The following is a 141,279-nucleotide window of genomic DNA, read 5'->3' on the forward strand; positions in this document are numbered from 1 at the left end:
CTCAAACTGGACAGGACAGGTCGAACCAGAGGTCTAAGTGACCTCTAGGGCCGGGTGTCGATATTCACTCTGGACTCAGTGACTCCATGATCCCCGAGTAGGAGAGTAGAATGGGGGCGGCACGAAAAGAACCTTCAGAAAAGATACGCTAATAGCAATCGACCCTCCCCCTGGCTTCCCGTCTGGAAACTTGATGTTTTTTCTGTAGGTTGAAGTGGGATGCTCAGTCTCTCCTAGGCTTTTCCAGGCTCAGAGAGCGAACAATTCCATACAGGACCTGAGGACGCTCACGGAGGGCATTCCGCAGGGCGCAGAGGTCAGAGCTGGATCCCAAGGCTTGAGCCACCGAGCTGAGTTCCTGGAGGGGCTCATGTGCTCTCTGTCTCCCGAGTCCTGAGGCAGGAGGGGTGAGGCCGCTGGGGAGGCCAGCCCTGGCACCAGCCCTGGCACCCCTGGAGCCTGGAAGTCATGCCCAAGACCAGAGCATCTCTTGTCCTTTCCTCAGTGAGCTGCGAGAAGAGCTGTCATGCTCAGAGGATTGGCCTTTGAGGGCACCGTGGGGCACATGCTGGGCCCAGGACAGGGCTGGTGCACCCGCTGCTGTGCATCGCTCCTAAAACTAAACCACCTTTTTTTCATGCCCTTAACTCAGGAGAGATTTGAACCAGCTGGAAGCTGGGGGCCTCGGTCTGGAGGAAAGAGAGGAAGGGAAATTCAGGCTGCAATATAGCAGGAAGGGTGGATAGATCTGAGGGCATGTGCGGCTGACTGGTCCCCCTACCCACATTCCTGCGGGCCTTGGCTAGTGCCTCCTCAAAAGCTGCCCAGTGGGCAGACACCAGGGTTTGGGCAGGCCCCTGGGTGAGGGCATGCAGGCTGGGCCAGAGTCAGCAAGAATTGTGTAGGCCTGCACCTGTGCCCAGTCCCTCCAGACTGGGCAAGACCCAACTAATCCCCTGTGGACTCCACCGTGGTCTCCAAAATGGGCAGCAGAAAAGCCGGAGTGGAGACGGGAGGGGGCTGAGGGCGTCCGGGTTTGGCGGGCGCCTCAATGGGCGGCAGGGGCCAGAGCAGCGGCCTAATGGATTCAGGCCTGCCCAGCGGAGGCGCACCCGCCCGCCCAACTTCTCAATAGCGGACAATGGAGTCCCGGGGTGACCTGAACAAAGAATTTGGAAGTAGTTAAACTGCAGAACACGTTCTGGTCCTGGGTGCCTCCTTTCAAAAAGAGCGCAGGGAGAAGAAAAGAAAGCCCTGGGGGGTGGAGGGGGGGAGAAAATGCCCAGGGGAAAAGTTGGTAGGTCGCCCTGGTTGCCGCCAGCTACCAGACGCCGGGAATTCAATAGGAAATGGGGGGAGGAGGAGTGGCCCAAGGCTTCAGGACCGAAAGGGAGAAGCTAAGAAAGTTCTCCCAGAGATGGGTAGGGTTCCCCCGCAGGGCTGAGCCTTTGACCAGAGCTGGGACCCTGGCCCCAGGCTCTCACCCTGGGAGGCTAGGAGAAGCTTCTCTTGGGCTCCGCATAATGGGGAGGGACTGAGCCCTGCCCCTGTTCTCCAGTGGAGATCCCGAAGGCACTCTCTCCCTGGGTCCCTGTGTGTAGCCCTGCACCTCACTGAGTCCCTCCAAGGCTCCTCTAACAGGACCCCTCTGGACAAGTCACCCTCTCAGATCCCTTCCCTAGTGCATGTTTTTGTTTTTCTTTCTCCAGCCATTTCAGGAAGGCTGAGTGCCCTCCGCTCATCCCACCCCACTCGACCAGCAAGGAGATTATTCTAATGCAAATAGTCTCTCTCGTTTTTCTTTTCAAGTCAGGCCTCTAGGTGTAGAAATTAAGGGCAATTATTTCTATCTCATGTTTTTCTGAACTTTCTCATTTTTCCTACAACGAACAGTCACAAGATGGAAGATGGAGAAATCAGTTAGAAAAGCAGTCAGTTACACTGGTGTCAGACCAATTTAGAAAAGGAGATGCTGGAGAGGTTAGGGGACCAAAAGAGTAAACAAACGACAGAAAAAAAAAAAAAAAGGTAATGGGGGGCAAATTCTCTTTCTCTCTAGTCCCCTCCTCAAGTTGTTTAGGAAAGAGAAAAATAGGAAAGAAGAAAAGAGCTGGGGTGCTTTGGGGAGGCAAGTGCCTTTAGAATCGGAGAGAGCTCGCCCCAGACAGGCAGCGCTCTCTCCTACGGGAGGCGCTTGTTTGCAAAGGGTTAATAGCGTTGCTCGTGAACTTGGCCTGTCTGGCTGGCTCGTGATGGATGGTGAAACCCGCTGACAAGTTCAGCCGGAGGGACCTCCCCTGCTGTGGCGGCGGGAGAAACACACAAGCAGAGGGGACCCGGGGCGAGCAGTCAGGGCGCGCGGGGGAAGCCAGTGGGTTCGGTGACACGACAAGGCGCGCTACTCTGCTTTCCCCCCTCGGCTCCCTCCTCTCCTTGGCCGCTCGCCTCCTTCCCTGGAACTTGCCGACATCACTGTGGAGCACCAAAGTTTCCCGAGGCTCCGCGCTGGGTGTCCCAGAATCTCCTGCCGACCCCTGTGAGCAACACTCGCAAGGGGAGCAGGGCGCCGGGAGCCAACTTCTTGGGAGGCCGAGTTCAGCATTTGGACAGCGGCTCCGGGACGCCTTCGGTCAAGCGCTTCGAGTTTGCAGGCGCACAGCCCAGGGCCGGGAGGGGCGACGGCGGTGGCCCTGGGCCTTGGAGAGAGGCAAGGCTCAGACTGGAGGGCACCCCCTCGTTCTTCACGGGACACGTTTCCCCAAACTAAAATATCCTTTCTGAGCTCACACGGGGGCTCTGGGATCGGCCGGTCCAGCGTGGACATACCCCAGCCTAACCGACACTGGAGCAGGGGAAAAGGTTAAACGTCCCCTTTCAGCCCAGAGAGTAGGTGCCCCCCATCCTCCCAGCTCTCCATTCTCCCCAAAGCTTTCTCCCCGGATTCCTGAGCCAGAGCTGCCAGCGAGGCTGCCCACCCGCTGCTGCCAGGGTGCCGGTGGCTCCGGGCGAGCCTGGCGGCGCGGCGGGAACGGAGGGCTCGAATGGCGCTGCGACTCCCCAGAAAAAGCTGTGAGGCTAGCGGGGCGGGGGAAGGGAGGCCCGGGGTGCGAGGCCGGGCGCCCCTCGCGCTTGCCTCCGCCCCCTCCCTTCCGCACTGGTCCGGCCGAGAGGAGGGGCGGGGAGAGCCGCGCTGACGTCACTGCGGGCCGTGCCCGCCCGAGAAGGCGGCGCTGAGAGCGGCTCAGAGCCGGGAGAAGCCGCGCACCGCCAGGAGCCCGAGCCGCCGCTGCCGTGCCTGCCACCCGCCGTTCCCGGCCGTGCATCCGCGGGGCCGGGGCGCCTGGAGAGCGGCGGGAGCCGGGCCTGAGCCTGGGAACGCGCCAGATCTGGGGCCGCGGAGCCGCTCTCCCCGCAGCCGCCCCACCCCCGCCGCTACCTTGCGGGCCCCCGGCCCCGTTCCCGGTCCGTAAGTGCCACTGCCCGCTGTGTTTCAGTGAGGCTGGGGAGCAGGGGATAGGGCGCCAAGGCGGTAACCTCGCCTGGGGCAGCGTCAGGGAGCTGATCTGGATGCAGAGCGGGGGCTGGGGCGTCCCCTTGGGCAGCAGCAGCGGCTCTCAGCTCCCCGTTGCCGCCGGGCGGGGTGAGGAGCGCGCTCTGACTGCGGGTGGAAGGCGGGATCAGCCTCTGGGGCCGGACCCACCATCCCCTACAAATCCTCAAGGCCAAGGTCAAGGGTCATGGGGCAGCGGAAAGCGCCCAGAGGTGAGGACTTTGGGTGTGCGGAGAGGAGAGGGGCGCGGGGGGCCGATGGAAGTTGTGGGACGGCCGACGGGTTTGGCATAAAGGAAATGTTTCCAAAGTGAGGTTCCCCTTAGTCCCTCCCCCTCCCTCCTCTCAGCCCCTGACTTTCCCCTTCCTTCTTATCCTCTCCCCCACCAAAGAAAGAAAGAAAGAGAGAGAGAAAAAGAAAAAAGAAAGTGGCTTCCTGAAAAAAAATTTTTAAGAAATAATGCAACACACAGCACCCACTCTAGACAAGATTTATGGCACACTTTCCCCTTCTGTAATGGGAAGTTGTTGGGAAATCCTTTCTACTCTGCTCCTCTCTCTATGCCTCAGAACAGGCCTCTTGGATCTGTTCGAGGGTGTCTCTGCAGGCTCCTCCAGCCCAGACTCCAGTAAGCCTGAAAAGAATGAGGGTGGCAGTGGAGGCTGAGGCTGTGGGGAAGGGCTTCTGTGGGAGAAGGCTGGGTGGGTCCAGGCTGGTTCCCAGCAAAGCAGGGAGGTAGCAGAAGCTGGGAGTCGTTCCAGGTCAGACACGGGAATGGGGTGTGTATCCAGAAATACACAGTCCAATTGTTTGTGACTGGAGAGAAAGGAAGATGCTGGGGCTGAAAGGGAGCCCCCCTTCTGAGCCCTTCATACCCTGAAGGAGGTGGTTTCTCTAGCTATGCACAGGGAGAGAATGGAGTGTGTGGATCTGGCTTTCAATCAAGGAACGGAGGCCAGAATATAGGATAGGCTGGCACTGAGGTGGTGGTATCATGCTAATCTCCACCACACGAGTCTCTATGTCAGCTGTTGGGGACCCCAGCAGAGGGGTGCTGCTCTACCCATGCCTCTTCAGGAGGGGTCTTTCCCAGTTCCTGCCTAGCCTGTGTCTCCCCAGAGCCCACACCCTGGATGCCTAAGCCTTCCTGAGGAAAGGGAGGCTGGATGTGGGAGCCATGGAGCGCACCCCAGCCTAGCTGGTCATGTGTATGTGAAGGTGGATGAGGAGGCCCCAGGGGCCCAGGGTGCAAGGAGCTGAGTCCACCTGAGCTAGCCCAGTGCTGGACTTTCAGATCTAGACAATTGGAAGATCAGCTCAATCAAAGCTTGAGCCTGAGGAAGGAGCAAGAGCGAGGGAGGGAGCAGTGGGCAAAGGGCACTTTTGGACTTGGCCTAGGTTGGGCCAGAGACACAGTCTTCTAATGAAGGGCCAGCAAGGCTCCAGAAAGGGGTGCTGGTTCCAGGCTGAATGTCAGGCCCCATGGCTGCATCTGCTTGGGCTGGAGCTGGGGCAGCTCCATCCATCTCAGGCTCCCATTCTCTGGGTCATGGCAGCCTAGTAGCAGAATCACTGGTCCTGCACAAGGCTTTTGGCTAGGGTCAGAACTGCCCCCTCACCCTCTATCTAACCTGTTAACTCATTGTGTTAGAAACAGGGGTGGGGTGGGCCACACCCCTGTGGTTGCTAGGGCCATTTCGCTGAGTTGTGCAACCACCAAGAGGAAAGAGGAACTTGAGCCAAAGCCACATCTGGAGCCCAAGCAGTTGAGATTGCCAGTGGGTACCAGAGCACCTGTGTGCATGTGTACATGCACAGGGAAGGTATCTGCAACCTGCCTTAGACCAGCTGCCAGATGAGTGTTTGGGCCAAGTGTGGGAGGAGGGGTTTTCAGGGTCTGGGAATCTGAAGGCTTACAAGGCACATGTGTGGCTGGAGCACGAATGGGCACTTCTGTAAATACAGGTGTTGGGGGGAGCTCAGGATCCCCTCTGTCCTTTGGTGAAGATTCAAATATGAAAAATGAGGTACCTGGCCCTCCTTGGAGGTGCCTGGGAGAGAAGACACCTTGTGGGGAGCCACCTGTCAACATGGTTCTCTCTACAGCTACTGTCCTTTTCCTCTGCTAGCTGCTGGTACCACTGGAGCTGGATTTGGGACTGTGAGGAGGAGGCTGAGGAATGGTGGGGCAAAGGAAGTGGGTGGCCAGCGGCTCTCAGCACCATGGCCAGGGGCAGCCACCCACTAGCACTTTGGTTTCTGCACCCAGGACCCAGACAGCACAGACTGCTTTCTGGTAACCTTGGGGCCCAGTACTGGGGCCCATGGCCAAGGCCAGGGGCTTCACATGGGACAGAGCACATAGATGCCATTCCCAGCTCAATGTGCAGATGAGAGAGTGATCTCTGGCCAGGCCTGATCAGGTTCTTCCCACTAGGGTTTGCAACCAGCTTGCCCAACAGCCTATCACCTCCGCTGGCAGTGGCCAGCCCCATACAATGCAGCTCCACCCAGCATCAACCTGGACCATCTCCTGGGCTCCCAATTAAGCTGTGCATGGAGGCCAGCCACCAGCCCACAGAGACTACAGTCTACACTGACCCACCAGAGCAGCCTTCTCCCTGAAGCTTATGCCCCCAAGGTCGGATTTCACTGTGGCTTCCTTCCTGACAGTAGCACTAGGATGGCAGGGTACTGCAGGTGGAGATGTTGCTCATTCTGGAGTGATCCCGTTCAAGCAGGGCATGGGACCGTGGCTGGCCGGCCTCACTTGCTCCCTGCCAAAGGACTCGGTTTCCCAAAAACGGTAACAGAAACGTGGCCCTGCTGACAGTGGCCTCTTGCTCCTGAACTCAATCCAAATCGAGCTTTTAATTCTTTTTCCCAGAGCCCCCACCCGCCCTCAGCTTGCCAGTCGGGCCTCCGGCGCCGCTGTTACCGTGAGCCTCGCCGAGGAGCCATTTTGTGCAGCATCCTGCTTAAATCACACTCCGAGGGGCTCCTTCTTCGCTCTCTCTCTTCCCCCACGCTCCCTCTCTCTCCTCCCTGTCTCGCAGGTGAACAGTGCTTCTCCGCCCTCTCCTGCCTCCGCAGCCCCACCCTTCCCACCCAGCATGGCCCTGGAGGACTAGGGCTCTGGAGGCCACCCACACACGCACACCAAGAAGGGGAGACAGTGCAGGTTCCTGGAGCTGCAGGAGGAGGGGAAGCAAGGGGCGCCTCCCAATTATGGTAATCCTTTGGAATTAACTGTCTCGGGCCCAAATTCGGGTGGTTCCTTCCCCAGGGCTACTGTCAGCCTCTCTCTGCTTCTCCACCGTTGTGGCTCTGTCTAGGTTTTGTTCGCTTTCTGCAAAACGGGATGTGTGTGCAAAATGGGATTTGGAGAGAGATATGTAAATGCCAGGTCTGGTCTGGCATAAGCTGCCTGGGATGGGAGTGGGATGCAAGCTGCCTTGGATTTATGGTCGGGACAAAAATAGAACAAACCTGAGACAAGCGGTGGGGCAACAGGCGCTTGACAAAATTGAGAACTCGGCAAAATGGAGATGTGTCATTTTTAGGAGGAAAGAGGCGAGAAAGGGATATTGAGAAAAATCATGAAATCCTTTCCAAGCCATCTTTTTTTGCCCTCATCTTTGGGACACATCCTGCAGAGTTTTGCCTGGCTGAGGGTGGCCCAATGCCCCAGGCTCATTCAAATGGACCCTCATGGGTACTCTGCCCAAGCTCTCTGGTGCTTTACTCAGCAGCAGCGGAATTCTGGTTGGAGAAAACTGGTGTGGTGACTGCTGAGAAGTCAAGAATTCAACTGCTTGCTCCATAGCCAAATCTTTCCCTAGCTCTTGGATTAAAATAAATTTTTCTGGGGGCATCTGGGAGCAAAGACTTTTCATATTTAATTTTTTGCCTCCCAGGGATGGCTGGTGTGGAAAGGTGAATCCTAGTGCCCAAGGCTGGAAGGTAGCCACAGCGTCAAGGAGAAAAGGATGATGGCTGTGGTAAGCAGGAAGGGGCGCCCATGGGCCACTCACCTGTGGAAGGCTGCAAATGGGGCCTCCAGGTCTGCCATCAGGTTTAGCTGGGGGTGATTCTGGGTGGCAGCCCCTTCCCCTGTTGAACCACTTGCAGGGAGTAGGCCAGGTGTGTGCTGAGAGCTCTCGAAGAAGAGCTGAGGCAAGGCTTTGTGCTTTCATTTTGCAATGAATTTAACCAACATCCCAGTTCTGGTCTAAGATATCTCCAAGGGGTGGGGTACAATCAGTTGTATCTTCCTAGACTTTCTGAGAGAGGAGAGACCCAGCAGTCTGGTACTGAGGGTTGCATAGCTCAGGAGCCTCTGCGCGCGCCAGGCACGCACTAAAGGGTGGGACACCCACCCACGCGCTCCAGGACATTTAATTCCTCCCTCCCTTCTCACTCAGTCTCTGGTGCGTGGGCTGGGTCTACTGCAAGGTGCTGGGCGTGGGAGAGGGAATGGGAAGTAAAGGTGAAACAACTCCTTCTCTCCATTCTCAGGGCCTCCCAAGTGCGTACTTGGCCACCCTAGAAAGACCTTCGCCACGCCCCACCATGAGCATCCCCAAACCTTGCCACCGAAGCTCCCTAACTGATGGTCTGCGGTGGCACTCAGGCTCCTAGGAGCTTGGGGAAAGGCAGAGGAATGAGGGGAAGGGCCAGACGGTGCGCACCCAGAGGCGCAGCCTTAACGCTTTCGAGAGCAGAGGGGGCGCTCCCTGCCCTCCCAGAGGGGAAGCTGTGAACGCCGAGGCCATTGTAAGGCTGGGTGGTGCGGAGCGCGGGAAGGGGGCTGGGATTTGAATGAGAGCCTGTGATTGGCCGATCCCTGGACTGACGTCACTTCCCCGCGGGGCGATTAGCCTGGGAGAGGAGGGCTGGCGGTCCAGTGCGCTGGGGGCGGCCGGGGCGCCCGAGGCTGCCGGAGCGCACCGCGCGGGTGCCCTCAATGCGCCCCGGGACGCCGTCTGAGCGGGCAGCCGGCGCTGGTGCCTGGACGCACAGATCGGGGAGCAGGGGAGGAACGCTCTAGGAGGGCGAAGGAGGGAAGGATGAAGGGAACTGGGCGGGGGCTGCTGGCCTCGGTTGTAGGAGTCAGTGTGTCGGTGTGTCTGTCGGTCCGCTCTGGCTCTCCGCTTGCGCCCGGGGCTCCGAGAAAGACGCCTGCTCCAGTTTCCGCGCCCGGTGGGCAGCGGCACGTGGGGCCAACGGCGCGGCAGCGGCTGTGGCGAAGGGAGGCCCGTTTCTCTCTTTGGTTATCTAGCTGTATGAGTGCCACAGAGCCGTCATAAAGCTAGATAACCGAAAGTAGAAATGACTCTCACAACTTCTGCGTTTGAGCGCCCGCCCCGCCTGCCGCCCCGGCCCTCATGAGCCAGAGGAACCCAGAGGAAGCCAGTGCCCGCCCAGTGGACTCCAGCTCAGCGGAGCGGCCGCGCCCGGACCAGGTACCTGACCTCGGCTCCCTTTCCCGGGACGCTTTCCGTACCCTGGAGGAACTTGCCAGCTTTCCCCCTACTTCTTCTTTTCCCCGCCCCCACCCCATCCCGCAGCGTCGAAGCTGGAACCCCAATGTGGAGCGGGCCGGGGGAAGGGAGGGGGTTGGGGTTGCAGAAGGGTCGCTGGCGGGGAAGGCGCCAGCCTTCGCCTTCACCCCATAAATCAGGCTGGAACAATCCTCTTCCAGAGTTGCGGACGGGGATTTTGGGATGCAAATGTGATCGAAAAGAGACAGCGGCCGTAGGGGGTGGGAGTGGGGGGAAATGAAAGGGTGGGCAGGGGGCTGCCCTGCCACTAACAATGCGCCCTTTATCGAATTATTCGACGAATCGGCCCCTGAGCGTCATTAGCATACGGCTTGGGGGTTGCCAGAGCCTCGCCCCTCGGTGAGGTCAAGTTCTTGATAATTTGATCACTTTTCACGGGCTCTGGCAGCTGCCTTTGTGTGCAGTTGGGGGGTCTGTGTGCAGCGTGAAGCGGAGCAGAACTGGCGAGGAGTGCGCTCAATGGCAGAGGCCGGGCGGGGGCCTCCTTCCCCGACGGGCCAGCCCTGCCCTGCATACAAACCAAGCGTCGGCGAGCAGGCGGGAGGGCCCTAGCTCACCCTCGAGGCACCTCTGCACCAGCCCTGGCTCGGCCATTCTGCCCGCACCTCCCCAACTTTCCCCAACGGTTAGGGTGCAGGCAGGCTCCCTGCACCTTCCCATTACTCTCCTGCAACCCCCCCCCCCACACGCAAGGCAACATAAGATGTATTACAATATCTAGCAAATAAAAAAGCAATTGGGGGAAATCTGCATTCCGTTCCCATGGCAACCCAATGCAGCACACCCGGCCACTCAGGCTCCCAGCCCCTCTTAGCTGATGTGGGGAGTGGGATGCGTCCCTGCTCTCTGCATGGGCATCTGGATCTCACCCAGCACACTGAGCTGGGGTGCCTCTGGAAGTCCTTATCTGCCTCCAGGTCACTTTCCTCCTTGACACCTCAACTTGTCCTGAAGCTCAGGGCTCCCTGGAAGCTTGGGGAACCACCTGGGCTCCCAGAGATGAGTGACTGTAAGGCCCAGCCCTGGACCCTGCCATGCCTCTGGGAAGAAAGGTGCCTCTGTGAGTTCAGACCCCCTGATGGTTGGGGGGAGCTTTCTAGGAACCTAGTTGTGTGAGTGCTATGACAGGCAGGCTGGAATAGACTTGAGCCACCACTCAGACATGACCGTCCATCTCATTTCCCTTTTACACTAGAGGAAACAAATCTGGAGGCCTAAAGTGACTCTTCTGGGGCCTCAGAACTCAGATGTGCAAAACTGGGCCAGGCGTTTTTCCGATCTCTGCCCACTTCATTCTCTAGAGCCTCTCCCTCAGTGATTTATATGGCTGATACCCAGAACCTGCCCAGTCCCCTTTATGAGGGAAACCTTTTTCCATTTTCATTCCTCCAATCCTTTTTTTGGGGGGTGGGGGGGGGCTTTGCCTAACGATTTTCTTTTGAAAATAGGTTATATGTGTAAAAGGCAAAAATTCAAACAGTACAAAAAAGAAATCTATTGACCTGGGGAGGGAAACTATGAGGCTGAGGTGGATAGTGGAGGGAGACTTTTCACTGCATCGTCTTTTGAATTTTGAATCACTCGACTGTATTAGCTATTGAAAAGAAAATTAAAATAAGAAAACAAAAGACCTGGCAGGGAAATTCAGTTGCCCTCCCTCTGCCCCAGTTCTCCTCCCTAGAGATCATCACCAGGTAGAAAGGTTTTCGTGGACCTATGTGGCACTCTTCTCCCTCATTTTAAAAGGCCAGTCTCCCTTTTTCCAGGCAAGAGGCGAGCAAATGATCCAGGAGGCCCTGGGCAGCATCCCCTGGGCGGCCCCTCCCTTCTCGCGCACCTGGGAGCCTGTGCGCTAATTATGACCCCATTTCAGAGGAAACCGGAGCAGCTCTTCCTGCTTCATCACCCAGTGCTCCCTGCCCCCTTTCCCTGCCAGCTGGCCCTGGGTCTGGGGCTTTAAGCTTCCCTTCCCGCCATCCCTATCCCTTGCTATTTTTCAAGAACTAGTCCTTCTAGTAGCCCAGTGGATTTGCAGCCTCACAGCTGTGCCTACACAATTCCTATGAGGTTTTTGTTTTTTAATTAAAAAAAAATTTTAACTGCAGGGTCCCAAACTGGCTGGCCAGTCCTGAAATCTGGGTCGGGGGCAGCAGAGGAGTCTAAGGCAGGGAGAACGCTGTTTTCTTTCCGCTTTCTACGAAATCAAAATCATTGCTGCAAACCTCCGAGTCAGGGAAGGATCAGGCGGGGGGAGGGAGGCTTCCGCCGACAGAGAGCTCCGGAATTCGAATCTCACGGACTCCAACCCACACCCACCAGAAGCGGCCCTTGGGCGACAGGCCAGCTGAACAGATTTGGGCCTCTGGGTACGAAATGCCCATCTCTAACAGAGCCGTGTTCAAGTCCAGTCTGGACACTTGAAGCCAAGGCACAGACTCAAAATCAGTGCCTCACCCCATCAAACCTCGTCTGGCTTGCCCAGGCCCAGAGGAGCAGGCTGGCCTTGAACCCTCTCTACTCTAATTCCTATGCCCCAGGGAGGCCCACCCACAAGCCTCCTCTGGCCACCAGGCTCTCCATCTTTGGGCTTCATTTTTGCCGCAAGTTTCCTCCACCCCACCCCACTCAAAAAGGCTTTAGGGAGCCTGAGAATGCAACTGAAGCTGCAGCTTGGAAGCCAGGAGTGCTTGGGATCTCATAGACGCTCCTCACCTAACCGCTATGGTTTGACATCTAGAAATAACGAGCTCAGTAAGGTCCAGTGGCTCGCCCAAGGTCACCTGCAAGCCACTGGTGGGGCAAGGATCAAGACGGCCACCGTGCTGAGCGAGGCATAAGGGCTCCCTCACTTGTCCACGAACTCCCAACAGTGAACAGCTATAGCACCAGCTGGGCCTCTGCCCTGGCAAATGAAAAGCTGGCATCGCTGGGCGCTGCGGAAAATCAGGCGGCGGCGGGGGCCAGAGGCCTGATCTAGACTGGTCAGAGAGCTCTTCACGGCCGCGGGCCGACCTCCCGGGAAATGGGACCAGAGCGCAGAGGGAGTGAGGCCAGAAGGCCTCCCAGGGCCCAGCCGCGACGCTGAAAAGCATGAAGGGTCGGAATTAGGCGCTCATTTAGCGAGCGTTACTAATCCGAAGTTACAGCGCTAATTCCCTGATCCCGCCGCTCCCACACGCAGCGCGGGGATTAGAGGCGCGGCCGCCGCCCGCCCCGCCCTCACACCCCAAACGCGCCGCCCCGCGCCCTCGGGTCCGCGGGCTCAGGGCTAATCCACCGCGCTTGCCGGGCCCGAACGTGCGGCGCGCGGGGCGGGTCCAGCCGGCTGGGGTGTGCTGGCCTGTAGGCCAGGTCCGAGAGAGGCAGGGAGGGGACAGCCCCTGAGGGGCTGACGCGCCCTCCAGAAGCCAGGCGACGCGGCGCGGGCAAGCCCACCACCCGGATTTTTCCAACCCGGCTTTGCGCACCCACAGCAGCGGCCCCATGGAGGCAGCGGCGCCATTTTAATAGTCCTCATTTCCCCCTTGGCAAGTCTCTTTCTGTCGTGTGTGTTGGGGTGTCTCTTACCCCTATCCCGCCTAGACTTCAGCCCCCCTCCATCAGCCTGGATAGAGTGACCAATCAGCTCTGGCCCAGGGTGGGATGCGCGTCACCATGGCGACAGCCAGGGCGCCCTGGCAGTGCCGCCCATCACAGAGGGCGAGTCTTCACTCCTCCTGGACAGGGAGGTGATGACTGGCGGGGGCTGGAGGAAGGCAGAGGCACCTCGTCCCCTATCCGACCCCCTTCTCCCTAGGGTCAGTTCATCTTGGGTCAGACAGAGGGAAAACGGACGATGTTGGCAGGGCCTTGGTGGAGACCGGAGCTGTCTTGGGAGTGGCTCTTTCAGGAGTTTTCCCAACCCCCAGGGGGTGCTCCCCTCTGCCTTTCTCATCTGGGTCCATAGGACTGCTCTGGCCAACCTCTCACGCTCTTCTCTCTCATTAAGAGAGTGGTGTTCAGGGGCTCTCAGAGGTTCCTCCAAATTGCCTTACTCTTAAGTGCTGTGATTGGGGGCAAGTCACTTCCCCTCTCTGAGTCTGGGTTTTCTCATCCATCAGATGGACTGCTGTGCAGGCTCAAGGTAGACACTGAGGGCACAGTAGGTGTTCTATCGATGTTAGTGCCCCTTCTCCCCTTAAAAGGAAGGGCAAGATGTTTGGGGATGGAACTCAGAACTTGGGGATGTCCTTTCTGTCTGAGGCAGCCAAGTTTGGGTGTCTCGTGGCTTCATAGAGAAAGCTTTTTATCTCTCCTCCAGACAGCTGGGAATTGGACAGGAGGGGAGGGTTTTTCAAAATAGAGTCAGGGTGGGGGATGTGGCTGGAACAAAACCTTGGTCAGTGGCTCTGAGAATGGGCTGCTGCAGCTCCCATAGTGCTGGCTCCTTCCTTCCAGGCCAGTCCGGCTTAAGCACCACTTTAAGTGGTCCGGGCATTCACTGGCCAAGCCCCTCACCGCAATTGAGCTGCAGGGGTTTGAAAAGAGGGCCAGGGCCTCAATGACAGGACCTTGGGCCAGGCTAATTGGTTTTGGTTCAAGGGGATACTGGATTTGTGAAAAGCTCCAAACTGCCTTTCCCACGCCAGAGCCAGGCCACGGCTTTAAGGAGATGGGTTCGAGGAGCTTGGGGCCAGGCAAGAAAGCTGAGAGCCAGGTGCCTCCAGCTGATGATCCTGCTCTAATGGGCAAGAACTCCTCTGCTTGGAGGGTTGAAGGGTTGTAAGAAGGCATTTCATGGGTGCAGGCAGATCCTGCTAACCCTTTCTCACATACACAGCTATGCCACAAAAGGGACCCTCTTCTCTGAACCCTTGGTGTGCCTTAGTTGAGGAGCAGCCTCACTTTCCCCCACTGGAATCCTCCGTAAGAGAAACCAGCAATTGCTGAGTTTTAGTTCTTGTCCCCAGGGCTGAACCAAATCTAGCCAATAAACTCTGCAAGAATCCTGGACTCTATCCTGAGGCAGGCAGTGTCCACTTCTGTCTCTTGAAATGTCCCTAAACCTCCCTGGGTCTGAGCAGAGTAGAGATGGGAAACAGGGAACCTCAAGGTACTTTTTTACTTTTATTTTAAAATAAAGGGTCAACTATTTCTTTACAGTCAAAATTAAGCATTAATTGTATTATGGCAAGTCTATCATTATTGTAGATAATAATACTGTAAATGCTTTGGAACATAGGTCTTGATGTGTACCAAGATATCTATGTGTTTGGACCAAATGATTGCATATCTGTATATGTAATATACCCATCCTTATATATGTGTGATCTATATACTGAGTCATATACTTGTATAACAATCAGTTATGTTAAGGATGGCAGTCCGGTTGAGGAGGAGCTATAGAAAGATCACTCTTATTTAAAATGGTGCATTGATGGAGACCAGTTTTTCATGGTTCATTGTGTGTTGGAGGGAGCATTCCTAAGTAATCACCAGCTAAAGAAACTCCCTACCCCTTTCATTATCGTCCACATTTTGCACCATGCTTGCCCACTTGAGGCACATGATAAGTAGGAGAGGGAGACTTTGAAGAGATATAGAACTCTGTATATCACATTTCCCACTTTTATTTCAATTTTTAATTGCCCAGAGCCTAATTTCTTTGGGTCTCTGCTGATTTGCACATTCGAGATTCATGTGTAAATATGCATGTGGCATGTGTGCACGCCTGGGCTTCTTTACCACAAAGTGTGTTCTCTCAGTGTTTAAATACACACAATCCACACAGACACACCATTATGGGCTTGCGTATTTGCCTCTTCTCTCGAATTGGGTTCATTTTCCCTTCGATAATCCTCAAACCCATTAAGCTCCCCCCCCCGCCCCCACAAAAAATTGCCAACCCTACCACAGACCACTGGTCTCACCCCACTTCTCCAGCAGGCAGCTCTCCAGGCGGGAGCTGGAGTGAAGGTTCCTATTAGGCAGACTTCATTAATGTTACCAAATATACCCCAGCACATTTACTCATCTACTATGAAGTATTATCATAAATAATTAAAATTAAACTGCACTTGTCAAAATAAATGAACAAAGTACAGTTAGTGATGTCTTTGCCTTGATTTGCTTGCCTTGGGTTGGCTTATTCACTAATTTAAGAAAAGAAGGAAGAGCGAGGGAGAGGGGAGTTACGAAAGAACAGACTTGCGGGGGAAGGGGAGAAGGGGCGAGAAAGAGACGGGGAAACCCCTCAGTCACCTGCCCTTGGGTTTCCAGTCATTAGGGCACACTCTGCCCGGCTGGAATGCAGTCTCTACCGTCAGCTCATAACACATATCGAGGTGTGCAGGTGGAAGGAGGGATTTCTTTGTTTACCGAGGAATGGCCTGGGAATGGGCGAGAGGATTGCCTTTGGGGATTAAGGAGTGGGCTTTGTTTTTATGAAGGGTCTTACTTCTTTTCTGAAGTTTTCTGCAGCTAATTGATTCAGTTCAGACATGCCTCCTCCCTACCCGGCCAGCCGAGGCTGCGTGTTTGTGAGAAGAGCACAGGCCCCACATCCCCATCGGCTCCCGCCCCTTTCCCCACCATGACCCTTGCAAACAGTGTGAACCTTCACGTGAAGGAGATCACAGGCTATGGGAGAAACCCCGTCAGGGGCTGAGACTTCTGTATGTATGTGTGTGTGATACACTGCCACATACTTAGACACCGCCATGTCTATTATTAGAAGTATAATTCACATATAGGAACAGATCACAGGTGTACAGTGGTTCTGGGCATTCTGACAAATGCATTTACCCCATGATAACACTTCCCTCACCCCATAAACTTCCTGGCTGCCTCTTCCGATCAATCCCTGTCCACCTGCCTCCTGATAGCTCTGACCATGGATTCCTTTGACCCATCTAGAGTTGTATCTACATAGAATGTCTGCCAGGACTCTTTAGGAGATTTCATGTTTGCAGTGGCCTTGGGCAAGGGGTAAACACCCCCCCCCCTCGGATGGACCCAGAAGCCAGATCTGTAATTCAATTTTTTTTTTTTTTTTTTGGTGGGGTGGCTGGTTTGAGGTGGTCTTCATGCAGGATAGCCCTGCTCCGACCAGAGGTCTGTTAAGGATGGGGGACTGGTGAAGCTCACACGCTGCAGCTTGCTTCCCATCCGAGGCATCCAGGAGTGGAGGGAGAGCTGTTATGGAAGGCGCTGGCTTTGTGCTAATTAGAACTTCCTCGCACACAGGCACTGGAGCCCCTCACTGGTCAGCCTCACCTCCCCCTATCAGCTGGCAACCTAGTTTTTGTTCCCCTCATGAATTAGGGGGTGCTGTGAGTGGAGCTGCTCTCTTGTCTCTGGCCAAATGCAGGTTCTTTGTGTGTTGTAGGAATGTGTGGGGTGGCCTTTTCTGAGCCTCCTCTGTCTTGTTAGGGTGGAGACGGACTGCACGTTGGAAAAGGGGTTGGCCGGTCCCCTGGGCTAGGCTGGTCCCACACTCCTGCAACTCGGGTTTGTTTTGAAAAGGACCTTTTGCTTCTGCCCTCTGGAGAGTGTGGCTTCAGACCCTTGGCCCCTCCGTTACCGTTACCCCCATTCTGAGTGTCTCCCAAGTCTGTACCCACCCATCTTAACCTTCAGCTGCCATCTTTGCAGTGTCAGGAAGCCTGGGGGTGGGGGCTGTCTCCCTGGCCCTCTTCTGAAAAAGCCCAAACTTTTTTTTTTTTTTTCGTTTTGCCTTTTCCTTCTTTCACCTCCAGCCCAATGGACATAATTTTCAAAATGGAGATTGTCTCTTATAGAGGTTTCATTAAAAAAAAAAAGGAAGGAAAGAAACATTAACGTCACAGTATCGTCATTTAAAGAAAAAGCATCTCTCAGCTTGGAGGCTGGGGGAGTTACAGCTTCCTGTCTGATTATCAGTTGGGATGAAATTTCTTGTGGGGAACCAGAGACAGGGGCATTTCCTTACCATGCTCCTCTTTTTAGCTCCTGAATCCCCTCAGGTCTCCACTGGGGTTGTGTGTAAAAATATCTGCTCTCCTTGCCCCTTCGTCTCATTTTCTCCTGCTTGAATTATCCTGATCAGAATACAGGTCACCCACTTCTTTGACTGTGTACACTGGGATTTTAAAAATCAGGAGTGGACTATTGGCCAGCATAAGGCTTTGCCAGGTTCCCTCAAGGTGGTGGACCCAGGCTAAAGAGGGTAGAAACAGGAAATACCTCTGGAGCGCCCAAAAGGGCTTGAGGAATTCCCACATCATGGCTCTTGGGGACGGCAGGAAGATTGGCTCTTCCTGGCTTTCCTTGGTGGCCTTTTCTGCCCCTAGGGGTGACAATCCTGAACCGAGACACTAGCGTGGACTTCAGAACAGTCCTGGACTGTGGTAATAATCCAGCAATCCAAATTCCAGAAGGGTGGCAGCTATGGGGTGGGAAGGATGCCCACACCTGGGAAGCAGGGTTTTAGGGCATGTATCCTTGACAAGTCACCTCCTCTCTCTGGGCTTCTGTATCACCATCTGTGAAATGGGGATAGTAGGACCTGCACCTCCAGGGGTCATGTGAGGAAGAAATACACAAAGTGCCTGGCATGCAGTAGGTGCTGAGTAAATGACAGCTCTTTCTGCAGGGTTGGACAGAGGGTACACATAAATGTCTGGATCTGAAATTTAAACCTCCACCTGCTGCAGACTCAGTGAAAGCACTAACAGAAGTCCAGAATCCCTTGGAAGAAATGACCAGTGCCTGCCATGCATAATGGGCCCCTGAATTGGGAGGCAAGACACAGAACTCCAAGGAGCAACCCCTTTTGGAAGGCTGGAATGAGTATAAAGTGTAAAGTTCCAAGCCTCTCTCACTGGGGAGGAGGACATATAAATGTCTATAGGTTTGAAGGGAGCAGGATAGGGGTTGACTTCCATGGCCAGAGGTTGATTGTCACCAGGAGGTCCCTGTCAGTTCGGGGGTTCAGGATTTCTAACAGCTGGTGCCTGGAGTCCCAGCTCCAGCAGGTTCTGAGTTTCAGCACTCATGAACATTGCTGTCTGGGGGGACACCGAGGTCATTCTGGGAACTCGATGGCAGGCTCAGAATGACACGCTGGGCCCTAGGTGCACCCAGGTGCCCCACCTCAGGGCTGTCCATATCCGGAGCCTCAGCTCCAAGTGAGCAGGGCTTTGGTCCGGAGGGCTGACTGCCAGTTGCGCCCTATCAGGTGGCTGGATGCCTGGCCCACTGGCCCATAACGAGCTCCGGGCTGGGCCCGCAATTCCCTCTTGTCACCCCACCATGCTTCTATCTTGCTTCCCGGGAGGGCAAGGCAGAGGCGTGCAGAGCGCCCCGCGACCTCCCTCCTTGACGTGGAGGATGCACGTGTCCCCACTGCCACCTTCCAGTCGACCGGGGCGCTCTCTGGGGGGGCCTGGGGGCACCTGATGTCTCCTCTCTGTTTTACAGCTACTTCCCTGCAAGAGCTTCGGCTCCTCAGCGCCCTTCTCGCGGGCACGAACTAACCGTGGGCACAGCTCTCTCGCAGGAGGGCGCGCCGGAGGCAAGGTGAGTGGCCAAAGCCGAGGTATGGGAAGAGGAGCTGACTGCCTGCATCCCTGCTCCGCCCTGAGTGCCTTCAAAAGCGGGCTGTCCAGACGGTAGCCCTGACATCGGGCGAGTCCAAAAGCAGGGCGGTGGAGCCGCTGTGTGTTAACTTGGGTCGCCGGCAAGGCGCCCCTCCTCCCCGAGCCCAGGTCACACACAACGCCCTCTGAAACGACGTAACAATAAATACACTTACTGGCTAGTCGCGCTTTGCGATACACTTCGGCAGAGCTGGCGCAGAGCATGGCGTGTAGCACACAGTAGGCGCCAAGCAAATAGTGGCTGGAGGGGTTCTGGCCTCCGACGCGGCTTCTCGGACACACCGGCTCCTGGCGTCGGCTCTCGGCGACAGCCTGAGGCGCGCAGTGGCCAACGCCTTCCCCGCTGACCGGGGATGCGCGGCTGCCTTCCGCCCGCCCTGCACCGGGCAGGCCCCGAAGGCCTGGGGCCTGTGCCCGCGCCCCATCTGCAGGCTGCAGGAAATGGAGCAACCGGCCCAGACTCGGGGGCCGAGTCTCCGCAAAGCACGAGTCCTTTTTACGTGCTCGTACCTCGTGTCCACCCGGGAGCCCGGGCCTACGGCCTTCGGAACCAGAGGCGCCCGCAGGCCCCAGAGCGCGGGGAGCACCAACGGGACGCGCGGGGCCCGCCGAGGGAGGCAGGGGGACGCGGCAACCCCGCGGCCGTGACCCCGTGGCCGAAGGGAGGCGGGGAGGCCACTTTGAGAGCGCGGGGTGAGGCGGCAGGATGACTGCGTGGCCACGAGGTGGGTGGCGGCGCCGCCGCCCCGCGGAGCTCCTACTCGCGCTGCCCCGCCGCGGCAGCACAGAAGCCGGAGGCGCGTCGAGCGCGTCCGGCCCCGCGGTACCTCGGCCAATGCTCGCCGAGGGCAGGCAGGCCCTCCGGGTAGTAATTACCCCGACGGGCCTTGCGAGACGGCCGCTGGCCGCCGTTCTCCTTCCCGCACCCCTCAGGCCCCTCCGTGCGGTTGCCCGCGCCCCACAGGCCGCTCCGTGCGCTACTGGCCGAAGCCGCAGAGCCTGGCGGTGCGCGTTGGGGCCGCGGCGGAAACTGAGGCGTTCGGCCCGATCCCGCCTCGCTTACGTGCATCAGGCAAGGGCGGAGACGGCCTTCGGGCTCGACCTGGCTTGAGCGGGCGGGACGGAACCACGATGGTACTTTGGAGCCCAGAACCGCGGGGCTTCACACCCTCGCCTTATTTCCGGGGAATGTCGGGCGCGTGGATACCGCCCGCTTTTGCTTGAAACCACGAGGCCCGAGTGGCGAGCAAGCCGAGACCACCTTGTCCAGACCTGGGTGTGGTCCCGAGTGCATTAATGGCTGGACCGAGTTGCAGAGAGCCCCGCCGACAGGGAGGGCGGTCCGGCGACGGCCTCGCGTGGGGCTGGTGTTGGGCGCTGAGGACGCACCATTCCGGGTTGCTTTGGGTCCGTTGCCGAGGAGGCAGGAGGAGGGCGGGAGTGACCCCGAGGAACAGCAACTTTGAGCTCTTACTCCTCCAGGGCTTGGCTCAAAGGTCAGAGCTGTGGTTTTTCTTCTGTGCACCCTACCCCCCACCCCAAACCTGGTTGAATAATTTGAGCTCAGTCGCTGTTGTTCTAACTGCCCCGATTGAGCCACCGCGTCTTTAAGGCAGGCTCCACGCATATGCATTTGTACAGACTGACTAAGAAACTCCAGTAATGTCCGTTGTGTTTTGAGTCCTGCTTTGTGCCAGGCCCGGTTCTAAGTACTTAACAGGCATTGGAGCTTGCTAAGTAGGGAGATGATTGCCTCTTCGTGATTTTGGCTGTAGCTTGGGTGTGGTAGAGCCAGGATGTGGATTCAGGGCTGTCTGCCCCAAAGCCTGAGTTCTTAACCACAGGCTGGAGCGCTTGCATACAACACAACACATACCTGGATTCATCACCATTGCTGTCTCTTCTGTCAAACCCGCACCCACCTGTCCTGAATCCAAGCTCCCATCCCCACATCGCAAAGGAGGGCTCTCCTGTCACCCCACCCCCAATCTCCTGGCCTAAAGCTCTGGCCTAAAATAAATGTTATGATTTAATGTTGTGGTTGTTCTGAGCCTCCTAGCAGCCAAGACAAAGAAGAAAACATGATGATTTCTAACCTTGTTCAAAATAGGAAACCCATCAGGATTTTTGGAGATAGACATTTTTCCCCCTCTGTTAAGATTTATTTATGGAAGATTTAAAGCTTGGCGATTATGTAGGTCAACCTCTTATGTCACAGATGAGGAGCCAGCCTAGAGAGGTTAAGTAATTTTCCCTAAGGTCATGAAGTTAGCTAGCAGAGCAAGGAATGGGAACCAGGGGTCCCGATTGATTTCCAGTCCAGATTCCGTCCTTTCATGAGGGGGGCTTTCGTGGGCTTCTCAACAATGGTTTTGTTGTGTTTAATGACACCTCCACCCCCCCAACCCCACCCCCGCTATAAGCTCCTCAGACCTGCATCCTTTCTTGTTCCTTCTCTTCCCTCAGATCCTAGTGCTGGGCTGGGCTTATCATTGTAGGTGTCTGTAAATATTTGATAAATGCGTGAGCAGTTCTCAGAGTGGCTCTCTGGTGCTGAGGAGGTGGGGTGGAGGGAGGTTCTGGTTTCAGTTCTCTGGGGGGACTTTGTTTTGTTTTGTTTTAATGTTGACTCCTGAGCCCATGATATCCCTAGACCTCTCTCTTTTGGCAAATGATATGAACTGGGTAGTGTATTTTCCCTTTTGGCAGTTGTCAGTTCCTGATTGTCCTGGTGGATCCATTCTTTTGTCCTTTTTGGATGGAGAACACCCTTTCTGTGCCTGCCCAGGTTTGGTTCCTCTGGCTTAAGTATGAATCAGAATGGCTCATCAGATGCCCCAGAATTTATACAGATTAGCAGATTTCCATGGCTCACAAAAGGTAGCCTTTGAACCCCTAGCATGATAACTGTCAGTGCTGAATACATTTAGTGAACCTGTCACTGGCCAGATTCTCTGCAAATTTGTCCTGGGAGGTTGTCACCCCTTTGTGGGGGAGGAGGGTCTGCTTCTTGGTGAGGAGCCCCTTCTTAGCCAAAAGGCTCCAACAGATCTGGCCAAATCCTGACCACCGTCTTTGGCCAGGCTCTGCCCAGGCATTGTAGGGTGGAGAGTTGAGGCCAGTTTATAGCTAAAGCCCCAGCTGTGGAAGAAAAACAGGGTTCAGTTCCCCAGATTAGTTACTGTCTACAAGGATTAAAGGCCCCAAATAGTGGCTGGCCTCTCCCCTCCTCCGTGCCAAGGGAAGACATGTAAATACAGCCGCACGCCAGCTTAGGCAGTAGATGTGTATAAATCGAATTTAGCAAATCAGATCATGGTTTAAACGCACTATTTAAAGCAGTCCTGCAGTGAAGCCTTTTACAAAGGGAATAATCATTTTGTGATGCTAATCATCAGCCTCCAATTTATCTCCTTTGTAAGTTCAGATGTTGGTGCACTGGGTGTTCTGAAATTGGGGCGCTCTTGTGTAGGGCCCGGGTGATGGCTGTCTGCCTTCTTTTTCTGACCTCTCATTTGAAATGGGTGCATGTCCTTGTTCTCACTGGGGGCCTCAGGATGCTTGTCACTTAGCCTGGTAGTTCTCATCCATCCCACTTGTCTTTTTATAATCGGATAGAGCCCACCATTCAGCTGCTCCTGGCTCCTTTTCTGAGCTTTTTGCCCTCCCTGGGGGTGCGGGGGGGGGGGGGAGTTATAAGCCCTGCTGTTCTCAGGGTATTAGAACCAACTCCCTCTCTGATCTGAACATTCTTTTTGTCTCCCTGAAGCTTCTGGTGCCTCTGGTGCTGATCATAAAGAAGATCTTAGAGCTGGCTGGACACACACCAGCCTCTGCATTTAGTAGTTGAATTAAATGCGAGCACTTGCTGGCTGAATAGGCACGGTCCGAAATATTCTCCCCATTCACAGGGAAATAACTGAGGTCTGGATGTTAAAGTGACTTTTCCCACAAGTTAAAATAGAGACTCAAAGGAGAACCTGTCTCCTAATTGCTATAAAAGTGTTTTATACACTGAGCCATAGTGCCTTTCTGTGCAGAGAAAATATAATCAGGGACCATCTGGGCGGGAGAGAAAGAGAATGAAGAGAAAGCGATGGATCAGAGTGGAATAAAGGAAGTGGGCAGGAAGCCGGGGGCCGCGAGGAGCCTGACCTTGCTTAGCTCACAGGCCCTGATGTAGTGTCTTTGTCAATGCTGCCACTATTGGCTCGTTCCTCAGTAATTATGACTGTGTGTTGGCATGGCGACTCGGAGTAAGAAAACTAGAAGCACTGGGTAAAAGCACGACTTGTTCTTGCCTTCCAAAGCAGAGAGGATCTTTTGTGGGGAGTTCCTCCAGGGCGACGTGGTAGAAAAAATACCCAGACCCAGGGCTGGAGTGTGGGTCTTTACACCCCATAGGAGCCAGGTGGCCCGGCTCAGCACTGGCACACACAGGGGTCCTCTTTGGGCCTTGCCTCCCAGGCAGAGGTTTCCCAGAGCCCCCTCCTGTTCTTTCTGTTGGTCTTTGTTCTGAAGCTTGTGATCTTAAGTATATCTAGCCTCCCTGGGTGGTCTGTTTCAAGGAGTTAAGTTGCAGTCCCCTTGAACTTGATTTATCATAAAATGATCATTTCGTAGGCCAGGGGTATTTATCAGGAGGCTGAAAGGAAAGGCTGATGGACCCAGCTGTAGGGATGGAATCTGGGGCTTTCCTTTCTGCCCTTTCCTTAGAGACTTGGGCTGCATCTTCATCGGAAAATGCGGGAGGTTACTGGAGTCATGAGTTGTGCTTTCTGTTAGCCTCACCACTATTGATCTCCTGCAATGTGGTCTGTGGGACATGCTGAAACGATAAGATTGGGTTAAATAAAAGGTATTAAAATTAGCTTTATCTGTTTCTGCTTACTTTTTGATGTGGCTCCTGGAAAACTTTTAATGATACAGGTCACTCGTATTTTCATTGGGCTGGACTAGAGAATCAAGACCTCTTCCAACCTCCAGGGCTCAGTAACTAATCCTTACCTACCCCTGGAAGGCCTGTGGCCACAGAGCTCTGTGCATGGAAGAGCCAGGCTGGAGCCCGATGCAGAAGCTCAGGCCTTACGGGGCTTCTAGGGAGTACCTGGTACAGCCTCTTAAACAGGAGTTAGCCCTCAGTCCTTTGAGGCAGAAGGTCTGAATCCACAGGCAGCATCATGCTTTTCAGCTTTTTGGGTCCGGGGCCACAGATGTAGCGGATGATGGGAGGGCATTTTCCCAGGTGTGGAATACCACCACCACCACCCCCCGCCCCAATCCTGGTCCTCTCAGTGATTTCATTGTCCCCCAGATGTGTGGACACCACGAGCAGGGGAAGGCAGCCACGTATCCCAGGTTTGTGCCAAACACACTTTAAGCTGATTTTTTTTTTTTTTTGGCCTAAGGCCTCCTTGTGGCCCCTCCTCTGGCTACCCCTCCTCCCCTCCACCTCTGCTGCCTCTGTGAGCTGAAGCTTCTGGGATGCGCCTTGGCTCAGAGCCAGCATCTTCTTGGAGAAGCCTCCTGCCCTGGCTCCTTGCCAAGCCTCGGGTCTTCAGAAGGATTTTGCTGGGGAGGCACTAGGCTCACCCTGCTGTCCGAGGGCACGGGGACCTTCTTACCTTGGAGGACTCCTGGCTGTGGGTCCTCTCTTCCTCCCGGTCCCCTTTCCTGCTCAGAAACTTCAGTTTCCTACCCTGGAAACTCTGAGCTGGGTTAAGAGTCTCCGAGCCCTAGTAAGCCTTGAGTTTATGGAAAAAAAATAAAAAAAGTCTCCTCGCATGTCAGGGAGGTGAGGCGTGGGCAGCCAGGAGATCATACTGAGTCATGATAATGGTGACAGGAACCATTTATTGAGCACTGATGCTGTGCCAAGTTCTGTGCTAGCACTTTGCATCCTTTATCTCCTTGAAGGCCCATCTCTTGGGGAGGAAAAAGAGCGATATATGTAATTTAAGGACATTCCTTTTATAAGCCGGATGTCATTGGGGTGATCACATGGAGTACATCTCAGAAGCTACAGCTCTTAAGTAGGTGGCAGTCTGGGTCTCCTGTGAGTCCTCGTCTCCTAGGGAGTCAGCCTGGGCTTTGGGAAGCAGCCGGAGCTCATTTGGGTTGCTAGAGCAGGTTGTGTAACATCTCCTGCTTTGGGCTGGTAATATCCATGGATGACCCTGGTGGGAAGGTGTAGTTGGAACCCTGGGAGCCTTGGCGAGGTGGTCGGAGGAGTGAGAAGCATCCCACCCAGTCTGGGCTTCCTCGTAATTGTCTGTGTGGTCTGTAGCCTGGCTGTGCTTTGATCTGTAAAGTCAGGAATTGACTCAAGCCCACTGGTCTCCCCATGGTGCAAAGGTTGAACCTCTGGCTTTTCTGCAATGTTACAGCCCCCGAGGTAGTATTCTGTCTTCTGGAGATGGCAAAGGGATCCACACCCTTGTGTGGTCCTAAAGCAAGATCGTTAGACCATCTTCCCGTCTGCCCAGTTTAGGGGCACAGTCCAGGAGAAGTGGTGCATATGCCCCTGCAGGTGTGTCATTTGCTTAGGGAGTGCTCGGAGGTTGGGAATACAGAGGGAGGCCTCATTAGAGCCCCCCTTCTCCTTGAACCCTTCCTTTACGCCATCTTTTGTTGTTTCTAATCCACTCCTCTCTCTTGTGCTGTTGGATTGCAGGCTCAAGATCATGGCGGGGTGAGGCGGTGTGCGTGGCTCAGTGGGCGTCCGGGTCTGTGACCTAGTTCAGACCCCTCAGCCGCACTGTTCCACTTCTCTCGCTGAGCCAGTTTTCCCATCTGTAAAATTAGAGATAGTAATTAATACCTTGCGGCACTCAAGAAATGTCAGTTTGGGAGTTCCCATTGTGGCTCAGAGTTAATGAGCCCAACTAGAATCCATGAGGATGAGAGTTCGACGCCTGGCCTCGATCAGTGGGTTAAAGATCCAGCATTGCCCTGATCTGCAGTGTAGGTCATAGTCAAGGCTCAGATCCCGCATTGCTGTGGCTGTGGTGTAGACTGGCAGCTGTAGCTCCAATTTGATCCTAACCTGGGAATGTCTGTATACCATGGGTGCAGCCCTCAAAGAAAAACAAAAGTCAGTTTGCATCCCTATCTGCTGCCCTAGAGTATGTGCATGGGGCAAGGGTGGCACCAAGCACAGGTGATGCTCTCGCTGGTGGGCCCCACATCTGTAATGGGTTAAGGTGCAGGGAAAGTGGCAGCGAGCAAGGGACTGAGCTCAGCTCTCTCAGTCACTCGGTTCTGGTGTTTATTGACTATCAGTTCCAAGCTCTGAGGTGCAGAGAGAACCAACCCCAGGAGAACCAACCCTGACCCCTCAAGAGCAGAAACCAGCTGAAGGAAGCACACATTCAGGGTGTATGTAGCTTGACTGAGTCTGTGGGAGTTAAAAGAGGAGGAATTAGAGTCATTGGAGCAGGCTCATTGTACCCAAACAGGCCTTCTAGGCTGGGGAGGGGGAGGGTCCCCTTAACAGAGGTTCAGAGGTGGGGATGGAATGGCAGGCGGAATCCCACAGGACTGGGCCAGAGACCTGGGTACGAAGAGCAGGTCCGATGGTGGAGGCCAAGATCAGCAGGGCTGGAGGGCAGGTGAAGGAATGGCCTCATTGCTGTGAGAAGGATGGGTGTGGGGTGCTGCCAGGCCAGTCTGAGTCACGTAGACCCATCCACCCTGGGTGTCTCACCTCTGATGGCTCTTGGCCTGGATTTCCACCAGGGCTGTGCCATGGAGCCGAGAAATTGGAGGTCTTCTCATAGCAGGTGGTATTTTTCTCACTGCCTTCATTTATTCATTTGGCTTTTATTGACCCTGTACTATATGTTGGGCACTGGGCAAGGCCTTGGGGATACACAGAAAAGAACTACAGTCCCTTTAAAGCCCAACACTTTAGGCCCAGCACTTTCAAGCTTGTGTAATATGGAATTTCATCTACCCATTCGGGACAAGAAGGTCAGGCTGCGGGTAGTGGGTGTTGGATTAGCCGGCATTGGGGGTATGACCGTTCTTGCCCATTTGTGGCTTCCTGGCTTCCCTGTCCATACCCCAAAGAGCCTGGTAGAGCTGGGTCAGAGGCCATTTCATGCTTTTCCCTTGGTGACCTTAAGCTGCCCTTTACCCTGAGCTATAACTTTAATTTTCCAGATTCCTTTGGTTCTCTATAGAACTGTGACATCGCAATCATCTTTTCTTCATTCAAAAAACAACTTTGAGGAGTTCCTGCCACTGCGCAGCAGAAACAAATCTGACTAGGAACCACGAGGTTGCAGGTTCGATCCCTGGCCTAGCTTAGGATCCGGAGTTGGTGTGCTGTGGTGTAGGTCGCAGATGCAGCTCAGATCTCATGTTGCTACAGCTATGGCGTAGGCCAGCGGCTGTAGCTCTGATTGGATCCCTAGCCTGGGAACTTCCATATGCCACGGGTGTGGCCCTAAAAAGCAAAAAGCAAAACAAAACAAAACAAAAACCCCCAAACCAAAAAAAAACTACAACTTTGAGGAGTTCCCACTGTGGCTCAGTGGGTTACGAACCTGACTAGTATCCATGAAGATGAGGGTTCAATCCCTGGCCTTGCTCAGTGGGTTAAGGATCCAGTGTTGCCACGAGATGTGGTACAGGTTGCAGATGTGGCTTAGATCCAGCGTTGCTGTGACTGCGGTGTAGGCTGTCAGCTACAGCTCCAATTCGACCCCTAGCCCAGGAACTTCCAAATGCCATGCGTTCAGCCCTAAACACAAAACAAAAGAAACTTTGATCCTAGGAATCAACATAGCAGTAACGTATCAGGATTTGCATTTGAGACTGATAAGGAGCATCTTAAATGCGATCAAATGATAAGTTACGTCTGGATGAATTCACATACAGAAGGGTTCTCCTCCTTGGAAGAAATTCAACATTGTTTGGGGGCTCAAGGCTAGAATTCTATCCTGGTTCTGCTCAGACCGGATCCTGAGTGCAATGGCTGACAGGTGAGCCTGACTCTAAATTAGCAACAGTGGGCATCCAGCTGCCTTCTTTCAACACATCTGGCGTTTGGAAGAGTATTGGAAGAATATTCCATGTAGCTGCTAGTTTGGAGCCCACCCTGTAAGTACATCTACCAGCCACCAGCCCAAAAGCCCAGACTTAAGGCTCTCTTTCCCTCACTTGCCTCCCAGGAGCAGAAAGGCCAAGCAGATTTCATCTTGTTATTCCTGCTTTGGTGGTTTTCTTGTTGAGGTTAGTGTGTATGTATGTATTTAGAAAGATGAAAGTCTAGGAGTTACATGGCATTTGTGGTCAAAGTACTTGCCATAGATGTAGGAGCGACCATGCCACTTCCCAATGTGTGGATGGCGGTTTCAAATCTTTGATTGGAGTCCTTGGTCATTTGGAGACTCTCAGCAAAGTATCCTCCCCTCAGCTTTGGTACAGACCCGCCAACTTGCCGGTGGGCAAGATGAGTGTGTGTGAAACAGGCCTTCCTCTGTGGACAAGAAGCAGGTAGTAGAGTTCCCATTGTGTCTCTGTGGTAATGAACCTGACTAGTATCCGTGAGGATGTGGATTTGATCTCTGGCCTTGCTCATTGGGTTAAGGATCCGGCGTTGCCGTGAGTTGTGATGTAGGTTGAAGACGAGGCTTGGATCTGGCGTTGCTGTGGCTGTGGTGTAGGCTGACAGCTGCAGCTCCAACTGGACCCCTAGCCTGGGAACCACCATATGCCGTAGGTGCGGCCCTAAAATGACAAAACAAACCAACCCAACCAAAAAAAAAAAAAAAAAAAAAAAAAAAAAAAAAAAAAAAAAAGACAAAGCAGGAAGTGGTTGCAAAGCAGTGCTGGACTCTGTTTCTGAAATCTCTATTCCCTTCCCTGAGAACCTCCAGAGAGGTTTGTGAGGGTGGTTTCTAAAGAAGATGCTGTGTTCTGTGTTCCCTGAGTGACAGGCCCACGGATACCCAGCTGCTGGTAAAAAGCAGCCCCCGCCCCTGGCCGAGTGGCCTCAAGCCCTGGTAGCTTCCTGTGCGTGGCTCTCTAAGAGGTAGTTTGGAGTGCCGTCTTTGTACAGAGATTACCCTTGGGTTTAAATGCGGTAGCCAGTTGACAGCACAGGCTTTTTGTCTCAGAGCCTCCCAGTTGCTGGTGCCTCCAGGACAGAGTACCTGCAGGGACCCCCACGCTAGCCCCTGATGCTCCTCCCTGGGGACAAGCCAGGAGCGGGGCTGTCACATTTCCCATTGTGTTCTCGTCTCATGTTCCTTCTGTCCTCTTCAGGACACGTTCCAGAGTCAGAAGACAGGGACAGGAGAAGCTACAGCCCTGGTGGAGGTGTCTGAAGATGGGTCCTGGCCCGATACAGGCTGTGGGCTATGTGTTTGTCTCTCTGTGTGTCTGTGTTCACAGGTCATTCCAGCGGCTGCTCTGACCTTTCTGCACAATGTAGTTTATGTGGCTGTAGACAAATGCTCCAAGGTAGACCTGGGTCTTGGATTACTGTTTTTTTCCTTCTTTGGGAAGAAAATAACCCAATTTGGAGAAGAAACCTAAAAAGGGAAAAATATTCTGGTATCCTGGTAGTTCTTGGAGCCAATTGCCTATTAGGTTGGCCCATAAGAAGTTTCTTTTTTATAGATCGAAACCAGTCAAACATTGGTGAGTTCATATGCTTCAACCTAAGACATTTCCTCTGCTCTGGGCCAGTAGCGAGGAAGCATTCCTTCGCCTTCCATCCCAGGAAGCACATTTTAAAGAATCTCTGAGATTTTTACAATTTGTGTTCCTCTTCATCCTGTATGCCCTTCTCAAAATTACTTTAACTGCAGGAGGAAATCACCCAGACCTGGGAATTCTACTGCATGCGAAAAAGATCCCGGCGAGTCTCCACTTTGCCCCAATGTTAAGACATGTCTCAAAATGCAGGACAATTAAGATGGCTTTTAGAAGTTCCTGCCATGGCGCAGCGGAAACAAATCTGGCTATTATCCATGAGGACGTGGATTCGATCCCTGGCCTCGCTCAGTGGGTTAAGGATTTGGCGTTGCCGTGAGCTGTGCTGTAGGTTGCAGACATGGCTCGGATCCTGCGTTGCTGTGGCTCTGGCGTAGGCCGGTGGCTACAGCTCTGATTCAACCCCTAGCCTGGGAACCTCCATATGCCGCAGGACGTGGTAAAAGGCAAAAAGACAAAAAAAAAAAAAAAAAAAAAAAAAAAAAGACTTTTAAACACTTTTTTTTGGTATTAAACATAAGATTAAAATAAAATAAAATAAAATCCTTTCAGGACAGTTCCGACAGCCTTGACTCAGGGCTGAGACCAGTTCTGAACTTTTCTGGCTCAGGAGGTGTTTGCTTCCATGTGGCTGCCTGGAATGTGGTGTTTTACTCCCCTATCTGGGAGAGCGGGGAGGAGGCTGCGGGGAGCTGGCTTGCAGCCTCTCCATAACCTTTCAGCCACCCTGGTGCTGGGCAGCCAGCGGTGTGGGCTTTTGACTGAATGCACTCGCCAGCCAGCATTCATTACACCATTGTCAGTGTGTGTGTCTGGGGCTGCCTCTGGGTGTGTGTGTTTCTTTTTGTGTCTGCGTGTCAGTGTCAGGCTGTGCATGTCTGTTTACGTCGGCCTGTCTAGGCGGGCTCCCGTGCGACAAGGAGCTGGGGGGTGGGGTGGGCGGTGTTTATAGGAGGGAGGGTATTTCAAAGCCCTGGATCTCCCCCTCGGGAATTGCAGGGGATTTGTATATTGTATATATATACTTATATGTGTGTGATATATATATATATATATATATATATATATATAGGGTTTTTTTGTTTCATTTTGTTTGTTTAATGCTGCTCATTGTGTCGGGCTACGGGCGAGTGTCTAACCAGGTGTGGTGGGAGCAGCCTCAGGCCGCGTGAGCCCCATCTGCCATGAGCTTGCAGCCTGCCTTCCCACCTGCCTTCCCCGCCGTCCGTGGGGAGCCTGTCCCTTCGAAGCTCACGGTCCCCTCTCTAATTTATTAGCTGGGAAGGAGGAGAAAATGCCATGTTGCCTGAAGACAATGACCGAGACAGCAGGTCCCACCCTGCCCTGCTGCCAGCACCTCTCCCCCCAGCCCTGTCTCCTCCTCCCTGTCCAGGATCTGTCCCTGACACTGCTCAGTCTGTGGTAAGAGAGAAAAGAATCCCCCAAACCAAGCTCTAAGACACACGTCTGGCCATGGACATGCAGGGGTAGCTGTAGGCTGTAGAGGGTGGGAGAGGGCCCCAAGGCGAAGGTTTGAGCCAGACTTTGTATCTGCCAGCCCAGGAGCTAGAAGGCCCCTCATCCACTCTGGGGGCCTCACCTCTGAATCCCGGGACTTGTCCCGGGCCATGGGGGAGGGGAGAGGGCCCGAGGCAGCTGCAGGGGCTGTGTTGGTAAACACTTTCCTGGGTTCCTACTTTTGCCACCCCCCCACCACACACCCTTCTCCACTCCCGATTCCCCGTTACACACACACACCACCGCCCCAGCATCCCTTTTTCTGTGGCCTGCACAATGAGCTCATTGTCCTGGGTGTGATTTGAATAAGGGATCGGCAGGCCTGTTCCCAGCATTGTCCAAGGGGCTGGGAACAACCCCAGCGCAGGCAGGAGGACCAGACCAGACAGAGACAGATGCCTAAATTAGCAACAAAGCTTTGTGCACGGCTCCCGGACAAGGGCTTGCCTTGTTTGCGTGGACTCAGGGTGTGGAGCTGGCCGGCTGCTTGCATGTCTCCCCATGTTAATTAGTTTTGCATGCATGTCTGAGAAGGTGCCAGGGGAGATGTGTTTGCCTTTCCCTGGGAGGGGGACCTGTTTGTGGCTGTGGAGCTGAGCCTACCTGGGGAGCCAGGCTCTGAGCGCCCCCCCCTCCCCCTGGTGGGAATCTCTACTCCCCCATCCTGCTTTTCTGCCTCTCTGCCTTTTGTGGGGGGCCCTGGCTTTGCTCCCTATGACCTCCCTACTCCTACCTCACCACATCTGAAAGTTGGTTAGCTCTCACTACAGGGAACTCACTGGCTTCCACCCAGACCCAGGGCAGTGCCTGTCCATCTGGCAGTCTGTCTCTCGCGACACAGGGCCCCCCGGGACCAGGCAGCAGAAGCGGCCAGTCTGGGCTCTCCTCCGTCCCCAAGCCAGATGGCCAGTCTGCTTATCGCATTATGGCCTCCCCTGGCCCCAGACCCCTGCCGCCCATGGTTGGGCTAGGATCTTGTTGGGGATATGATGGAGAAACCCTCTTTTAGGCCCTTACCTAGCCCTGGCCCCAAGCAGGAAAGAGAGTCTGACAGACATGGCACGAGCATGTCCTTGTCACTGGCTTGCTGCCTGACCCGGAGGAGGCCAGCCCATCCTCCACCCTGAATCTCAACATTCTCACCGGCAAAATGAGTGAGTGGAACTTGAGGAATCCTCGTTTCCTTCTGGCTCGGAAAGTCCGTGATGCTCATGACCACTGCAAACCTGGGTTGATTTTATACCCATGGAAGGAACACAGTGATGGGAATGGGAGCAGTGAATTCTGGCCACTGGGGCAGGGAGGGTGATAAAGGGGGGTTAGAGGAAAGATTTTTGTCCCTGTTAACACTGGAGTGCGGGCCTCTGTTTTTGGAATGGGTAAAGGATCAGGAACTGGCAGAGCCTCTTTTCCCAGGTCCTCACGGAACCCCCGGCCCAGCAGCCCACACCTACCCTGCAGAGGTGGGAAGCAGGCCCAGCCCAGCCTGCAGAAGGGAGCTTGACAGGGACAGGAAGGGAGAGCCTGCCGGGAGAGCAGCTGCTGGCTGAGGCCCTGGAGTGTGTCAATCGTCCCCTGCAGGCCCTGGCTTAGGGGACAAGGCCTGGAAGGGGCTGGAGGCCTGCCGAACTGGGCCTCTGGACAGCTTTCTGGGCTGCGCCTTCAGATTTTCCAGCTCTGCACAATAATCCTGAAAGTTCAAAGAGGGGGCACAGAGCATGGCCCCTCTTGCTCAGGTACAGGAGTCTTAGGATCCAGTGACCAGCGGCTCTGGCTCCATGGCCTTTCCCGCTCTTCCCCGACTCAGCCCCGTGCGCCGTGCCCTCTCAATCAGAGCTTCTCAGTAATTGAAAGTCCAGGGAGCTCCCGCCGTGGCTGAGCAGTAATGAACCCGACTAGCGTCCATGAGGACATGGCTTTGACCCCTGGTCTCACTCAGTGGGTTAAGGATCTGGCGTTGCCGAGAGCTGTGGTGTAGGCCGCAGAGGTTGCTCGGATCCTGCGTTGCTGTGGCTGTGGCGTAACCCAGCGGCTACAGTGCCAATTCAACACCTAGCCTGGGAACCTCCATATGCAGCGGGCATGGCCCTAAAAAGACAAAAATAAATAAATAAATAATAAATAGGGCAACAGTCTAAGCCTGGGACACTCACAGTCTGAAAAGCCGTGTGCTCAAAGCTCCAGTTCCTTCCTGCTGGTCTTCATGGGCCCCTCCATCTCTTAGAGATCCGGTGACTCTGTAGACAGAGGGAACTTCTCCTACGTCCGTGTTTTTTTTTTTTTTTTTTTTTTGTCTTTTGTCTTTTTGTTGTTGTTGTTGTTATTGTTGCTATTTCTTGGGCCACTCCCGCGGCAGATGGAGGTTCCCAGGCTAGGGGTTGAATCGGAGCTGTAGCCACCGGCCTACGCCAGAGCCACAGCAACGCAGGATCCGAGCCGTGTCTGCAACCTACACCACAGCTCACAGCAACGCCGGATCGTTAACCCACTGAGCAAAGGCAGGGACCGAACCTGCAACCTCATGGTTCCTAGTCGGATTCGTTAACCACTGCGCCACGATGGGAACTCCCCTACGTCCGTGTTTTAAATGATCTGGGATGACTGTGGCCCAGGATGGCTGGGGTCTCAGAAAGATCTTTGCATGCCCTTCTCTTGTCTCTTCTTTGCCAGCCTCCCTGGTCCCTGGTGCTCCCTCCTGCTGTGGCTTCTTGTGCGTGGGATGCCCCTTGTTCAGGTGTCAGCGGCTGGCTAGAGGGACACACAGGGACCCCCCGGGATCACCCTCAGGGGGGCACTCGGTCCTGCAGGGGAGGCCCCGGCTCCAGCCCTTCTCTACCCCCAGGGCACCCACTCCTTCCTCCCGGGCTGCCTCTCCCCACTCTGCCTCTCCTTCCCCACCCCTCCCCTGTCTCCTAGGCTGCTCCCTTGGGGTGTGAAGAGGAAGTCAGAGGCTAAAGAGGAAGAGCCTAGAGGTTAGAATTCAGGGCAGGAACAGAGAGTAGGGCCCCCACTGGTGGGGGGAAGCGGGGCAGGCAGAGCCTTGGGAGAGCTGCGCTGCTGCCTGCCCTGCCCCTCCCCGCTCCTCGCTCCTCCCCTCGGGGTTTTAGCTGCCTCAGCTGTAGCCCTGAGCTCCTTAATCTGGTGATCAGTGTGGTGCTGGGAGGGTGGGCTGGGAGAGGCTTTAGGAGGTGACAGGGGATCTTGGGAGTCGCACTCTGCTAACTGAGCATCACACAAAGCCAGGGAATCACATTCCAAGCGTGGCTCCCCATCCCGAGCCTGGGCCAGCATGGGTGGTACCCGGTGGAGGACTGGGGCACGAGCCCTGCATGCAGCCAGAGTGACCTTGTTCTTTGTTCCTCAGGAGGAAAGCTCCCAAGATGAAGGCTCTCCAGCCCTTTCTGCATGGCTGAGGTTTTGTTTGGTAGCGGTCCCCAACCCTTACCCCTGCCCCAGGTTCCCAGGCTCCCTATCCCACTTAGAAGCCATCTGTAAATTGCAGGCATTCCTTGCCCTGGTTAGCCAGGAAAATGCTGGTCAGGGGGTGGAGAATTTGTTCCCTAAGTAAACAGGTGTGCTGGGCGGTATGCCTCCTCTGCGTACACTGAGCCTGAGAGGACCCTGAGGAAGTTAAAAAATGCGGTAAAGATGTAGAGCTCACACCCAGGTGCTTCAGAGCCTTCCAGCCCCCAGGATGGGGACGGCCCAGGCCTGCGACCTTGGCTGGAGAGGGGAGACAGGCAGAAGCCCAGATCAGACTTCCACTTCTGGCCTCACTATGCAGCAGAACCGTCATGTCTTGGAGCCTCTAAGCCCTCATCTGTAAAATGGGAATACTAATCTCTACCCACCTATAGATTTGCTAAACACTAAATGGGGTTGATTTTCCTCTTCCCTTTCTCTTAGGTCTGGGGCAGGTAGGAAGGAGTTGAGCTTTCCAAGGTTTGTTGGTGATTTGGGGAATGAGGACAGCAGTGAGAGGCAGAATATTTAACCACGGGCACTGGCCAGTCAAATGGCAGCTGGCCCGAATCCTCAGCCCAGAGAGGAGGGCACAGCTGGGCTGAAAGAAGTTCATTTGTCTCTGTGTCTTTCTGTTCCGTCATGTGTCTGTGCATCAGCAAGCAGCGCAGACTCCCCTTGAGGGCAGTTCCTGATGAGGTCACAGGATGCAGGATCCTGGATCTCCTTTGCATTTTGAACAGGTCAGGTCTGCCTGGCATGGGGCACCCTGCCTCACCTGGCAGAGGACCCAGCAGCAGCAAAGGGCCGGGAGCTAAGCCTTTCCCAGCTCCGCCCTGGCTACAGCTCTGCCATCAGGCCCTGGGGAGACCAGCTTCACCTGGGAGCTCGCGCCCTCTTTGTGTCCCCCACAGCCGCTCCTCCTTCCTGACCCTTTTTCTCAAAAAGCCCTGCGGGTCAGAATTAGGGGGTCTGTCCATGTTCTGCGCTTCCTCCTCCTGCCTCTGTTTCATCATCAGCCAGGGGAGATTGGCAGCATGGTGCTGGCGGTGATATGGAGCCACATTCTGTCAGCTAGGAAGTGTCTGGCCTCACAGTGGCATCTGCCCCAGCCCCAGGGGCAGACTTCCTGAAGTCACTCCTTGACACCTGCTGTGCTTTGCCAATAGTAGTTTCTTTTACCTGGCCCATCTCTATGCTCGATTGGGTGAAATCCTTGCCTTTGAGGGCTCAGGATGGCCTAGTAGAGTGACAAGTTGCCTAAGCAGACACCCAGCTGGAAGTCAAGAGATTTGAACTTCTTTCTGGTCTTAAGTAAACCTCCGTCGTTTCTGGACCTGGAAAAGGAGCACTGGCTAGGAGGGCGTTCTAAGGTCCCTTTTAGCTGTGACATTTTATCACCTGGAAGTTCTTCCTGTTTTTTTTTCCCCTCTGCTCCCCACCAGTAACCGTCCCCCCCACCCAGCCCCCTGGCTCACGGGAAAACCAACCACCTCGATCTCCTTCAAGCTGCCCTGGGATGCACGGAGGCATCTTCACTCTGAGGCTATAGAAATGAAAACCCAGCTCACTGCTGGCTGGTGACCGAAGGCTGGGGAGTGACTTACTCTAGGGTAAGAATTCCACCGGAGAGCATGAGTCTTAGCTGAGTTTGTTCCCAGCGCCTGATCTGGAGCTGATCTCTTCTGTTTCCATTTGCTTGGGCTAGCCTGTGTCCTGAGGCTCTGCCTGCCACCAGGTGGGCCTCACGTTGACTTTGCATTGTATTCCTTGGGACTTGCCTGGTCCTACTTCCCTTGGCCAGGGTCTTCCCACTCAGAAGCTCCAAGCCCCGCAAAGAAATCCAGAGGGGAAAGGCTGCTTCGCAGCGCCTGGCTGGCTCTTCTCTCCAGGACCCCCCAGCCAGATCACTCTGCCACTGGTACAGCTGACACAAGTGCAGGCCACGGAATCAGGTGGTCATGGGCTCAGGTAGAGCTAGGACCTCAGAACGCCATCCTAGCCAATGCTCCTTTTCCAGGTCCGGAAAGAGAGGGGGTTTACTTAAGACCGAAAGTTCAAGTCTCTGACTTTCAGCTTGCTGGGTAACCAGTATGACCTGGAGCTGGCCCTTAACCTTCCTCAGAGCCTGTTTCCCAATTTCTAAAATGAGGATCGCCGCACGGTTCTCCTAAATCTGCAGCATGGCATAGCCATGATACAGGTAAAGTTCCTTGAAAAACATGCTTTTGTTCTACCTCGTCTTCTCATCCCAGTGGAATCTCCAAAGGCCGTAGATATAAACCGGGGTCTTGCCTGACCTCTTGCCTTTGCGTTGCAGCCTGCTCTGCTGAGGATGTTCCGAGACAACCTCGAGTGAGCACCTCCCCCACAGCCCCAGGGAGCAGAAATACCTACTTTCGGCCCTAATAATACCTGAATGAGATTTGTAGGACACCTTGCTCCCCAGAGTGCAAAGCTCCTGCTCACGTATTATTTCTCTTCTCTTTAGATTGTCCTGTGAAGTGGAATGGGACAGCCTCTGTTCAGCTCCTCTGAAAATGGAGACAGAGAGGGGACCTGTGCATCTTGCCAAGGTCAAGGGATTGGAATAGAGAGCCATGCCCCTCTAGGACACTCGAGATCGCCCGAAGGGGAGGAGCCCAGCAGAGAGGGAGAACGCCGTAGTCACTGTCCTGAGGCCAGGATGAAGGAGGAGGACCAGGCAGAGGGCATGGTGCCGGCTCCGCTCCCATCGCTGCCCCTCCGAGACGTGGCCGGGGACCTGGGGAAACAGGCCCCAACCCCTCCTGTAGGGGCCTTTGCCTGTGATCCTGCTGGTCGCCGCTTCTGCCTTTGTCATAGCATGTACCTGTCCTGGCTCAAGGCGCTCTGACCAGTCCTCCAGCAAATAGAAGCTCTGCGCCATCACACGTTCCACCCTGGAGGACGAAGGGCTGCACACTAGGAGGTGGCCCAGGCGCGGGGCTCCAGGCTTCTGGGGGTTAATGACTCCCTCTCCCCAGCTGTCCTCCCCTTGGTGCTCCTCTTCCTCCCTCCTCTTGTTCACAGCAGGCAGGGCCTGGACCTAGGAGCCAGGCCGCTGTGCTGTTGCCAGGGGAGCCGGGAGCAGGATCTGAGCTATGCAGGGAAAAGGCCCAGCCTGTCAAAGTGTCTGAGATGAACCGCCGCCGTCCCCATGCAGCTGGGCTCAGACGTGTCTCGGCTCTTGTTCTGTGCCTGAGAATGGCGACACCCAGTGAGGTTCAAGGGCAAACTCACTATTCATTAGTCAGAGGTTCTTGACGTCCCTGTCTCTCCCAGGGATGGGTTCCTCCCCCCCCCCCCGCCCTTTTCTCTCCCTCCTGTGACACATTCCTGGGTGCCTTTGGTGAGGACTACACACCCTCCTCCTCCTGCCCAACTCGTCTCCAGAGGCCCCTGAATAAACTCCCCCCAAGGAGACCAGGCAGGGCAGAGACAATGGCCACAGGAAAGCATTCAGGCGGGACTCCAGCCATGCTGGCCTGCCCTCCATTCCCAGCGCCTCTGTGGGCCCCACCTCCCTCTGACTAAGGTACCCCTGAGCAACCAGCCCACACAAGACGAAGCCACTGGACACTGATCTCTGGACAACAGGCCAGTCCAGTGCCATTCGCAGTGGACCCCTTGGATGCCCCCATGGCTCATATGTCACATAGCTGTCTACCTTGGTGCCTTTCCCTACCATCATGTGTCTATTGTGTGACACTCTCTCTGTGAGTTGGAGCATGTACATTGTATAATATTTTCTGAAATGTGGCAGTATCAAAATATAAAGGGCACATATACTTGGTTGCAAACAAATTGCACTACTAGGAATTTACTATATGGTTAAGATGTAAGAGTTCCCAAAGAAATATGTACAAGAATGTTCATCAGAGTGTTTCTTTTTAAGAATGTAAAGAAGTGGGACTGAGCCTATGGTCAATTCATACTGTGAAATACTATGCAGCTACAAAAATTGATGTGGTAGGTCTCTATGTATTAGCTGCTGTGGGAGGCTGGCCAGTATCTATTCTTGGGTGGCTAGAATAAATCACACAACAGGTAATAGAGTATGATCTTCTTTGTGTGGATTTAAAATGTGTGGAGTTCCTGTCATGGCTCAGTGGTAACAAACCTGACTAGTATCCTTGAGAACGTGGGTTCGATCCCTGGCCTCGCTCAATGGGTAAAGGATCCAGCATTGCCGTGAGCTGTGATGTAGGTTGCAGACACGGCTCAGATCTGGTGTTGCTGTGGCTATGGTGTAGGTCCGTAGCTACAGCTCCGATTGGACCGCCTAGCCTGGGAACTTCCATATACTACAGGTGCTTTTTTTGCCTAAAAAGACAAAAAAAAAAAAAAAAAAAAAAAAAAAAAGGTAAATATGCTTGTATATGAAGAGATTCTGGAGGAATTAGAAGTCAACCTCTGGGGCAGGGAGAGCGATGAAGGCACCCTCCCATTGTCTTTTGATGGAGCACCTTCCTGGAGAAATTTAACGAGGCTGTTTAATATAGTCGGCTTAACTTCCATTGACCAACTTGGAGTAGATGCTCCAAGAGAAGGGTGTTGATGTTGCCAGAAAAACATCCCAGACACTCTGCCATTGGCCATTTTCAAGCCTAACAATCACATGTCATCATCATGGATGTTGTTGTTAAAAGCCTACCGAGTTCCAGGCTTAGTACCTTTGGGTCTGATTTAATTGGGTATCATTATTCTGGTTTCCTCACGCTGAAGAGTGGTTGATTGTCTCATCTGAGCTCCTGAGCAGGGAGTGGGTTGCGGGGGGTTGGGGGGTTCCCAGTTTCACTGAGAGTTACCCCTTCACCTTCAGGAACTTCCTGTTTGGGGGAGGGTCCTTGGAATCCCTAGCCATGCCTCCCCTCCCACTCCCCCAACACACATACCTGGTCATATTGGGTAGGGGCATTGCCCCCATCCACTACTACCCAATAGAAATCTCAAGGAGCTGGGGGACACCAGATTTGGGCCAGGAGGAGGAGTGGAAGTGCTGTGAAAGGCCGTGTTTGCATAAGCAGCGTGAGTCCTGAGAGATATACCATCACAAGGAACATGGAGCATTTTGCCTTTCCTGCTTGCTTCACCCCAGAAAGAGTAGATGGTCCAGCAAGTGCCTCTGAGGCCCTAGGAGTGGGAGGCATGGGTCCAGCTACACATGGGCAGGCCAGGACCTGGCCACAGTCACTTGTGGGCTCTCTATTAGGCCCTCAGTGGCCTGGGTGGGGTAAAGGGGGAAAGGGACCATGAATCTGGGTCAAGCAGCCATCCCAAGGTGTCTAGGCAGCACTCATAGTCTCCCCAAATCAGCTGTGGGGCCTGCAAGAGAGTGCAGGAAATGATAAAAAATGGACCACATGCAGAGGGCTGAAGTGACTCCTTATAACTTTATGGGTTGTTGGTACAATTGGTACACCCATCTTACACATGAGACACTGAGATCCAGAAAAGTTAAGTTATACAGGTCACACAGCTAGTCAGTGCCAGAGCTTAGATTTAAAACCAAGTCTCTTTGGAGTTCCTGTTGTGGCGCAGTGGTTAACAAATCCAACTAGGAAACATGAGGTTGCAGGTTCAATCCCTGGCCTTGCTCAGTGGGTTAAGGATCCGGCATTCCCATGAGCTGTGGTGTAGGTTGCAGATGTGGCTCGGATCCTGCGTTGCTGTGGCTGTGGTGTAGGCCGGCGACTACAGCTCCAATCAGACCCCTAGCCTGGGAACCTCCATATGCCGCGGGAAGCGGCCCTAGAAAAGGCAAAAAGAAAAAACAAACAAACAAACAAACAAACCAAAAAAAACCCTGCAAAAAACACAAGTCTCCTGGACTCTCAAGTCTGACACTCCAAACCCCAAAGAGTCCTGTTTGACTTGGCCACTTAAGGGAAGTCCTCAAAGCGGCCACCCCTATCTGCCAACCCCCATACATAGAGACATTAACTCCTCTTCTGCAAGGTCACCTCCTCCAATGGTCCCTTAGCCTGGGGTCCTCCTGCCATTTTACCTAAGGCCATCTCTCTCCAGCAGCGTGACTGGCCCCAGGTGTGGGCAATGGAGTCTTGGGAGGAGGATTATAGAGCCTTTGTCTTGTGAGTATAGCCTATTGTCCAGAGTTGTCTAGGGCAGTAGGGTTGTCCAGATGGACTTCCTGGGGGTGGCGGCCTGGAGGCAAAGATGGAGCCCAGCTGGTCAAGACAAGCCCGAGTGAGCCTTGGAGAGTGGGAAAGGCCCAGGGTCTCCACCTGGTGGGAAATGGGAAATGGGAGTGAGTGGGGGCGGGGGCGGGGGGGCGGGGGCTAAATGCTCCAGGCTCTCAGTGCCCTGGTTGCGGGTCACCTACACTTCTGCAGACTTTCCCCTGATCCGAAGGGGCCTGACAGAAAGAGGCAGGCACTGCTGGGCCTGCCCCTGTGCTTCTCAGAGGCTGGCCTGACGGGGGCCTCAGGGAAGGCTGAAGCTGCAGCAGCAGAGTGGGAGGGCAGAGCTCTCCCTCAGGCATCTGGAATCATGAGGACTCTCATGCCTATGAGGACTCATGCCTATGCCAAGGCAGGAGGGTCTCCCTGGATGGTTCTGAGGGAGGACGAGGGCAAGTTCTGAGAGAGAACCTCTTCTTATCCTGTGAACCCCACCTCCCTCTTCCCAGTCCCACAACAAATAAAGTTTCTTGTGAAGTCTTCTAAGTCTCTTGTCAGTTTTGGGGGTAGGGGTGGGGGACATGGGTAAGGAAAGTAAGACATAGCCACTAGCAAAGACAATTCGTGGTGTGTCAGGTGTGGCGGGTCCCTAGTAGGAACAGGAAGAGTGGATGGAGCCAGAAGCCTCCCAAAGCTTTGGAAAGTCTATCCCCCTGACCCGGACTAGGGTCCTTTGAGTAAAAGGCGCCTCTAGGCTTGAGGGTGGCAATCTTAGGGGTACCCCTCAGGATGGGGGCTCTGGAGGGTCCAGATTTTAAGAGAGCTCCCAAGCTCCTCCCAAGCCTCCATCAGTGTCTTCTCATTTAATCCTCACCATGACCCCCATAAAACTCAATCCCACTTTACAGACTAGGAAACGGAGGCTTCAGAGAAGCTAAGAAATATGCAAAGCCACGCAGCAGGGAAGGAGTGGAGTCAGGCTCCAGATCACATTTCTGTGACCAAAATGGGATGCAGGGGTCGGAAAATCTGAAAGCCCCTGACGAGGTTCTCCATATACATGCAAAATTACAGCTTTTTTTCCACAAGGCTCTTGCGACCCCAGATAATAATCAACACTTTCTTATGCCAAGCACTGTTCTAAGCGCTCGTTCATGTCCAAATCTTGTTTTAATCCTCAGACATCTCTATGCATAACTGGATACTATCTTAATTCCTATTTAAGGGATCAGAAGAATGAAGCAGAGTTAGCTAGTGGGTGTGGGTGTGGGTGCAGCCAGGATGCCTGCACAGTCACACCTGTCCGGATGCCAGGCACTCACCCGCTGCCCACTGCCTTCCTAAGGGCCTGGCGCCCCACCAGACTCGCCCTTCCCCACAACCCCAGTGAAACTTCTCCCCGCACCGCAGCGGCTGGAGCCGCGATCGGCTAGAGCCGCGATCGGCTACTGCCGGAGCCGCTCGGCGGGGGTCTGCACCGCTTGCCTGCAGGCGGCGCTGCCCGGGGCGCCCGGCTCCCCGCGGGGGCCGCGCTCCGCCGGGCAGCAGGCCCGGGCCCCAGGGCCCGGGGAGGAGCCAGGACCCCGGGCGGGAGAAAAGAGACTGAGGGGCGTGCGGCACAAAGAGCTTTTTATTTAAATTTGTTTAGAGTTTGGCGAATTTGCATGAAAAATGTGTGAGAAAAGCCAGCTCCGGTGACCTCATCCGCACCTGCCATTAACGTTCAATTAGCGGTTGAATAGAGGCGCCGACGCGACGTGCAGAGAATCCGGCGGGCCCCGCGGAGCCACGGCTGCGGGCCGGGCCCAGGGTGGGGTGGGAGTGGGGGGGCGGGGGCCGACTCCTGCGAGCCGGAGACGCTCGCCTCGTCCGCACCCCAACTCTCTGAGGGGACGTAGGAACCACAGAGCCCTCGAGTCCAAGGCGGCATGGGGCGCAGCAGGGCCCGGGGCACCTGGGGATGCCAGGCTCCCTCCTGGCGCCGAGGAGGGCAGGCTTGCCCCCTCCCCAGGATAGGAGGTGGATGGATGAGCCCCCGTCCTAGCTCAGATGGGTTCCCTCGCCACCTTCCGGACAAAGTGTCAAGTACAAGTTCAAGTTCAGGGCCAGGCCCGGGGGGGGGGGGGGGCGCCAAGCCTTCTCCCGCCGCCTTTGTTCTTGGAGAGAATCACTCCTAAGTCTCCTCCGGGCGGGGCCCGGCCAACGCCCCCGCCCCGCCCCGTGGTGCCCAACTGGGGCCGCCTCCTCCCGCCCTCGCGGCGCCTGTCCCCTGGTCCCGGCGCCCCCGCTCAGGGCCACCGAAGGGTCTGGGTACTCGGGGAGGGGGGAGGCGCGATCCGGGTCCGTGGGAGCCTCCCCAGCCCCGCAGTCCCAGCAGCAAACCGAGCGTTGTCGGACGGATGCTCGCGCGGAGGTAAGAACTCTTGGCGGGGTTCGCCCGCACCCCTGGTGCCCCGCCCCCCGCCCCGGACTCAGAGACCCAGAGAACCGGGCAGAGGGCGGTGTGCTGCAAGCGGTTGGGAGGCTGAGCAGCCCCGCAGGCCTCCGGGGGTGGGGGACCTGACGCTCTGGGCTCAGAGGGCTATCAGGTCTGGGGCGGAGGGGCACAGAGGGCAAGGGCGCCCTGTGTCTGCCCGGTGAGGTCGCTGGCCTTTCCCAAAGGCATTTAGTTCATCCTTTGGTCTCCAGCTCTGGCTCTTCCTCCCCTCCTCTCATTCTTTCGGCGGGGCCCCCAGTTCGAATCTAGCTTCCCAGGCCCTGAGGCTCCTTCTGGAGAGCTGGAGGTGTGTGTGTGTGTGTGTGCGCGCGCGCGCGCGCAGGTGTGTGGCTCAGCTCTAAGGAGGATCAGCTGTGGATTTCCTCCCCCATCCCATCTCCAGCACTTAAATTAAGGTCCTGGGCCAAGTGGTGGTAGCTGGGGTAGGGTGGAGTGGGCTGTGGTTTAGTGGCAGTGCAGCAACCGCAGGGTATTTTCGTTATTGTGTACAGGACCTCTTGCGTTCTGTTGTGCCTGGTTCCTGGATTCTGTGTGGGGACAGGCGTTAGTTTGTACCTCACCCCACCAGCACACTGCCAGATTGAAAGGGCATAGAAGGCTTCTTCTGAGTGGCCCAAACCCTGTCCTGCCTTTCACTCTCAGATGCTCATTCTGAGGTCATTTATGTCCTCGGGCTTTACACAGAGCCCTAACTTCCATAGTATTTGGTATCAAAATCCACAGCAAATGAGAAGGAGCAAATTAAAAGGAGGAGGTGAAACCGCCCCGATCCCCTTGTGTGTTTCTTTCCCTCTTCTTTCTGTGTAGTCCCCAGATTTCTAACTTCTGGAATTTTAGTCAAGATGAAGTTTCAGCCTCTAAGAGTACACTCTTTCCCATATCCAGTTGGCTAAACTTTAGCAAGTGTCTCCTCCTCCAGGAGATCTGCCCAGATTCTTACACCCCGCCCCTCCTATGCAGCTCTCCCTCTCTTAACACCTTCAAGCTGCACTGCCAAGTGCTTAGAACTCCATAGATGGAATAGTTTCTGGATGGATTCATTTTAAAAATCAAACACATGTAACTTTAGAAAGCATTGAGGATCGATGTGTTTTGTTCGTTTTGAATAAACATTGTTTCAAACCTAGATAACACCTCCCAGGGGCTCGGCCCTCTCTTTTCTGTGACAAATAAGGTCTCACTCTCAAGAACGAGCAGGAAAAGGCAGAGTCCATGTGAAGAAAGGAAAAAAAAAAAAAATCCATGCAATTGCTTTAAAACTTAAAAAAGTAGAAATGCCAGAAGGGAGACCTCAGCCTCTGTCAAGCTTCCCTCTCCATCCGACTGGGTCCTCCGAGGGCCTGGAGGGGCTGGGATTTCACTCACTGTCCAATCTCAGCGGGGCCATCAGGAAGTTGACTAAAAATGGAGACGGTGACCTACCTAGGGCTTGTCTTTAGTCTCCGGATGATTCATCACTGACAAGCTGATGTCACAGGAGCTTGGGACGATGTTTACATCTTTTTAAAAAGGGAAACCGCAACATTTTTTCCCTGCAAACCATCTGCAAAGCCTGCTCTAGACCCTCCTCCTCCTCCTCAGAACTTCCGGTCTGAATCTAATCTGAGTCTCCCTGGGTTATTGTGACATCTTGGATAAACTGCTATTTGTCAAAAAAAATAGCCAAGATTCTTCAACTCAGGGATGGGTGGGATGAGGAACTTTAAGGCAGCAATTTGCAAAGAGCAGTGTAAATATTACCCTATGGTAGACTGAGAAAGCGACCATTTATAGTTTATATATATCAACTCATTTAGTCCTCCCAACTAGAGATGGGGTCTTGTTCTTGGCCCCCTTTTACAGAAGAGGAAACCAAGGTGCCAAGGGATTAAGTAAATTGTCTTCAGCATCACAGCTAGAAAGCAATCTAGGTGGCTTTGAACTTAGGCAGGCTATTTTAGGCTCAGTATGCTCGACTAGCAACATCTGAGCTTTGTTTCTAAGCTAGTTACTGAAAATGCCTCCAAATCACATTTCACATGGATTCTTTTTCTTATCACACAACAACAGAAATGAGGCAGCGAGCCTGGGTCTACAGCTCAGTCATTGTAATCTTATGTTCAACCCCTAGCTCTCTCCTTTACACACTGTACGACTTTTGCCAATTCTCCATTTCCTCATCTGTAAAATGGGCTTGTAAATCAATCCCCAGGGCTTGTTGTAAGGATAAAATTAGATGTTGTGCTTGGCCCGGTGCCTACGGCATTGTACACTTATCCAAGGGTGAAAGCCATTATTATTTTAACAGCGATCACCTTCCATGGCAATGTTACCACCACTTTGTGTTTTCAAAAAGCAACACGCCCCCCACTCTGCCCCTCAGAAAACACTGATGCCAGTTGGTATCCACACACTTTAACCAAGCATTGGAGGCCGTTCCTGGACATAAATGGAGCAGCTCCATTCTGCTCCATATCTGTAGGCAGATGACTCAGACCCCCAGACATTCCCGTGGATCCCCAGTGTCTTTGAAGGTGATGAATTAAATACAGACCCTTAAAATCTTGTCCTTCCTGGAGCCTAACCCCTTACAGGTGTGTGTGTGTGTGTGGAGAGGGTGTTGAGAGAATTAAACTGAGAAGACTACTAAAGCAAAAAATCTGAGATGTATGGTTCTTGTTGTCTTTCTTTCTTACCTTTGAAATCTGACCATTGCCCCTCGATGAGTAAAATAAATTAAGACTAGATCCAGCTATAAAAGCTGATCTGGTCAGTGGGACACTTCTCCCTCCTTTCATTGAGTTAAGAGTTATTTAGCTAGTGTTTGCTCTGCATCTGGCAGTGTTTTTAGGCAGTGGGGATACAGCAGAGAATGAAACAGAACGTCCCCTGCCCTCGGGGAGCTGACATGTGTGTGTGTGTGTGTGTGTATAGGGAGAAGAAATGTTGATAGCTTTGTACTTGACTCTGAGGAGGATCCCTCCTGGTGGGGAGAGATCCCCTGGCCAACCCCCTCACTTTCTCATCCCTTAAAACCAAGGGCACGTTTTCACACAGAGGTTTCTGCCTATGGGTGGAATTAAAGAGAGAGAAAGGGAGAACAAGATTGATTCAACTTGGTAGCATATCAGAAAATAAGTAAAGGCAGAGATTCCTTGGGCAAAGTATTCATCAAGCAAGCAATGCCCAGGTGCCCTGCCCTCTTCCATCCCATTCTTGGCAGTGGTGCAGGACAGAAATGATGACAGTCCGTGGAGGAAACCAGAGGACTGTAGAGCAGTGGGGCTGCATCAAGGGGTTTGGGCAGATCCTATTAACAGCTTGCCCATGGCAATGAGCTGCTAAGTGCATTTCCTATATGAAGATTAGCTCAGTTACCCTTCACCAGGAGCCTGTGAGATAGGTATTACTAATCTCTGTTTCAGAGATGAGGTAGGTGAAGCCCAGAGAGACCATGTAAAGTGGCCCAGGGCCACATAGCTAGTAAATGGCAGATCTGGGTTAGACTTGAACCCAGGCAAGTTGGCTCCGCTAACTACTACCAAACTGCGTATCAAAGGACCACATATCAGAAAAATGCGTTTCCTTGGGGTGAAAGCAAGTGTCTTCATACACCTGCAGAAGCTTCTTGTGCTGCCCCCCCCTTCTTGGAACCTCAGGTGAGAGATATGAGGAGTCTTCTTTTAGAACCGTCCCCCTTGGATGGGGAGGGAGTTCCCCCAAAGTCATGGTCAAAGTGCAACATCAGAACTGTAATATCTTGGCACAGCTCAGCTCCCGCACTACCTTGCTAGAGCTGCATGTCAGGGTCTTAGGGTGAGACGCTGCTTCTTTTATCTGGAGACCCTTTAAGGTGAGAGAAACTTCAGTCCTTTCATCCATCCCAAGCCCAGAGAGGGTGAGAGATGATCAGCAAGGGATGGGCTTCCTAGGGTTCCCCTCAAGACAAGCTCCACTTAGACTGCTGCTTTGTCCTATTCCATGGAGAGCTTTGCTGCTGTGAGGAAGAAGCTGGGGTGGGGGGCATGGGAGGGGGAGTCAGAAACAGCCAACACACACCAAGGCCAGCAGGTCAAGGAGTCTGTCTTCTAGCCTGAAGCCTTCTGGCCAGAACCTGACATTCAGTAGCATTTGCTTTATATCAGTCACTGAGCTGGTGATGAGGATGCCAGATTAATGAGATATTCCTAGCTTTTCCAGGAGGTAGAGATCCTATCACCAACCAACCAAAACACAAGTTATTTATGATATACTAGCTGAAGAACAAAAACGCACTGGAGATTCTTTCTGCAACTTACTCCCAAACCAGATAAAGCACTCTATGGGTGAATGGGTTCTTGAGGCTTGTGGGTCTGAGGTCAGACGTAGGGGGCATCCTACCCAGAAATGCGCCCAGGGCTCAGCCTAGCAGCCCTCCCCGCCTAACTCACTAGGGTGCCTGAGGGGAGGCTCTCCATCAGTGGGACTTGGCCAGAGACGACAAAGCACGAAATGCCCTTGCCCAAATGGCTTCCTCAGAAAGACAATACTTGTAGCCTGGGGGAAGCCCGCCTGAGGAGTCCGGGGAGCCAAAGATGATTACCTCTGGACTTACCCACTTCGCCAGGAAGAGTATTCATGATATGTTCATGATATATTCTATATCTGTAATGCGAAGAAAGGCAATGTGGGCGTTGCTATTGCTGGCCCGCCTCCTCCTGAACACACCTGCATCTTTTCAGTGTGTCTTAAAGGTCTTGAGGATGGAAAATATAACAACTGCTCCACGATGCGTCATCTTTAGTCTCCACCACCGCCCCCACCCGTTCCAATCTTTCACTCCTGCCTAAATTTGGGGCCCCATGTTGAGGCCGAGGCCAGCAGCCGACGCCGGCAGCCGTTTTGCGGTGGGGACCGAGGAGATCGCGCAGTCCTGGGTCCGTCCCAGGCCCACCACACGGTTCGCCAACAGCGCGCTACGGTCGCGGCTCCGTGCCTTGCCCGAGGCACAGGGAGAGGCGAGGCCCTGTCACCGCAGCTGCTCAACCGCCCCGCACCTTTTACTCCAGGCTTTGGCGCCGTGAGGCTGTTTGCACGGCCTTGGAAACGCTGCATCTGGCGGCAAGGGGCCGCATCTGGCATCTCGGACTCTCTGGGGCTCGCCCGCTGTCCCGAAATCCCCCAGTGTCTCCCTGGAGCTGGGGATGAAGGCTCTAACCCATGGGAACGCTTCGCCCTCGAACCCTAACTCAGGTCCCAGCGGAAGGGGGAGCCTTGCTTCTTTAGCGATCCCTTTTAACTGCGATCGAACGTGTCTGGCTCTCAGTCCCGCTTGGCTGGGGGCTGGCTGGTGGCAACGAGTTTAGGGTCATGGGCACTGAGCTGGCCTCTGCCCGTCTTCCTGCTGTGCCTCTTGGTTACCATTTTTGGTTTGTGCTCACATCCCAGATGTCTGATTTCCCCAGGAATCGAGATTATTCTTTCTGCAGTGTATTCTAACCCCAAAGTTCCAAGAAAAATCTGTAATGGATGTTAATATCTGTAATCTCTTGGTCAGCCTGCATTGAATGGAAGAGCAGTCGGCTCTTCTCGGTGGAAAAATGAAAACACTGCCTTGTGATGGGTCACCTCAGGTCCCTGCCCTTTATCTATGGCCAAAAGAATTTTCTCCCCACGGGGAATCCAACTTGTTTGAAACAGATTTTCCTCTCCGAACCGGAGAGGAATTATCTGTTTTCGAAATACATACATACATATATATATATATATATATATTTTAATGGCAACCAGACAAGCCCGAGGTATCAGGTCGAGAGTACCTATACCGCCGACCCCTGGACGTGGCGCATACGAAGCACCCTAGCTGCTGGGGGGTGGGGCTAGGTGGGGTGGGTGGGCACGAGGCCAGGGGGATGAGAGTCATAGGTTGCCCCGCGGGAAACACTCCACCGCTCAATGTCCAGACACGCAGAGGACCAAGCTCTAGGTCCCCCAAGGCCTGCGTGCCAGCTGCGCTCTCTCCCCGCACACCGGGGCCACCGATCGTGGGCCAAAGCTGGAGGTTCTTAGGGATTCCGGAGCCACTCTAAGGGCGAGATCGGGTCTGTCCCACGACCTTGGCGCCAGGAAGCTGTGGAAAGAGACAGACCCCAATTTTCTCCCCTTGGAGTTGAAACAAAACCTGAAAGCCCGAGGTTACCCGCACGGCCAGAGGTGGCGCCTCGGCGGCGGGGGCGGCTAGAGCCGCGTGCCCGCGCTGTTCCCAGGCCCGGGTTCTGCTGCTTTCCTAGTTGTTGCGTTACTTAGTTGGGTAGCTAAGAGCCAGCTTACAGGCGGCATTTACGCAAATGCCCAGCCTGGTCTCACGCTGAGTCCCCGCGTCCTCCGGGCCATGAGTTGCCCGGCTGGACTCTGGGAGGAGGGACGAAGCGGAATTCTTTGTAATTAGAGGGGAGGTTTTCCGGGACGCCCCTCGGTGAAGTGGCCTTGGCTTCGGTGGAGGAACAAAGGGCTAAGGTGCCTGCGCGCCGCGCGCCCTCAGGGCCCCGCGCGGCCCGCACTCACGCCCCTCCCCACGCCGCTGTGGCCGCGGGCTTTGTGCGCTCGGGCTGCGCGCAGCGCTGCACCTGCCCGGCTTTAAGTACCTTGGCGAGGCGGCGCGGGCGGCCGTTCTAATCGCCATCTCCCAAGTACCTGCTCATGAATAAACACCAGCCCCATTTATCACGTACTTAGCGCTCATTGTGAAGGGGAAATTGGCCCTTTTCTGAAAGTGTCTATCCTCAACCCATCTGCAGAGTCGTGGCTGCAGAACTTCCCCCACCCTTTAGTCACACACACGCAACCTGAGGCTCCTCCAGGCTAAGATAAACTCGCTTTTCTTCTGGTAAGTGCGTGATTGAGCCGCGACAATAGATGGAGAAGAGAAGGCCGCTAGGTCAATAGCCCACGTCTCTCCCATTGATAGGAAAAGTCAGCGCCGGAATGCACGGTCTTCAGAAAGCCTAGTCCCATGTTCTGGCTACAGGGGCCTGTGGACACACTTGCACAAACCCCATGAATACCCTAAACATTAGGCAAAACATTGGAAGTGGTAGCCCAAAGCGTCCATGATGCCTTTCAGCCTCGGCTGTGGGGGGCCTCCCGCTGCATCCTTCTTCCCAGCCTTCCCTATCTGACGCTTCCCTGTCTCTCTGACAGGGCCCCAACCCAGCCAGGTCTGATGGTTACGGTGTGGACATGCTGGATTACAGCAGCGGTAAGCATCTGCACAACTGCATTTGCACACCTCCTGGCCAGTACAATGGAGAGTGGCTCTTTTTCTGTCCCGGCTGGGCCGAATGGTGGCTTCCAGAAGAGGCAGCTAAGGTTTCTGCCTGCACAGAGGGAGAAAAAAGGTGACCAGCTAGGCCCGCACAACTGTGGCAGTCCCACAAAGGATATGAAAGCAGAACAAACAGGCATACATTTGGAGATGCCCACAGAGTCTCACCAGTGAATTGGTAAATGCGTTTGCATCCTGGGGGCTCGCCTGTTAGCCACTCATCCATTCCTTCCAACAAACGTGTCTGGGCATTCCCAGGGCTCTCTTCCCTGGGTGGAATCCACCAGGAAACACAGTCGATTTTCTGGACCTGCATACAGCCACCGGCAGCTCTGAAAATGAAAGTGTTAGCTAAGCGTGCAGATTTCGCCAATCGAATGTTTGAAAATGGCTTTGTCTTCATTCGGCTCTCTCGGTTTTATTCTGCATTTTACAAATAGAAGCCTGGAGCCACAAGCCCGGCTCTGTTGCTCAGCCCTTGCATGGCTCCTGGCGGGGGTTCAGGAACCCAGGATATTTAGCAAATCGCTGCATGTTGGGTTTCCTTTACACTGAACGAGGACAGCCTCTGAAAATGCAATCTCCAGCTTCTTGCCAATGGCTGGGTAGAACACTTGGGGTTGTGCTGTTGTGCTGGCGGGTATGCCTGGCTCAGTTTGGGGGAGGTCTGTGGTGGGTACTGGGTTCTTCTTGAAAGGCGACTGGGAACCCCAGGTCTGAGCATGAGAACCAGACTGCGGTGGCGGCGTGGGCTGCAATAATTCTGGGTTGCGCTTCTTCACTGAACCGCCAATGGCCAGTGGCCCTAGCTTCTTCCAGTCCCCAACACTGTGCCCCACCATTGTGCTGGCCCCGGGCCCTCAGAGATCCCTCCCTGAGCTCTGGCAGCAACATTACACCGAGAAAACAAGCTGGAATCTGCTGGAGTTCACTCAAATACAGCTACTAATTTTTGGAATATTCTACGGGGAAAAAAACTGAGACTCCACTTCTCTGTATGATTAAAGAAAGTAAATGATGGAGTGAGCCATTTGTGCAAGGGCAGACAAGGGACCAATGAGAGTGACTTCAGGAAAAGTGTTTTAAACTAGGAATGACTGGAAGTTCCCTTGTCTCTAGTTTCTGGCTACACACTGGACTCTGGTGGCCCCCTTTTTTTGGGGGGGGGATCCAGGCCCTTCTGTATCGTGGCTTGTGGGCCACCTCCTTCCCTCTTAGGTTCATTTTGTGGCTGCAGAGTCTGGCCACCTGATAAAGGAGGGCAGTGGTCTGAGGGCCACCAGGCACCTCTGGGAGGGCTGGGTCGAGGGGTTCCCTCTAGCCCATTGGGGCATCCAACAAACCCCTTCTCCATCGAGAGGCTATCTCATGTCATGAGGCTGAGTGTTGCCTCTTGAAGTTTGATTTTATTTGGAGAAAATTCTGGAATTCAAATTAGTTTCTTCTGTATGTTTGCATTGATTAAACTAAACGGCTTTCTATATGGTGTGGGTGTGTGCATTTCCGCAGAAATCTGTGGACTTCCGGGTGGCCGGCCATGGCCAAGTGCTTGGAGAAGGCACCCAGGCATCCTTCGCAAATATTACTGAAGTGCAGCTGAAGCATGGTTGGGGCAGTAGGGGCTTCAATCCTCTTCTGTCGACACCCCCATTTTCAGCCTTCTCATCCGTGTCCTGGGTTCAATAGCTGCCATCCCTCTGGGTTCCGACCCAGCTTCCCCAAAAGACCAGGGAGGAGTGGAATTGAACCAGATCAGGGCCCAGAAGGTCCTGGGCTGGTTTGCTTATCCGTAGGCGCAGCCAGGCCTGGGGAGCTGTTTAGGAAACGCTGGGGTTTCCCCCCCCCCGGGGGGGGGGGAGGCCCTCTGTGCCAGATTTTTGCCACAGAGGAGGCTGGGAGCCAGGTCCTCTCCACACTGCGAGGCTTGTCCTCAAACAGCCTACCCTTCCCAACTCTCCCCCTCACACCACACCATTTCATTTTGGCACTTCCAGACACGTGGCCCCATAGGAGTTTCTCTGTCCCTAAGACCGGAGTGCATGGGACCACCTGCCCTCGAGCTGGGAACGGCTGGAGACGGCTTGTCGGATTCCTAAATAAGACTCAGAAAGAGAGTTCAGGCAAGCCAGACTTGGGGAGGGAGCTGCCCCAGGCGTAGGGCGGAGAAGGAAGCGCCTGGGGCAAGGAAGCCTGTTATTCGACCTCACGACTAGGGTTGAGGCACCCTTGCTTTCTCTTTCCACTTCGTGGGTGGGTACCGGTGGCCCCTGAAAATTTCAAGCTGCAGATGCCGCCGCGGACCCCTTGGAGGGCCTGGCGAGGGATCTATGGTCCAGTTTTCTGAAACACTTCGGTTCGTTGAAACGATCCAGACTCTTACCTTAAACCCGCTCCTCTTTGGTCTTCTAGCCGCCTGCTCTGGCCCCATGATGCCCAGCACCACGTGGCACGTCCGGATGCCCCAGCCTGGAGAGTCACGGTCGCACTCCCTTCCCCCACAGCAGCAAGGGGTCATGCCCCCGTTGTCCGCAACTGGCCCTGGCGCCGCCCTCCGGGGAGGGGGAGAGACGGCCTCAGCTCCCCCAGGGGTGGGGTCTAGGGCAGGCTTCCGAGGGTTCAGAGGTTCTCGCCTTCTCTGCGTGGAGTGGATGGAAGGCAGTTCCTTCCGTTTCAGGGGCTTCTTCCTGGCGCTCTTTGCCAAGGCCCTCCCTCGCCCACAGCTCAGGTGGAAATACTGAGGCGGATGAGTTCAGGTTGGCCAAGCCGCCAGCCACGGACCCTGGGTGTGCTCGCCCATCCTGGCCCCGCCCCCTGCGCTCCCTGGTACCCACTGGCTCACTCCTGGGCGCTGTACAATGAGAGGGGTGTTCCTAGCGGTCGCGAGAGAAAAGGGGTTACGAGGCCTTCCAGTTCCCACGCTCCCTCTGTGGAGTTTGCTTTTGCAGATTCCGTTCCAGTCTGGTCTCCGGTTCCCTGGCTTATCCTACGGCTGAGCGGAGTACCCGGGTAAATAGGTATCACTCTGCAGACTTCGGGTCAGGTCTGAGGGTCACGTGCATTTGTTCTGCCTCCTCCAGGCACACATTTCCAGACAGACCGGCAGAGGGCGGCCTGGGCCGGGGACGAGCGTGTTTGGAGGCCTCTCCTGAGTTCTGGGCGCCACACTGTGGGGCTCGGTGGTTCAGATCTACACCTGACTCCCCCGTGTCCCATACAGGCAAAGTCGCACAGACAGAGCCACGGAGAGGGGCGGCTGAAGGTGGATGGGCGGGGCGGCAGCGCCACCTGCAGCGGGACCTGTGCGGATGCAGGCCACTGGACGCCCAGGCCGACCCTCCAATCTGTAACCCTGGGAGCTGAGAAAATCATTATTACTTGACCTGTGTAGTGTGTATGTGCGCGCACCTAAGTGTGCAGAGGCAGGGAAGGCATGCACGCGCAGATGGGAGGGCAGGCGGGGGAAATGGGGGATGGGGAAGCTCCAAACACTTGACCCTTCTAATTTCTAGGCTGGGGTTTTCTAGAACATTTAGTCCAAGCACCTCCTTTTAATAGTAGGAAACTGAGGTCCACATAGGAAAGAGACTTATCCAAGGTCCTGCAGCAATTAGATAGATACGGTGACACAGGTGGCACAGTCCCTCGGCTGTGTTCTGAGCTTCAGTTTCTTCCACAATAAGCATTGAAATGCTACTAAATCTGTAGTTTGGGGGGGCAGGCACATCTGTAGGGATATGTTCTTGTCTGGGAAGCAGCATGTAGCCGCCCGAGGATGAGTCTGTGTCCAGGCAAGGGCGCCTGTATGAGTGTGGCAGGGCCTGTGGGTATTCACCCATGAAGGGGTCCATGGGCCTGCCTGCTGTGTGGAGTTGTGCCTGTTGTGCATGTTGAAGGGATGTGTGTGGAGGAGGGAAGGGGTATTTGTGTATGTGCTTGGGGTGTGTGTGTGTGTGTGTGTGTGTGTGTGTGTGTGTGAAAAGGGGTAATTGTGAAGAACTGCATCCTCAGGCATCCTCAGGAGGGGCAGGTGTGAGTGAGTGTGTGTGTACTCATGCCTCATGCGTCAGCACTCTGCTGCCCCCCCCCCCCCCCCCCCGCCCTCCCCATGCTCTGGAATCCACCGCCAGGCCCAGGGCCTGTCCCACAGGAAAAGGGAGGGAGATGTGAGAAGGTGGGAGCTCAGGATCCAGGGTGTGGCCCTGTCCCAACGGCCAGCAGGTTCTAAGGGCGACGCAATTAGGCAACACTTCTGGGCTTGGGGGGGGGGGCGGGTGGGAGGGAGGAGGAGGAGGATTATGGCAAATTCATTTCTATTTTCCAGCCCACTAAGCCTGCAGTGTGTCCTTGGGTGTTAGCATGAGAATGGGCCAGGGCCCTGTGAACCCCTCCCGACCTACTGAACCCTCCCCCCCACCCCAAGTGAATAGCAGGACTGGAAGCCTCCCCGACTTCTTCCACCAGCTCCTGCAAAGCCACGACTCCTAATCAGGGTAATTTAATATATTTTAAGCCCCCGGCAGCTTTATTTTCCCTCCTTTTCGAGTTTGTTTTAGGCATTCACAGCTCTCACCCGTCATTAGACAGCCTTATTTGACGGATGGAAGGAGCTGCTATGAGACCACAGCCCTTTGTGTCCCCCACATAAGCTGGGCTTCCCTGTAATTAGAATGGTATTCCCAGCCATTGAGGCCTTTCATGAGACGGAACAAAAAACGCCCTGAGATGAATATCCCCCCACTGTCAGCCTCCTGGCCAGGAAAGGGGCTGCGAGTTAAAGGGGCTCTTGGGGGAAGGCAGCCTGTGCCCACAAGGATGGCTGAGGTCCTGCCAAGGTGAGGAATTTAGAAGCCATGGGGAGTGGGCATCAGACAAAGGCTTGGCAATCTTGCCTGTAAACACCAGTCACCCATACACATTTCCCTACATGCTTGGCCAGCCTGGGGACCTGCCTGGGCTCAGCCTCTGGAGTCAGAGCACCCACATATGTCCATGGGAGTGGGGAATATGGCACATGCTTAGGTGTGCAGGGAAGACACACACGCGTAGTCATCTAGACCCTGATTCGGATACGTCCTCACCTCTAAACACACAAACACACCTAGTCATTCACATGCAGTCTTAGGATTACATTGCAAACACAAACACACACATGCAAACATACATATCTAACATGCTCAGCTACAAGGTCACAATGTTGCAGAACCAGGTTAGATGTGCTTGTAAATAGATACACATAGTGCACACACGGTCACCCTGTCACCCAGGCGTGGAACAAGTTTGTCTTTGCCTTTGCCTTTGTGTGTATACACACACAGACCACTCAGACTGGGTTCGTGAAAAAGCATACACTCGGACACCCTCGGTTATACAAACCTATACATCCATTTCTTCTGTGACTATAGGACATTCACGAGTTCGTGCACAGTGGCTATGCCATGCCCCCCCCACCCCCGCCCCAGGATCTAGGCTTGTTTCTGGTTGCATTCTTGGATCCATGCCACCCGTGTTCTAATATGGAGACTGTCTTGCACACACATGCAGGGACAAGGGCATATCTGATAACACACTGACCTGTGAAAACTCAGGAAAATACTTTGGAAGCGAAATGCCATTACAGTGTTTTAGAGTACACAGGCCAGCCTCTCGCAGACATGCAGGGGAGTTTCAAGAGTAAGCCCCCAGGCAACTACACACTGCGTGTGAATTCAACCTCCACATGGGCTGGAGTCTCCTCTGGGGCTCAGATAGGTCTCCACATGCCCTTTGGGAAGAGAAATCTCCCTTTTCTAGATTTCCCTTTCACACCAAGCTCCAAGACAGAAGGCTCTCTGGTACAATCTGTAGCTTTTCCCAGGCTAGGGGTTGAATTGGAGCTGCCGGCGTACGCCAGAGCCACAGCAACACAGGATCCAAGCCATGTCTGCGACCTACACCACAGCTCATGGCAACGCCAGATCCTTAACCCACTGAGCAAGGCCAGGAATCGAACCTGTGTCCTCATGGATACTAGTTGAAACTGTTACCACTGAGCCATGACATGGGAACTCCTTGACTCGCCTTTAAAATGTGGGGAAACCATCTTATTCTGATGCCGTGAGGAAGCACACTCAGGAAGTGACCAGGAAAACCCTTACATCTCTCTCTCTAGATAAAACATTCGCCTGTTTCTAGGAGAAATTCCCCAGGAAAATTAGAGAACAGGAGATGTTTTGAGGTCAATTCCAATGTCTTTCTTTTGTTTAGGTCCCAGTGTTCCATGGTACAATACAGTGGTTGTGGCCTGGGCATTGGGAACAACCCAGGTTCAAAGCCATTTACCAGCTATTGTGACCTTGGGCATGTCTCTCGGGGCCCAAGTGTCTTGAATTATAAAGTAGAGATAATAGTTGTTGTGAGGTTTTAATAAGCTAATACATGCAGAAGGGTCCAACAATGTCTTGCACGCTGTAAGTGCTCAATTTAATGTTAGACAAGGTGATTGATATTGGAGTGTTCGGTATGCATTTGTTGGGTAGACGATTGCATGTTTCCTTTTGTTTGCATTTAGGATAGAGTTATAGGAACATAAGATCTCCCCGGAAGCTTCTCGCGTGCAACTTTGACAGGAGGCAGGGTTGAGGTCGAGGTGGGCAGCCTGTGGTAGGAGGGTCCTCTATATAGCTTTAAAAAAAAAAAAAACGCTTTCCAGCTTTTGCAGCTAATTCCGGCTCAGTCCTTACCGCGGGCGCCAGCAGGGGGAGCCCGAGGAGCCGGCTCCCACAAACCGAGGTGGAGGAAGTTATCCTTGACAGAGCACCTACAGTGTGCAGTGCACTGGCTAGTGCCACATCCGAAAGAGAGCCGGGAAGTTAGAAGTGCGGGTGGAGCAGTGAGGTACCCTGCCTGGAACGAATGCTGACATGGAGGCCGTACCTCTCGGGGGCGAGGGGCCCAGATTTGGGTCTCTCAAGGCGCTGAGTTAGGGAAACCCAGTTCGCCATGACTTGCGCCAACGGAGGGCTTCAGTGGGCTCTGCTTCTTTGCTGCACCTTCAGCACTCGGCTCAGAGTAGACACCCAAAACTTCCTGCTTAGAACACAGGGAAATTCTGTGGCCTGGCGGCATGGGCTCAAGGGTCTCCTTCACAGCAGTTTGAAAGTGAAAACCTTACCCTCCCCCAGCCCTTCACCACACCCCTCCCACCCCCGCCCCACTCAGACTAGGTAAGAGGTAAAACAGAGCCCCTTTGGCATAAGGTAGGGTTGCCATGTGGGATCTGGCCCTGACCCTGACATTCTTGATTCGGCTTCCTGCTGCTGTTTTCTCCGCCACTACCCTGCGGTGGCGGGTCTGCAGCTGAGAGAAGAGCTAATTCGGGAGCCCTTGGTATGTATATATGTATATATGTAATAGTTGTTTTCATAGATATTTTAAACTATCAGAGCTGCCGACAATCCATCATTGCAGCTAATTAAAAACCAGTTTGAGTCTCGGCCTGAAAATGCAGGAATCTGAAAAATGTTGAGAAACAGAATGACCTAAGATGGTTTTCTCCTGGCCCCACCGCAGAATTCCCCACTCCCCAGTGCCCCTGCCTGGAGGGTGAGGATGAGGTCGGGTAGCAGGATCTGGGAGGAGGGCATCCACCTGGAAGGCGTCAGCTGCTCAGCTCCCTGGCCCTGCTGACTTCTTGCCCACACCTTTTGCCCCAGCAGACTTGTCTGGAGCCTGGCTCCTGCCCTTCCAGGAGCTCCCAGAGAACTTGGGCTGGAGTCATGAAGCCCAACACACTCCATTTATGTGGCCATGCTGGGGTCAGTTAACCCCTCAGAAATACTTGAAGCCAAAACATGAGCCCCTTGGGCATTTGGGGGCTCCTTTGCAGAGACCATAAACCCCCAACTCAGGACTGACTGCTAGACGCATTGCTGAATTTTATCTTATTTAATCCTCACGTTCACCCGAGCACTCTTATTCTCCTGATTTAAAGATGAAGGAGCTAAGGTCTTGATATGTGGGGAGATGGACACTCTTCCTCCTGGGGCTGCCACTGCTCCCAGGGAACATTTAGAAGGTCCTGCAATGAGCCCAGGAGCAAGGAGAGTCACTTAAGGTAAATTTGGCTGAGGGCAGATGTCCCTTTTTGCATGGATTCTGGATCTGGGACTCTAAGCAGGGCAGGTCACCTTCAGGGCCTCACTTTTCCCGTCCGTACATTGGGCTGTGAACATGTCTGCCCAGGCCTCAGTGGAGTCACAGAGGTCTAAAGAGATACCAGGAAATGCACTGGTTAAGGGCAGGGAAGGGAGTCTCTTAATTCTGAGAATTCCCTCAGGCGCTTCCCTTCCCGGAGGGCACCCACATTTTAATGAGTTATTGGGACTGTAATAAGAGGCTTCCTTTTTTTTTTTTTTGTCTTTTTAGGGCCATACCTGCAGCATATGGAGGTTCCCAGGCTAGGGAACTGCAGCTACCAGCCACAGCAACACCTGATCTGAGCCACATCTGTGACCTACACTGCAGCTCATGGCAGCACCAGATCCTTAACCCACTGAGCGAGGCCAGGGATCAAACGCACATTCTCATGGCTACTAGTTGGGTTTGTTACTGCTGAGCTGAGCCATGATGGGAACTCCATAAGAGGCTTATTTTATCTCACTGACTCCTGATAGCAGCCCCCTGGGAGGAAGTACTTTGGCCTCATTGCACAGTTGGAGAAACTGAGGCTGAGAGCATGAAAATGAAAACGGACTTGCCCAAAGTCACCTAGTGAGTGAGGAAAAAGCAAAGGGGCTGGGGTTTGAATGAAGTCTGGGTCTGGCTGCCTTTTCACCCCAGGCATAGCCCCACTTCTACATCCACCTCATTGTCCCTTGGGGGCAGGGGGGTTCTGAGGTTGGAGCACCGGAGCCGAAGGAGTCCTTTTGGAGCCTGGCAGGACTGAGCACCAAGTGCTCTCCCAGCATGAGAAGGCACCCAGAGGACTCCTGGGCCTCCTCTCTGGAGGGAAGGGAAGAAGAGAGGGACAGGATGGTGGCAGAGACTTGTGGACGTGGGCAGTTCGGAGAGGGATGGAGAGCCAGACCGACGCAGGGTTTAGCAATGTGGGGCCATTTCAGATGCTGAGTTGGCTTCTGCTGTGGTTTGCTGGTATCCCTAAGGTCAGAATCTGACTCTCCACTCCCGATTCCCTGAGGATGGTGGAGAGAAGCCTTCTTTTGAGGACACTTGAAATGCAGAGGTTATCAGAAAGAGAAAGCCTGTGGATCCTCCTGGCTTCTCTGACCAGGCAAGACTGCGTCTTCAGGAGCCCGAGTCAGCACAGCAAGTCCCTTCAGTTTGCCAAGTCCCTTCAGTTTGGAGTGGTCCTCCCCAACTCCAAGAGAAGGAATCCTGCTGATCTCCACATAAGAAAATCAAACCTTGGAGTTCCCTTCGTGGCACAGTGGTTAACGAATCTGACTAGGAACCATGAGGTTGCGGGTTCGATCCCTGGCCTTGCTCAGTGGGTTAAGGATCCAGCATTGCCATGAGCTGTAGTGTGTGGCTGCAGACATGGCTTGGATCCCACATTGCTGTGGCTCTGGCATAGGCCGGTGGCTACAGCTCTGATTCGGCCCCTAGCCTGGGAACTCCATATGCCGCGGGAATGGCCCAAGACATGGCAAAAAGACAAAAAAAAAAAAAAAAAAAAGAAAATCAAACTTGGGGAGTTCCCATTGTGGCTCAGTGGTAATGAACCTCACTGGTATCCATGAGGACACAGGTTCCATCCCTGGCCTTGCTCAGTGGGTTAAGAATCCAGCGTTGCTGTGAGCTGTGGTGTAGGTCACAGACGTGACTCAGATCTGACGTTGCTGTGGCTGTGGCTGTGGCTGTGGTGAGGCCGGCAGCTGCAGCTCCAATTCAACCCCAAGTTCAACCCTGAAAACCCAAAAACAAAACAAAACAAAACAAAACAAAAACTCCCAAAACAAACAAAAAACCCCCAAAGAACAAACCTGTTCGAATGTGTCAAGAGAAGCTAGATTTGGTTATTTTGGTTAGGCCCAGCAAGGAGAAGGGCAGGAACAGATGTAGTCCAGAGCTCTTATCACCCATCATGGAGAAACTCTGCTGTTGGAAGGAGAAAACCTCCACTAGGTCTGGAACTATTCATACTGATTGTCCAGCTCTGGTACAGGAGACCTAAGGCTTCACAGCAAACGCCTCAGATTAGGTTTCGAACAGCCTCTTCCCCCAACCCACTGAAGACTTGGCTTCAATTTAAATTCTCCAAAGTCGGGGAAATAAACTCCGGAGTCAGTACGGAAATTCTTAAGAGAATTCTTAAGAGAAATTCTTGTTCTTGGCCAGCTTCTCCCACCGGTGTTCCCACAGCTGCCTTGTGAGGTGGAGGGACAGCATTATTAACTCCATTTTAGAGTGTAGCAAACAGGTTTCTCAAGGAAGGGTATTTGCCTAGGCCTAGTCCAGGTCTACTTCCCCTAGCCGCCCCCACCCCTCCTCAGGTCCCCGAACCTGGAAGCTCCCCGTTCTGAGAAGGAGCAGGTGCTGTCCACCTAGTGGTGCTGAAATACGGACTACCTCTGCTGGGCTCACCAGCAGAGGGCGCTGGTTCAGCCACACCCTTAGGTAAACAGACTTCAGAAGTGAAGCAGATTGAGGACAGGAGGTGGGATCTCAGCCTCTGTGATCTCGCTCGAGCTGCACTGTGTCCCCTCTTCATGGACCACACTTCCTGGCATGACGCCTCCAGAACCTCCCCTTATCCCATGAATCATCCATATACAGGCTAAACCTAGTAAGGGTGTGTGTGAGCACCAGTGGGGGATCAGGAGTTCCCACTCTGCCTCCGTGTGACCATTAACTACCTGTCTCCTGGTCTGTTTTCTCATCTGCCAATGGAAGTGGAACAACAAACTGGAACTCATAATCTTTTCCCATCTCAAAGACTCAAATGTAGCCCCAGCTTGCCTCCTGATGGCACATATAAGGCTGCTGCATCTCCTGCTCACGTCTTTCTTTAGCCCTGGACAGCAGAACGCCGCCTCTTTCCCCAGCCCTAGTCTAAGGGCACACCCTTTCCTGTCTGTCCTGATCACTCCTTCCTCTCCAACCCTGGGAAAGGTCTAGGGAGGCAGTAATAGTCTAACTAAATGGAGAGAATTAAAAAAAAATGGCATTCTGGAGTTCCCATCATGTTGCAGTGGAAATGAATCTGACTGGGAACCATGAGGTTGTGGGTTCAATCCCTGGCCTTGCTCAGTTGGTTAAAGATCCAGTGTTGCTGTGAGCTGTGGTGTAGATCACAGATGTGGCTCAGATATGGCGTTGTTGTGGCCGTGGTGTAGGCTGGCAGCTGTAGCTCCGATTAGACACCTAGCCTGGAAACCTCCATTTGCTGAGGGTGCGGCCCTAAAAGGACAAAAATACAAAAAAAAAAAAAAAAAAAAAAAAAAAAAAAGGCATTCTAAGCATAGGCATAGAGTAATGGAAGCATGGATGATTTAGAGGAGGCCAGTGACTCAGCGTGGCTAGAATGAAGGGGGAAGTGGGAAGCCATGGACACAGATCCTGCAGGCTGCTCCAACACGGCTCAACATTTGGAGCTCTTGCCGAAGGCAGTGGGGCATTGAAGGATTTTGACATGTTCAAAAGTTTCAGTTTAGGAGTTCCGGTCGTGGCGCAGTGGTTAACGAATCCGACTAGGAACCATGAGGTTGCGGGTTCGATCCCTGGCCTTGCTCATTGGGTTAACAATCCGGCGTTGCCGTGATCTGTGGTGTAGGTCGCAGACGCGGCTCGGATCCTGCATTGCTGTGGCTCTGGTGTAGGCTGGTGGCTACGGCTCCGATTAGACCCCTAGCCTGGGAATCTCCATATGCCTCGGAAGCGGCCCTAGAAAAGGCAAAAAGACAAAAAAAAAAAAAAAAAAAAAGTTTCAGTTTAGAAATATCACTCTACGGAGTTCCCATCATGGTGCAATGGAAAAAATCTGACTAGGAACCATGAGGTTGCGGGTTTTATCCCTGGCCTTGCTCAGTGGGTTAAGGATCCTGCATTGCTATGAGCTGTGGTGTAGGCTGGCAGCTGTAGCTCTGATTTGACTCCTAGCCTGGGAACCTCCATATGCCATGGGTGTGGCCCTACCAAAAAAAAAAAAAAAAAAAAGAAGAAGAAATATTACTCTGGGCTGACCTGGAGAAGAATTTGAAGGTTTGTGGCAAAGCCTGGATTGTGTCTCTTTCCCCATGCATGTCCCAACGAAAGACTGCACTTCCAGCCTCTTTTGGAGCTGGATGTGGACCTGTGACTAAGTTTTGTCTCACTGGATGGGAGCAGAAGCATCTTGTGCATCTTCTGGGGAGGGTCCTTTGTGGAAGGGAAAGTGCTGTCTTGCTTCCTTCTGGCTGGAATGTGCCTTGATGACTTTCATCTGACCTCTTGACCAGACCTAGTTAGGCTGATGGAAGCATGTTAAGTGGGCAAGGCCAGGGCAGGACAGAGGCCACCCCCTTTGGTCCACAGCTATTCTCGTCTATTCCAGTGTATCCTCCCACAGCTGCCTAAGCCTCCTTGCCACCTAGCCTAAAACTGGTGGCAACTGGGCCATCTCCACTGCTTTCTTGTCCCCATCTTCCCGACGGTTAGCCCCATCCTGGAGGAGGTCTTTCTCAGGGACTGCTCTGCAATTGGACAGCTGAGACCCTTTAATCCACTTAGTGAAAATAATAACAGCTAATATTCACTGAACATTGACTATGGGCAGGCGCTGTGCTCAGGGCTTTGCATGGATGATCATGCTTATTATCTCTTAACCTTCATGCCATCTTTCTTCTGAAACTACACCAGGATGGAGACAAAAGGAAGGTTCTGATGGTGTCAGGAGTCCTTTTTTTCCTTTCTTTCTTTCTTTTTTTTTTTTTTTTTTTTTTTTTTTTTACTTTTTAGGGTCGCACCTAAGGCACATGGAAGTTTTTAGGCTAGAAGTCGAATCAGAGTTGTAGCCTCTGGCCTACACCACAGCCACAGAAACGAGGGATCCAAGCCACGTCTGCGACCTACACCACCAGCTCATGGCAACGCCAGATCCTTAACCCACTGAGCCACTGAGCGAGGCCAGGGATTGAACCCTAGTCCTCATGGATACTAGTAGGGTTCGTTACCGCTGAGCCACGACGGAAACTCCAGGAGTCATTATTGAGCAGAACTTATGAGGCCTCACCCCTGATCCACTTTCATTACCTTTCTGTTCTAGATGAGGTACCAGGCTCAGACATGTGACCCATGTGGCCCAAGTTCACACAGCTGGAAAGCAGCAGATAGGAAACTCCAGGTATTTATTGTGCTCAAGAGAAGCGGGTGGCTTTGTGAACTTCATCTCCAGTGGAGGGATTTACCAGGGTGGCTCTGGAGCCAGAGTGCCTATGTTCAAAGCCCAGCTCTACCACTGACTGGCTTAGTCTCTCTGCCTCGGTTTCCTCATCTGAGAAAGGTTATAGTATACTATTACTAACCCTCAAAGGATTATTGTGAAAATTAAAAGAGATGATGGACAGAAAGTGCTTAGCACAGTAGCTATGATTATTTCCATTTTCATTATTGTTATATTAGTATCATCATGGGATCAGGAGATAGGAAAGAAAGCCAGGGCTGAGAATCTTCTGCCCCACCACCTGGGCCGGAGGCCAAAGGACAGAGGAGGGGCCGCGTGACTGCCTGAGCTGGCGGGCAATTTACTGGAGGAGTTCATTTGGTGACTCTGACTCGGAGTTAATTAAAGATGGCCGCTAGGGGTCATTGCCATGGCGACAATTAGGCCAGGAAGGAGCCTCATTAAGGGTGCAGGTTTTAACAACAAGGCCTGTTGTTTTTAACCTGTGATCTCCTCATGAAAGAGGAATTCTTCAGGCTCTTTCCCTCTCTCCCTTACTGTCTTTCAGGTCCATTTCCAGAGCGTCTCTGAGGAAGAACAAGACAGAGAATTCCTGGTTCAGTCCCTGGAGAAAGTCAACAGGGCAGCGAGTTTCTCTCCCTGGTGCTGCTCTGGAAGGAGGACTCAGTGGTAGAGGTTTAAGGGTGGAGGAGAGGGTGATGGTGATGAGGGCAGATCCGGAGGTGAGGAAAGAGGATTTTATTACAAATGGAACTGGAAGCCATTCCTGGAATGTAGACATTTTGCCCCTGCCACCCAATCTGCTTCCTAGACTGAGTCGGGGAATGGTGTGGATAGAAATGGCAGTGGGGGACCAGCAAGCCTGTCTTCAGAGCAGAAGGAAGGAAACAAGGAAGGAATGAGGGAGGGAGGAAGGAAGGAGGTTCAAGGCCTTCAATTCTGAGCACTTAAAAACGTGTGTATTTTTTTCTTATTTCCATAGTAATATATACCTATTGAGAAAAACTAGAAATTTCAGAAAAGCACACGCACAAAATATGCCCTGCAGTCCTGCCCCCAGACTTAACGACTATTAATGTTTTGGGTGCGATAAGAAGCTATACTGAGGCTACAGGGAGCTGAACTGTAGGAAGGGAGAGAGGAATGTCTATTTTTTTGTTTATACCTTTTTCTACTGTTTGAATTTTTCTCAGGAGAATGTCAAATAAAACCGAGTTAAAATAGCACATAATGCAACACTTTTCTATATATTGAGATTGTGTGCATTGATCTCTACGAAAATAGGGGTCATGGAGTTCCCGTCGTGGCGCAGTGGAAACGAATCTGACTAGGAACCATGAGGTTGTGAGTTCAATCCCTGGCCTCGCTCAGTGGGTTAAGGATCCGGTGTTGCCGTGAGCTGTGGTGAAGGTCGCAGACACAGCTTGGATCTGGTGTTGGCTGTGGCTGTGGCGGAGGATGGTGGCAGCAGCTCTGATTAGACCCCTAGCCTGGGAACCTCTATATGCTGTGGGTGTGGCCCTAAAAAGACAAAAGACTAAATAAATAAATAAATAAATAAATAGAGACTTGATAATCCAGAGTATTACCCATCATCTTTAATGGTTTTGAAGTATTCCAGAACATGAATGGCCATGTTCTTAGGGTTGAACATATAAGTTGTTGCCATTTTCCACAATGGATTATAATGATAGTCCTTGAGAAGCCCACAGTCTGCTGGGAGAAACAGACATGGGAAAAAGTCTGTGTAATAATACCACACTGCATAACTGCTGGGATAGTGGAGTGTCCAGGAATGGCAGAGCTCAGCTTGCAGAAGTCAGGGAGGAACCAGGCTGCAAGTGAGAGGAGGGAGGTTGGCAGGGCTTTAGGCAAAGGTACTGAGCTATGAAGCACTTGGCCAGCTGCTGGAAGTGGGAGTCTTTAGGTATGAACAAGAGATGGACCTGCCCCATCAGGGACTCCTAGGCAAGTCTTGGGTATGCTTCCATGCCCAGCATTTGGCATAGTGGTCAGTACATGGTCAGTGTTTATGGATGAATGAATAAGTGGGATAAAGAGAGAGGAGCTGGAGCAGTGGGCAGAGGCCATGGCTTTGATGGCCAGGCTGAGGGTTTGAAATTTGCCTGGTCAGAGAGGGTCTCCCTGAAAGCCCTCACATGGGAATAGGAACAGTCACATCTGCTCTCGTGGAAAGGTTCCTTTTGGTGCCCAGGGAGAATGAGGGTGGCTTCATAGACTGCAAATAGATGGTAGTACTGTTCCCCCATATTCAGTGTCCTTCCTTCACTGACGCTCCCTGCAGGAGGATTATACGTCCCAACTGTGGTGAACACACGCATGGCCATGTGACTTGTTCTGGCCAATGAAATATGAATGGAAGAGTTAGGTGACATTTTTCAGGAACAGCGTTAAGGGATGGTGAGTTTGGGAACTGCTGTGTTCCCATTTCTCCCCCTTGGCCATTGTGGACATACTGGCCAATGTGGAGTTCCCTTCAGCCTGCCTCTGCAAATGACTATAATGAGGAGAAGCCCCTAGATGACCTGTAAAAGGCAGGTAAACATGAGTTGAGAAATCAGTGACATTGCTTTAAGCCATTAAGATTTGGGGAGCTCTTTGTTACTGTAGTAAAACATTGCCATGCTGATTGACACACAAGGGAGCTGGAGGAGGTTAATCCCTAAGTCCCTTCCAGATGAGCATAACAGGCTGAGAGTCTGCCGTGCTGGCTTTTCTATGGCCTGGACCTGTGAGTCTACTCTTGGTTTACCTAAGGATACTCAACCTCAAGTTCCTATAAAAATCTAGACCCACGCCTTTCTGCTAGACCCACTTTGAACCCCATGAGTCCTTCTCAGGTGGAGAGAAACCTATGGCAGAAGTTTACAGCAGTTCCCTGTTAAGATTGGGCTCCTGGGAGTTTTATAGGGTCCAAAACCCTAACATCCATGTTGGGATAAGAGTAAGAGGAGGAGGCTAGTGAGCAAAGATACACTCTCTTTCTGAAGAGGAAATGGAGGCTGTCATGTTACTTTAGCCCAAATCCCTCGTGTTATTAGACCCAGAAGCTGCCTCACCCACAGGGTTGTGTCTCACAGGGCTGGAGGTCTACCGAAGGATGTCCTTAGACACAGCAGCATCAGGCTCAGCAAGCTCCCCAAGGATCCAGGTCCTCCACTTCCGTCCTTCATGCTGGCTTTATCCTCAGGAATATTCCCTCTTCATGATTACAGGGTGGCTGCCTGGAGCCATCAGGGATGTGGAATTGCCTGCTTCTTCATGCCAAAGAGAGAAGATGAAGGAAAAGGCTCCAGCCAATCAATGAACATGCACTCCTTACCATGGCAAATGGCACTGACTGGCTCAGACCAGCCATTCCCAACCCCATCAGCCCACCCCTCAAATTACTATCCTCATAAAATCTGTAAAAAATAGAACCCACTTACACATGTAATTGCAAAAACATTAACGCAATGTATAAAGGAAACATCAAAGGAAATGTACAGTAAAATACATTTATTTCAAGATATATGCTCAGTATTTGTCAAGTTTTTTGTTTTGGGTTTTTTTGTTTGTTTGTTTGTTTTGCTTTTTGGGGCTGCACCCACAGCATATGAAAGTTCCCAGGCAAGGGGTTGAATTGGAGCTGCAGCTGCCAGCCTACACCGCAGCCACAGCAACTCAGGATCCCAGCCTCATCTTTGACCTACACCACAGCTCAGGGCAATGCCAGATCCTTAACCCACTGAGCAGGGCCAGGGATCCTAGTCAGGTTCGTTAAATGCTGAGCCACAACGGGAACTCCAATTTGTCAAGTATTTCTGATTCTAGAGTATTCTAGAGGACATAATGAAACAATCAGATGCCTTCACCTCCACAGACAATTTTCACAGGAGTTCCTGCTGTGGCTCAGCAATAAGGAACCCGACTAGTGTCCATGAGGACACAGGTTCAATCCCTGACCTCACTCAGTGGGTTAAGGATCAAGTGTTACTGTGAGCTGCAGTGCAGGTCACAGACACAGCTCAGATTTGGCATTTCTGTGGCTGTGGCATAGGCTGTAGCTGCAGCTCTGATTCGACCCCTAGCCTGGGAATTTCCATATGCGTTGAGTGTGGCCCTAAAAAGACAAAAAAGAAAAAAAAAATTCCACAAATATGGCAGTGATGCAGCAAAGGAAACCATAAAAAAAAGAAAAAGACAACCTATGGAATGGGAGAAAATAGTTTCAAATGATGCAGCTGACAAGGGCTTACTCTCTAAAATATACAATCGACTTATACAACTCAACAGCAAAAAAACCCAAAAACCCAATTGAAAAATGGGCAAAAGAGCTGAATAGACATTTCTCCAAAGAAGATATACAGATGGCCAAAAAGCATATGAAAAAATGCTCAACATCCCTCATTATTAGAGAAATGCAAATCAGAACTACTGTGTGGTACCACCTCACACCAGTTAGAATGGCCATCATTAATAAGTCCACAAACAACCAATGCTGGAGAGGGTGTGGAGAAAAGGGAATGCTCCTGCACTGTTGGTGGGAATGTAAATTGGTAAACCCACTAGGCAGAGCAGTATGGAGGTACCTCAGAAAACTAAATATAGAACTACCATATGACCCAGCAATCCCATCCTGGGGCATATATCCAGGCAAAACTTCCCTTGAAAAAGATAAATGCACCCATATGTTCATTGCAGCACTATTCACAATAGCCAAGACATGGAAATGTCCATTGACAGATGAATAGATTAAGAATATGTGGTATATATACATGATGGACTACTACTCAGCCATGAAAAAGGACAAAATAATGCCATTTATAGCAATATGGATGGAATTAGAGACTCTTTATACTGAGTGAAGTTAGTCAGAAAGAGAAAGACAAATACCATGTGATATCACTTATGTCTGGAATCTAACATACCGCACAAATAAACCTTTCCACAGAAAAGAAACTCATGGACTTGAACAGACTTGTGGTTGTCAAGGGATGGGGGAGGGAGTGGGATGGACTGGAAGTCTGGGGTTAATAGATGCAAACTATTGCCTTTGGAATGGATAAGCAATGAGATTCTGTTGTATAGCACTGGGAAATATTCTAGTCACTTGTGCTGGAACATGATGGAGGATAATGTTAGAAAAAGAATGTGTATATGTATGTGTGACTGGGTCAATTTGCTGTACAATAGAAAATTGACAGAACACTGTAAACCAACTATAATGGAAAAATTAGAAATCATTAAAAAATATGGCAGTGATGGATACAAATAGATACAGATGGATTATTTTGTGACTAAACCACTACTATGCGATTATGTTGAAATGGTAACTCTTGGGAAGATTTTAAATGACATATAGCTTAAGTTTCCTCCATGTACACAGTGGTGGTTATGCTGTGGTGTATATGTGATTGACATATTAGAGCTGTGCCCAAAACATGTCCATTAACACATAAAGTGAGATTAGATTCCAGGCTCAGATTTTTCACCTATGTCTCTGTCCAGTGGAACGTTTGAAAGTCATGTGGGATTCGGGTCAAAATTTTGTCCTGTGGAAATTTCAGGAATTCTAGCCCCCGCCCCTGCTTACTAAATAGTGGCAATGCTCTCATCATCATAACAGCCAAAAGGTCCCAGAGAAATATAAATGTGCCTGGGAAACTGCTGCCACTCTGGAAAACCTCTCATTGGTCCAATCAGGAATCCTTTGTTGGGCCTGGAGTGGGTGGCTGCCTGAGCAAAACTAGGGTTCTATTGGCAAGAAAGTGGAGGGAGCAGAGGTAGGGGAGGTGACCATCCGTATCCACACCAGACCTTGAGCTCAGTTGTTCCTCACAGGGTTCATGGTCTATGCCTGGAATCACTTCCTGGGACTGAAAAGTTTCAGAAGGAGTTCCTATCATGGTGAAGCGGAAACAAATCCGACTAGGAACCATGAGGTTGCGGGTTCGATCCCTGGCCTCGATCAGTGGGTTGAGGATCTGGCATTGCCGTGAGCTGTGGTGTAGATTGCAGACACGGCTTGAATCTGGCATTGCTGTGGCTGTGGTGTAGGCCAGCGGCTACAGCTGCAATTAGACTCCTAGCCTGGGAACCTTCATATGCTGCGGGTGCAGCCCTAAAAAGACAAAAGGCCAAAAAGAAAAAGAAAAGTCTCAGAAGATGCACAGAGAAGCTCTCAGGAGAATGTTTAAATACCATAGATATTTAATCTATATTTAACTATAGCTAGTTAAATCTATAGCTCTGTGAGTATGGTCTGAGTGTGTCTGTGTTTCTGATTGGCACAGAAAATAGTCGTATTGGAAAGAGGAGATAGAGTTCCTGTCTCAAGTTCCTTCTTTACAAAGTGGGAGAGGAGTTCCTGTGGTGGCTCAGTGGTTAACAAACCCGACTAGTATCTATGAGGATGTAGGTTCTACCCCTGGCCTTGCTCAGTGTGTTAAGGATCTGACATTGCCATGAGCTGTGGTGTAGGTTGCAGACATAGCTCAGATCTGATGTTGCTGAGGCTGTGGCCAGCAGCTGTGGCTCCGATTTAACTCCTAGCCTGTGAACTTCCACATGCCATGGGTTTGGCCCTAAAAAGCAAAAAAAAAAAAAAAGATGGTGGAGGAGTAAGACATGGCACTCACCTTCTCCCACAAACATGTCAAGAGTGGTGGAAGTGAAAGGGAGCCTTGAAACCCCCTCCTTGGATAGAAGGGGAAGCTGAGCCCAGAGAGAGGCAGAGACTGCTCCAATGCCACACAGCCAGTTATCTGCAGCACTGAGACTCACCTCACCTCCTCTGCCTCCCAGCCCTCAGTGGCCTCCACTTAGCCCCATGGATGTCCTGCAGCCACACTCCCAAAGGCAGGAGGTGACCTTCCCCAGACAGAACTGTCAGTCATTATTTGATCCAGAAGGATGAGTCGTGGGAGGTGAGGTCTTGGTTTGGGCCTTTGGATATTTGCCCAGCCCAGGAAAGCTCAAGGAACCACCTGTGTCACAGGCTGGTGAGCTGGCCTTCCTGTCACACGGTTCCCTCATCTGGACAGGCCTCCTTCATGTCAACTCAGAAAAACCACCACTTCATCCAGTCTTACAATCTTGAGGTACACAAGGAAATGGATTTTTGGCTTTGATTACATAAAAATCACAAAACTTACCTGAAGCCAAAAATAGCTTATATGAAGTTAAAAATAAAGTGTTAATTGGGGAGAAAATGTCAATGATGTAGATAAAAAGAGGAGTGATATCTATAGTATTTAAAGATTTCCTACAGGTTAATTTTTAAAAAGCTGAGTAACCCACAGGACGCAAGGTCCATTGAGATAGTAGCAGGAAAGGGGCTTTGTGGGGTAGCAGGAGCGGGACAAATCTGGGTGTCTTGGAAGTAGTCGGGGTGTGTTCTGGCTCAGTGGGCACAGGGCCAGGCTACCCTGCCTCTGTCTCCTCTTTCTTTTTATTTGCTTTTTAGGGCCGCACCTGCAGCACATGGAGGTTCCCAGGCCATGGGTCAAATCTGAGCTGTAGCTGCCGGCCTAACACAGGCACAGCAACACAGGATCTGAGACACATCTGCAACCTATACCACTGCTCACAGCAACACCAGATCCTTAACCCACTGAGCAAGGCCAGGGATGGAACCTGAGTCCTCATGGATGCTAGTCGAGTTCCTTAACCACTGAGCCACCACAGGAACTCCTACATATTTTTAATTTTTACAGCCCCTTCTTCCTCCTCCTCCTTCTCCTCCTCCCCCTCCTCCTCTTCTCTTTTAATGACAGCACAGTACTTTGCTAAGTGCACTTCCAAAATTGGACCTTTGTGGAGCTCCCTGGTGTCCCCATCACAAAGCGCAAACTCCTTAGGCTGGGACTAAAGGCGCTCTGCGACCAGCCCCTCTTCTGACCTCTCCCGCACGTCCTCGCTCACCTCCAGGCCTGTGCACATCTCTGCCTCCACTCGGAGCGCCTTTCTCCTGCTCCTGGCTCCTCCTGCTATTCCTCAGGGCTCAGTTTCCCTCGCTCTGCACGCTACGCTGACAGGGTCCCTTCTATCTATGTGCTTGTACAGCGCCCATCACTGGCTACTGTCACTCTCCGCTTCCCTGTGAGTCTCCCCGAGGCTGTGCGATGCCCCCGGACAAGAGGCTGTGCCTTACTCTTCTGGCCTCCCCAGCACTCAAGGTCCCGACGCAGAGAGGGCGCTCCCTCCGCAAACGTCAACCAGTGGACTTGGAAGGCCCAGTAAGTGGGGATCGCCTTGCTACAGCGGCACCTCGTGGTAGATCTAGGAAGTGCAGCAGAAAAGGGACCTGGAGCCTTAGGAGGGTTCCCCTGGCTCTAGACATCCCATCCCCTGCGGTCCTCACCTTGCCCAACACCACCCAAACTGGACAGATCCAGGTGGGCAGTGAGCCACCTCTCCATCACCAAACTGCTCTCCGTTAAGGAGATCTAACCACCCTGTGATCACTGGCTTTGGGCACTTAGCTGTGTGTTTGTGTGTAGTTAGCATACATCTGAGCAAATACTTAACTCTCCTATAAGACAAAAATTATTGGCAATAATAACCATGAAATGAATAACAATTAATAAATGGCAGGCAGCCAAATTTTTAAAAATTGAATGTTGTGTATAAACTAAGACCATCTCAAAAACAAATAAAATTGAGGAGTTCCTTGTGTGTTTCGGTGGGTAACGAATCTGACTAGTATCCATGAGGATGCAAGTTCTATCCCTGGCCTTGCTTATTGGGTTAAGGATCCGGCATTGGTGTTAGTTGTGGTGTAGGCTGCAGAGGAGGCTCAGATCCCGTGTTGCTGTGGCTGTGGTATAGGACTACAGCTGCAGCTTGGATTCAATCCGTAGCCTGGTACCCTCCATATGCCAAGGGTGTGGCCCTAAAAAGACAAAAACAAAATAAAATAGAATAGAATTAAAAAATGCAATAACCGGAGTTCCCGTCGTGGCACAGTGGTTAACGAATCCGACTAGGAACCATGAGGTTGCGGGTTCAGTCCCTGCCCTTGCTCAGTGGGTTAACGATCCAGCGTTGCCGTGAGCTGTGGTGTAGGTTGCAGACGCGGCTCGGATCCCGCGTTGCTGTGGCTCTGGCATAGGCCAGTGGCTACAGCTCCGATTCGACCCCTAGCCTGGGAACCTCCATATGCCTCAGGAGCGGCCCAAAGAAATAGCAAAAAGACAAAAAAAAAAAAAATGCAATAACCATTAAATAACCATTATAGTACACAAAAGGAAAAAGGGATACACATTTTTAAGTTACATTATGTTAATATATACCTACATATTGTTGTATCTCAGTAATGCACACAATTACATTAGGACTAAATAAGAATGAAAGTCTAAAAAGAAGAAACTTTAATTCTAAACAAACTGTTCAAATTCAGTAAAATATTTCCTGTATCATCTAAAATTTGCACTTTCCTAACAAAACTATTTTGGCCTCACAACTCACACTCTGATTCACTATTTTAAATTTTAAATACAAATAAAACTAAGCCATTCAAGTTTAGTTTCTACAACTTCCCATCACAGAGCTAAGGCTTGGAGACAAACTGCACCTGAAAACAGTCAGTTAATTCCAAACACGGGAACTGAATAAGGAGCCAGCTGTTTGGAGCTAGGCGCAGTTGGGATTAATATCTGCATGGAACACGGGGTTAATGAAAGGAAAAATAATAAAAATGTGCTTACTTGAAATCTATGTGTTTATTATTAAAGCCAACAGGTTAAGATATAAAAGGTCAAATGTGGACTTCCTGTCGTGGCTTAGCAGAAATGAATCTGACTAGTATCCATGAGGATGCAGGTTTGATTTCTGGCCTGAGGGACACCGGTTCCATGAGGGACACGGGTTCGATCCCTCCTGGAGTGGAGTGGAAATTATTGTTTAATGGGTGCAAGGGTTCTGATTGGGATGATGAAAAAGTTCTGGAAATAGTGGTAATGGTTATTCAACATTGTGAATGTATCTTTATTTTTGCTTTTTAGGGCTGTACCCGCAGCATATGGAGGTTCCCAGGCTAGGGGTCCAATCGTAGCTACAGCTGCTGGCCTACGCCAGAGCCACAGCAACGCCAGATCCGAGCCACATCTGCGACCTACACCACAGTTCACGGCAATACTGGATCCTTAATCCACTGAGCAGGGCCAGCGATTGTACCCGAAACCTCATGGTTCCTAGTTGGATTCGTTTCCGCTGTTCCACAGTGGGAACTCCTGTGAATGTACTTAACACTGTTTAACATATTCTTAAAAGTGGTTAAAATAGAAAAATGGTTAAAATAGTAAACTGTTATGTGTATTTTACCACAATAAAAATAATCTGGAAAAAAAAATCCAGTAGGGGAGTTTCCTTTGTGACTCAGTGGTAAATGAACCCAATTAGGATCCATGAGGACGCAGGTTCAATCCCTGGCCTCACTCAGTGGGTTAAGGATCTGGTGTTGCCATGAGCTGTGGTGTAGGTTGCAGGCGTGGCTCAGATCTGGCGTTGCTGTGGCTGTGGTGTAGGCCAATGGCTACAGCTCTGATTCAACCCCTAGCCTGCAAACTTCCATATGCTGAGGGTGAGGCCCAAAAGACCAAAAAAAAAAAAAAAAACCACCAAAAAACAAAAAACAAAAACAAAAACCTCAGCTGGTTAGAATTAACAAATAACTCGGGGAAGGGGAAGGAATAGCTTGTCTCTGATATGGTCAAAGAACTGCCAGTACAATGTGATAAAAAAAGTAGACTAGAAGGTGTTTTTTAAATAGATTTTATTTATTTATTTATTTATTTATTATTTTTATTTGTCTTTTTAGGGCCACACTTGTGGCACATGGAAGTTCCCAGGCCAGGGGTCAAATAAAAGCTACAGCTGCTGGTCTACACCACAGCCATGGCAATGTGGGATCTGAGCTGCATCTGTGATATACATCACAGCTCATGGCAACGCTGGATCCTTAACCCGCTGATGGGGGGCCAGGGATTGAACCCGTGTCCTCAGGACTACTAGTCATTACTGCTGATACGATACTAGTTGTACCGTGTTCATTACTGCTGAGCCATGACGGGAACTCCTGAAGGTGTGTTTTATTGTTTTCAAGTTCTCTGCATAGAAGGTACTTGCCTTCCCCTAGGCTGGATCCCTCGGAACATTGGTGTGTTTGTCTTTGTTGGTTCAAGGTGTGTCTGTCCCTCTTTTGTGTCTGAGTCTGTGAGGTGTTTGTTTTTGGATTTCCAGTGTGTGTGTGTGTGTGTGTTTGTGTGTGTGTGTGTATTTCTTGCTATGTCTCTTTGTGTATATGTGTGTATTTGTCTACAGTGTGATGATCTACACAACCGTGCCTTTGAGGAGGATCCAACCACTGTTATCTGCTCTGTGCTTGATTGTAGGTGCTTGTCTTTGTGGCTCCATTGTTCTATTGGTGGAGGGGTTTTAGTGTTTCTGTGCTTATGTTTGTGTGTGTGTGTGTGTGTGTGTGTGTGTGTGTGTGTGTGTGCAGTATGGTGCCTCTCTCCCTCTCTGCTCTTTCTCTCTGGCCTGGGGGTCTGGATAAGGGCTGGGCTCATAAGGAGGGCTGTTGCTGCCCCAGTATTCCAGCTTAGGGTTCCCTCTGAGCTGGATTGATGGAGGAGGGCACCCCACAGCCCTGCTTTCCCAAAGCTGCACTGAAAAGTCTCTGACATTTTGTCCAAGACTGTCTTCTGAATGACTCAGAGTCCTTCCAGAGTCCCAGCTAGCCCTGGACTTGCAGGACCCCAAGTATGCAGGACCCACATCCAACAACCCCAGCAGTGCAACGCCCTTCTGAGGTCACCCTGGTCCACCCCTTATGTGGAGGTAGGGATGTGAGTCTGTGAACTGAAGTTTGGCACTGGTCATCGGCCTTTTACATGGATTAAATTATGAGACAGGGCAGCTGCCGGCCTGCAGCAGCCCCTGAGCAGCACCCCCCTGCCCCCCCGCCTCAAGAGCTCAGGGTGAAAAGCAAGAGTGAGGCTCTCTGTGCTCTGGGAAAACTGGAAGAACAGGTTCTCTTATAGTCAAGATATTTTAGGAAAAGATTTTCTGTGCCCAATTCTTGCATCTCTTCATATCTAGACAAACACCAAAAATCCATGATGTCTGCTCCTTGTGACTAGTAGTGACCTAAACTTTAGTCATATGTGTCCTTGGCTGCACGCACCTCCCCCTTGCCTTTATCATATCCCGATATCCCCCCTTTCCCCTTTGGGGCTGTATTGCAGAGCTCTCTGAAATACCACTGCCCAAGCTGTAGTTAAGGATGACACAAAGAATGTCACTGTCATCTGTGAGAGCAATCACCTCCAAGAGTGAGAGCAGGTGAGTCCTGCAGGCTGTGAAAACTCGGGGTCCTGGCCCGGATAGCGGAGGTGCAGATCAAAGGAATGATTTCAGTGAGCCCAGGCCTCTTTTGTTCCTGCTTCCTGCCCTTGGTTACAAAAATTCTTATATATCCTACCTCAGGGCTACCTGAGACACCATCTCCCTGGCTTAAGTCCTAATTTTGCCCCAAATAAAACTTAACTCGGAGTTCCCGTCGTGGCTCAGGGGTTAATGAACCCGACTAGCATCTATGAGGTTGCAGGTTCGATCCCTGGCCTTGCTCAGTGGGTTAAGGATCTGGCGCTGCTGTGAGCTGTGGTGTAGACAAGCGGCTACAGCTCCGATTTGGCCCCTAGCCTGGGAACCTCCATATGCCATTGGTGTGGCCCTAAAAAGACAACAACAACAAAAACTTAACTCTCAACTTTCAGGTTGTGAATTTTTTTTTTTAAGTCGGCAAGTCCTTGGAGCAAATGGCCCAGGAGCCCCACGGCACCCCAACCCTGGGTCTGGAGAGCCGAGCCATGCCCTCCCTGGGTCCTTCAGTCACCTCCCTGGGTCTGAGTCCCACTACCTGCAGGGTGGGCACAGAACTCCAGTCGGTATCTCTCCCTCCCTATAAACATGGCCCTAAGCTGGCTTCAGTGCCAGCCCCTTTCAAGGCCAACAGGATGAGCCTTGTGAAAGTCTTCAGAGCAGTTGATGAACAGATGGGGGTGGATGGGGCCTGGAGGCAGTGAGCCAGGAAGGCTGGGAATCCTGAAGCTGGGAACCCCAGAAGCTTCAGAGTCAGGAGGGAGCAGGCCCCACTCACAAAGTGTGGGGGGGGCACCCACTTCCCTGTTCAGCTCTGAGGTTCCCCAGTAGGGGCCAGCAGGAAGCCCCAGCTTCCTGAACAAAGGTCAGCCCCTGTGGCCGCTGATGCTCTTTTGGGAGCCTTGGCTTCGGCTGGCAGGAAAGAAAAGCTCCTTCTCCCCGGGTGGTGGCAGGCTTGGCACCGGGCTGCCTGGAAACAGAGTCCAGTGTCTGGCTCCACTGGGCATTCAGGAGCTCAGGGCTTGGCAGATTCTGCCAGCTGCCAGAAAAAGAGGGCTTTGTCCAATCCTCACAGGAGCCAATGGGCCTTCCCTCCCCTGCTCTTGGGGATCCAGGAGCGCCCAAGACCGGGCTTTGAGGGAGGAGTGGCAGGAGTGGGCTTGGGGGATGGGCTGGGGCTCCTTCCGGTTCTCATTCAAGTGCTCAGGGTTGGGGTAGGGGGAGAACCACGCCCTGAGCTATAGGATGGCCTGACTTGGAGATGAGGGTATGCGCAGACCCAAGCCACCAGGGCACAGGGACACTCAGATGTTCCTGGGGTGCCAGTTCCCATCTGTGTGGTCTGGCACAGTGCTGAAAAGCTCCCTGAGGAGTCCTGAACTAGTAAGAAGTCACCAGAATCCTTCATGAACCCAGAGCTCTGTGAAGGGCACCCCTACATGCACTCATGAGTTTAGGAAACCCACTTCTGATAGGTTACTTTTTTTTTTTTTATGGCTACACCCACAGTATATGGAGGTTCCCAGGCTAGGGGTCAAATCAGAGCTACAGCTGCCGGCCTGCACCACAGCCACAGCAACACAGGATCCTTAATCCTCTGATCAAGGCCAGGGATCCAATCCACATTCTCCTGGATACTAGTCAAGTTCGTAATCACCGAGCCACAACAGGAACGTCCTACTTCCTGATGCTGAAGCCTCAACAGAACACTTGCACGGGGGGAGTTCCTGTTGTGGCTCAGCGGAAACGAATCCAACTAGGAACCATGAGGTTGCGGGTTTGATCCCCGGTGTTGCCATCAACTGTGGTGTAGGTTGCAGACGTGGCTTGGATCCTGCGTTGCTGTGGCTGTGGCATAGGCTGGTGGCTACAGCTCCGATTCGACCCCTAGCCCGGGAATTTCCATATGCCACAGGTGCAGCCCTAAAAAGACAGGAAAAAAAAAAAAAAACAAAAAAAAACAACAAAACCCTTGCCTGGATCCTGAGGCCACTGTGGAAGCAGCTTTACTGGGAACTCTGCCTTGGCCCCAGGTGGGGGGAGGGGGATAGAGGAAGCTCATCAGCTTCTTCAGGAGAACACGTCAAATACTTCTGTCCTTTCATCCATTAAAAAGCCAGTGGGGGAGCTCCTGTCATGGTGCATCGGAAATGAATCCAACTAGGAACCATGAGGTTGCAAGTTCGATCCCTGGCCTCGCTCAGTGGGTTAAGGATCCAGCATTGCCGTGAGCTGTTGTGTAGGTTGCAGATGCAGCTCAGATCCCACGTTGCTGTGGCTCTCGCGTAGGCTGGCGGCTACAGCTCTGATTAGACCCCTAGCCTGGGAACCTCCATATGCTGCAGGTACAGCCCTAAAAAGCCAAAAAAAAAACAAAAAAAAAACAAAAAAAACAAAGCAAAAACCCGGTGGGAATATATACATCTGCATGACTGGGTCACTTTGCTATACAACAGCCAGAAAATTGAAAGAACATTGTAAAGCAATCATAATAAAACATTTTAAAAAATAAAAATCAAAAGCAGGTGGCTGGAGAGTTCCCATTATGCCTCAGCAAGTTAAGAACCTGAAATAGGCATTCCCATAGTGGTCCAGCGGAAACGAATCCTATTAGAAACCATGAGGTTTTGGATTCGATCTCTGGCCTCGTTCAGTGGGTTAAGGATCCAATGTTGCCATAAGTTGCTGTAGTGGAGGCTGGCAGCTGCAGCTTCAATTTGACCCCTAGCCTGGGAACTTCCATATGCCACAGGTGTAGCCCTTAAAAGAAAAAAAAAAAAAAAAAAAGAAAAGAAAAGAAAAGCAGGTGGCTAAAGGCAATGTGGGCTGGACCCTGGAACAAAGGACATTAGTGGAAAAACTGATGAAATACAACTAAGTCTGGAGTTTAGTTCATAGTATTGTAGGAATGTTAACTTCCTAGTTTTGACAAAGGTATCACGGTTGTAAAAGATGTTAATGTTTGGTGCATCTGGGTGAAGGGTGTGCGGGAACCTGCAATTTGCCTGTTAAGTCTAAAGTTATGGTGGGGGCACAACAGGCCCCCCACAAAGTTATTCCAGATTTTAAAAACGTACTTTTTTTTTTTTCCATCTGTTTTGGGCAGCTGGGCGGCACCTGCGGCATATGGAGGTTCCCAGGCCCAGGCCAGGGGTTGAATTGGAGCTACAGCTGCTGGCCTACACCCCAGCCACAGCCATGCAGGATCAGAGTCTGGTCTGTGACCTATGCCACAGCTCAGGGCAATGCTGGATCCTTAACCCACTGAGTGAGGCCAGGGATCAAACCTGAATCCTCATGGCTGGGTACTAGTCAGACTCATTTCCTCTCTGCCACAAAGGGAACTCCCTAAAAAGTTACTTTTTAAGAGGCTGGGTGGATACTCTAGGAGAAGACGTTATTGCCCGCTACTTTCACCCCAACAAACCACATCTATTACTAAGATCACTGGAAAGCTTAGTTTGATCATTGGACTTTTGAATAATTTAGAACTAATGATCATTCCGCATTTAAACAGGGCCTGCAGAGCCTGTCCTATGTGCCAGGGCCTGATACCCATCATCTCATATAATGCGCACCCCATCCTACAAGCGTTATTTCTGTACAAGCTTTATTTAGAGATGGAGAAACCGTGATTCAATGGGTTATGAAGTCTGTTGAGATCACAAAGCCAGAGCTGCAAGCCCAGGCCTGCTGACTCCTGTGTTTGGAAACTTCCAGAGTCCCAGGTCCCCAGGATGAGATTCCATCTGACAGGTCATTGGCAAAGGACAGGGACCTTATGGATGTGATTGGCCCGTGGGAAGATGGCTCAGAAGAGGAGCTGTTTCTAAACCTGGAGCTGCCCCCTCTTTGCAAACCAGTGACCCCTCAAGTGGTCCATCCCTCACCAGAGGCCTGAAGGCTTTCCTTTGTTCCTTCCTTCCTTCCTTCCTTCCTTTCTTTCTTTCTTTCTTTTTCATTTCTTCCTTTCTAAGGGCTGCACCTGCGGCATATGGAAGTTCCCAGGCTAGGGGTCGAATCGAAGCTACAGCTGCTGGCCTTTGATGCAGCCACAGCTATGCAGGATCTGAGCCAGATCTGCAACATACACCACAGCTCAGGGCAACGCTGGATCCCTAACCTACTGAGAAAGGCCTGGGATCAAACCTGCATCCTCTTGGATATTAGGGTCGTTCTCAATAAGCCACACCTGAACTCTACCTGAAGGCTTTTCTGAAGCCCACTCTCATCAGTTACCGGTTCCTGTTGCAGTCCTGGAAAGTAAGAATGCAGTATTTTAGCTCCCCCACCTGCCCCTGGTGGGGATTCTTCTGGTGCTTTCCAGGCCCCCTGGCCAGTGGGGGAGTGTTCCCTCAGCTTTCATTAACTCCCAGCACAGCTGCCCAGGCTATGGGGCGGCTGGGGCCCAGCTGGCCCCTGTGGTGGGGCGGGGGTCGGCGGGGAGGATGCCTGGGTGGGCGGCAAGTGAGAGTTGGCTTCCTGGGGCCTCCCGGGTGCTGAGCAGCGTGGCCACTTCCGAAGGCCCCTTTGTTTGCCCCTTTATCCAGAAGAGTGGCTGCAATTGTATAGGGTACAAAGCCCCTGCAGGCCCTGACTTCCCACCCCTGCCTGTGGCCCAGCAGGGAGAGGGTTTCCCAGGCTCCGTGAGTCAGCCAGAGACCCAGACCTTCTACTTTGGGTCCAAGACCTGTGCATTCATCGAGGCTGCATCAGCTCCCCTGCACCCCACCCCCCCCAAACCAGGCCATTCACACTGGCCAACAGGCTGCCTGCTCCTCCAGGGCTCATATCTAGACACACACAACAAGCAGTTCATGTGCTAAATGCCAAGGGAGAGTCTAGGAAGATTCTTCTTGCTTCATTCACCTGCTGCAAAGCATTTTTTTTTTTTTTTTTTTTTCTTTTTAGGACCACATTCAAGCCATATGGAAGTTCCCAGGTTAGGGGTTGAATCAGAGCTACAGCTGCTGGCCTACACCACAGCCACAGCAACGCTGGATCCAAGATGTGTCTGCAGCCTACACTGCAGCTCACAGCAATGCCAGATCCTCCCCCTGGGCAAGGCCAGGGATCGAACCTCTATCCTCAAGGATACTAGTTGGATTTGTTATAGCTGAGCCACAGCAGGAACTCCTATAAAGCATTTTAGTAGGGTTTGCTGACACTAAAGCAGCCAGGGGTAGCCTAGGTGTGGGCCTCCCCAAGAGGCAGCTGGAAAGTGGGGTAGGGTAGGGAGGCGGGCTAGAGGGGCTGTCTGTGGGGGTCCCTGTACCCGCCATGGGCACATGCATGGCTGCCCCGTGCCAAAGGAGGAATGGAGTGAGGAAGGGAAGAGGGAGAAGGCAGGAGAGATTGACTTCCACCTCCCCTCCTCCTTAGCCCTTTAGGCCTTGGTATCCTGAGCCCGGGACCCGCATTATGGTGTGTTAGTGCTCCCAGTAGTACCCTCTTCTTACAGACAACTACTCCTGAGAGGAGAAAGCAATTTTCTCAAGGACTCACAGCTCAAAAGTGAAATTTGAGGCCATGGGTTGCTGATCCTTTTCTTTTTCTTTTTTTGCTTTTTAGGGCCGTGCCATGGCATATGGAAGTTCCCAGGCTAGGGGTCCAATCAGAGCTGTAGCCACCGGCTTACATCACAGCCACAGCAGTGCAGGACACAAGCCATGTCTGCAACCTACACCACAGCTCACAGCAACACCAGATCCTTAACCCACTGGGCGAGGCCAGGGATCGAACCCACATCCTCACTGTCACTAGTCGGATTCGTTTCTGCTGTGCCACAAGGGGAACTCCGTAAGAGCATGCTTTTTTTTTTTGTCTTTTTGCCATTTCTTTGGGCGGCTTCCGAGGCATATGGAGGTTCCCAGGCTAGGGGTTGAATCGGAGCTGTAGCCACCGGCTTACGCCAGAGCCACAGCAACGCAGGATCCAAGCCGAGTCTGCGACCTACACCACAGCTCACGGCAATGCCGTATCGTTAACTCACTGAGCAAGGGCAGGGACCGAACCCACAACCTCATGGTTCCTAGTCAGATTCGTTAACCACTGCGCCACGACGGGAACTCCCCCGTAAGAGCATGCTTTTTAACCACAATTCAGGAAAGGGAGCAGGAGTGCCCACCAGGGGGCAGACTGCACGGCCATGGCCAGAGAGCTTGCTCCCAGGCTGGCTGTTCTGACCCCAGTGATCCCCTGGGAGCGGCCATCTTTGCCTAGTGAGAAGGTTCTGGTCTTGGAACTCCAGGAAAGAGCCAGAAAAGTTCTCTCCCCTCGTCTGATCTCTTGCCTCTCTGTCCTGCCCCTCGCCTCCAAAGAAGGGCAATGGAGGCTGCCCTGGGCACACGTGCACACCGGGCACACTCGAGGCGGAAATAATGGCTCACCTGCTGGCTCTCAGCCAAATGCTGTCCTCTGGATCAGGGGTGGCAGTGACTCCAAGTACAGTGGTCTATTCCTGGAATCCACGGGGGCCAGACTCTGGACATCAGCCCTCTAGGAAGAGCTAAACCTGCCCCTATCTACCATGAGCCACAAGGCCTTCAGGCATCTCGGGAGCTAACTCATTTCCGGCATCCTCTGCAGAGACTGGAGCAGCCCAGCTGAAACTTCCTTCTCATTCCTCCTTCTTTTCTTCTCCCTCCCTCTCCCCCCCCCACCTCCGCCTTCTCTCTGTCTTCCCCTCTCTCCACCCTTCTCCAAACCTTTCCAGGGTCCCAGGACCTGAAACTCATAAATGATGCAGCAGCACAGCCTCCCCCTCATCAACCCAGAATGCAGATAAATGATGACCTGGGGTTTCCTCTCCTCCAAATCCCTCATTTTACAGATGGCCCAGAGAGGGGATGCAATTTGCCCAAGGCCACAAAGCCCAGTGCACTGCACTAAAAGTACTGTGTGGTTACCTGTCCATGGGAATCACAAGAGTCATACCGCCATTTACTGAGCACCTCCCAGATGTTAGGTTCTGGGCTAGGTATTTATTATCTATGGCATGATCGCAACCCTTTAGAATGGCTCTATTTCCTCTTATTTTGCACCTGGGAACTGAAACACTGTTGAATCCAATTACTTGTCCAAGGTCACACAGTTAGGACGTAGAAGAGCAGAGATTCAACCCAGGTCTGCTCAAACTCTGACCAGCCATGAGGTCTGCTAGGATCACCCACTCCAGCTCCCTCCTGTTCAGGACACATTTGCTCATGGACTCTCCCAGAGATTGCTTGAGGGCCAACAGGGACGTCTGAATTATGCCAGACCGGCCCCTGCAAGCCCAGTCCTGTGTCCCTATCACACACCTTGCTCCTGTCCGAGGTAGTGACATCAGTTAAATTCAGGGACTCTGTCCTGCTTGCTTAGGACCTGCAAATGAGGGCAGAGGCGCATCCTGGGAGGATGTGGGTAGTGTTGCTGAAATTCTGTCTGCCAATGGGCACTGAAACGCAGACACAGGGTTTTGGGTACAGGAGAAAAAGATAGCTTTATTGCTTTGCCAGGCAAAGGGGGTCACAGTGGTTTAATGCCTTAAAGACTGTGTCCCACTTGGGAGAGATTAAGAGGTGGTTTTATAGGTTGGGGAGTGGAAAACAGGGCCATAGGGCCACAGATAAGGATCAGGGTAGAGGTGAGGTCTCATTGTTTCTCAAAGCTGGTGTTTAGTGGTCCCAGGACTGATCCTTCTTTTTCCCAGAATGAAGAATGCTTCATCAAGTACTGCTTCCATTTGTTGGGAGCTTTAGTTCTGCAGAACTCAAAGATATTGTTATCCATATTCCTTGAGGAGGGACCAGGACCTGCCCCCAGGCTGCACTATTGTCTCTTGACAGCAACTCCCTGGTCTCTGCATCCCCTCCTTTCCCTGATTAGCGACTGCCCTTTGGAACTCAGGGAAGTTCACAGAGGCTGAGGCTTATTCTCTAATCCAAGAGATGGAGGGGAGTTCAGTGGTTAACGAACCTGACTAGCATCCATGAGGATGCAGGTTCAATCCCCAGCCTCGCTCAGTGGGTTAAGGATCTGGCGTTGCCATGAGCTGTGGCGTAGGTCGACGTGGCTCGGATTCCTCATTGCTGTGTCTATGGCGTAGGCTGGCGGCTATAGCTCTGATTCGACCCCTAGCCTGGGAACATCCATATGTCGCCAGTGTGGCCCTAAAAAGACAACAAAGAAAACAAACAAACAAAAAAAACAGACCTGGAGGACACAGAAAGACTTGTGCGCCCAGAAGCCCCACAGGGCCCTGCTCAGTTACAGTAGGGGGCCGGAAGCATCTCCCTTCCATCTGTCTGCCCACCCAGGATCCCTCCCTCTGAGATGGCACATGAATTCAGCATTGGCAGAAGCCCAGAGCAGAGATGGGAGTGCAACCACAGCTGTGAGAAGGGGGGAGGCAGGCAGCCAGAGACATCTCCAACCTCTGGCTGCCCCTTGGAGCAGAAGGGGGACTATCAGCAGTGGGAGGACAAGGAGCTACCCCCTGCTGGGCGAAGGCACTCATCTCAGGCCTCTTGCCAGCCCTACAGAGGGCCTGACCCTGACTGAGCCAGTTTAGAGCAAAGCAGCAGGTCTGGGGGGTTCTTTGTCCAGCAACCAGGTTCTTGCCCTTCACATTCACCTTCGAAGTGCCTGCATTCACAAGTCACAGGCCCCCTGGGTGTGGGGAATTGGGGGATCCAGGCAGCAGGAGCCACTGTTTCCGACCTGCAAATGTCAGGGTTAAGAGGAGGAAGAAAACTGGTCAATTTTTTGTTCTGTTTTATTTTTTTAGGGCTGCACCCGAAGCATATGGAAGTTCCCAGGCTAGGGGTCCAATCAGAGCTACAGCTGCTGGCCTACACCACAGCCACAGCAACACCAGATCCGAGCTGCAACGGTGACCTACACCACAGCTCTTGGCAACGCCAGATCCTTAACCCACTGAGCAAGGCCAGGGATTGAACCTGCATCCTCATGGATGCTAGTCACGCTCGTTACTGCTGAGCCACAATGAGAACTTTCTGGTCCCTTTGACAGAAGAGGAAACTGAGGCCCCATTAAGAGAAGGGACATTTGTGGGTCCACACATCAGAGTACAGGCAGTCAGGGCTCTTGGCTCTCGAAGGAAAGGACTCAGGGAGGGCCACCGGAGATCCCTTCCTGTCCTGGACAGGCTCATCAGGGATGAAGTGGGTTTAAAATCCAGCCTGCAGGAGTTCCCATTGTGGCGCAGTGGTTAGCGAATCCGACTAGGAACCATGAGGTTGCGGGATCGATCCCTGGCCTCGCTTAGTGGGTTAGGGATCTGGCGTTGCCGTGACCTGTGGTGTAGGTTGCAGACGCAGCTCGGATCCCGCGTTGCTGTGGCTCTGGCGTAGGCCAGTGGCTACAGCTTCGATTCGACCCCTAGCCTGGGAACCTCCATATGCAGCCGGAGCGGCCCTAGAAAAGGCAAAAAGACAAAACAAACAAACAAACAAAAGTCCAGCCTGCACCCAATCCTCAACTCCATCTGCCAAGAGGGGGCGCCTTTTCCTGGTTTTCACAGAAGACTTGTCTGGACTGGTGCTGGGATCAGGTGCAGACTCTGTGAGGAGAGAGGCAGCCTGGCACCTGAAGCCCCCCAGGACTCCCTGGGGTAAGAGAGGCTGGCAGGGCAGGCCCACACTCCCAAGGGAGGAGCCTGGATGGTTGACGTGTGTGGAGGTGCTGCTGGTGGGCCCTGGGCCCTGGGTATGATCCACAATCCACCCGATGGTCTGAGCATCACCTGCAGATCTGGCTTCCGGATGCTGGGTCCTCTCCTCCATCCTCCAACCCTCATCTCTTGGAAAGGACGAGACAGATAATGAAGTTCTTACTTCCATCACATTTGCCATTTCCTGGTCTAAGTGAAGAGTGTCAGGAGAATGACAAGCTAAAAGCTGCTGCTGATTACTGTGGCTTCAAGGCAGCGACCAGTGGAAAGAGCCAACATCGAAATAATGTGGTCCAGCCTGTTTTGGGTGCCCAACCCTGCAATTAATCAGTATCAGATTGGGGAGAGGGTGGAGAAGATGGGTGAGGGTCTGCTTGTCCACCCCCAGGGAATTCCAGGGAACCTGGAATTTAAAGGGACAGATACTCTCCCTCTCTGGGTTGGTGGTGGTAGGGTCTGAGGATGGAGGAGGCAGGAGCCAGGTAGAGTCACCACAAAACCAGCTTGGGTATTTAGCTTTTTTTTTTTTCAGGGCCACTCCCACAGCATATGGAGGTTCCCAGGCTAGGGGTCGAATTGGAGCTACAGCTGCTGGCCTACACCACAACCACAGCAATGTGGGATCTCAGCTGTGTCTTCGACCTACACCACAGTTTGCGGCAATGCCAGATCCTTATCCCACTGAACGAGGCCAGAGGTCGAACCTGAGTCCTCATGGATATTAGTCGGGTTCGTTTCCGCTGAGCCACGAAGGGAAACCCCAGCTTGGGTATTTTGAAATTAAACCCATACTGTGAGTCTGTGGTTTAGGTGTCTGCCCCCCACCCCCCGCTTCCCCCAGAAATCCCTGGAATTATCAGTCAATCCGATTTAGTGGCCTGGCCTCTGGGGGCCTAAATGTTAGAACAGATGAGGCTGATGGACACACACGCACACGCGTGCGCACACACACACACACACACACACAGAGGCATTTAATCAGTCTGGCAGGAGGGACCGTTTGTAGAGGTGATTTCATTTGTTTTACTCCCAATACCAAGCGTGTTTGGCAGAGAATAAACCTCTCCTCTGGGTAGGCTGGTAAATGTTGTGACTTGTTTGCAAGCTTATTTTAAACATATGGTGTCATAGGAATAAGGCTAGTCTGGGCTCGCACTTAGCATTCTTGACTCATCTGAATTATTAATTCTGATGTCACTTGGACCATCGGACAAATGACCATCTGGATTTGAGTGTCCAGCATTTCTGTGGCTGGTCCTGTGCTGGCGGAACCCCTTTGTTTGTTCCTGCAGCATATGGAAGTTCCCAGGCTAGGGGTTGAATCGAAGCTGCAGCTGCCGGCCTACACCACAGCCACGGCAATGCCAGATCCGAGCTGTGTCTGCAACCTATACCACAGCTCATAGCAACGCCAGATTCTTAACCCACTGAGCGAGGCCAGGGATCGAACCCTCGCCCTCATGATTCCTAGTTGGGTTCATTACCACTGAGCCACGATGGGAACTTGGAGCCCCTTTGTTTCTGAGGCAGTTTTCTGGAATTCAGGGGTTGCCAGTCATGCTCTGGAGGAGGCTTGGAGCTGCAGACCTGGACCTTGGGGCTGGGCAGCATTGCCCTCCTCAGCGGTGGGAATGTGCCCAGGTTCCTAGGTGGCCAGGGCGAGGAAAATATCCAGATCCCTTGCCAAGGAGGGCTCAGGGGAGGCGGGGAGGGGGCACAGGGTAGGGGTGGGAGTTGGGGGTGGAGGATGATCTCTTGATCTTTTAGCCCCCTATCAGTAAATTAATCCACTAAAGAAAGAGGCTAGGTTGTTTTTTATCTCACTCCCAACAGCACCCCCTCCCCAGCCCCCTTTGTACCCCCTGGGGGATAAGAGACCAGACAGGAGTAAAACCCACAGAGAGGTCAGAGGGGAGGGCCTGGCAATTAACCTAACATCCTGAGCAGGGTGGGGTCAGGGGTCATGGAGTGGGGTGAGGGGCTGACCACCAGCTGCCATGCCCAAGAGGAGGCCTCCAGGGGCCCCCACAGGTGGGATTCCAGCCAAGCTCCAGCTGGAGGGAGAGGACAGGCCTTCTTGCTCTGGAAACAACCCCCTCCCCTCCCCCCTCCTCTGGGCCTCCGGGAAGCATCTTTCTCACTTTGCTCCCACATCATGTGGGGGGCCGCCATCCTGCTCCTGGGCCAGGCCTGCTTCCAGGGCTGGGACCCTGCCCCCCAGCCCCTGGCAGCTGATTCCCCCCACCCCCGCGCCCCTCCCCCCCACTTTCGGAGGAGAATAACCTGTGATAATTTTTTCTTCTTCTTTCTGGCAACTAATGGACTCCTTAAATAGCAAAAATTGCGGCCTGTAATTAAGATCTTGCTTTTTAAATGATTAATCATTGTAACCCCTTTGAGCAGCATCCTACTTTCCACTCTTCTCACATTGAAATGCAGATCGTTGGCAAGGGAGGGAGGTGCTCCCAAGCCACTGAGGAGCAATTAAACCTTCCCAGCTGTCACTCGTCCTGTCTGCCTCCCGGCCTGTCCAGACGCCTTGGAGAGAGTGAAGGGCCCCTGCTTCGCACTGCACTCACCACTGGCCTGGCTGGGGGGCACCAGACAGGTCTGCCTCCAGCCCTGACCCTGGCACAGCTCTTGGAAAACTCCTGGGAAAGCAGAAAACGTGGGTCGAGCCCTTCCAAGGTGCCCAGCTCCTTAGTCACAAGGTCTCATTTAGTGTTCACAGCAGCCACCTGAGAGAGACATAAAGGTGGCACATTTCTACAAAGTGCCAACGTCTTTTTTTTTCTTTTTTTTTTCATTTTAGGGTCGCACCCAAGGCATATGGAAGTTTTCAGGTTAGGGGTCAAATCGGAGCTGTAGCCTCTGGCCTACACCACAGCCACAGCAAGGCGAGATCCAAGCCATGTCTGCGACCTACACCACAGCTCACAGCAATACCGGATCCTTAAGCCACTGAGCAAGGTCAGAGATCGAACCCGCAACCTCATGGATACTAGTTGGATTTGTTTCCACTGAGCCACAATGGGAACTCCCCAAAGTGCCAACATCTATCAGCCTAAGAAGTGTTTTCCAAGCCTTGCCTTTCTTCCCTCTGATATGGACACGCACTGACCCTGTGATTTGGGGTGGTGCATCATTTGAGCCAGAAGGGCTCCTGGAACCCCTTGTGTCCATACCTATATTGACGAGGACTAGCCCAGGAGCCCACTTCTGAGATGACTCTGAGAAACTGCTCTGGAGAAGCAGGGTTTTCAAACAGTTTTATGTCTTGTCAGAACAAAGAAAGAATATGAATAAGTCAGGGGTACATTTCTTCAAGATTTCAAAAAACAAACAAAACAAACAAACAAACAAAAAACACAGAGGGAGTTCTTGTTGCGGTTCAGTGGAAATGAATCCAACTGATATCCATGAGGATTTGGGTTTGATCCCTGGACTTACTCAGTAGGTCGGGGATCCAGCATTGCTGTGAGCTGTGGTGTAGGTCGCAGACACGGCTTAGATCTGGCGTTGCTGTGGCTGTGGTGTAGGCTGGCAGCTGCAGCTCCAATTTGACCCCTAGCTTGGGAACTTCCATATGCTACAGGTGCGGCCCTAAAAAGACAAAAAACAAACAAACAAACAAACAACAAAAACCCACAACCCCTCCCCCCAAAAAACAGCAGACCAGCAGGTACACAGTAAGTCAGTATGGCCTTGGCACCTGGGAAAGGAGTCTGATCATCTTATTGTCAAGGGAGGACCAGTATTGACATCCCAGGAAGAGAGGCATTTAATCTGTATCTTTTACCGTCGACGTGATTTACTTCTGGTCATTATGCCTTTTTCTTTTAATAATTAAAGAAGCACAATGCATGTTTGATAGGCCACACACAGGCGATTTTAGGGTTAGCGTAAATTCAAATTAACTCGTGTAAAAGCCAGAATGATTTCTCTATATCTTAACATGTGAAAGTGTCTTTTATCACCGGTCATCTTTCTCATAGGACCCTGGGGCCTGGAGGTGAAGGGACCTGGCCAAGTTCACCTATCACACATGTAGCACCTAGGAGGATGCCAGGCCTGCAGTAGAGGTTTGTGGATTTGCTGAATGAGTAAACATGGGTAGTTGCACTTCTTTCATTTATTTATTTTTGTCTTTTTTTTTGTATTTTTAGGGCCACACCTGAGGCATATGGAGATTCCCAGTCTAGGGGTTTAATTGGAGCGGTAGCCACTGGCCTGCACCACAGCCACAGCAACGCCAGATCTGAGTGGCATCTGTGACCTACACCACAGCTCATGGCAATGCCAGATCCTTAACCCATTGAGCGAGGCCAGGGATGGAACCCACAATCTCATGGTTCCTAGTCGGATTTGTTTCCGCTGCGCCACAGCGGGAACTCCTGTACTTCTTTTAGAACCCTGCTGCCGCCCCGTTCAGAACCAATGCACGAGTGTGTGTGTATGTGTGTGTTTCAGAGGAGGAGGCAGGAAAGAAAAGCGAGCAGACACCATGAGCGTTGAGTGGGGCTGCCATGCAAGGTTGTGCACTGTCCCTGCATGAGGACACCGGCTGGGAAGACGGACAGGTCTGCACACTGCTGGCCCGAGCCACGATGGATGCGTCTTACCACTTGGCCACCCATCTTCGATAAGGTCCCATCAGCCACCTACAGTGGGGAAGGGTTGGCACCGTCTGCGTGAAGGACAGTTTGTCAGGATATGGCAAAATGACAGATGCACACGAGCTTTGGCCTGGCAGTCTCCCTTCTGGAAATGTGTCCTACACATACACTCACACTTGTGAGCGCTGACTTATGAGCAGGGTAATTTGTTGCAGCAACATTTTTAAAAGCCAAAGTTTGAAACAAGGCAAATGAGCCTCAAGAGAGGACTGATTAATGTCATACCACGAAGCTGAGTGAAATAAGGGAAAAATAAGGATTTGAAAAATACAGGTTTGTATGGGCTTGTTTACTAAAAAAGAAATTCTGGAGAGTTCCTGTCGTGGCTCAGTGGAAAGGAATCTGACTAGTAACCATGAGGGCGCAGGTTTGATCCCTGGCCTCGCTCGGTGGGTTAAGGATCTGGCGTTGCCGTGAGTTGTGATGCAGGTGGCAGATGCAGCTCAGATCCCATGTTGCTCTGGCTGTGGTGTAGGCTACAGCTCCAATTTGACCCCTAGCCTGGGAGCCCTCATATGCTGCAGGTGGGGCCATGAAAATAAACAAATAAATAAAAGAAATTATGGAAGAAATTCATAAGAAATGAATGACAGTATTTTTTAGGGAACGGTGAGAACAGGGCTGATGGGGGATAGGGTGAGAAGGAGACTTCTAGCTGCAAAACTTTTGTTTTTTTGTTTTGTTTTGTTGTGTTTTGTTTTTTTGTTTTGCCTTTTTGCCTTTTCTAGGGCCGCTCCCGCGGCAAATGGAGGTTCCCAGGCTAGGGGTCGAATCGGAGCTGGAGCTGCCGGCCTACGTCAGAGCCTCAGCAATGCTGGATTCGAGCAACATCTTCGACCTACACCACAGCTCACAGCAACACTGGATCGTTAACCCACTGAGCAAGGCCAGGGATCGAACCCACAACCTCATGGTTCCTAGTCAGGATTCGTTAACCACTACACCACGACGGGAACTCCTGCAAATCTTTTTATTTTAATTAATTAAGTTATTTATTTTTAGGGCCGCACCTGTGGCATATGGAAGTTCCCAGGCTAGGGGTCTAATCAGGTCTGCAGCCACCGGCCTCCACCACAGCCACAGCAACGCTGGATCTGAGCCTCATCCTCGACCTACACCACAGCTCACAGCAACGAGGGATCCTTGATTCACTGAGTGAGGCTGGGGATCAAATCTGAGTCCTCATGGATACTAGTCAGGTTTGTTACTGCTGAGCCGCCACGGGAACTCCCTGCGAAACTTTTTTTTTTTTTTTTTTTTTTTTTTTTGCTATTTCTTGGGCCGCCCCTGCGGCATATGGAGGTTCCCAGGCTAGGGGTTGAATCGGAGCTGTAGCCACCGGCCTACGCCAGAGCCACAGCAACTTGGGATCCGAGCCGCGTCTGCAACCGACACCACAGCTCACGGCAATGCCGGATCGTTAACCCACTGAGCAAGGGCAGGGACCGAACCCGCAACCTCATGGTTCCTAGTCGGATTCGTTAACCACTGCGCCACGACGGGAACTCCCCTGCGAAACTTTTAAATTTTGTACGTGGTGAAAGTATCGGCTAGAAACCTCCATATGTTGCCGGTGTCGCCCGCAAAAGACAAAAGACAAAAACAACAACAACAAAAACCCAGCCCTGCTGCTTGTTCCCGGGGTGCCAGGGGCTGTTCCAGAATGTGTCAGGGACATGGGCAGGTCTGCAAACTGAGGCACAGAGAAGTCACCTGGCTAGCTAAGGTCCCATAGCTGGTAACTAGCAGAGCTGGTGAGTGGTTAAGCAGCTGTGCTCTTCCCTACACCGCCAAGGAGGCCACCTCTCATTGTTGAGGGTCTCTTTGAGGTGTTTGTGCATGAAAACATCTAGTCTGGGTTGAGTGCACAAGAGGGTCTCCATAAACTGGCAGGTCATTTAGGGCTGTTTCTGCTCTGTCCTCCTGTGAGAGACAGCTCATCAGCTTTCACTCAGGACAGGACACATGGTGGCCAAAAGGTCAGTTGTCTAGATCTGCTGGGCAGGTTTCAAGACAGGGGTCCCAGGGAGCATGAGGGTCCCCAGGAAATTCCTTTGCTGCCCAAGACCCCCAGGGAATGAGGTAAGGGCATCTCAGGAGCCACCACCATCTGGGAAGGGGCAGCCTGGCTCACTGTGCCCAGAATCACTCTGTCCAGGGTCCTCATGGCTATGTCACCTCCCCTCAAGGGGATTCTGAGTGGCACAACTCCTTCTGTCACTCTGAATGTGCAGGACCAGGAATATGAGACCTGGGCTGTCCTACTGTGTCAGATAGGGTTCCTCTGCAGGTAACCAACAGCCTGCTGGACAGGACAGGGGCTTAAATAAACACTGGCTCATTCATCCCCAAGAGCAAGAGGGTGGTAGTTCCCAGGGTAGATCTGGTGGCTTAGTAACATCAGGGTTCAGCCTCTCTGCTTACCCTGGCACTTGAACCTCAGGCTGTTTTAATGCTATCCACTCAACAACACTTCACATTAGCTCATCAGGAGAAAGGATCAGTGAACACTAATCCCATCCAGTAGCTGCCAGAGGCACTGGACCATCATGGCATCGATAAAGGCCTAGGAAGGGGGCCTGGCAGATATCGGGGGACTGTGTAGCTCCTAGATTGTCCCCCCATCCCCAAGACCTGAGGGAGAAAGGAAGGAAGGTGAGTTGTTCCTTTCTCTCTCCACCCCCACCCCACCCCCACATTCCAGGACAGTTCCCTGGGCTGGGTCAGGCCAGCCCAGCTTGTTCCCGTCCTCTCTGGGTATGATGACTGCCAGGGCTGCTTATAGAGTCACAATCACTAAATTAGGTTGCCAGTGCATCCGAGGCCTGGCCTGGAAACACCTCCCCAGATGAAAGGAGGCACGTCTGGACCTAGCAGACGTCTTTATTCAGCGGTAATTGACGTTTCACAGACGTCTGTAACTCTGTCTGGAGGGACACAAAGCACCCCCATGCTCGGCCCAGGCAGCCTCTTTATGTCGCCCCCTTTCATCTGGCAGTCAAAAGTGGATGAGCCGCCTGGGCGTCCTTCGCAGTCCTGGGGCCAGGACAAAGGCGGGCGCTGCGCACAGAGGCCTCCTGGTGGGCCTTTACCTCCTGGAGTGCGTTATGCTAATCCAGCGCCAGTCCAGACCCCTCCTGCATATCGATGGGCGGCTGCTGCCAGCCTGGCTGGGGCAGCCCTGGGAATCCAGAGAGTCCCAGCTCACCCAGAGGAGAAGCGGCCCTGGTTGGCCAGATCTGAGAGGATGGGTCCATCTGGACTCTGACTGGGGCAGCTGAGGCAAAGGGGGAGGGAACCGTAGCACTCAGCAGGGGTTTTTAGCCTGGGATCCCTGCCCCCAGGGAGAGGGGCCCATGAGCCTCTGAAATCAGAGGTAAATCTATGCCCAGGTCCTTTTCTCTAGGGAGAGGGTCCGTAGCTTTCAGTAGATGCTCCAAAAGGTCCAACCTCCCATTTCACAGATGAGAAGGCTGAGGCTCAGACAGCTGGCATGCCTTGCCCTCTGTCACACAGTAAGTTGGTGGTAACACTCAGGCCCCTACTCCCACCCAGAAAACCTCTCTGCTGTCAGAGGCAGCACACTCCTGAGCGTACACAGGCAGGCAGGCAACTTCAGTGGCATCCAGGCTTGAGGAGAAGGGACAGCAGGACAGGGGAGTGTGCAGTGGTCTGCCAGAGGCACTGCTGCTCAGCCACAGACCCGTGTTGCCAGGTCCACAAGAGGAAACTTAGTTTAAAATAAGTATATATATATATACACATATATATGTCTTTTTAGGGCCACTCCTGTAGCAGCATATGGAGGTTCCCGGGCTAGGGGTCTAATCGGAGCTGCAGCTGGAGCCTATCCCACAGCCACAGCAACGCCGGATCCGAGCGGCATCTGCGACCTACACCACAGCTCATGGCAATGCCGGATTCTTAACCCATTGAGTGAGGCCAGGGATCAAACCCACATCCTTGTGGATACTAGTCGGTTTCACTACCACTGAGCCACGACGAGAACTCCTAGATTCATATTTTAGAGCCCCTAGGGGAGGGGAAGCATGGCCCTCAGTCTGCTGAATTTGCAACCTTTGCTTCTGCCCTCACTGAGATCCCCAGTTCCCACGACTGCAGCTAAGGGAGGCTTGAGTGTGGCCGCTAGTGAAATTCTCCCTCTGCCCAGACAGCCCCTGGCTCAGAAGTCAAGGGCAGGATGTGATGCAAGGCTGGTTTCAGGAACCCCCTCCACCTGTCCTTGGTGCCCCAGAGCACGTCTGCAACCCTCTGAACTGGGTGGCTTCTGCTCTCCATTGTCAGCCCAGCTGAGATGTCCCCATCTCCAGTGGCTGCAGTTCCTGCTGTAGGCAGAAGTGACAGGTTAATGGCAGTCTGTACTGGTCTCTGCAGGGTACCCTGACCTTCCCTCTGGGCTTGGCATGATCCCACAACACAGATCCTCCTCCAGAGGAGGTGAGAGGGAGGCGGAGAGCAAGACAGCCACGGAGAGGGAAGAGCAAGAAGGCAAGGGAGCAGAGAGGGGGAGAAGGAGCTGGAGGGGAGACGAGGAAGGAAGGGAGGGAGAATCAGGCAGAGACAGAGAGAGAAAAAGCCAGGAAATGAGAGAGAGAGGTGAGATGGGGGATAGGCAGGGAACGGGGAGCAAGACTGACACAGCAGAGAGCCAGAGAGAGATGGACAGAAAGACACGGGGGAAAGAACTGGCAGAGGAGAGGAGGGGGCGCATCCTCCAGGCACCCCTGGGCATCTTTCCCAGGCTTCCCTTGGCAGGACCATCTCCGCCGTTCGCAGAGGCTCTGAGCGGTGGGACTCTGAGCCCTCAGAGATGATTCCCTCTTTGATCTGAACCCTGGGGCTCTGCACACCTGCATCTGAAGCTCGGGTGAAGCCAGCACCATTTCTACGCCGGTCGGTGACAGACGCCAAGATGCTGTTCTGAGGGCTCTGAAAGGCAGAAGGGCAGCTCCCACTGGGACCCAGGGGGAACCTGCAGATGGGGAGCCCCACCCACCTATCAGAAGAGGTGAGATTTATGGGGGAAGAAGGAGACAAAACATTTTCAGATTCTTAAAAAAGTCTTTTAAAAAACATTATTAAACTTTTAAGATGATATAGAAAAAAACATGGGAGCTCCCGTCGTGGCTCAGTGGTTAACAAATCCGACTAGGAACCATGAGGTTTCAGGTTCAATTCCTGGCCTGGCTCAGTGGGTTAAGGATCCAGCATTGCCGTGAGCTGGCGCAGTGTAGGCTGCAGGCATTGCTCGAATCTGGCATTGCTGTGGCTCTGGCGCAGGCCAGTGGCTACAGCTCCGATTAGACCCTTAGCCTGGGAACCTCCATATGCCGTGGATGTGGCCCTAGAAAGAGACAAAAAAAAAAAAAAAAAAAAGAAAAGAAAAGAAAAAAGAAAAAAAACCATGCCTGCGGTGATGACACAGGAAGGGATCAAGCGAAAAGTAACAATTCTCTCCTGAAATATCCCCAGGCACATGCTGGGGCCAGGATTCAAGTCTGGAGTCCCCTAAGCAAAATTCTCAAGGGGTTCTCTCAGCCTTCCAATGCCATTCATGCCAGCTCTGCCTGTAGGACCCCTTGGTGGCATCTCTGAGGAACACATTGGAAGGGTCAGGTCCTTTCCACAAGTACCCACCCACCTATGGAATTGCATGAGTACACACGTGCACAAACACTCACAATCCATCTTCCAGCTGTGGCTTCTGGTGTGTCCGAGAGGTCAGCTAGGTGACTTTTCATTACAATCCACCAGAGAGGCTAGAACACATACTAGGCACTGTGCTGCTTGTAACTGTGGTCTTTGGGACATTTGACCTGTGTTCCTTGGTGCTCAGGGATCAAGAGGAGAAATTTGCACAAGAGAAAAACAAACAGTGCCATAGATGGGCCAGACCCATCCCTTTGTGACTTCAATGATTGATACCTTCCAGCAAACATTTCCAGTGATGTTAATCTCATCATCATCATTTACAGTGATGTTTAATTCCTAGACACTCAAATGCTTTTAATTGAAAATACTGTACAGAGTTCCCATTGTGGCTCAGCGGTCACAAACCCGACTAGGATCCGTGAGTACACAGGTTCGATTCCTGGCTCCGCTCAGTGGGTTAAGGATCCAGTGTTGCCATGAGCTGTGGTGTAGGTCCCAGATGCAGCTCGGATCCCGAGTTGCTGTGGCTGTGGTGTAGGCCGGCAGTTGCAGCTCCAATTCAACCCCTCCCCTGGGAATTTCCATATGCTACACGTGCGGCCCTAGAAAGAAACCTCCTGGTTCCTGGTCAGATTTGTTAACCACTGGGCAACAACAGGAACTCCCTCCAGGGAGATTTCTAAGAAGGGTTTCTTTGCTTCCCAAAGGAGGTAAAAGCTTAACTGAATCACACTTGAGAGGGCAACATAAGAAATGAGACTATCCCAAGAAGAATAGGATGATCACATGCTTGCCCCTTCGTGATTACATTCTTAGTTTCTCAAAATTCAGGGAAAAGAGCCCATTATAATAATATCTCCTGCAACTGTTATATTTGGGATCATAACAAAGCATGCCTGAATTACATATAATTATGTGAATTATACTTAAACTCCCGTAGAATTTCAATATTTGATGGGAAAACTCAATACTGTCAAGATGTCAATCCTTCCTAAATTAAAGTATATATACAACGCGATACCACTGAGACTGAAATTTAGAAACAAATTCTAAAGTTCAGCTGGAAGAGCAAAGGTGAAAAAGTAAACCGAGCAAATTTTGAGAGAGAAGAAATCTTACAGGACACAAAACACCTAGAAAGAGATAAACTGTAGCACCAGTCTTAATAACAAGAAATTGGAAACAGCTTGAATGGCCACCGACAGGGGAATAGTTCAATTCATTAGAGAGTAGTTCTCCAACCTGATCCTGTATCAGGATCACCTGGAGATCGTCAGGCCCTGCTCTCAGTTTCTGTAGGCAGGGGCGGTGGGGGGAAGCCTCAAGAATTCTGCATTTGGAGGGAGTTCCTGTTGTGTCTCCTAGTCAAAAAGGACTAGGATCCATGAGGATGTGGGTTCAGATCCCTGGCCTTGCTCATGGGTTAAGGATCCAGGGTTGCCATGAGCTGTGGTGTAGGTCACAGACGCTGCTCAGATCCTGAGTTGCTATGGCTGTGGTGTAGGCTGGCTGCTGCAGGTCCGATTTGACCCCTAGCCTGGGAACTTCCATATCCTGTGGGTATGGCCCTCGAAAGACAAAAAACAAAAAAATAAAAAAATTAATTCTGCATTTGGAACAAGTTCTTGGGTGATGGTGATGCTGCTGGTCCAGACTACACTTTGAGAATCACTGAATCGGACTCTCTCTACTAGAGAATATGCTAAAGCTGATCAAAGGACAGGGTGGATGAGCTGCAAAATATGAAAAATAACATCACTTTTCCCTCCCCCAACGCAAAGACCACGTCAACCTATGTATATGCTTATGTGTATGTAGCATTTCATTTAAAAAGATCACTGAAGGGAAAACAGACCAGAAGGAGAAGACAGATGGTTGCTCTTCTTGCCCTGGACAGGGCTGGGTCTGCATGTGATGTTGTAGCCACCTTGATCCTCGCCTGAGCTTGGAGCCACTAGCAAGGAGGGAAGAGCCATGTGAGTCACAGGAAAGCATGCCTGCAGCCTGGCGTAGCCCCAGAACTCTTGTTATGGGAATTGATAATTTCCCATATGGTTTAAGCCTTTTTTTGCGGGGGGAGGGGTCGTCTTCTACTTACAGCCCAAACTGCTAACTAATACAGTAATGATATCAGTTTTTGTAGAGATTGAATGAGATCATATAACTGACTGCCTCTTGGGCACTTAACACCTCGCCCTCTTCCACCTAGTCACTTTTGAATTCTGGAAAATCTTTCTTTTTCTTTTCTTTTTCTTTTTTTTGTCTTTTAGGGCCGAGGCATATGGAGGTTCCCAGGCTAGGGGTCGAATTGGAGCTGTAGCCATTGGCCTACACCACAGCCACAGCCAACATCAGAGCCGAGCCGAGTCTGCAACCAACGCCACAGCTCATGACAATGCCGGATCCTTAACCCACGGAGTGAGGCCAGGGATCAAACCTGCGTCCTCATGGATACTAGTCAGATTCGTTTCTGCTGAGCCATGATGGGATCTCCTGGAAAAGCTTTCTGTGCTGGGCTAGAATAGGAAATATTGTGAGGGACCTGGTGGATTCCCTGAACTTCAAGGGCTCCAAATGTATGAGGGGAGCCAACAGAGGCAAAAGGAGGAATTTAATAGCTCATGAAAACTGGGAAATCTGGGGACGGGCTGGCCTCAGGTGTGGAGGGGTCCTGTTATTCAAATAATTTCGGTCCCTTCATGTATCTTAGGTGTTCTCTGTGAGCCAGCTGCATTCTGTCCGGTTGCAGAGGGCTTCCTCTATGCAGTGGGAGGGGAGAATGAATTTGGTCAAACATAAAGCTTACACCCTACCATCTGAGCCAGGCCGGAGGAAAGAGACATCTCCTGTTTCCTGCTTCCATATATAAAATCCCAGGAAGGAGTCTGATTGGCTTAGCCTGTGCATGTGCCCTTATCTGGGCCAATCACTATGGTCGGGGGATGGAATACCATGTTTGGTCTCTGGGTGTTTACATATATCATTTATGTCATATATATGCATATACACACACACATATGTGTGTGTGTGTGTGTGTGTGTATAAATCTATTGCATAACAATATTACCTCAAAGGCAGCAGTGTAAGACAGCACAAATTATCTTGTAGTTTTTGTGGGTCAAGAATCCTGGCATGGATGAGCTGGGTTTCCCACAAGCCTGCAATCAAAGTGCAGGCCAGGGAGTTCCTGTCCTGGTTCAGTGGTAACAAACCCAACTAGTATCCATAAGGATGAGGGTTCAATCCCTGGCCATGGCAGTTTGTTAAGGATCTGGCATTGCCATGAACTGCAGTGTAGGTTGCAGACAAGGCTCGGATCTGGTGTTGCTGTGGCTGTGGCGTAGGCTGGTGGCTGCAGCTCCAATGTGACCCCTGGCCTGGGAACTTCCATATGCCAGTGCGGCCCTAAAAAGCAAAAAAAAAAAAAAAAAAAAAAAAAGTGCAGGCCAGGACCGAGGCTTCATCTGGAGGTTGCCTTCCCCTCTGAGCCAGAGGTTCTGTTTCCTCCCAGAAGCTGGCTTCTCCACCCCCCGGGCCTTTGCTTGATTAACTCTTATTTGTCCTTCAGGACTCAGATTGGACATCACAACCTCTGAAAAGCTGGGCTGAATAGTCTCTTGTTTCTCCTTCCAGACCCATGGGTTCCATGCTGGTTTTTCCAGGAGGGAGGGGAGGGATGGGGGGCCACTGTTCCATGTTCTCCCCTCTCTCCTCTCCTCAGAGGGTCACGTGGAGCTAGCTATGGCCCTAGATAGATGTCACAGATCTGCTTGAGGCAGATAACCCTTGTTGTACAGCAGAGTGACCCAGTCACATCCAGTTCCCTGTGCTGTACAGTAGGGTCCCACTGCCCATTTATTACAGATATAACAGTTTGCATCCAAACCCCCCCAAAAGCCCATCCATCCCACTTCCTCCCCTTTGCCCACTGGGAACCCCAAGTCTGCTCTCCTTGGCCATAACCTGTTCCTGTTTTTTTTTAGATAAAACCATCTGTTCCATATTTCAGATTTCACAAATAAGTAATATCATATGGTATTTGTCTTTCTCTTTCTGACTTACTTCACTTAGTAGGAGAATCTCTAGTTCCATCCATGTTGCTGCAAATGGCATTAGTTTGTCTTTTTTATGGCTGAGTTATATTCCATTGTATGTATGTACCATGTCTTTTTTTTTCCTTTTGGTTGCCCCCATGGCATATGGAATTTCTAGGACTGTGGATCAAATCTGAGCCAGAGCTGTGACCTATGCAAAGGAAATTCTTGCAACCTATGCAAGAATTCTTCCTCCTCTCCTTTTTTTTTTTTTTTTTTTTTTTTTTTTTTTTTTTTTTTTTTGCTTTTTAGGGCCACACCTGAGGCATATTAAAGTTCCCTGGCTAGGAGTCGAATCAGTGTTTCAGTCGCCAGCTTATGCCACAGCCACAGCAACATGGGATCTGAGCCATATCTGTGACCTACACCACAGCTCATGACAACGCTGAATCCTTTAACTCACTGAGCAAGGCCAGGGATCGAACACAAGTCCTCATGGACTTGGGCTCGTTACCGATGTGCCACAATGGGAACTCCAGTGTTATTGTTATTAGTCTCTAGTCCTCTCCCAGTCTAAGCAATTCCTGTGCCATTGCTTGTAGGCTTGTCTCCCCCACTAGCGCTGTGGAAGCTGCAGTGGGAGTGCCTGGGGCCTCCCTGCACCCCTGCCTTCCAGCACCTGGCCTAGTGGAGGCCAAATGGTGTCTGCACATTTGAATCAGACTCACTCTAAGAAGGATTTCTGGCCATCACCACATTCAGGGATAAATGTGGACTCTGGGGAGTGAGGAGTGCTGAGCTGTGGCTTCAGGTCCTGCCTCAGATCACTCCCTGCCCCACCCCCAGTGCCATCCTGCATGCCAGCCTCCTGCCAGGTCCCAGCAGGGCAGATCCTAGCAGCCCTGAATGGAACAGGGGCAAGGAGCCTGGTGGGGGTGGGTTGGAGTGGACAGCAGCCCTGTGAGCCTCTGTGGGGAGGGGGCTCCTCCTCACTTTCAGGGAGACACCAACAAGCCAGGTGGGTCTAGCCGGGAGGGGTCAGAGTGGACAGGGCCCAGCATCTGAGAAACAGGAGTGCTGGGTTAGTGTTGGGTTGCCACACCCACGGGAGACGAGGAGGGGGGCCTGAGGCAATGAGGGTACCCAGGGAGCAGGGGGATGCAGCCCAGCGAAGGCCCTGGACAGGGAAGTGACCTGTATTTGGACTGCTGACAAGCACTATTCCTAACGTCCACTGTGGCTCCTGTGCAGTGTGATCCAACGCCTGACTGTCTTCGTGGTCACAGTTCTGTGCCGACAGCGTGTCTGCTCTAAGGGCTCTCATGACTCTTCCCCTCCTGGGTTATCCAGTTCTCTGCATCTTCCACCTGCCTCATACAGAGCCAGGGGGACTGTCAGTTCTTTGCTGCTTGAAGGGAGGAAAAACTCCTGTGGTAGGAGCGGGAACGAAGGGCTAGAGGGAGCACATACACCTGGGTTCAAATCTCTGCTCCTCAGCTACCGGCTGCGTGGCCTTGGGCACGTCATTTAGCTTCTCTGAGCCTCAGTTTCTTTTCTTTCTTTCTGTCTGTCTTTTTAGGGCCACACCCACAGCATATGAAGGTTCCCAGGCTAGGGGTCCAATCAGAGCTGTAGCCACTGGTCTACATCATAGCCACAGCGACACGAGATCTGAGCCGTGTCTGCGACCTATACCACAGCTCATGGCAACACTGGATCCTTAATCCACTGAGCAAGGCCAGGGATCGAACCTGCGTCTTCATGGATGCTAGTCAGATTCATTTTCAATGAGCTGCGATGGGAACTCCTGAGCTTCAGTTTCTTTGTGAAACCAGAAGCCCAGGGCCTCCCTCCCTGGCTTGCTTTCAGGTTCAGGGAGCTGCTGTCAACAGAGTAGGGGCAGCTGCATAAAGGCCCACCAAAACAGAGAAGACATTTTTCTGAGTCTCTGCACATCCCCGAGTGGCTGCTGGCTGCGACTTACCCTTCCAGAAGCCCCTCTTTCTGGCACCTCCCAGATCCCATGGGGCTCCCAAGCGCTCAAGCCTCAGCCTGGCCCTCTGAGGATCGGGCATAAGGACAGAAAGCTGCCCACCTTCACCCTGAAGGAACTTGGAGGCCACCTCTTCTGTCCTCCCTGGGGTCCTTGCCTCCTTCCCAGCCTTCACCTTGATAGGCCCCAAAGGATATCCGGGAGCCCAACCCAAGCTGGAAGTTTCTGGCATTCATGGGAAAAAGCCCCATAGTAGATGGGGGAAGTTCCCAAGGCCTGGGTGCCCCCCACCCCAGCCCGTCTGCTCCCTCCAAAAGAGTCCTGATACCTCTGATTTTCCCAGCCAGGAGGCCTCTGGTTCCCACATTACCACATGAATGGGCCACAAGCCCCCGTCCACTCGAGCAAACAATTTGGCTAGCAAATTGACATAATTACGAGAGACAGAGAGGGAAGAAAGCCTCCCCTACCCCCCGGCCCCCCAGTGGGAGGCTCCTGCCGAGCTCCTCCTGGGCTTTGTGGGCCTCGCTCAGGGCTGATTAGAAACCTTGCGGCCTTTTCAAGAGCCCTAAGTGATTGGCCCCCTTAATCTGATTACAATTTGCAGAGCTCCTCCAGCCGCCTCTGAAGGGCGGTTCTCAAGCACCCCGCTCATGGTGCGCACAGACAAGTACACACACACACACACACACACTTAGCACCCACTCAGGCCTGGCCTCACCTCTTTAGTCAGTGAGCTCTGAGGGTTCTCAAGGTAGGCCCCAAACCCCAGACACCTACAGGGGCTGACAGGGCCCCTAACACACTGGGTCCCCTATCCCTTTTTTAAGAAATTCAAAATTAATTTTTTTTTTTTTTTTTGGTTTATTTAGGCCTGCACTGGCTGCATATGGAGGTTCCCAGGCTAGGGGTCCAATCAGAGCTGTAGCCGCCGGCCTACACCACAGCCACAGCAACGCCAGATCTGAGCTGCGTCTGCGACCCACACCACAGCTCACAGCAATGCTGGATCCTTAACGCACTGAGCAAGGCCGGAGATCCAAATTGCATCCTCATAGGATGCTAGTCGGGTTGGTTACTGCTGAGCCACGATAGGAACCCCCTCTCTCACTCTTTTTTTTTTTTAATTTAAAATTTAAAAAAAAGTTAATATATTTTTAAAGGTTACTTTCCATTTACAGTTGTTGCAAAACAATGGCCATGTTCCCCATGCTGTACACCACATCCTCAAGCTTATCTTACACCCCTAGTTGGTACCCACCTCCCCCACCCTAACTTGCCCCTCCCCCTCCCCACTGGTAACCACCAGTTTGTTCTCTATATCCCAAGTCACCTGTCTTTAGCGTGTCCTACTCAGATACACTGCCCAGGCGAGGGACACGTGTCCACTCACAGCCATGGGCATTCCTGCCACCATCCATCCCTCCGTCCTCAGAGCGGCCACCCTGAGAGTCCCAGATCAGGCAGCCCCACCCCACCAAGGGCGGCCCTTTCTCCACAGCATCCCTATTGCCAGGGCTTCGCCGGCTGCATCTCCCAGGGGATTAGGCCCAGCAGGCAGCCTGGATGCAGCTCAGGCACAGGCTGCTGGGACTGCCCCCCCTGGGAACTCAGTGGAAGGGCTACCATCAATGGCCTCAGCCCTCCACATCCACTTTGTAGCTCTTAATCCTCAGGGGCTCAGCCACAATGGCTCCTTTTCCCACACTGTCTCTTGGCTCGCACAGGCCCCGGCCTGGCCTCCCACCCCAATCGGAGCTCTGTGGGACAGCAGCTCAGGATGAGGGTGGAGCGGGGGACAAAGCTGCAGCCAAGGCACAAGGTGGCACGAGGGGACAGAGGAGGGGGCTCTTACTTTGTTAGTCAACCACCCCCACCCCAGGAGATCCAAGATGGACATGCATGTAGCAGTGGGGGACATGTATAGAGCCCTCCAGAAGGACCCTCCCCCCAGCTTGCTGCACCCCCACGTTTCAGGCCATTCAACCTGGAGGGCCGGAGAAGGGGGTTCTCCACTTAGGAACCCCACTCTTTTCTCACATTGTCCCAAGACCCTCATCTGGCTGGGCCAGGAGCCAGAGGGCAGGAGACATGGAGTCCAGGTCCAGACATTAAATTCTTTCTTTTTAAAATTTTTTGGCTTTTTTAGGACCACACCAAGGCATGTAGAATCTGTTCCCAGGCAAGTGGTCGAATTGGAGCTGCAGCTGCCAGCCTACACCACAGCCACAGCAATGTGGGATCCAAGCCACGTCTGCAATCTACACCACAGTTCACGGCAACACTGGCTCCTTAACCCACTGAGCAAGGCCAGGGATCGAACCCACAGATTCATGGATACTAGTCAGATTCTTAACCCACTGAGCCACAACTGGAACTCCCAGGTTCAGACACTGGAACCAGAGGGACCTGGGCTCCAGTCTCACCCTAGCACCAACTTTAATGATACTGTGACCTTGGACAGGTTACTTATGCTCTCTGGACCTCTGTCTGCCCACCTGTGAAATGGGCCCTTCCCCCCACCCCCACCCCAGGGTTGCTGGAAGATTAAACAGCAGGACAGGTAAGGTCAGCACAGGGCTTGGGCTCCTAATGCAGCCTGGACATTACCCTGTGGGGACTGCTCCACCCTTGCCTTCAGCACCTGGCTGCCCATCTCCCAGGTCATGTCATCAGGGTAAGGGGCCTGCTCGAGAGCCCCTGGAGCCTGGTCCTCCTCTGGGCCTAATGCCGTTGGCGGGACCGCTAGCAGGAGCTTAGCGCTGGGCTTGGGGACCCCCTCCGGGCTTGGGGACCCCCTCCCCGGAGCAGGCAGGCAGGCAGGCAGGCCCCTCTCCCGCGCCGCCGCCCCCCCTCCCAGGCCCTCCGTGGGCTGGGCGTGCCGGGCTGGGCCGGGCCGTCTCCGCAGGGGGAGGGAGGCCGGCGCGGATCAGCTGGAATCAAAGCCGCCGCTCCCCTGCCCGCCACGCCGCACCCCTGCCGCGCCGCCGCGCGCCTCCTCCTTTGTCACAATGTTTTTCAATCCGGTGAAGCAAACTGTCCAATTAGAGCCGGGGCCTCCGGCTTCCATCTTTGCCGACGTTAATTAACATGCTCCTCTTGGCAGCTGCTGACAAGTTCCAGAAACAGGTTGTAAAGGGTTTTTGTCTTTACCCAGCATGGAAAATGAGGGGTGTTACATCGCGGGAACATGAATAGGTTGCATTTCAGCTCCTCCTTCCCTCCTCCTCCTCCTCCTTCTCCCCCTCCTCCTCTGGCAAAGGGAACGAAGGCCGGAATGTCTGTGTATGTGTGAATTGTCAGGAGGGTGGGAAGGGCGGATTTGGAGGCAGGAGAGACCTTCTCCTCCCTCTCCCCTCACCCCTTCTTCCTGGAGCCTTTGCTCTACAAAGGATCTGGATCCTGCTGCTTATTCTCCAGCTGGCACATTTTTGCCTCCTCTCCTTTTTAAGCCATGCCAGCCCTCGCCATGTTGATTCCCATTCCTGGAATCATGCTGTCCCTTTGCCATGCTTCTGATGAACTCCTATTCAGCCTCCAAAACCCTGCACAGGCGGCCCACTCTGGTAAGCCACCTGGGCATTGAAAGCCTGCCAGAGTTCACAATGGATTCTGGGTGTCAGGTTGATCCCCCAGCTACACTGTGAGCTCCCTGAGGGCAGGAACTGTGTGTTTTTTCTGCCGAAGGTGGCGGCGGCTCCTAATAAGGGATGGCAGATCTGAATTGCTGCAACCTTCTCCCACTGTAGAGGGAAAGCAGGGCTGGTATGGCAGGGAGGAATGGGGGAGGGTTGGGGGAGAGGGATTGGGCACAAAAGCCCTAACTTCCTACTCTCTCACCCTGCCTGAGTGCCCTTATTTGTTTGTTTGTTTTGCTTTTTAGGGCCGCACCTGTGGCTAGTTCCCAGGCTAGGGGTTGAATTGGAGCTACAGCTGCCGGCCTACACCACAGCCACAGCAACTCGGGATCCGAGCCGTGTATGCGACCTACGCCACAGCTCATGGCAACGCTGGATCCTTAACCCACTGAGCGAGGCCAGGGAGCAAATCCACATCCTCGTTCGTACTAGTCGGATTTACCCCTGCGCCACAATGGGAACTCCCCCTGAGGGCCCTTGAAAGGGAGCTGGGTCCATGGAGGGCCCAGTGGGCATGGTGGTTTCACGTACAGGTGAGTTTCTGGGGTGATTGATGTGAAGTAAGGAGGGACCTTAGGGAAAAAGGTCCCCAAAGCTGCACCCTGCTAGAGGGGATCGAGGCTGGGCAGACCCCAGCAGCCCAAATTCTTCCTCTTCAGCCGGGGATGATTTTCCTTACAGTGTGAAAGGCAGCTTGCGCCGGGAGGTCAGGACCAAGGCGGGAGGTCTCTTGGGTCTTTTTCTTCCTCAAACTGGCCCTGTTGGAGCATTCATACCCATTCTACAAAGAACACCGAGGACCTTTATTCATGGAGGCCACCATTTGCATGGCACAGAGAGGTCTGGAGGACTCAGGGGGCATGGAAGTTACTGGCAGGGAGTGGGAGAGCCCAGGGAGCTCAGTGGCTGGCAGCTGTGTTGTCCCCTAGAAGGGCTAGGGGTCCACCTCTAGTACCTGGCCCCCACTCAGGATGCAGGCACCCCCGGTGGCAGGTCTCCTGCAGCCAGAACCTGGCTTGGATGCCCACTCTGTCTACAGCTCCTCCTCCATTCTCAGGCAGGCCCCCTGGGATGGGGGTGAGGGTGGGGCCTGGATCAAGCCATCAGGCAGGGTACCGTTGGCCTTGCTCTTGGGTTCCTGGCTTGGTCAGCACTGATTCCTCAGGGAGCACCAGGAGAGTCTGTGGAGCCTGCAGGGAGGGAGCCAAGAGCAGTGGACTGTCACGTCCTGCTGTGGCCCCTTAGGTAAGTTTTCCTTTTCTGGACCACAGCCTTGTTTTCTCTGTTAAATCCCAACATCCTCTCCTGCCGCATTACTCAGCCTCTTGCCCCAGATGCAGCTCCTTCCAAGCTGTGGCCTCCAAGGAGGTCAGATAACAGATATGAGAACAATGACAGTGACGAAAGAGCCCAGTTCTTCCACTGGCCCTTTGTGTGACTTTGAAGAGCCTGAACCCCTCGGAGCCTTAATTTCTTCATCTATTAAAAAGAGTAAAGTGACTGCACCCCTCCTGTAGAGGTCTCTGCAGGGTTAGAGAAGCAAAAGGCACGAGACAGGGCTTGGCACAGTCCTCAGAGGGAGCAAGGAAATGTTAGTTAGTGGAAAAAAGGAAGGAGACAGGGAAGGAAGGAAGAATGGGTCTAACCTGAGTCGATCAAGGGAGTAGAGCCGGGCAGAAGTGTCATCTCCACTTTTATAAATGAGGAAATCAAGGCTCCATCTCTCAGATGGAAAGACCCTCAAAGTCACTCAGTCAATAGGCAGCAAAGCCAAGTACACACGCAGGCCACCTTCCATACATTCCTTCAGTCTAGAGCGCCTTTCACAAATTCCTGTCTGTCCAGGAGGCACGTAGTCTGAGTACCTCCCCACCAACTCCAGCCTGCTGCTCCACTCCAGGCAGAGGAGGTGGAAACTCAAATCATCATTTTTTGATGTTTTTGCCCCAGCTCGGATTCCCAGAGCTGGGCCCCCACAAATAAGCTGAGCTCACCCTCACCGGCTTCTCACTTGCCCTGGGATTTTAAGGTTCCGTGGGCCTGAGGGTAGGATCCTCAGAACGGGAGACGAGGCTCTTCTGGTCCTCGGGGATCTGCAGAGAGAGGAAGAAGCTCTGAGGGTCCTGCCCAGGCTGGGCAGGTGTCCCTGATGGAACTAGAAGAGCCGGGGCAAGTCAAGAGCAGCAAATGGTGTGTGACGGGCGCCACCTTGTGATCACTGTGCAGTTTGCATGCCATGAAGCGGGCAGTCCTTCACACAGGTATCCTGCCCCTATGTGGCTTAGCCACTGTCCAGGGTGCTGGACGCTGCAAGGCTGCGACAGTGGAGCGATGGGAAGGCATTCAAGTGAAGTGCATAGTGACAGCAAGAGTTGCAATATGCACTCAGGAGGCTGATAACCCAGCCTGAGGGGATTTTGATTGTGCTGAACACACCTCTGAAAGAGTAGTAGTGTGCCAGGTGAGAGGCAACAAGGCAAGCTCCCTGAACTGCAGGCAGGTCCAAAAGTGAGGTAGAGGGAGATCCAGGGAAAGCTGGAAGTGGATTGGTAGGTGGAGTAGGGGTGGGGCAGCTCAGCCCAACCTTGACCTCAAGGCTCAGAGATGATCCCAAAGATTCCTTCAACTGTGGTCCTGGGAAGCATCTGTCTCACCTCCATCCACTGGGAAACCACCTCATCTCCCAGGTAAACCACCCAGAGGCCAGGGGCCATGGATATGGCCTGATGGTGGCTTACTTCCACTGACTCGGAATTATATTACTTGAGACTGAGCACTGCTGAAGAATATATAGCACAAGGCAAAATATACAATGGAGAAAAGACAGCCTGTTCAATAAGTCGTGCTGGGAAAACTGGACAGCCACATGGAAAAGAATGAAATTAGAACACTCCCTAACACCATACACAAAAATAAACTCAAAATGGATTTAAGACCTAGATATAAGACCAGACACTATAAAACTCTTAGAGGAAAACACAGGCCAAACACTCTCCGACGTAAATGACAGCAACATCTCAGGTCCACCTCTTAGATTAATGACAGTAAAAACAAAAATAAACAAATGGGACTTAATTAAACTTAAAAGTTTCTGGGAGTTCCTGTCGTGGCGCAGTGGTTAACGAATCCGACTAGGAACCATGAGGTTACGGGTTCGATCCCTGCCCTTGCTCAGTGGGTTAAGGATCCGGCGTTGCCGTGAGCTGTGGTGTAGGTCGCAGACGCGGCTCGGATCCTGCGTTGCTGTGGCTCTGGTGTAGGCTGGCAGCTACAGCTCCGATTAGACCCCTAGCCTGGGAACCTCCCATATGCCGTGGGAACGGCCCAAGAAATAGCAAAAAGACCAAAAAAAAAAAAAAAGTTTCTGCACAGCAAAGGAAACCCTAAACAAAACGAAAAGACAACACACAGAATGGGAGAATCTTTGCAAATGCATCAACTGACAAGGGATTTATAAACACCTTCTGCAGCTCCATACCAAAAAACAAACAACCCCATCGAAAAATGGGCAGAAGATCTAAACAGACAATTCTCCAAAGAAGACATACCGAAGGCCAAAAAAAATACATGAAAAGATACTCAACATCACTAATTATTAAAGAAATGCAAATCAAAACCACTATGAGGTACCACCTTACACCAGCCAGAATGGCCGTCATCAAAAAGTCTACAAACAATAAGTGCTAGAGAGGGTGTGGAGAAAAAGGAACTCTATGACACTGTTGGTGGGAAGGTAAATTGTTGCAACCCCTGTGGAAAGCAGTATGGAGATTCTTCAGAAAACTACAAATAGAACAACCATTTGATCCAGCAATCCCCACTCATGGGCCTCTATCCAGAGAAAACCATGACTCGCAAAGACACGTGAACTCCAATGTTCATTGCAGCACTATTCTCAATAGCCAAGACAACCTAAATGTCCACTGACAGAGGAGTGGGTCAAGAAGAGGTGGTACATATACACAATGGAATATTACTCAGCCATTAAAAGGAACGAAATACTGGCATTTTTTGCAACATGGATGGACCTAGAAATTATCATGCTAAGTGAAGTCAGCCATACAATGAGACACCAACATCAAATGCTATCACTGACACGTGGAATCTAAAAAAAGGACAGACGGAACTTCTTTGCAGAACAGATACTGAGCCACAGACTTTGAAAAACTTATGATTTCCAAATGAGACAAGTTGGGGAGTGGGGGGATGCCCTGAGGGTTTGGGATGGACATGCTGTAAGATTTGGATGTGATGATTGTTGTACACCTATAAATGTAATGAAATTCATTAAGTAATAAAAAAAAGAATATACCGCACAGAGAAGGTGTGAGCTTAGAATAGATGATAAGGATCAAAATAGAACCAAGAGTGAACTTCTACATATGCAATTGATAATGTTTCTTAGTTTATTTCATGGGCATTAAACCTGTGTAGTTTCTAGTTGTGGTGTCTAAAATAGTTTAAGTTCTGGAGATCCCATTATGGCTCAGCGATTATGAACCCGACTAGAATCCATGAGGACGCAGGTTTTGATCTCTGGCCTTGCTCAGTGGGTTAAGGATCCAGTGTTACCGCAGCTGCAGTGTAGATGGCAATTGTGGCTTGGACCTGGTCCCTGGCCCAGGAATTCCATATGCCGCAGGCAGTCAAAAAAAAAAAAAAACCACAATGAGATATCACCTCAGACCTGTCAGAATGGCTATCATCAAAAAGTCTACAAATAGCAAATGTTGGCAAGGATGTGGAGAAAAGGGTACTCTTATACATTTGTGTGTGAGAATGCTGTAGCCAGTATGTAAGTCAGTATGGAGTTTCCTCAAAAAACTAAAAATAGGAGTTCCTATTGTGGCTCAGCAGAAGTGAATCTGACTAGCATCCATGAGGATGCAGTTCGATCCCTGGCCTCGCTCAGTGGGTTAAGGATCTGGCATTGCAGTGGCTGTGGTGTAGGCCTGCAGCTACACATCCATATGCTGCGGGTGCAACCTTAAAAAAAGCAAAAAAGAAAAAAAATTACATCCAAAGAAAACAGAAACACTATTTTGGAAAGATATATGTGCCCCAATGTGCATAACAGTATTATTTTTTTTGGTCTTTTTGTCTTTTTAGGACCCCCGAGATAGGGGTCGAATAGGAGCTACAGCTGCCGGCCTACACCACAGCCACAGCAACTCGGGATACGAGCAGCATGTGAGACCTGCACCACAGCTCATGGCAACGCCAGATCCTTAACCCACTGAGCGAGGCCAGGGATCAAACCCGTGTCCTCATGGATGCTAGTTGTGTTTATTGACCACTGAGCCATGACAGGAATTCCCCCATAACAGCATCATTTACAGTAGCTAAGATATGCAAGCAACCCAGGTATTCAACAATAGATAAATGAATAAAGAAGACATGGTATATATACAGTAGAATATTACTCAGCCATAAAAAGAACAAAATTCTGCCATTTATAACAACATAGTTGGATCAGGGGGTATTAAGCTTAGTGAAATAAGTCAGACAGAGAAAGACAAGTACTGTATGTTATCATTTCTATGTGGAATCTAAAAAGTAAAATGAATGAATGAATAGAGCACAACAAAAATAGACTCACAGATGTAAAGAACAACCTAATGGTTATCAGTGAGGAGAAGGCAGAAGGGAGGGGCAGGATGGGATAGGGGATTAAGAGGTACAAACTATTATGTATAAAATAAATAAGCTGCAAGGATATATTGTGCAGCACAGGGAAATATAGCTATCATTTCATAATGCCTTTATAATCTATAAAAATATTGAATCACTGTGCTATACACCTGAAACTAATATTGTAAATCAACCAGACTTTAATAATAATTTAAAAAAAGCAGAGCCAAATGAAGGACAATGGAGGGCAGACCCTTGTCTCAGGAGCCACAGACCCAGACTAGGTAGGGCCTTGCCCTTGCTTGTCAGGAGGGGAGAGCGCAGGAGGCTAGAAGGAATGTCTGTGTCGCCCTCTAGCGCCGAGTGAAGGTAAATACCTCCAGTAATTCGTGGGGAGGAAAGCCAGAATTATGGCATGTTCTTAAAGAAAGTAAGTTCTGTGACAGTCTACTACTTTCAGCTTCTAGGACCATGTTAGTCAAGTTGAATTTTTGTACTGACACTTCTCTAGATACCGGGAGAACTGTCAGTACATGATCACCTGGGTGCTTGTTCCCATGCAGAGTTCCAGGCCCTACTGAATTAGAATTTCTGGTCGGACATCTGGGAAACGGAGTTTTCACAAGGTCTCCAGGGGGTTCTTATGGAAGCCAAGCATGACACTGTGATTCTTAACCCAAGCCGTATCTTAGATTCACCTAGGAAGCTTTAAATGCAGTCTTGGCGTTCCTGTCGTGGCTCAGCAGAAACGAATCTGACTAGTATCTGTGAGGATGCAGCTTTAATCCCTGACTTCGCTCAGTGGGTTGAGGATTCAGTGTGGCCATAAGTTGCTGTAGCTGTGGTGTGGGCTGACAGCTGCAGCTCCAATTTGACCCCTAGCCTGGGAACCTCCATGTGCCATGGGTGCGGCCCTAAAAAGACAACAACAACAACAACAACAAACGCAGTCTTAACATCCAGGCCGATACAAGACCAATTAACTCCAACTTTCTGGAGGCTGAGACCTGGACTTGGAAAACTTTTAAAGCTCCCCAGGTGACTCCAGTGTGCATGTTAGGGCTGAAACCAATGGTCTTGGCCAATGGTTCAGAGGAGGTTTTTTTTTTTTTTTTTTTTAGATTTTTATTTTTTTCTATAATAGTTGATTTACATTGTTCTGTCAATTTCTTCTGTACGGCAAAGTGACCCAGTCATACACACACACATATATATACACATTCTTTTTCTCACATTATCCTCCATTATGCTCCTTCACAAGTGACTAGATATAGTTCCCTGTCCTATACAGCAGGATCTCATTGCTTTTTTTTTCCTTCTTCTTCTTTTTGCTTTGTAAGGCTGCACCCGCAGCATATGGAAGCTCCCAGGCTAGGTAGGGGTCAAAAACGAGCTGCAGCTGCCAGCTGTGCCACAGCCACAGCAGCTTGGGATTCAAGCGGTGTCTGCAACCTATACCACAGCTCATGGCAACACCTACTGAGCGGGGCCAGGGATCGAACCCACATCCTCATGGATACTAGTAAGATTCATTACCAGTGAACTGGTAATGATGGGAACTCCCACAGAATTGCTTTTCATCAGAATCACACGGAAGGCCCTGCTGAATAGCACAGGGAACTCTATCTAGTCACTTGTGATGGAACATGGTGGAGGATAATTCAAGAAAAAGAATGTATATATATATATATGTGGCAGAAAATGACAGAACATTATGAATCAGCTATAATAATAATAATAAAAGAATCACTCGGAGGGTTTGTCAAGGGGGCTGGGTTTTGAATTCACGAAGTCTGGGTGGGACTTGACGATCCATACTTGTCACCAGTTTCCAGGGGCGGCTGCAGCTCCGGGGAGCACAGAGGACCATGGTTTGGGACCTGCTGCTCTAGAACGGAGCCTGCAACCCTCAGGAGGCATAGCTTCCTGGCTAAAGGAACAGGATGACACAGGTTCTGTCTGCTAACTCTCCACCTCCCGCTTTCTCAAGCCCCGGCCCTGCGGCTGTGCAGGGGGACAAGCCCACAGAACTTACCTCCCAGTAAATGGCATCCTCAAAGCAGTTCTCATCAGCAGGTTGTCCCCAGAAGGGTAATTTCAAAATGACCCCTAAAGGAAATTGGAGGTCACGAGAGGTCAGGAGTGACTTCTGCTCTGCCTATCCAGCCCTTTCCCTCAGCTGGAAGAATCCCCCAGCCCCACAGCTCTAAGCGCAGAGGCAAGGGGTTTCCAGGAGCTCCTGGCTGACACGATCTTGGGTCCCCTAGCCACAGGGCCCCACCTTCTCCAGCCCAGCCACCCCCCAACTCACCTACGATGAGGCCGCCCACCAGGGCCATGGCCAGTGACACAAAAAGGCCGGCAGCCTGGAAACTGCCCTGCATGCTTGCTGTCCAAGTTGTCTTGGTAGCATCAATGTCAAAGGCATGGGCAAGCCTGGAGTGGAGACAAGGGGGCAGGTCAGGGCCCCATGGAGAGGCCACTTGACACACACCCACAAACGTGAGTGGGCGCTGAGGCTCAACGACCCCTGGGCCTCAGGCTTCCCATTCACAAAATGGAGCCATTGCCAAGATCAGATGGTCTCTAAGATTCCTATGGAAGGGCAGAGGTGGAGGAGAGTGGTCCAGGCTGGGCAAGCCAGGGGTGAGAGACAGAGTCAGAAGGATCGATGGAAAAGGAACAAGGGTGCTCGACCGCCTGCACCCCTCCCCTTCTTACCCCTTCTGCCCATACTGCTGAGTGTTCGCAGAGGCCGCTGTTACGGCCCCCACGATGCCGCCTATGATGCCGGGCATGCCGTGTAGGTTGTGAATGCCACATGTGTCCTGGATCCGCAGCCGGGACTCCAGGAAGGGCTGGAAAGGGGAGATGGATGTTGCTCCGGCCGGGAGGCCTCAAATGCACACAGACGCAGGGTTCTCCAGCCCCCCACCTCCTCCCTAGCAACCCCCGCACCAACTGTCAGGAAAACACAATCCCCAGCATCCTGCAGCCCGCAGCCCCGGGCCCTGGCCCCTCACCGTCAGGTACACAAAGCCCAGGGTGGAGATGATGCCGCAGATGAAGCCAACGATGAGGGAGCCATAAGGCATGAGCATCATCTCGGCGGCCGTGCCCACGGCCACCCCTCCCGCGAGCGTGGCATTCTGGATGTGCACCTGGGCGGGGCAGGCAGAAGGGGCAGGAATTCAGTCCTCTCCCAGGATACCGTCCTGGGGGAGCGGACCCAGAGTGCAAGTTGACCCGCTGTGTATGGATGCTGCCTGGGAGCTACACATGGCCCAGAGTGCATCTCAGCAAGCCAGCAGAGGTCTCCGAGCTGGGCTCAGGCTCGGGACAGTCACCCCTGTGTTCTCTGCCCCTGTGCCACCCACGCCAGCACTCGGGGCATTTTCCATGTGCACAGAGCAGTGCACTTGTGTCATGACGATGGGTTCCATCAGCACGTCTGTATCTTCCCTTTCTACCTGGGTGCCAGGCATCCCTGTGTGCCCAGGTGCACGTGTGTGATCTTCTCCATGTGCACATGTACCTGACATGGGGCCTATACAGTCACACGTACACAGGTCAGAGTCTGTGAGCCTACACAAGCACCAGGGGGCTCGCTGGGGGCCCACCTCGCCATGTACTGCATTGCTGGCTTGCGGAGATTTTGTTCACGTCCACCACGAGCCCAGAAGGTAAGAGCAGTTATCCTTTGACGTTTGCAGACGAGAACATGGAGGTGCAGAGAGGCTAACAGACTTGTTAAAGATGACACAGTTAGCAAGGGGCAGAAGGGTGTCTTGATCTAGGTTTGTGTGGAGCCAGAGCCCCTGGTCTGGACCCCGTTCCATGACCCTCCCTGCATGTGCCCGGGTCAGTGGAACTGTTCTCTCCCGCCGGTGCCTGAGTCCCCACCTCTCTGTGCAGTGACTGTCCAGGGCATCCAGGGGCTCAGAGCTGTGTCTGGGAATAGCAGGCACTCCTGGCTACATCTCAGCCCACATGTGCCCGTGTCTAGAAGCTAGTATCAGAATATCATAGAGAGGTGGTCTTTATTTCCAGAAAAATCTACCAATACCCATGGGGTTTGGCATCTCCCCACTAGTGACAGAAATACCTGCACCAGTGGTGTGATAGGATAGACAATGGACAGCACTGCATCCCTACAAACCTCCAGACAAGGCAGCAAAAGGACTCCCCACGCCCCCTTTTCTTTTTTTTTTAAATTTATTTTTCATTTTTTTAATTTTGTTGTTGTTGTTGTTGTTGTTGTTGCTATTTCTTGGGCCGATCCCGCTGCATATGGAGGTTCCCAGGCTAGGGGTTGAATCGGAGCTGTAGCCACCGGCCTATGCCAGAGCCACAGCAACGCGGGATCCGAGCCGCGTCTGCAACCTATACCACAGCTCACGGCAACGCCGGATCGTTAACCCACTGAGCAAGGGCAGGGACTGAACCCGCAACCTCATGGTTCCTAGTCGGATTCGTTAACCACTACGCCACGACAGGAACTCCCCCCTTTTCTTTTTTTGATTTTAGGGCTGCACCCGTGGCATATGGAGGTTCCCAGGTTAGGGGTTGAATCAGAACTGCAGCTGCCAGCCCACACCACAGTCACAGCAACGTGGGATCCGACCTGAGTCTGCAACCTACACTACAGCTCATGGCAACGCCGGATCCTTAACCCACTGAGCGAGGCCAGGGATCAAACCTGCATCCTCATGGATACTAGTTGGGCTTGTTTCCACTGAGCCACAACGGGAACTCCCAGGAATCCCCTTTTGAGTGTATGGGATAGGGCAGGTGGAGGCAGGGAAGCCTGAGGGCCAGTGTCTGGGGGATCAGAAGCTGGCAGAGGGCAGGTGCTAGGCCCAGAACAGCTGTCAGCACCTAGGCTGTGGGGAGGAGAGCAAGCAGGAGGAGCCAGTTCATCTAGAGCAGCTGGCATCATAAAACCTCCAAGAATCTGGTTCTGGGCTCTGCCAGCTATGTAATGTACACAAATCATCTCTCCTGGAACCTCAGTTTCTTCATTTGCAAGATGGTGTGATAATGCTTATGGTGCCTGCTTCAAAGATTTGTTGGCAGGGCAGCATGATCAGTGCCCCCTGGGCACAGGCAGTTGTGGTTGAAGCCCCCCATGCCCCCCCCCACAGCCCCCACTGCTCACCATGTCCAGCTTGCCTTTCTTATGCAGAGCACTGGACAGCGCCACCGAAGTGAGCACACAGGCTGCCAAGGAACAGTAGGTGTTGATGGCAGCTCGATGTTGGGCATCGCCGTGATGGGACACAGCTGAGTTGAAGCTGGGCCAGTACATCCACAGGAAGAGGGTGCCTGGCCAGACCAAATGGGGCCAGAGAAGAGGCATTAGATGGGGCCAGCAGAGCTCAGGCAGACATCCTGCCCTTCAGCTCCCAGAGATGTCAAGTGACTCACACGACCCAGCGATTTCCCACCCCTGTAGCTTTAGTCCTTCTGGGGGCTCTTCTTAGAAGACCCTCCCTGCCTTACTCAATACCTAACTCCCACTTAGCCTTCCCATTCTTCTCCAGGAAACATACCCTGACCCCCAAACTGGGCTGAATGCCTCCAACCCTGCTTCCACAGCACCTTGAAGGAGAATCTTTTTCTCCACTGTAGGGAGATTATCTGGTGTCATTGCCATTCTCTTTCACTACACTGTGAGGTGCTCCTTGAAGCCAGGGCTGGGTTTTAAGAGACCAGAGAGAGTGGCTCATATGAGTTTTCTGGAATGAACAGACAGAGGAAATAGGAATGTACACCTTGCATCTCCCAGGGAGGGAGTGGACAGTTCCTGATCAGCACTGTGTCTGCCCTGGGACATCCTAGGGAACATATCGGATGGGTGATCAACTTCTTCCAGCCCCATGGGGGAAAGGGATGAGCATCTGGGATCCTGGAAGTATCAATGGGCAACCTCTCTCTGCTCTTCCTCCAAAGGGAACTGGCAGCCACCCACCAGACCAAGTGGGGATTAGGTGTGATCATGGCATCCAAAGCTCTTCATGGCACTCCTCACCCATCATGGCGGCCCTCACCCATCATGGCGGCCCTCACCCATCATGGTGGCCCTTAATCATTAGGGAAGCTCTCACCGATCATGGCAAAGAGGTCCGAGTGGTACACAGAACTTTGCCTCTCCTTGCTCTGGTACAGGTTGGGTCGGTAGAGGATCCAGGTCACTGTGAGCCCAAAGTAGGCGCCGAATGTGTGGATGGTCATGGAGCCCCCTGCATCCTTCACCTGGGGTACATGGGGCCTGTCAGGCTCTGACACCTCCTCTCCCCACCTCCTCACAGTGTGCACCCATCTCCCCCCACACTCAGAGGGTCAGCTGTCTCTGACCCCACAAGCTGCAGGATGGAACTTAGGGCCCCCACAGACCAATCAACAGGGAAGGGGAGAAAGTGGGGGGTCCCCAGTACATCAACGATACTTTAATAATAATGGAGAGTGGGGGTCCCTGAGCCCAGACTGTATGTCTGCCAGCACAATCCAGGGCATCCTCACCCAACAGATGGGATTATGGCCTAACGGGGAACCCACGCCTGGAGAGGGACGTGCTCAGTCGCACAGCTGAAGAGGTAAAGCAGAGCTAGGACCCAGGGCAACCTCCTATCTAGTTTGTCCCTAGTTTTCTACCTCATAATTCCAGGGAGCTCGCCCTTGCCTCTGGGGTCTCCCCTCTCCACACTTCCGCTTGCACGCCACTCCTGGCCCAACACCACCCCATCAAGACTGCCATTACGTGTCCTCCCTACATCCTATCACGCCCTTACCATCCGCTCCTCTCCCCCTCTGCCCTTCTCTGTCCCCCAAAGTCAGAGGAGGCAGAATTAGTGTCCTCCCTTGTCCTGGCCTCTACCTCCTATGCTTCCTCACTCAGCCCACTGTGCCTTTGAACCTTAAGTCTCAAGTTCCTTCTTGACAAAGTCAGAATGGAGTTCCTGTTGTGGCTCAGCAGTAACAAACCCAACTAGCATCCATGAGAACGCAGGTTCAATCTCTGGCCTTTCTCAGTGGGTTAAGGATCTGGTGTTGCTGTGAGCTGTGGTATAGGTTGCAGACACAGCTCGGATCTGGCGTCGCTATGGCTGTGGTGTAGGCCGGCAGCTGCAGCTCCAATTTGACCCCTAGCCTGGGAACCTCCGTATGCCACTGGTATGGCCCTAAAAAGACAAAAGATAAATAAATAAATAAATAAAAATAAAATGCCCTTGACCCCTCCTTTGTCTGGGTAACTCCTACCTGACTTCTAGCTTGTGTTCCTTTTCTTTTCTTTTCTTTTCTTTTTAGTGCCGCACCCACAGCATAGGGCTCTGATTGGAGCTATTGCTGCCAGCTTAGCCACAGCCACAGCAACGCCAGATCTGAGCTGCATCTGCGACCTACACCACAGCTCACAGCAACATCAGATCCTTAACCCACTGAGTGAGGCCAGGGATCAAACCCACAACCTCATGGTTTCCAGTTGGATTCGTTTCCTCTGTGCCACCACGGGAACTCCTAGTTTTGTGTTTCTTCCTCCAGTAAGCCACTCTGAGCTGTGGAGCTTTTTTAGGCCCTCCTGCCTGCACCTTAAGCCACCTATTGCTGGCTTGTCTCACTGTTATTTTCTTCCTGGCCCCCGATTGGATTGTGAGTTCTTGGGGTCCCTTGCTCACCTCCGTATCCCAGTGCCTGGAGCATGCCTGACAAGCAGTCAGACTCCAAAACTCATCCCTTTAACAAATATTTGTTGAGAAATTATTAGGCATTGGGCCAGGTGCCAGGGATAGGGATGGCCTAGACAAAGTTGTTTTTTGTTTTGTTTTGTCTTTTTAGGGCTGCACCCACAGCATATGAAGTACCCAAGCTAGGGGTTGAATCAGAGCTACAGCTGCTGGCCTATACCACAGCCACAGCAATGCCAGATCTGAGCTGCATCTGCGACCTACACCACAGCTCATGGCAACCCTGGATCCTTAACCCACTGAGCGAGGCCAGGGATCGAACCCGCATCCTCATGCAGACTAGTCGGGTTTGTTATGGGAACTCCCAAAGTTTCTTGACCTTATCAGATAAAGATAAATGAGTTGAAAAGAAGGGATATGGGGGCTTGGACTAGTCTGATAGCTGAAAAAAAAAAATGACAAAATGAATGATTAAATGTAGGGTGGCCTAAACAAAAAAACAAAAGAATAGCTGAGGGAGTCCAGGCCATGCCCAAAGATATGAGTCAGGGATTAAAAAATGGATGGGGTCTGTGAAGAACCCCTACTCCTGTTCATGTACCAAATAGATGTCTGAGCGAGAGTCAGAGGCCTAAGGTGCCTCCTACCTGGGCCAGTGAATTGGCCAACTCCAGGGACCATCATTCCTGCCCTAATCCTTGTGAATTGCACCTCTGGATTTGTGCAGTGCACAACCTGTGCAGCTGTACAGGTCCACCATGGTCACTTCCCTGGGAACCTTCCTTATAAATGTGTCCGCTCAATATACCAGGCCTTTTTCTTGGCAGAGCAATCTGGGAGTAGGTGTGTGAGAGAGCATATGTGCAGGAACATCCTACTCTTTCCATCTGATGTGTAGGAAAGAGAAAGGACAAGAAAGCCAACATAAGAGGAACCTCTGCTCTGCCCAGCTGCTGGAATGATTTGCCAGGTAGACTATCATCCCTGCCCAATAAATGCCTTTACTCCCACTGTGCAGATGAGGAAACAGATTCAAAGGTTGAGTTACCAAATCTGAACTGAATCCAGCTGGCAGATCTCCCCAGTCCTCTCTTTCTCTGTCCCCCTGCCATCTCCCCAAATGTCCCTTTTACCTCTATCCCCATTGAGCCCTGCTCACCTCCAGCAGGTTGAGAAGAATGAACTCATTCACTGAGAAGAGGGTCACTTGGAAGAGGGTCATGATGAGGAGCTGAACAGGGCTGACTTTGCCCAGGACCGCCCCAAAGGCCACACAGACAGAGCCCACGCAGAAGTCCGCGTTGATGAGGCTGTGGGAAGACAGGCCAGAGGAGGGGCTGAGGCAACAGCAAGAAGTGGCACCCAGAGCCCTGGGGTTGAGTCTGAACTTTGGTGACCTGTGGGTTTGGGCTTGTGGCCCAAACTTTCTGAGCCTCAATTTCCTCCTGTGATAATGGGTACATAGCATCCTACAGAGCTACTCTAAGAACTAAAATAAATGGCATGAGAGAGATCCCGCACGGCAGTGACACATAGTAGATGCTACCCCCTTCCTTTGCAGCCCCATCTCAGGCCCCCCTCCTGGCAGGCAGCTTGTGCTCAAGGCGCCCACGTGGACTGGTTGCTGTCATTCAATACAGCCCATACCTGCAGGCTGGCCCTGCCCTCTACTTCCTACCTGCCCTCCCAGAACCTCTTCTCACCTGCCTCCTCTTCAGCCAGCTTTTCCCCGATTCCTCTAACCAGATGTGGTCTCTGCCTCCAGATCCTTACTGCTCAGTCTACACACTCCTCTCCTGCTGGCTCCTAGGGCCTTGCTTGCATTTGCGTTATCATGACCACGATCTCCTCTTCACTTTTTTTTTTTTTTTTGCTTTTTAGGGCTACACCCGTGGCATATGGAAGTTCCCAAGCGAGGGGTCGAATTGGAGCTGCAGCTGCCGGCCTATGCCACAGCCATAGCAACGCCAGATCCTTAACCCACTGAGCGAGGCCAGGGATTGAACCCAAGTCCTCATGGATGCTAGTTGTGTTCATTACCATTGAGCCACAACAGGAACTCTGACCTCCTCTTCGCCTTACCTGAGGGAGAGGGTCTATGTCCAGAGGAGAGAGGGGGCTTCCTGCAGGAGGTAGGGGGCTAGGGGCTGGTGGAGGGAGGGGGAAGGAAGGCCAACAGAGAGGATGGAGGCAGAGGAGTACACAGGCCATTTATGTCTGGACCCCAAAAGCCCAGCCAGCCAGCACAGGCTGACGTCATGCGGTCACAGTAGACCCTGGTTGCATCCATGTGCCTGCTTTGCCTAACCCAGGCCTCCTGGTGCCTTGCCAGCAGCAAAGCTGTCCTGGGTTCCAAGGCAGACTCCCCACGTGGCTCTCTGAGTGGTGAGTCTTGTCAATTGGGGCCAGTGTAGAGACAGTGGGGGCCACTATAAGGCAGTCACATCTGAAGGAGTTTCCCTCCCCCACACTCAGAGGTGTGTGTGTGTGTGTGTGTATGAATCAGGAGGTGAGAAGAAGCAAACTGACAAATAGGGTCAGTGTCTGGAGTGGGAATCTTGTTCTGTCAGGTCCCTCCCAAGACAGGATATTCACTGGAAAGTCTGCTTCTCTAGGAGCCTTGTTTGCTGCTATGTCCCCAGGACCTGGCTGAATGAATGATGACAGTTGCTAAGTGCCAGACTTTTAACTACCTGCTCGGTACTGCACACGCCCTTCTGCACCAACCTGAAGCAATGGGGCAGGTGCTATTTTTTTTTTTTTTTCTCTTTTGGCCACCCCGCAGCATATGGAGTTCCCAGGCCAGGAATCAGATCCAAGGTGCAGTTGTGACCTACGCCACAGATGTACTATCATTAACCACATCATAAATATGGGAAATGGAGGCTTAGAGAGGCTGAGTTCTTTGCCCAGATTCCCATAACTGCAGGCCGAAGACCATGTGACAGAGGTGACCACTAGGAAGGAGTGAAAGGGACAGCTGAAAAGCCCACACCTGGGCCATCAGCTTCTGGGAGATGGCCATCCGATGTCACATCTCCAGCAGGGCCTGCAGAGGGCAACCAGCTTGGAGTGACAGGTGGGATGTGGAGGACTCTTTGGCAGAGACAGGACAGAAGCCAGGAGAAGGGTCCGCAGGCCAGGTCTGGGGACACCAGGCTCATCTCAGCCTCAGGCACCAGAAATAGGCTCCATCTCAGTTGCCGAAATCATTTCCCTGAAGGTCAACTGTGCCAAAATCAAGTTGGGAAGTGACTAATTTGTTAAATACCTGGTTCACCAAACACTTAACTCACAATAAACTTACAATAATTCCCTTTGAACATTTACAAAAAGCTATGTACTTTTGCTCTGCATTGAGCTGTGGTGGCCAATTAGATCTATTATTGGTATTTTTACACTTTGGGTCTATGGCTTTGGGAATGAGAATTTCTTGTGTATCTTGAACAGGAGAGTGACCTGTATGTCATAGATTTTATGTACAAGAAGGTTGACTTACTAGTTCCAAAACATTTTCTATCTAGTCAACTCTCTTTCCTGTATCTCTTAATTCACTGCTTGAGTGAATTAATATTTTGCAAATCTTTGCCATATGTTTTAAATTTCAGGCACCTGGCCTGTGATACCTGGCTGATGCCCACTACTTGGCAGCAGGGATCTGCACCTTAAATGTGGTTTTATGCCAATTTGTCTCTAAACCCTTTCTGTGGACTTGGTTTTCAAGCAGGCTAATGAATGCTCGTTTTTACACACGACCACCAACTTTGTCAAATTACGAAACATGTTTTTCTTTGGCCAAACTTGCCCTATGTCTACAGAAATTGAAGACAGTCTAAAGTGGACTTCAAGAAGAGCCTCGAGTAAACCAGACCTTGACTAAAATGGGGGGTGGGAGTGGGTGGAAATCTCCCAAAAGTTGATTTTGTCCCATGCAACGCAAACTGCTATAGGTTTCAGAAGATGCGGAGGCCTAGGGAGTGAGGTAAATGAGTCATTCCGGAGTTGACTGCTTGGCAAGTTGGCTTTTGGCAAGTTGGTAAATTTATTGCATAACCTGGTGGTGGAGGAAATCCCGTTGTGGCTCAGCAGAAACTTCAGCTTCAGCCCTAGATCTCCACACCCACATGTGCCTCACAGCTCTTTCCTGTGTCCCTCCTGGGGTTGGGGATACCAGCAAGGCAGGGAGAAGCACTTCCATTGGACTGGATTTCTCACTCAATATTCCTTCCACAAGGAACCTTATGAGGCCGGTTCAAGCACTCCTTCCCCTTGCCTGCCATCCACCACCCCCATGGATCTCATGGGCTGCCGTCTCTCAGGGCAATTGTGATGTTTGATGTGTCAGGGTGGACGGTCCGGACCCAGCCCCTGGAGAGAAGCCTGGCCTTGTGTCCCTGCAGCCTGCACCTTAGTAGGAGGGGAACCCTTCCAACAGCACGTGGACACCATTAGAACCCCCACCCTGAAGACTCGCTAATCAGAAAGTGAGTGTGCGTATGAGTGTTCGTGTGTGTGTGTGTGTGTGTGTGTGTGTGTGTGTGTGTGTGTGTGTGTGTGTGTGTGTGTGTTGTCTGCTGCAGGGCCCGGGGTACACTGGTTGGATGATGAGGACTCAGCGAATCGCCTCAAGACCGGGGAACCCGCCCCCGGACCCGCCCCTCACCAGATCCCCGCCCACTCCCCCCTCGTGGCCTCCCCGCCTCCACCACACTCACTTCTCCACGCCCAGGACAATGTAGCCGCTGTGAAAGGAGTGCAGCCAACCCTGCATAAGTAGCGCCCACTGGATGCCAAAGGCCGCCAGCAGGAAGTTGAAGCCCACAGAGCTGAAGCCGTAGCGCTGAAGGAAGGTCATGAGGAAGCCGAAGCCCACGAAGATCATCACGTGCACGTCCTGGAAGCCTGCAGGGAGAGTGCAGTGGGGGTCTCACTGGCATAGCGGGTCTGGGTCCCCACACGGAGGCTGTGTCTTCCTTGCCACTGACCGGGCCTGGGCGGTGCCCTGTCCTGCTATCCCTGCCTCTGGATCCTGGGGCCAAGCTCAGTAATGAATGCCCCTGCTGCAGGTAGAAGGGCCACTACCCCATCGGGTCATAAGATACAACAAGGTCTTACTGTATGGCACGGGGAACTAGTCAATATCCTGTAATAAACCATAATGGGAAAAAATATGAAAAAGAATATATATATGCATAACTGAATCACTTTGCTGCATATCAGAAACTGACATAACATTGTAAATTGGCTATATTTCAAATTAAAAAAAATTTTTTTTAAAGAGCCTCTGGAAGGAGTGCCCGTTGTGGCACAGTGGTTAACGAATCCGAATAGGAACCATGAGGTTGTGGGTTCGATCCCTGGCCTTGCTCAGTGGGTTAAGGATCTGGCATTGCTGTGAGCTGTGGTGTGGGTCGCAAACGTGGCTCGGATCCTGCGTTGCTGTGGCTCTGGAGTAGGCCAGTGGCTACAGCTCTGATTAGACCCCTAGCCTGGGAACCTCCATATGCTGCGGGAGCAGCTCAAGAAAAGGCAAGAAGCCCCCCCGCCCCAAAAAAAGTGCCTCTGGGAGTTTCTGTTGCGGCACAAGTTCTGGATGAGGCTTAGGAAGGAGGCCCTGGCCCACTGTTGGGTAAGAGCTGGGGGCATGCAAGTTGATGCTAGAGAGCTTTGGGTCTCACCCTAGCATGGTGCTCTGAGCTTTGAGCTTCCTGTTCAAACGAACACAAACAAACAGCAGCTCTGCTCACGTTTCATATTGTGTGCAGCCGATTTCGTGTATTATCACGTTTCATGGTTTATCACGTTTCCAGCTGGTGGAGAGGAAACTGAGCTGATGGAGGGGAGGCACCATGCATGGTGTTACGGTTACTCTCCGGAAGAAGGGAAGGGTGACAGACAGGAGGAGATGTGTGACAGAGAGGAGGCAATGCATTCAGATGCAGGGAGGGGAGTTGGCAGGAGGGTAGCGCTGCTGGTACACAGGCCAGTAGCAAAGGTTTGCCCCCTGGAGGAGGCAAGTGCTGTGTCTAGTGCTGGCGGCAGGGGTGGGTGGTGGTGGGCAGTCAGGGCAGCATGAGGGGAATGGAGCCTGGCCATTGGGCTTGGAGCCGGGGCCTGGGCTCTGGCAGGCCTTCGAATAGAGACAGGAGGTGGAATATGGGAATGGTGAGGGGGAGACCACGGCAGAGGACCAGGCTGCCTTGAAGCTAGCGGATCAGACAGGGAAGGTGCTAGCAGGGAGTGGGGGTGGGGTAGGGGAACCCCTGGGAAAGGCAGGGGTGTCAGCTGTTTGGCAGCAGAGGGGGTGCAGGCTGAGGAGGGCTTGGAGAGGGGCTCCTTCTGGGGGGTCATTTGCAGTGTCAGGGCTGCTTTTGTCCTCCCTGTGGCTCTGGAGCAGGAGCAGGAGCAGGGTAGCCTTGGCTTCCCAAGGCTTCTCCTGCCTGTGTCCCGCTCGCGGTCTTCTGTCCTCCGTGACTCCCTGGCTGTCCCAACCTCTGTCTCTGACCCTCTCTTTACCCCCCACCCCCACCACAGACAGCAGCTTCCCTCTCCTCAAGCACCTTCCTGATTCATTCTGTTGCTTCCTTCTCTTTTCTTTTCTTTAAAATCTTTTTGCCTTTCCTAGGGCCGCTCCTACGGCATATGGAAGTTCCCAAGCTAGGGGTCCAATCGGAGTTATAGCTGCCGGCCAATGCTGGAGCCACAGCAACGCAGGATCCGAGCCACGTCTGTGACCTACACCACAGCTCACAGCAATGCTGGATCCTTAACCCGCTGAGCAAGGCCAGGGAACGAACCCACAACCTCATGGTTCCTAGTCAGATTTGTTAACCACTGCGCCATGACAGGAACTCCCTTCTCTTTTCTTTTCTTTCTTTCTTTTTTCTTTTCTTATTTTTGTCTTTTTAGGGCTACACCTGCGGCCTGTAGAAGTTCCCAGGCTGGGGGTTGAATCAGAGCTGCAGCTGCCAGCCTACACCACAGCTACAGCAATGCCAGATCCTAGCTGCGTCTGTCACCTACACTGCAGCTCACGGCAACACTGGATCCTTTAACCCACCGAGCAGGGCTAGGGATCAAACCGGCATCCTCATGGTTCCTAGTTGGGTTTGTTACTGCTGAGCCACAGTGGGAACTCCTTTTGCTTCCTTCTCTTTATCTCCCAAATTGGTCTGCATCAGCATGTAAACATACCATTTTATTAATTTATGTTTCATAAAATTTGGTGCTACCAAATGCCTTTAATAATAACAGTCTGAACATCCAAGACTGCATGACCTTTATCAAGGACATCACCTCTCTGATCGGCAGCTTGTTTCCTGTAAAATGGGAATAGTCCAGAGCTGAGAGGTGTGGGTTTCACATTTAATAAGTCATCCAACCAGCGCCCTGGAGTGGCTCTTTAGCATCTGCTCAATTAGATTAGCTACTACTTCTCTTTTTTTCTTTCAAGACCTACCCGATGCTTTGCATTGGGTCGGTGACTCACTAAGGGGCCACGGAAGTTGACAATACTTCTGTCTTCCCTGTCCTTCCCCAGCCTGCAATGCCTCAAGGAGCCCAGCCCAGAATCTGCTCTCCACCTAGAGGTCCCTGATCCGGTGAGCTTGGCACGCTGGCGTCCAGCTCTGAGAGCTGCCACAAGGGGGCACCAGTACACAGCTGTTCTCCACCCCCTTCCTAGCCGGCTCTTCCCACCCAGGATGGGTCCCCAGTGAAGCTGGCCAAGGTTTGAAAATCTCTGAAATCTGAGAACAAAGTTTCCCCCATGCCACATCAGCTGTCTCCCCTCTGCTGCCTCAGCACAGAAGGAGTGATGCCCTGTGGTGTCCTGGGTACGAGCCCTCCCATGCTCCATAGGCCAGCCCAACCTAACCTGTTGCCCTTGAGGCCTCCAGGCCAGTCCTTCAATTCTTCAAGGCTCTGTGCCCACCTCTCCCACAGCTCAGAGCCAGCCACAGAACCACCCCATCACTGCAAAATCTGGGAAATGGTGGGGGATGGCAATGTGGCAGAGACCTGGGAAAACAGGGGTGCTGTGTGATGGGAGGGCTTGGCCTCATCCCTGCCTGTGCCACTGACCAGTTGAGTGTGGGGCAAATCTCCAACCTCCATCTCATGCACCATAAAATGGAAACAAATAAATTCCTTGCCTGACCAAGCATGCAAAAAGCCCTTATAAGCACAAAGAGAGCACAGAGCACTTTAAACACTATAATCATTCAAACTAATATTCAAAGAGCTATTCCTTGGCCACGTCTCTAAAGGGATGCTGGGCCTCCACGTAAACAACTTCAGTGACAGACTCCCTTCTGAGGAAGCTTATTTGCTGTCCTCTCCTTTCATGCCATGAGATGTGCCCTCCCAGCCACCTGCCACCTTCAATCTACCAGGGGATCTGTGTATTAAATAACATTCCCATTTCATAGATGAGCATATTGAGGCTCAGGGAGGTAACTCATTCCACGCAGTGGTGAAGCCAGACCTAATTCTAAAGCCAGATTACACTGCCCTCTGCTGGTTGGAAAGCTCTTTTTTTTTTTTTTTGGTCTTTTTGCCTTTTCTAGGGCCGCTCCTGCGGCATATGGAGGTTCCCAGGCTAGGGGTATAATCAGAGCTGTAGCCACCGACCTACACCAGAGCCACAGGGATCTGAGTCATGTCTGCAACTTACACCACAGCTCATGGCAACGCCAGATCCTTAACCCACTGAGAAAGGCAAGGGATCGAACCCAAAACCTCATGGTTCCTAGTCGGATTCGTTAACCACTATGCCACAACAGGAACTCCTCTTTTTTGGTCTTTTCAGGGCCCCACTTGCCACCCATGGAAGTTCCCAGGCCAGGGGTCGAATCACTGGCCTACACCACAGCCACAGCAATGAAGGATCCAAGCCTCATCTGCAACCTATACCACAGCTCACGGCAACATCAGATCCTTAACCCACTGAGCAAGGCCAGGGATCAAACCCGAGTACTCATGGATACTAGTCCGATTCATTATTGCTGAGCCACAGCGGTAACTCTGGAAAGCTCACCTTTTATTAAATGGAACTGAATCTGAGGTTCAGGGCTTCAGGAGTGCAAGAGTGAACCTTGCTGCCTTGGTTTCATGGGACAGTCCTTTGGGTGTTTGAAACCGTGGCATCCTCTGTCTGGGGTCAGCTCCTGGAAATGTATCCCAGTCCTCCCTCAGTCTTTCCAGGAAACTTCCAGAGCCCAGGTTCTGGTGGCTCCTCCTCAGGCCAACCTTGCCCAGACACTGCCCAGGCCACTCAGGCCCCAGAGACCCAGCGCAGAAGGCAGTTTGTGTTCTGCAGCCCATGCCTGCAGCATAGCCTTTGAGGGTATTGCCAGAGTGGGTCCCCCGCTGGTTCTGTGCCTGCTATCTACCAAGGGGCCCACACCCTGGGAGTTGTCCTCAGGCTCTCCTGGGCCCCAGCCTGAGCCAGCTGGAGCTGGACTCCACTGGAAACCGAGATGCCCAGTGGATTCCACTAATCCCCTGGGTAGGAATGAGGCCCTCACAGGTGCTGACAGCCTGGTGCCAAGAACCTGGAAAGCACCACAAGGGCCTGCCCTCACCCCACACCCCTGAGAAGTGCTTTGAGGCCTGGGAACCCAGGCTTGCCACCCCATCTAGGCCAGGAGGCCATGTGCCTCCAACTCCTAACTATGGCCACTGCGACCAAGCAGGACAGGAGGAAGGTGGGAGGAGGGAGGTCCAGGTCTACCCTGAGCTCATTAGTTTCCTAGCTGGGTAACCTTTGCAAAACACTTCCCCTCTTTGGCCTTAGTTTCCCAGTCTGTAGAATGGGGCTCCTAACATTCCCTTCCTCATTCAGGGGTGGTGATGCTCGAAGGAGAGGCTACACATTGGCTTTGAGTGGTTGCCACCACTTCCTGCCTTTGCCAAGGAATCCTGGGGCCTGTGTGCTCTCCCTACACGCCTCTCCTCTCTGTCACTTCCTGCTCAGATGACAAAGAGTTCCCCAACACTCACGCAGGACATGGCAGGGGAAACTCAAGGCCCTCATCGATGGCTGGGGCTACTTCCTGCTGCTTAGTGACCTCGCTCCCATCCTTTTCACAGACTCTACATGGGGGCCGTGCTGAGCTATGCAGTCCCTCTCCCAGCATGCTTCCTCAGCAGGTCACCTAACTGCATATTGCCATGAATGTAGCCTACTTTTCCTGTCCTCACCATCCCCCTGCTCTCCAGGAAGCCATCACAGAGCTCTTGAACCCACTGAAGCCAGGAGTGGGGTTGTGTGTGGGGGGGTGCCTATCTCTTTGTCCAGAGTGGCCAGAAGCCCTAGTTTGCTGGCATAGTCGTAGTGTATGCCTGGGTCCTGGCAAATTACAAATCTCCTCCTTCTTCCTTTTCAAAACTGGCATTTGGTTGATCAATTATATGGTCAGCCTCTAGATAAATGATTGTTGGATTGTTGAGTGAATAGAAGTAAAGCATGAAAGACAAGTGGATGGGTGCAGAGAGAGTGGGGATAGAAGTTGGGAAGATGTGGGAACTGTACCCACCCCCCCAACCACTGGTGTGTCCCATAGCTCCTATGATAGGGTTTTGAGGCCTTCCACTGCCCGGACATATGCAGGGCATATAAATGCCCTTGGGAGGCCTTGTCCCTCATGGTCTACCCAGGGGCTAGTTCTGTGGCCAACAGAGAAGCAAGAGCTGGAGGGAAGGACTGAAACAAGCAAAGGAAGTTCTCAGGTGTGCCTGCCTTGCCATTTGCCAGACAGTCTCCTACCAAAGAGCATAACAGTGGGCAAGGTGAAGGGTGGATTCGAAGTCTAAGTTCCAAGGCTGCAGCTGTCAAGAATCTCTTAAAAACACGGCCCTGTGTGGAGCCTGGCAGAGGCTGTGGCCTCGTCATCGCAGGGTACCCTCTTCTGTCATCTCCCTTCTTTTAGACACCACATGTCTTTTTTTTTTTTTTTTTTTTTTTTTTTTTTTTTGCCTTTCCTTGAGCCGCTCCTGCGGCATATAGAAGTTCCCAGGCTAGGGGTCTAATCGGAGCTGTAGCCACCGGCCTGTGCCACAGCCACAGCAACGCGGGATCCAAGCCACATCTGCAACCCACACCACAGCTCACGGCAATGCCAGATCCTTAACCCACTGAGCGAGGCCAGGGATCGAACCCGCAACCTCATGGTTCCTAGACGGATTCATTAACCACTGCGCCACGATGGAAACTCCTAGACACCACATTTCTATTAACATAGCCTGTGACTCAGTGAGCTATTTGGCAGCCACATGATGTGGCAGGCTCCCCCTGGGCTTGCATCCTCCCCCACCTCCATGTTTTTCTGCGGGTTCCCAATCTGAATATGTGCCATTATTTGATTGGATCTAAGAAAAATGGGTGGAATCCCATTACTGAGGGCATACAAGCCACGGAGGGAAGACAAGTTTGTACAGGTGACTGTTGGAGATGAACTTTAGGGTCCCTTCCAAAACAAACAGTCCATGACCATGTGAGCACCAGCAGTAGGCAAGATTGTCATTGGCTGCTGGTAGATAGTGTGGAAAAGCAGAAAACACGAGGGCATAAAGAATCCTGGGCTGGAAGTCCAGAGGTTGGGCTGACCCAAGTGACCTTGGGCCAGGTCTTCCAACACCTGAGTCCTAGGGCCTCTGTTTAGGGCTCTTCTAACTGCTCCATGATGGAGCAAGGATTCCATGCACTGGCCAGACCTTTACATGCAGTGTCTCATGCCAGCCTCACCTCACCCTGCAAGGTGGGTCCTATTATTATCCCCACTGGACAGATAAGGAAATTGAGTTTCTGTAAGGTTGGCATTTGGCTAAGGCCACCTACCTAGTCCATGGCAGAGCCATGACGGAGGTGAGGTTTGGTGATTTCAAGGCCATGCTCTTAACCACAGCACTACAGATACCAGAGAATTCAGGGGTGCTTTCTCCCTCTCCAAGCCAAAAGGTAGTAGGTGCCACAGTCCCCTACACCGCACTGCTCCCAGCAGCAAGGCTGGCAGGTCACCGAGTCTTTCCTGCAGCCCTTAACATTGGAACTACTCCCCCTAACTTGGAGAGCCAGGATCCAGTTGGAGACAAGGGAGCCAGGGTCACCCACAGGTTGGTGACCAAGATGAGACCTGGGTCTTTTGAGGACCTCAGGAAGGGCTCTGCGACAGGAAGTTTGGAGGTCTCTGATGGCAACAGGATGGAGCTCACCCCAGTGACTTCTCACCAGGTGAAAGGAATTTATGCACATCTGGCCCTTTCCCAAGATTGGTCTCCAGACACCTGGGGACACCGCCTGGTGGGGAGCCTAAGGGGGGCGGGGCAGGGGACTCCTCCAGCTCCTCCCTGGCCCTGGTTCCTGAGCAGCAGGCTGCAGAGGGGAGGCCAGGAAGGGCCATCAGACTAGCGAGGACTGCTTGGACAAGCCGCAGGTGGGCTTGCAAGGCGGCCGGACTTACTGGGGTAGCGATAGTAGAATTCGTTGTCCATGTCGCTGGAGATGTTCCTGCCCAACCTCTCCTCAATCCAGTGGGCGTCCGCATCCGGGTCGTAGCGCACAAACACGCCGAAGAGGATCACCATAATCACCTGCAGGAGGAGGCAGGTGAGCGGCAGCCGCCAGCGGAGATTGGTGTTCCAGGCCATTGCTGCAGGGGGCGCGGAGCCAGGGCTGAGAGCCGCCAGTTTGGACGCTCGGAGGCCGGAGAGGCTTTTAAGACCCGGGCTGGGGCGGGGCGGCCGCGTCGGGTTGCAGAACAGCTGATGTGGGAGCCGCCCTCGCGCTCGCCCAACCGGCGGGCAGCGGCGGCGGCGGCGAGGAAACCCGCGGGCCCCGAAGCTTCCCGCCTTAGGTTGGGATGAGAGCTGTGGGAGCAGGAGCAGTGGGCAAGGATGAAGGCGCCCCAGCCTCTGCCTTCCCGCTTTTGTTCTGATGAACAGAGAAAGAAAAAGCCTATCCTTTGCCTCCCGCCGCGATAAAAACGACGGCATTCGCGGATATAAATCATCATCATCATCATCACATCATCATCATCATCCTGTTTCCTTCCTTTCCTTGATTACAAAATTCATACAGGGTTCATGAAAAACCAGGAAAACCCAAGAAACCATCACAGTCCAGGGAAGCCTGGAGACACAGGACAATGCAATATGTTACGCAGGGTTGTATCCTGGAACAGAAAGAGCATGTTAAAGGGAAAACTGGAGACATCTAAATCAACTCTGAGGTTTAGTTAATAGTGATGTACCCATGTTGGTTTCTTAGTTGTGACAAAGGGACCCTGGTTATGCATTTTAGTGTGAGCTATACAGAGAAACTGTACTCTCTTTGCAACTTTTCTGTAAATTAGCATCATTCCCAAAGAAAAGGGCATTAAGAGAAAAACATATTAAAGGAGCTCCCTCGTGCCTCAGCGGTAACAACTGGACTAGGATCCATGAGGATGCCAGTTCGATCCCTGGCCTCGCTCAGCGGGTTAAGGACCGTGTTGCTGTGAGCTGTGGTGTAGGTTGCAGATGCTGCTGGGATCCAGCATAGCTGAGGCTGTAGTGTAGGCAGGCAGCTACAGCTCCCATTTGACCCCTAGCCGGGGAACCTCCAATGCCATGGGTTCAGCCCTAAAAAGACACACACACACACACACACACACACACAGAAAAGAAAAGAAAGAAAGAGAGGGAGGACGGAGGGAGGAAGGAAGGAAGATTAAAAAAAGACTGTGGAAACAGTTTAAGTGTTTTTCACAGGTTCACTTAGCTATAATCAGGAATTATCTATTGGTTAATACACATGATCTTGACATGAGTCAAGATAGAATTTAACCACAGAACTTGAGTCTATGCTTAGTCCATATTTTGTCAAAATAAATTTGATTTCTAATTTCTCTTGTAAAAAACATCATTCAGAAAAGAAAATGCAGAAAAATACAAAAAATAAACTAAAAAGCCTCTGTAATCCCACCACCTAGAGGCAACCCCAATATGAGAAAGAGGAGAGAGCTTCATACTATAACATTGATTTATAGCTGCTTTATTTAATATTTTGTAAAGATCTTACCACATAATTCTTCTACAACATCATTTTCTTTTTTTCTTTTTTTGGCTTTTTAGGGCTGCACCCACGGCATATGGAGATTCCCAGGCTAGGGATCTAATCAGGCTACAGCTGCCAGCCTACACCGCAGCCACAGCAATGCCAGATCCTAAGCCACTGAGAGAGACCAGGGATTGAACCGGCAACCTCATGGTTCCTAGTCAGATTCACTTCCGCTGTGCCATGATGGGAACTCCTACAGCATCATTTTTTTTTTTTTTTTTTTTTTTGTCTTTTTGCCATTTCTTGGGCCGCTCCTGCGGCATATGGAGGTTCCCAGGCTAGGGGTCCAATCAGAGCTGGAGCTGCCGGCCTATGCCAGAGCCACAGCAATGCCAGATCCGAGCCACATCTGTGACCTACACCCCAGCTCATGGCAACACCGGATCCTTAACCCACTGAGCAAGGCCAGGGATTGAACCCGCAACCTCATGGTTCCTGGTCAGATTCGTTAACCACTGTGCCACGACGGGAACTCCTACAACATCATTTTTAATGGCAGGATATACCGTATGTTTTATCTAGCCAATGCCCTAGTGTTAGGACAATGAGGTTATTTTTTATTTGTTTGGTGTTATAAATAATGCTTTTGTGAACATCCAGGTATATAAGTCTTTGCACAGGTTTCAGTGAATTCTTAGAGGCTGAATTGTTTTGATACACATCACTAGATTTTCTTGAACAAAGCACGGGCCTAATGAGCCAGGTGTGAGAGTGGCAGCCATAAACCCTCACCAGCCCAGGGTTTTAAAAAGTCATTGCCTGGAGTTCCTGTTGTGGCTCAGCAGGTGACGAACCCGACATACTGTCTGTAAGGATGCGGGCCTCACTTTGTGTTAAGGATGAGACATTGCCGCAAGCTGCAGTGTAGGTCACAGATGCAGCTCAGATCTGGTGATACTGTGGCTGTGGTGTAGACTCCAGCTGCAGCTCTAATTCGATCCCTAGGCCAGGAACTTCCATGGTCTTCAGGCGCAGCCCTAAAGAGCAAAAAAAAAAGTCGTGGCCAGTTTGAATCCTAGATTTGTGGAAGTCACGATTGCTGGGTGAACACATGAGACTGAGTGCCCAGTCAGGGTGCTGGGGACTGGAGTGCTGGCCCTACTGTGTCAGTGCGGGGCCCCAGGATGGCCCCTCTCCCTTGGCATGAGAAGCAGCCTTCGTCAAGACACAGCTGACCCCAGCAAGAGGGGCCTTTATTGCTGCGTGCTGTGACCAAACTCTTTAGCCAGCTTCTAATTTCAGCAGAACCCTTGCAAGGTGGATCTACAGGTGAGGAAACTGAATTCTCAGAGAAGCCAGGGAACATGCTTGAGATTCAAACTCTGTTGCTGCCTGATCTCACTGCACCAGGCCGCTTGCCCACACTGGGCAGAGCCTAAAGCAGAAGGAAGGTTTGCCCTCAGGTACTCGCACTCACTGTCACAGGAAAGACATCTAAGCACACGGGGGGCGGGGGTGGTGGTGGTGTGTGAGTGGTGAATGGATGGCAGGGAGCCAGGGCTGGGGAGCTTTGGGATGACAGGGGGGCACACAGGTTTTTGGAGGCATCCATGCCCAAGGGGGCCATGAGTTCCTTTGAGAGAGGAGAAGGTCTTTCTGATGACTCTCCCCCTTGCCCACCAGCCCAGGAGGGGCACAGAACCAACACTCAGGGAGTTTCAGAAAGATGAAGGAAGAGATGAATAATAGTATTTTTTTTTTTTTTTGGCTTTTTGCCATTTCTTGGGCCGATCCCACGGCATATGGAGTTTCCCAGGCTAGGGGTCTAATCGGAGCTGTAGCACTTGGCCTATGCCAGAGCCACAGCAACTCAGGATCCAAGCCTCATCTGCAACCTACACCACAGCTCATGGCAGCGCCGGATGGTTCTTGGTCGGATTTATTAACCACTGTGCCACGATGGGAACTCCAAATAATAGTCTGTGAGCACCTATTGTGTGCCAGGCACTGTTCTAGGCACTGGGATATAACAGTGAGCAGGGAGTTCCTGTTGTGGCTCAGTGGTTAACGAGTCTGACTAGGAAACATGAGGTTTCAGGCTCGGTCCCTGCCCTTGCTCAGTGGGTTGAAGATCCGGCGTTGACATGAGCTGTGGTGTAGGTAGCAGATGCAGCACGTATCCCACATTGCTGTGGCTCTGGCTCAGGCTGGCGGCTACAGCTCCAATTTGACCCCTAGCCTGGGAACCTCCATATGCCACTCCAGCCCAAGAAATGGCAAAAAGTCAAAATAAATTAAAAAACAAACAAACAACAACAACAACAACAAAAAAAAACAGTGAGCAAAAGAGGTAAATCTCTGCCCTCCTGGAACTTGCATTTGGGGTTTGGGGGGGTATTGACAAAAGCAAACACAATCAATAAGTAGAGTATACGGTTTGTTAGAGGGTAAGAAGTGCCACGGAGAAAAATAAAATGGGGGAGTTCCCGCTGTGGCTCAGCAGTAACGAACCCAACTAGTATCCATGAGGACGAAGGTTCAATCCCTCGCCTTGCTCAGTGGGTTCAGGATCCAGCGTTGTCCTGTGCTGTGGTGTAGGTCACAGATATGCCTCAGATCTGTCGTTGCTGTGGCTTCGGCATAGGCTGGCAGCTGCCTGGGAATTTCCATGTGCTCAGGTGCGGCCCTAAAGAAAAGAAGAAGAAAATGGGAAATGGAAGAGAGAGGGCTGGGAGTGTAAAGTAGACACAGTGGCTGGGGAAGGTCACACTGAGGGAGGGACAAAGCAATGAAAGAAAGGAAGGAAGAAAAGATTCATCTGCTGCCTCTAGTCCCCGCTCACCCCTGACCTTAGGGGGGGACATGGCCTCCTTGGCAGCATTTTTTGTTTGTTTGTTTGTTTGTTTTTTGAGGGCCTCACCCGTGGCATATGGAGGTTCCCAGGCTAGGGGTCCAATCAGATCTGTAGCCGCCAGCCTGCACCACAGCTACAGTAATGCCAGATCCAAGCCGCGTTGGTGACATACCCCACAGTTCACGGCAACGCCAGATCCTTAACCCATTGAGTGAGGCCAGGGATCAAACCTACAACCTCATGGTTCCTAGTCGGATTTTTTAACTCCTGAGCCACGATGGGAAATCCTTGGCAGCATTTTGATGCTACTGAACTTTTCTGAATGTCCCAAGGCAGCTGTCCCCTTTGATGAATGCCCTCGATCTTTGTGGGAGACTGAGCCCAGCCTTTCCCTTGAGTGCCCAGCAGTTTTAACTTCTCGTGCCTCTGGGGGGAAATGGCCACCGCTCCGAAAGCTGAGGGAAAATAACACCTCGTGGAATATCCTCTCTCCAGCTAACATAAGGCCAGGCTGGCAGGCTGCCCACCTTGGGTGACTCTCTGCCGGGCACCTGTCCTCCCAGGGTGATGGCAGGGGAATGGGAGTTCACCCCGGGGCCCGGCATCCACTTCCTCCTCCCCCCATCTTCAGTTCATTCATTCAATCATTCATTCACTCCCTCACTCTTTCTTCCCAGCACTGGCGTCACAGTATCTGCTTATGCATTTGTCTCTGGTCTGATCTATACTAGAATGTCAGCCCCTGAGGGCAAGGGCCCCTGGAAGGGAGCCTAGCTCAAGGTAGTTGCTCATTAATGATGTTCAGAATGAATGGATGGTTGGATAAATGAATTCTTTTTTATTTATTTAGCCCATCAAAACATGTACCGAGTACCTGCTGCATACACAGCCCAGTATGAGGCCCAAAGAGCTGCACAAAGATGCTCCCTAGTTAGTACTAAACGAGCAGAGGCACAAGTATGTTTCCTCCAGGGGTTAAAACAGAATCTAGCACTTTCCTATGTAGTTGAGGAGAGCTTGGTGGGCACCAGGGTGATCAGGGTGGGCTTCATGGAAGAGGCAAACTGATCTAGGATTTGCAGAGCAGGTCAGAGGTAGATCTTTCTGCCTCTGCCCTCTGCCTTCTCCTGTCTCATGCACTTCCCACCAGATGAGTCCAGGCTCCCTCCTGATCCTGGGCTTGGCTTCTGAGACCAGAGTTCAAGAAACCGGATGCTCGGGTCTATCGGGCCTGGCGAGGGGTTGCCAGAGGAGCCTGCCACTTCCTCCTAAGATGTGGGTGCCTTGACAAGCAGGGATGATGAGCGGGGGTGGCCAGGACAGGAGGGTTTCCTCCCTTGCCAAAGAGAGGCAAGGCGTGACAGCCACATGGGCAGGCAGGAGACAGGTTGTGGTTTGGGGGCAAAGGGGGGTCAAATTGTTCTGCTTTGAGGCCCCAGGGGCTCCCTGCTCCAGGCATGTTGAGGGAGTCAAGCAGGGACACTCCCTGCCATTGCCCTGCCCTCTTCCCATCCCTCTTGGCATGCCACCATCAACACCCCCGGCATCTTTGGCATCAGTCCCACAAGCAGTCTGAAGTTACGGCAAGGCCCCCAGGCCAGGACTCAGAGCTTCTTGGGGCTGGTCCCAGTTCCACAGGTTGGTCAGAACATGCAGCGTTTCTGGTTTTATTTCCTCCATCTGCGAGTGGGTACTGTAGCTGAAAACGCAGCCTCTGTACACCGGCACCAATTAAGTCTCAGAGACAGAGTTTTGAGGAAGAGAAAGAACAGCTTTATTGCTTTGCCAGGCAAAGGAGGACATAGCAGGCTAATGCCTCAAAACTATGTCCTGTCTTGAGAGGGGATAGAAAGGGGGCTCATAGGTTTAGCTCAGAAGACAGGGTTATTGATTAAGGTGTCTATATTATTCTGCATCCATAGGTCATTTCAGAGTCGCCAAATCCGGCGTTAGTCAGTCCAGTGATGGTTTCTATTGGTCATCAGGGTTAATTGTTCCTTGACCTTCTCCCTGGACTGCTTCTAAGGATGGGGTGTTAGGAGTGTTCCAGTTACTAAAGAAAACACTGAGTGCAGTATAACTCCTAACTGAAAGTAACCATGAGTAAGAAAGCAATTAAGCAAGGAAGAGATCTTTGTAAACAGCCAGACACTGGGTGCAATATAATTCTTTTTTTTTTTTTTTTTTTTTGTCTTTTTGCCTTTTCTAGGGCTGCTCCCACGGCATTTGGAGGTTCCCAGGCTAGGGGTCGAATTGGAGCTGTAGGCACCGGCCTATGCTGGAGCCACAGCAATGCAGGATCCGAGCCACGTCTGCAACCTACACCACAGCTCACGGCAATGCCGGATCCTTAACCCACTGAGCAAGGGCAGGGATCGAACCCGCAACCTCATGGTTCCTAGTCGGATTGGTTAACCACTGCACCACGATTGGGAACTCCAATATAATTCTAACTAGAAAGCAAATATTAGTAACAAGCTAGCGGGCCAAGGCAGAACATAATATAATGGAGGCTGTATTAACCAGTTTTTAGCTATAACAATATATCCTAATCATTAACTCTTTTTTCTTTTTGTCTTTTTTTTAGGGCCATACCCACAGCATATGGAGGTTCCCAGGTTAGGGGTCCAATCAGAGCTACAGCTGCCGGCCTACACCACAGCCACAGCAACTCGGGATCCGAGCCGCGTCTGCGACCTACACCACAGCTCATGGCAACACCGGATCCTTAACACGCTGATCGAGGCCGGGGATTGAACCCGAGTCCTCATGGTTTCTAGTCGGATTCATTTCCACTGCACCACAACGGGAACTCCAGCTAATCGTTAACTCTTGAGTCAGCCTTTTGAGACTGAGGGGAGGCCTGGGGGGCTGAAGAAAAGGCCCTTTACTGCAAACCGCAAAAGGGTCTGGTACTTGGTTTCAGTACCTTCATGTCTGCCCTGTTTGCCACCTGACCTGCCATGATGCTCAAAGCAGAACATGCATCATGGGGCTTCACACCTTGACTCAGGGGCACAAGGGGGCCAGAGCTCAAGTCCCAGCATTGCTACTTCTTCCTAGCTGGGTGACCCTCGGCAAGCTGCTTAACCTCTGTGTCTCCATTCTCCCATCCATATAATGGGATGACAGGAGTACCCGCCTCTCATTATGGTTGTGAGGACTAGACAGGTGACCCTAAGGCCCATGATGCTTTAAGACAGAAGGTCGTGGTAGGTGCTTAAGGAAACGGTAGCTCTTATCTGCTACTGGAAATAAATGGAAAAGTCTTTTGTAAATTGAAAAATATCATAAACATAATTGGTGTTGCCTCTGTGATGGTGGATAACAACTTTCTCCTCTGCTGCTCTCTGAAAAATCTGCCAGGGGGAGCCCCATGCCCTCCCCAGAAGCACAGGGCTGAGGGTGGGGTTTGGGGCCCAGAGAAGCAGTTCTGGCCATGCCCCTTTCCCTTCAGTCCAGCAAAGGTGCAGATGGTGCCACCACCCCGCGCTCATGGGGCACGTGGTCTCCAGTGTGGCTGTCCATGGTGTAAGGGGAGAGGATGCAGCTTTCAGCAAAATTCTCTCTTTTATGGCAACTTTTTTTTTTTTTTTTTTTTTTTTGGTGGTGACTGCTGCATGTGAAAGTTCCCAGGCCAGGGATCAAACCTGCACCACAGCAGAGACCTGAGCCACAGCAGTGACAACACTGGATCCTTAACCCACCAGGGATTCTTAATCCACCAGGGAATTCACAAAGCATTTGACCTAATCTCTTTTTTCTTTTCTTTTCTTTTCTTTTCTTTTCTTTTCTTTCCTTTCTCTCTCCCTCCCTCTCTTTCTTTCTTTCTTTTTTGTTTTTAGGTTTTTTTTTTTTTGTCTTTTTAGGGCCATACCCGAGGCATATGGAAGTTCCCAGGCTAGGGGTTGAATCAGAGCTGCAGCTGCCAGCCTATGCCACAGCCACAGCAATGTGGGTTCCAAGCCATGTCTGTGATCTACACAGCAGCTCACGGCATCACCAGATCCTTAACCCACTGAATGAGGCCAGGGATGGAACTCACATCCTCAGTGGACACTTAGTCAGGTTCTTAACCCACTGAGCCAAAATGGGAACTCTAGAATCAAAAATTTTTAAGTATGATTATTGTATTGTTGAATAAGAGAATATTCTTATTTTGAGAGGTTGCCTGGTGAAGCATTTAGAGGTGAAATGTCATGAAATTAAGTCTCAAATGGTTCTGAAAAATGTGTGTGTGTGTGTGTGTGTGTGTGTGTGTGTGTGTGTGGACAGACAGATGAAGTAAAAATGGTGAATCCAGGTGCATGTTCATTGCATCATTCTTGCAACTTCTCTATAGGTTTGAAACTTCATAAACTAAAACTCTGCGGAAAACCCCTTGTGGAGCTGTCACTGGGAGCGTTCTATGTCTGCTGCAAATATCAGCCTCTCCAAGGCCTCAGACAGAAGCACAGAGTCACAGGCTCAAAGATAATTCCACCCACACACTCTGCCTGATTACAGCTCAGAGTCTGTATGGTCCACGGGTCTCTCCCTGTGCTCTGTACAGCACAGCATGTACCAGGGATTCAGCACCCACTGCATGCCAGGCCCTGTACCAGGCACCAAGACGTTGAGACTCCGTCCCTACTCTCTTGGTGGGCGTGGTTCATGGGCGGGGCATCTCACATCACTGCCAAGTATGCTCTGGGCTCAGGGGTCCAAAGACTCACAGACAAACTGCAAGGCCCCAGGGAAGGCAGAAGCAGAGACTAGCAACAGCAACAGCCTCTGTGAAATTGGCACTGGGCACTCCCAGGACCCAGGCATAGAGCTGGGCCTTCCCTGGGCATCACTGTCTCCTCCTTTCAATGGCTGACCGTGCAGGAGGGATTTTTTTTTTTTTTTTTTTGGTCTTTTTTTCTTTTTAGGGCTGTACTCACAGCATAAGGAAGTCACCAGGCTAGGGGTCCAATCGGAGCTGCAGCTGCCAGCCTACAGCCACGGCTCATGGCAATGCCAGATCCTTAACCCACTGAGCGAGGCTGGGTATCACACTCATGTCCTCATGGATCCTAGTTGGGTTTGTTACCGCTGAGCCACAACGGGAACTCTGGGATTTTTTTTTTTTTTAAACAAGGTGGAAACTCTGGCTCAGCAAGGTCAAATCCCTTGCCTAAAGTAACACAGCTAGAGGATGGCAGATTTGGAAAAGCAGGTGTCATGATCTCAGTCATGAAGACGTTAGACCCGCTGAC

At 52.2% G+C, this 141,279-nt stretch overlaps 1 protein-coding gene, 1 long non-coding RNA gene and 2 other non-coding genes across 8 annotated transcripts; 3 read left to right on the top strand and 1 right to left on the bottom strand.

Moving 5' to 3' along the window:
* Positions 1 to 3,243: 3,243 nt before the first annotated feature.
* LOC106510139 (uncharacterized) lies at positions 3,244 to 38,508 on the top strand. Of its 2 annotated transcripts, XR_014809220.1 has the most exons (3): positions 3,244 to 9,015; positions 18,553 to 18,651; positions 36,928 to 38,508. It is a non-coding gene; the product is annotated as an uncharacterized LOC106510139 (long non-coding RNA). The 2 variants fall into 2 exon arrangements; XR_002345803.2 differs by lacking the exon at positions 3,244 to 9,015 and having other exon boundaries at positions 9,024 to 18,651.
* Positions 8,807 to 8,887, top strand: MIR9-3 (microRNA mir-9-3). Its single transcript, NR_128410.1, has one exon. It is a non-coding gene; the product is annotated as a microRNA mir-9-3 (primary transcript).
* Positions 38,509 to 42,896: 4,388 nt separating the features above from the next.
* On the top strand, positions 42,897 to 67,286 carry LOC106510141 (uncharacterized). Of its 2 annotated transcripts, XR_014810476.1 has the most exons (4): positions 42,897 to 43,010; positions 50,253 to 50,310; positions 63,617 to 63,694; positions 64,302 to 67,286. It is a non-coding gene; the product is annotated as an uncharacterized LOC106510141 (transcript). The 2 variants fall into 2 exon arrangements; XR_014810475.1 differs by lacking the exon at positions 50,253 to 50,310.
* Positions 67,287 to 106,613: 39,327 nt separating this feature from the next.
* RHCG (Rh family C glycoprotein) lies at positions 106,614 to 131,837 on the bottom strand. 3 transcript variants are annotated; one of them, XM_021098368.2, is made up of 11 exons: positions 131,609 to 131,837; positions 123,863 to 124,049; positions 120,307 to 120,457; positions 117,570 to 117,717; positions 116,621 to 116,787; positions 114,486 to 114,623; positions 114,184 to 114,320; positions 113,774 to 113,898; positions 113,498 to 113,571; positions 107,832 to 107,924; positions 106,614 to 107,021 (listed from the first exon to the last, which is right to left on the bottom strand). In XM_021098368.2, the coding sequence occupies exons 1-10, from the start codon at positions 131,793 to 131,795 to the stop codon at positions 107,856 to 107,858; spliced, it is 1,383 nt and encodes a 460-aa protein (XP_020954027.1). In that variant the 5' UTR covers positions 131,796 to 131,837; the 3' UTR covers positions 106,614 to 107,021; positions 107,832 to 107,855.
* Positions 131,838 to 141,279: the final 9,442 nt, after the last annotated feature.

The sequence above is a fragment of the Sus scrofa genome, chromosome 7 (genome assembly GCF_054392235.1).
Source record: "Sus scrofa isolate SSC_HxYL_T2T_F1_AM1 chromosome 7, Sscrofa_HxYL_maternal_Yorkshire_Landrace_v2.0, whole genome shotgun sequence".
NCBI classification, from domain to species: domain Eukaryota; kingdom Metazoa; phylum Chordata; class Mammalia; order Artiodactyla; family Suidae; genus Sus; species Sus scrofa.

What these genes read in the sequence shown, in the direction of transcription:
- RHCG (XM_021098368.2), bottom strand. Translation starts at nt 131,795, where the DNA reads ATGGCCTGGAACACCAATCTCCGCTGGCGGCTGCCGCTCACCTGCCTC. An exon ending in CAGCAGTATGGGCAGAAGGG is followed by an intron (nt 113,899 to 114,183) that starts GTAAGAAGGGGA and finishes TCTCCACTCCAG; the next exon opens with GCTTGCCCATGCCTTTGACA. An exon ending in GGTGGGCGGCCTCATCGTAG is followed by an intron (nt 113,572 to 113,773) that starts GTGAGTTGGGGG and finishes AATTTCCTTTAG; the next exon opens with GGGTCATTTTGAAATTACCC.